This window comes from Lycorma delicatula, chromosome 3 (assembly GCF_047948215.1).
Source record: "Lycorma delicatula isolate Av1 chromosome 3, ASM4794821v1, whole genome shotgun sequence".
NCBI classification, from domain to species: Eukaryota; Metazoa; Arthropoda; class Insecta; order Hemiptera; family Fulgoridae; genus Lycorma; species Lycorma delicatula.
The window spans coordinates 106,426,284-106,530,935 of NC_134457.1; the positions used below are offsets into that span (position 1 = coordinate 106,426,284).

Sequence of the window (104,652 nt, forward strand, 5' to 3'; positions counted from 1 at the left end):
CTGGAAGTGTTATATTCAGGGAAACCATGTCCCTTCAGCGGTTTTTATTTCTGTTAGTTTTAACGGCACTAAAGTACACTCCAGTATACTAGATGGTGACAAAACCGCTCATATTTTCAAATTAATTAAAATGTTAATCTCAAATTGCCGGTCGAATTATTCTCCCACCAAGTATCTAATTGTAGACAAGATGCTTATCAGTTTTCAGGATCTATGCACATTTTGAATGTTCATGAAAAATAAGCCCTGAAAATATGGACACATATTTAAGGAAATCATTTGCCTTAACTCATATGAGACGACGACTTGTAGAATCCAGACTTCCAACATCGCTGACTTTAATATAAGAAATGTATTAAAAATTAAAAAAGGAAAAATCGAACCTGAATTGCTACAGAAAAAACACAGGCGATGTCATATGTGCCCATCAATCAATTACAACAAACATCACAACGTCTGTAGTGAGTGTGAGACCATGTATGCAAGTACAAATAACATCATAAGAAATAGTTGAAATTAGTTATGAATATTAAGATGTCGCTTTAAACTAGAAAGGCAATAAAAATCCTTTTCGCAGAATTTACAAAACTAATTTTTCTCTTTTGTATGAATATTAAGATGTAATTTTAAACTGTCTTTGCGATTAAATGACTTTTGACAAAAGTTACAAATATAATTCTTCTCTTTTGTATGAATATTAAGATGTAATTTTAAACTGCTTTTCTGATTAAATGAATTTTGACAAAAGTTACAAACATAATTATTCTCTTTTGTATGAATATTAAGATGCATTTTTAAACTGGTTTTGTAATTAAATGACTTTTGACAAAAGTTACAAATATGATTATTCTCTTTTGTATGAATATTAAGATGTATTTCTAAATTGCTTTTGCGATTAAATGACTTTTGACAAAAGTTACAAATATAATTCTTCTCTTTTGTATGAATATTAAGATGTAATTTTAAACTGGCTTTCTGATTAAATGACTTTTGACAAAAGTTACAAATATAATTATTCTCTTTTGTATGAATATTAAGATGTATTTCTAAATTGCTTTTGCGATTAAATGACTTTTGACAAAAGTTACAAATATAATTCTTCTCTTTTGTATGAATATTAAGATGTAATTTTAAACTGGCTTTCTGATTAAATGACTTTTGACAAAAGTTACAAATATAATTATTCTCTTTTGTATGAATATTAAGATGGTTTTTTAAACGGTCTTTGCGATAAAATGACTTTTGACAAAAGTTACAAATATAATTCTTCTCATTTGTATGAATATTAAGATGTTTTGTTAAATTGCTTTTGCGAGTAAATGACTTTTGACAAAAGTTACAAACATAATTCTCCTCTTTTGTATGAATATTAAGATGTAATTTTAAACTGTCTTTGCGATTAAATGAGTTTTGACAAAAGTTACAAACGTAATTCTTCTCTTTTGTATGAATATTAAGATGTAATTTTAAACTGCCTTTCCGATTAAATGACTTTTGACAAAAGTTACAAATATAATTATTCTCTTTTGTATGAATATTAAGATGTAATTTTAAACTGGCTTTCTCATTAAATGACTTTTGACAAAAGTTACAAATATAATTATTCTCTTTTGTATGAATATTAAGATGTATTTCTAAATTGCTTTTGCGATTAAATGACTTTTGACAAAAGTTACAAATATAATTCTTCTCTTTTGTATGAATATTAAGATGTTTTTTTAAACTGCTTTTGTCATTAAATGACTTTTGACAAAATGTACAAATATAATTCTTCTCTTTTGTATGAATATTAAGATGGTTTTTTAAACTGCTTTTGTGATTAAATGACTTTTGACAAAATGTACAAGTATAATTCTTCTCTTTTGTATGAATGTTAAGATGTTGCTTTAAATTAAAATTACGGTTAAAAACCTTATGGCAGATTTTGCAAACATAATAAATTTTCTCTTTCGTATGAACGTTTAAATGTGATTTTAATTCAGAACTTTGATTAAAAGTCTTCGGACAAATGGTACAAACATAATTCTTCTCTTCGTTATGCTTAATAAGTTGTGTTTTTAAATTATTTTCTGGAATAACAGACTTTTGACAAAAGTTAGAATTATTTACACTACTCTTACAATTATTCTTGGTACTTCTTTTGATGGTTAATTTTTCAATAATAACCTGTAAAATTAAACCAACAATTAAAAGGTAATTATGAATTAATACAAAATTATTTCCATTACAATAACATTATTCTATTTTGTAAAAAGTTGCAAAATATGGATAAAAAACTGAATATTTTAAACATATATTCAAAATAAACATCGTTTGGAATATTTTTTAATGATTCACAAGTAAAGTTTAATGTAATAACAAACTTTACTTATCCTACTGCATATCTATACACATAGCTGAAACTTTACAGATTGTCTGGGCTAAAGGTATCCAAAACAAATGGCCTATATTTAGGAAATAAGTCCTAACTTCTTAGTACTCAAATGATAGCATAAATCTCCAAGAATTGTTCAGGGTACTTTTAATAGTCAGTAGAATATGCGTATGATGTGCAGACAAGCTGACTCCAATGCGATTGTAGTCCATCAATATGTGGATCCCACAAAAACCATTCAGTGCATGCTTTAGTTAATGGAGTTTCAATCATGTACATATGTTTAACAGCTTGTACAAACTGAATGGAATATCAATTCTTTTATGTCAAAGTTTAACGTCCTCAAAGGTACAGGGACTTTAAGAGACAGAAATCATCAAAGGTTACAGTTGTGATGAGGCTATGGATCAAGTAAGCTACGCATTCACTGCCCGTCCCATTAACTTTATTAGGCGACCTAGTTATGGACTGCAAATATCTCTTTCTACTGTTCAAAACATTACCATAAGCACTCAGTTTGCAAGAATACAAGTTACAACTCTTATTTATAGTTAGATATCTTATTTAGTGGTGAGACAACTTTTCATTTGTGCAGGATAGTTAAAGACACTCTGTCAAATTTAATGTACTTAAAACCCCATGCAGTAATCAAAAATGAAAGGGACACACCCATAGTCAATGTCTAGTTATGATGAAACAAAAATGGTGTAATCAGACTGATCATTTTCATGGAGCCCACTGTGACAGGGCAGATTTACGTCGACCTGTTTCAGAATTTTCCGGTTCCTCAGATCCTGCCAGATTCATTTCCAACAAAATGGTGCTCCACCACAATTATATTGAGATGTTACCATGTTCCTGAACAACACTTCCCCAGATGTAAGATCTGATGAAGTACGGACTGCATGGCCAGCTAGATCTCTCAGATATCACTCCTCTAACTTTTTTGCTTGAAATTTCATTAAAAGTTGTAACAAAAGAAAGTTTGAGATTTGGACGATTTAAAATAAAAAAATTGAAGGTGTAGGTCTAATAATGAAGCTGATGCTCTTAAACACCTGGCAGGAGTTAGATTATTTTCCAGGCATCTGAAGTGCAACAAAAGGTGCATACACTGAAGTAGACAAATTTACATTAAAACATTGCGAGAGTTGATGTTTATTTAAAAAAAAGTTGCCAAGTTATGTTAACTGGTTCTCTTAATTTTAAGCTGTACTTTTAGACTGGACACTCTGTAGATTATAGTAAAACGTCATATTCTTCTGTACCAATATATGGTATTTTTATAATAAAAAACCAACATCAACAACCCAAGTAAAGAATTACAAAGTAAATGAAATAACATTTTATTTTTTATTCTAAGCACTTTTGCGGGATCCTGCATATCAGTTTTATATAATACAATTAAATAAAATTACATATCCAACATAATAAAAAATTAAAACTACAATCATATATAAAAAACATCATATAATAAAAACATTTATTTAACAAGTTAGTTAAATAAAATAACTACTTCTACAATAAATAACAACTTAAGTTTAAAAAAAATAATAAATAGAATAAATTTACGCTATGTAACCTGGAAAGCCAATTTACATTACTGAGTGGATTTAAATCACGATATTTATAAAAATTATGATTATTTCTTTTTTTTATATAAAAATGTGCTGCCATCTGTTGCTGCCTTTATAATTGTCATCTTAATATTCTGTCTGAAAGTTGATCAAGTTGGAATCTTTTGTATTTATATGTTTAAAATCTCTAAAAAATGTCCAAACTTTGCCTAGTATTGTTTAAATTTAATTTCTTGATTTTTTCACTACATTGAAATTTTAATATTAAAATTAACTATTTACAATATTTTAATTTTTTATTATGTTTGATATGTAATTTTATATAAATATATTATATACAGCTGATGATGCAGGATCCTGTAAAGGTGCTTTTGGAATAAAAAATAAGGTAAGTGTCATTTCATTTACTTTATAATTCTGTACTTGGGTTGTTCAAGTTGAATTTTTTATTAAAAAAATACAACATATATATATATGATCAAACTGGAAAACATGATTTATAATGTATAATTTTATAATAAACAAAATAAAAATATATAATTTTTTTAATTCTTCTAAATTCGCGTCCTCTTATAACAATATATTAAAAACATTTAAAAAAACTTGTAAATAAATCTGATGAAGTGGTGCGCATGCAAGAAACACTATTATATATATATATTTCCACACAGGGCAAGAAACTTAAAAACCAAACTGAGAGAGCTTGAACTACAGGTATTTGAGTGTTATCTTTTACACTGCTCCTATTAGCACTATTATTGGAGGTGTATATTACTGCTCTAATCTATTATTGTCTGTTGTAAACTATTCATGCTTCAGTGCAATAATTTTCGAGAACAGTGGTTTTCCTTGTCAACACGATTTGTCTAGTGCAATTCTGACTAGACGATTTGTCTAGTTGCAAGTCCTACACTATCAATAACTGGAGGCAAATGTTCATAATAAAAAACTGAAGTCATTGACAACAGTTTGCATCAGGTGACTCTCAATAATATTACTTTAGCATTGATGCATCAGCTGTGCAGGGTGATCACTTCGGATATCTTTTGTCAAAATATGGTAGATATGTTAAGTCTTCCTAATGTAATCACAAAATTAGATTTTATATTATTTTCTTTTCATTTACAGATTTTATGTCACAACCATGTTTAGTCTGTACCAGGTCCACTTTAAACTGCCTACCTGATAAATATTAAAACATGAACACTGAATACAATTAACAACAAATCACCCAAAGCTTACTAAAATGTCAACTCCATCAACAGGTTAAAATTCACATATTTCAGTCATCAATGAATTTCAAAAACACACTTTGCTCTCACACATTGACCATTTATCATTCACAAACATCTCAATAAATCGATATTAATTAAAATGAACTAAATACAGTTACAAACATTTTTTTTTAAAACGAACACATTGAAATATATAGACAGTAATGAAATTAACAAATCATGTTTGTTACAATAGCCAATAGTTACAATAGCTAATACTTACACGACATGGATAAAATACCATCCCATCTTTTGTCTTCACTGTGTGAAAATCTTTTATTCGAAGTTCATTGCTTTTCATATTAAGATTAACCAGTGGTGAAGCATCATTCAATAAGATCTCAGATTCCTTTAAAAAAAAGATAAAGAAATCATATTACAAACTAATTAATTTCCAATAAATGTTTTTTTTTTTTTTTGTTTCTGACTGGAACTTAGTAATAATACCACTTATATACAAATCACATATCCTAAAAATAAATATTTTTGGTAGTAAATACCATTAAAATCTATCTTGCTAAAAATTTTAGAAAAATCCAAATATTATATGACAAAATTAGGCCAAAAAAGAACAAAGCTGATTTAATTTTATTTTTATATGAATTTACTATTAATAGAATATTACAATTGTTATTTATATATATATATATTATACACTTTATTTTCTCAAAGTGTATGTTGCAAAAAATAACAAAATTGCAAACACATTAATCACAAATTTAATTCTGAGAAAACTGATTTTATAAGTCAATTTAAAACAAATATGGCGGTTGTTCAGGAAGGTTTTGAAGAATTTTTTTTTAACTTTGAACCTAATTCTCTTGCAATTTGATTCATTTACCCAGATTTTCAAACTCTTTTTATATTATCAGTATGATGTGATTTGTCCAACTCTGCGAAATAAGCAGTTCCCTCACCTTTGCATAATTAGAAATGAATCTTTGTCCAATGAGCCATTTCTTAAGATTTGGGAGGAGGAAGTAATAGAAAAAAGAGGAAGTAAAAGAAAAGATATAAAAAACAAATAATCATTTAAAGATAGATTTAATGAAGATTTTAAATCATTTAAAAATAGAATTTTCTCGAATAGGTTTCTCGAATGTTGCTGACAATTTTATAATAATTTTGTATATTATTTAGTTTTAAACTATTATTTAGTTTAGAAGATAATTTGGAAATAGTTGAAAAAATTATATATATATATATATATATATATATATTCAAAAACGTGAATTCAGCCTTATAAATCTGCAAACAGAATTTGATTGAGACACTTTTATTAAAATTAAGTTTGTATCCAAAGATAAGATATGATAAATTAATAATTATTGTAATACTTTTTCATTATTGACTGAACAAATATTTGTTAAAAATAAAAAATCCATAAAAACATTTTGAATATTTTTAGAAGTTTAAAATTTGTTTTATTAATTTTTATTTTAAACAAACAATTTTTACACAATGTAAAAAGCTAATGGTTATTATATAAATTGTGAATAGTTAAAGAATTTATAAAAGTTATCACTGAGAATGAGCATAGGCCTGAAAGCAAATTGAAGTAAGAAATTAGAGGCAAGAGTGTTTCTCTAATTCCGTGCTTTACAGAGGCTGAAAGAATATTATATCGTACATATAGACATTTATGTACAGAGAGAAAAAAATGGACTATAAAAAGTTTAACCTGCTAAATAATTAATATATACGAGTTCACAAATCACGAGAAGATCCTCTAATTCTCTCTCTGTGTTTAACTTATAATTTCAATTTTTCCAAATAAATCTTCACTTCAATAGGGATTTTTTTTTTATCGATCTTAATTATACTGGTTTTTTTAATTTAACTTTTTTCAATTCATTTAGCAAAAACATATATGTATTAAAACTTATTAAAGTAAATTTTTACCCAATTATCCAGATCTGGCCTTGCAAAGGTTCATCTGGACAATTGGTGTTTTCACTGTATGCAGAATCTAATATCCTTACTTACCACTTCATTTTTAACTTCTAAATTTTCTGTCTTATTCAAGTTGGTGTCTTCAATTGCTAAATGATCTTTTTCGATATAAAGTAGTTCCTCTTTCAGCTGTAGTAAATCTACTTGCTGTAATAAAAAACAAAAAAATGAAACATATTAACAATATTGTTGATACTCATGTACCAAAAATATTTATAAAAAATGTAATTTTTGAAGCAGTTCTCTACTGAGAATTTACACAATTATTAATGAGAAAAACTTCCATAAGCTTCAAAAACAACATAGATCTACCTTATTATTAAGATATATTTAAGAACAAAATATTTGTAATACTCTTAGTCAAGATTTATTTTTTAATTATACTGTTAAGGTTGACGAATCTTTATCTAATGATTCCAAAGGTTTTTAAAATAAGCTAACAAAAACAATGATAAATCTATTTTAGGTGGCCACGAAGGCGGAGCGAATGTTCTCAACACTGATGAGGCTATTGGCCAATGTTGCAGGTCCCAGGGCATCTAAGCGCAGGATATTAGCGTCTACGGTGGTGTTGGATATATAGCCGATACTACTGCTATCACATACAATATTGTATGTGATGGCGGTAAGGTGGGAGGCCTTCAGACTGAACAGCAAGTATAGGAAGTTGGCTATCAGGGTAGCCCAATTATATAGGACAGTTTCCTTGGATGCTTCACTAGTGGTGGTGTCAATGCCACCATTTGACCTCATAGCCAAGGAAAAAAGGGATAGGATCACAGAAGGCAAGGACCCGTATGTTTATTGAATAGCAGGAGGTGGAAGAAGTAGAGTAGAGTTGTGGACGGCACCGAGTGCAGACGTGTTTCCTAGCTCCGCGATATTTTACTTTTTGATTGGGTTTTTTGATTTTTTACTGGATACGGACATCGGAAATTATAGTGGTATGGTTAATGGACACAAGTGCAAAGTTTTTTGAGTTTCGGTTTTTTTTTTTTTTGAAAATACAAAATTTTGAGGAAAGTGTAGAGAACTTTTAGTGCTACAGCCCTTTTGGACAACGGTTAAGAACCGAAGGGGTGTGGGATTGTAAGTAAATACAACTACACGGACAGAGTGAGTTAAAAAGTACTTTGAATAAGTTTTTCTTTTTTAAGTGTTTAAGTATATACATTTAACTTACATAGAGACAAATTTTGCAAATCAAGCGACAAGCTCTGGCTTGTTCGTGACGTCATTGAAATACAAGTAAACAAGGACTTGTAAAATTTTCAGAAGTTTTACTGTGTACTAGTAGAAATTTTTCTAAGTGTTTGCGATACTTTACACGGGCAAACTCCTATCCTCCATATCTCCTATAGTTTTTACCATAGAACCAAAATTCCCAAATATCTATCCGAAACCAAAGATTTCTGACCTTCTGACCGCCCCTCATATTTTGACCCCCCCCAAAATTTTTGACCCCGGATTTGGACACATACATTTTACTTCCCCCCCAAATTTTTTTGGGGGCACCCGCCCGCGTGGGGTATCATAGGACTCGGAATCAACCCCTGATTTCGAATCCGAAGCTCGCTTCCAATAGAAAATAAGGCCTCTCCAGAGGACATTACAGGATTAAATCAAGGAAAAGCAAAGTGGAAGACAGTAGAGGGGAGAACCGCCAAGCGGCCTAGAGCAGGCTCATCAGAAGAAGAGGAGGCCCCCCTTAATTTGAAGGAGGTTACGTACAGGCTGGGTAATGCAATATTACAGCTTAGGCAACTAACTGGCAAGGCCAGTGTAACGGCAATCAAGGCTCATGAGAGGGAGCTGACAGAAATTTATAAAGATTTACAACGAATAAATGATGAGACTCCAGACACAGTTGACCAAAGTACGCAAACCGAAAGTCATGGCAGGAACGAGATGTCAGATATTCTATATTCTAGATGTAGAGATGACAGATGAACAACTGATAGACAGATTACCCACACGATGGTCAACCTGGGCAATGAACAGGCTGACCCAGGAGAAAGATCTAAGACCAGGAGATGACAGCTGTTTTTTCATCGATTTGAATGGATTAAAGCCATCCAGCCGGTATGCTGGGACGGCACCTGGGGCAATGATCTTACAAGACTGCACCATCCTCGAAGATGGAAAGATCACAAATACCGGAATTAAGTACACGGTAATCTATGACTCTAGAGAAGGAGATATTATAATCTCATATTATAAAGGCCTTACCAAGAGCTGTAGGTAAGCTGGAGTCAGCTGTCTTTGTGGTTCCCAGTGGTGTAGCGGGCATCATAGTGAGAAAAATAGTAATATACATGATGAGGAAGGGTAAGACCTTGCTGAGGATGTTACTCCCCAGCCTGAGCGAACAAGGGAGGGCAAGGTCGAGGTCGGTATCAACAAGAAAGGGAACCCCCCTGGTCGTTGGAAGTAAAACGGTCGTAGTAAGGGCCCCCAGTAAATCTTATGCCGATCTGTTGAAAACCATGAAAGAAAAGGTTAAGGTTGAGGAGGCTGGCGAAATACTGTCAATTAAACAGGGAAGGGATCAACAACTAGAGGTCTGAATTAGTGGGGCGCAGAAGGCGGGGGAGTTTTCCTCCCTGCTGAAGAACAGAGCAGAGGATCTCCAGGTGGATATAAGAACAAAAGGAGACCGCAGAACAGTCGTTCATGTAAAAGACATGCTAGGCGACACTACTGAGCGAGAGGTCAGGGAAGCGGTAGAGAAGGTACTAGGACAAGGAGAAAACTTTCAAGTCACATCACTAAGGGAGGCATTTGGAAACACAAAAAATGCCACGGTGGTCACAAGTCAAAGGAATGCAACGAAATTAATTGCAGCAAGGCTGAGAGTAGGGTGGGTGAGTTGCAGGGCCTACATCCGGACGGATATAGAGAAATGTTATCGATGTTGGGATGTCGGTCACAGCAGAAGAGTGCAGAGGCCAGGACCGTTCAAACCTCTGCTTCAACTGTGGTAAACCCGGCCATGTAATTAAAGATTGCAAGGAGGCGACCATATGCCTGGACTGTGGAGCCACTTCACATAGGACCGGCAACCCGTGCTGTAACAAAGGTCATGACTAAAGTAATACTAGTTAATAATAACAGGAGCCTACTCTCTAGTGATTTGAGCATAGAAATAGCAGCTAGATATGAAGCGGACTTCCTGGTGGCCACCGAACCTAATGTGTATTCGGCGGCCAGAGAACAGTGGCTGACCGATGGGAATGGTGATGTGGCAATTAGAAAGATCGTTGGAAATGTGGATTATGATCTGTATGGTAGAGGTGACGGACTCATTGCTGTTGAAGTAAGCGATAAGATTATAATAGGTGTATATATCAGCCCTAACTGCAGCAGGGAATCTCTTAAGAACAGACTCCTTGACCTCCAACAAGTCATTATACGAGCTCGGAAGAGAATTGTAGTCCTTGGAGACTTTAACTGCAGGACTGTTCTAGCTGGAGCGGTCTCCTCGAACGCTAGAGGAAAACTCCTGGAGGAATTGCTGGCAGCGACAGGAATGACATGTATTAATGACGGAACAGCCACCTACCAAGCAAGAGGGCATCAATCGGTCCTGGATTTAGTTATAATTGATGGAAGGATGCGCACTGATGCAGCTGATTTCATGGTTCTTAATGACGAAACAGCCAGCGATCACAGAGCCATCTTTGTTAACTTCAGAGAGCAACGGCCAGAAATAAGACAGATAAATAACAATATCAGACTGTCTGATCAACACATATATAGAGTGGCTAATAATGCGGCAAATAGAATTAGAAATAGTACTCAGATAACACCTGAAATATTCCAAAATATAGTTAAAGAAGAGATGGCGAACATACCGAGGAGAAATAATATTAAACATAATATGGTCTACTGGTGGTCCAGGGAGATAGAGGAACAGCGTAGAATTATGCAAAGACACAAGAGGACGGCCCAGAGGTTGCGAGCTAGAGTTGGTTCGGAAATAGGATGTAACATTGCGACAGAGCAATATAGGCAAGCGAGAAAGACGCTTAACTTCCTCATAAAGCAAGCCAAAAGAAGGAAATGGTTAGAACTATGCGAGGAGTTGAATGCTGATCCGTGGGGAAAGGCTTTCAAAATTATAACCTAGCGGCTTGGGAGACAAGCTCCGACACTGAATGAAGAAACGGCTGCGTTGCAGATCAGAAAGTTATTCCCCAGAACGGAGGAGCAATATAATAGAGAGGTGATAGAATGCCAGGGAGGAAGATTTACACAAAAAGAGGTCATGGAAGCTATAAATAAATTAAAAAATAAGAAAAGCCCCGGCCCAGATGGCATCCCAGCGGCCATCATTAAGATAATAGCTAGAATCGTACCTTGGGAAATAGTCGATGTAGCCAGCTACGGCCTACAAAATAGAAGCTTCCCTGAATGCTGGAAGGAAGCAAGAACAGTCTTCCTCCCAAAGGCAGGACAAATTCAAGAGAACACAGCATATAGACCGATTACGCTCATAAATAATATGGAAAAAGTAGTTGAAAGGTTGTTAGAAAATAGACTTAGAGAGGAAATAGAGGAAAAACAATGTCTACATCCGGAACAATACGGATTTAGAAAGGGATGGTCCACGGTGACCGCAGTCGAGAAGGTAAAAAACTGGGCATTAAATTGCAGAAGCGGTACATGGAGGACTAGAAAAATCCCCATGATCATAATGCTTGATGTTAGAAACGCATTTGGTACGGTCCCCTGGACAGCCATCATTGAGGCGCTTCAAGCCATGCGAATAAGTAAATACTTAGTAAATCAGATAGATCAATATCTGCAAAATAGGTTCATAGAGGTCAAAACCCTAGAAAGGAAAGCCATATTTCAGGTATTCGGAGGGGTGCCGCAGGGTTCTGTCCTTGGCCCAACCTTATGGAATGTTTTCTATGATAAAATCTTCAGGCTGAACTACCCGAAGGGGTATCGATAGTAGGATACGCGGATGATATCTCAATATTAGTAGAAGACAGGGATATAAATGAACTGGAGAACAAGGCAAACCAAGCCCTTAGAACAATAGATGAATGGATGGAGGATAACAAATTAGAAATAGCTCCTAATAAATCCTGTTACCTGGTCCTCTCGGGTAGAAGACCATTAAGAAGTGTGAATCTAAATATCAGAGAACAGAGAATCGATGAAGTAAAAGAAACAAAATACTTGGGGGTACTTCTGGACAAACGTTTAAGGTTCAGCAAGCATATTGATATGATTTGTGGGAGAGTTACTCCTGCTGTAAAGGGATTAAGAGGATTATTTCAAAACCACGGCTCACCTAAAATGGTTATTCGAAGATTGATAACCGCGGCTATCACTTCGGCGGTACTGTATGCGGCTCCCATATGGGGGGCGGAAATGAACATACAGCGAAATAAAAAGAAGTTGAGAAGTGTCCATAGACTGGCATTGCTGCGTGTAGCTGCTAGTTACTGTACGGTATCGTATTACGCGCTGTGCGTACTGACCGGGGTCCTACACATAGACCTTCAGATAAAAGCCAGAACCCTCAGACACAGCGGTATGTCGAAAGAAGAGATGGAAGGGATTATAGAACAAGAATGGCAAGAAGAGTGGGCAGGGTCCAGAGTGGGAGAATGGACCAGACGCCTAATCCCTAATATTAAAACCTGGAATAACAATAGACTCGGAGATGTCAATTTTTACATGACACAATTACTGTCGGGGCACGGCTCTTTCGGTCAGTATCTGTATAGGATGGGAAAAGAGTCACCCCGCAGTGCATCTATTGTCCAGAGAACGACGATGCCGAACATACGTTGTTCATATGTCCAAGATGGGCCGTTAACAGAGGTCAAATAGTAATTAATGGTCTTACACCAGAAAATCTCATAAACCGCTTGGGGTACAACAATGAGAACTGGGAATGGTTCCGCAGGTTCGCCGGGGAGGTCCTGCGGGCCAAAGAGGATGAAGACAGAAGAATGGGAGTATAAACAGTAGGGTAGGGCGGACAGTCACTCCATGGAGGGCCTGTACGCCTTGGTGTGCGGGTACCTGAGAAGGGGGTGAACTCCAGGGGAGTTTGAGTTTGGGTTAAAATAAAAGACCAAGTCCCGGTCGGCGGGGTCGTTCCTGCGGGAGCCTAGGCTCTTTGTGGGGTCAGCGCTGTCGATTAGAGGCCAAAGGCGTAAAGACCAAGTACCGGTTCCCTGCTGAGGCGCTGGGGGACGGCATAGCCGGACATTGGCTCTAAAGCGAGGGATTAGAGGCAGGCAATGTAAAACAAAAGATCCGAGACCGGGGAGGCCAACCTGCCGTGCCGGACGTATAGCCGGTGGGTGGGGGACGCCTCCTTTGAGAGTAAAAGGACACTCTCCCCGACTGAGTATACTTAATTGGATATCCAATCGGGGATAGTAGGAAAAAAAAAAGGAGGTGGAAGAATCCAAAAGGACATTAGAGCTATATTTTGATCCCAGAAGTAGCTGCTGTATTGGTCAATAGACCAAGGGTCATTTGGGTTCTACGTCTGCAGGATTGGAAGGAGGTGTACAGATCAATGTCAGTATTGTGAAGAAACTAACACATTGGAGCACATCTTTTTCATGTGTCCCAGGTGGAAGGAAGAATTGGCATGTGATGGTTTGGACTCGCTTGGGGGGTCATGCAGTTGATGCTCTTGTTCGGTGAGAGTTGGACCATGTGTTCACAGTGGTTTCTGGTGGAGCGCTCCACCAGAAACTACTAAAGGAAGAAGATGAGGTGAGCAGCAAAGATGTCAGTTGAGGGTAGTGCTGGGCACCAGTCTTTGGGGGCAGGTGACAGGTGTGCCTCGACACTGCCATCAGCAATGGCTCCCATGAAATGCATTCCTGCCATCAAAGGCTAGCATAGCTGTGTGGAGTTAAGAATCTACTTGTATAGTAAATATTGAGTTGTAAATATCATGTGAATGTAGTGTGTAAATATTTTTATGAATGTGAGGTGTACATGTGATGCACGTAGTGCTGAAGTTGAGCCTTTCCAGCAGTTCCAGTACCACATTGCCTGAGGGAATGGGCTTTTAGCGAGTCCACTGCAGTAGGCGGTGAACCTCACACCCAGTATGTACAGGCTACTGAGCGTTTGGTTTAGGCATGTTTTCCCACTTCCGATGTAAAACAAAAAAAAAAAACACTAGTTTCTATTTTTTTATGTACTTATGATTTTGCATTCATGGGTCTCATGCCTCTCTATTAAATTAAATATAAATAAATAAATTAAAAAATTTACCTCTTGCAAAAATTTAAAAACTTACCAAATACAATTACCCAGCCTTTGCTTGAGAATAAAAATGGAAAATTAGGCCTTAACAACAAAGACAATTGCAAAAATATACGAAGTACTTCAAAAAATTATTAAACTGCCATGAACCAGCAGTAAGATTTCATTTCCAAAATCCAACATGAACTAATTATGCAGACACCACCCATCTGCACAGATTACAGTGACAGGCCTTAACTGTCCATTTCACGACTCTAATAACATGACATCTATTACATTGATTGTGTCTAGCGGGTCAGTTACTGCTGCACACTTCTCATACTAAGCGGCCGATATGATGTTATACCATCAGGTAGTTTACCTAGTTTGATTGGTTTCAGCTATTTTCCATACATCGAGAAAATATTCAATGTTGAGAATGGATGTACAGTAATAATAATTATAATAGCTGAACAAGAACTTTACGATGAGTGAAGTTAGCATTGTAGATAATTTATGAATTAGATAGTATGCAAACAATGAAGATATTGGATTTTAAAGTTTAATGATAAGAAAATTAGAATTTATTTTGCAAAAGCAGCAAAATTTATTTGTTCTGAATGAATACATAAAAATGCTAAAAACAGCTATTCATAAGTTAAAAACAGCTGCTGGGTTGTGTATGAGATTTTTCACTCATTTTCTTATTTCTGCATGCCAGCAATCTGTTAATTTTTTTCAAATTAAAAATCTTTTTGGGTGAAATTAAAATTAATTTAATATATATTCTTAGAATTAAGCTTCACTTTAACAAAGCAGTACTTGCTGATAATACTTCCTATCTCTATCTATACTATTATATAAAGAGGCAGAGGGTTTTCGTTTGTTTGGGATAAACAAAAAAACTCCTTAATCACTTTCAACCAAATTTTTACCCACATTTCTCAGCATAACTGAGAAGGTTTTTAGATATGTTTTCAATCTCAAAAAAAAAAATGAGTATATATCTGTAGTAGTGGAGATTTTCCGGTTGAAGCACAATCTTTAATGAACTGTGAGTCATCACTGTGTGAGGTGAGGTTGAACTGAATGCATCATATCAGTCGACTGAAAATATTACAAAAATAATGAGTAATATTAAATTTTGAACAATTTCTTTCTGTTTAACAATAATGACCTTCCCTTGGGGTATGCATGTGAGGCTAGAATGGTGAGGTATACGAACACCTCATGGGAGGCTAGCCCACTCATTACTATGAACTATTAACAAACGGGGTGCCCCTGGACCACTTTTTTGGAGGTGCTCTTATATCAGAAAACAATCACCCGATTTTGAAAATTCAAACTGGGAATATATATATAGTTTGTCTGTTTGCTCATGCATCATGTGAGAGGAAGCTGACTGATTACTTTCAAATTTCAGAATACATATGTGTTACCCCAGAGAAGGTTTTAAGCCATTAACCGAGGCCCTAGCTCCCTTGAACATTGAGATATTAAAAATATTCATTATTTCTTCACTCCCAAGATGGGTGAAGTTGTGAATTAAAGAAATTCATCAAGGAAAAGATAGATTTATTCTTCTACTTCACTACTGAATATTTCTGCCGCCATTGCAAAGAAATAAGTTATGAATTTTTCATTGTCAAATGCATGTGTACTTTAGTTACTCCTATTACCTATATTTCATAATTTAGTTTCTTTTTCAGGGTTCTGTCCAACCTCATCATGTATGTTACAATATCCAATAATTATAAATACTTACATGACATGGATAAAATTCCTTCTCTTCTTCTGCCTTTATAGTGTGTACATCATTAATTTTAAGATTAATCCGAGGTGGAATGTCATCATTTAATGACATCTCAGATTTCTATAAAAATAAGATGAAAAAAACCTTACAAAAATGTTGAAATTAATTAATATTCAATAAAATATCTTTTTTTATTCTGACAAACTTAAATATACCATTGTAAATTAAAAAAAATATTAAAAAAAAAGGTCTTTCAACCCATCAAAGACAGAAAAGAAGACACAAATTATTTAACCCCTTCATAGTTTTTGATGAAATAACTCATCAAATAACTACCCTGATAAAAATTTCCTTGACGAAATAATTCGTCATCCACTTTTTTGCTGAAAAGTGCCACTGATGAATTATGAATTGACCCATTTAATTGTGTTTGTTGATGGGTTACTGTAACATATGCGAGTCTAGTTCCATTTTTACTCTAATTTATTGCTGAAGCGGTAGTATCATATTGTTTCTCTATTCTATATGTCCTAACAATGTATATTCATTATTCGGGTTATTTTTTACAAATAAATTAGTTGACATTCTTTATGTCAAGCAGACTAATCTTTTTGTCAAAGATTTCATTAAAAAAAAAAAATAACTACCAAACCAGTTTTTGAGGTTTCACCTGTGGAAACAGACTGATAATTATGAGATGCTTTTGTTTGTAGCTGTATATATGCTATCAGGAATTACCTGAAAGCCATAGACTGAAAGTTATTACACAAACCATCTCCTTTTTACAACTCTTGGATTTGGAAAAGTGTTAGCCCAAAGAATCAAACTTTTATTGTATTCCCTCAATTTTACTCATGATGATAATACTAATAAATCTCCAAAAAATAAAATCGATTATTGACTATCTTGTTAAAAAATTCAGAGATGTATATACACCAGAAAAAATTTTAGCAGATGATGAAAGTTTACTGGAAAGGTAGGCTAAATTTCATTCACTACAAGATACACTACAAGATTTCACCACCTTACAAGATAGTGTTGTTTTCTAAAAATTGTAAGATTGTAAACAATATTAATTTTTTTTATCGCAAAATAAGCATGAAACTAGTGCATGGAACATGGAAATGTCACTTTATAGTGTATGAAAAATGTCACACCTAAGCAGGATTTGATATTGATCATGAATATAAATTTATTAATAAGAAGAGAGTTCCATAAGCTACAAAAACAATATAAATCTACTTTAATTAAAAATGAAATTCATAGTGTGTGATAAGGAGGGAAAAATAATGTTGACAACTAAATTCAGATTAGACTGTGTAGAATTAATATGGAAAGGAAAGAAAGCAGTGGTTCTAAATGCTGTCATATATATATATATATATATATGTATACTTTTTATTCCCTTAATGTGTATGTTGCAATTTGTTCAAGTAGTTAACAATAAAACTACCCTACCATGGGCCAATTAGATGAGAATGATATGTGTAATCTTGTACACTCAAATCTCTGCTACAGAGGAATTATTTTTTATCAGTGTTTATTTTACTGGAGGTTTTTAACTGAATTTTTGTAATTCATTCAGGAAACACACACACGCGCACACACACACATTAAGGAATTTATTAATCTCAATTATAAAAGTAAATTTCTACACATAGAAACTTTTTTTTGTTTTTGCACCATATTTCTTTTTTGTTACATTGTACAAATTTACATATATTCCAAATATCTTTCTGGGTCAATCCATTTAATGTGACCCAAGAATTGACACCAATTCCACCAAAAAAAATTGAAACTCACCCACTTGTTTTCCACATGTCTCAGGACCTTAAAATTAAAAGTCTTTTTTTTATTTAAGCAGTTTATTTGTGGCAGCCATTTTTGTTATGGTACACACACCTATTTTTTGTGATTGCAAGGGTTTATAAAACAATCGTAACTAAAAAACTGTAAGTCCGGAAAGAATGAAACAAAAAGCAATATATTCATATTTTTTCAAGGTGATAGAATGGTCTAGCGGTTTATTTACCTATCTCTCTTCTTTCTACGAGAAAATTAGCGATAAATTTGATCTTGAAAAACAGGGAAATTTTAATTTTGGTAATTTTTTTATGAGGCGAGGATGCCAAACACAGTTTGAATTATTTTTTTACATGTAGGTATTGTTAGTAGTTTTACCATAAATAATATGAATAGTGATATAATACTTAACCCCTAATTTTTTATGAATTTTTGGAAACTAATCTTTTTACATGATTTAAGTTTTGGCTTCAAATAATTTCCACCACTTGTAGTGTTTTTGTAGATGTTTATGGAAAATAAAATAGTTTCTTGTGTACTGTACTAATAAAAAAATTATAACCTCTCAAAAATCATGAAAAACTTGTTACAAGCAATACAATTTTGACTTAATAAAAGGGATTTCTTGTCTTCTTGGCGATTTAATATCTTTATGCTTAATACTATAGTTGAAATAGACTTGTTTGAACCATTCAATTGCAGTGCTCATCTTATAACTGGCGCTTGAATTCATTTCCAGTCATCAGGAAAATTCATGCTGCAACATGCTCATTTATGCATGTTGCATCATTTAGCTTCGCAGTTACAGACTGGTGTGTCTGACATTAGTTAGTGACCTGTTCACATCTTTACCAAGTGTCACAAATTTTATCCTATTTTTGAAAGTGTTTATTAAATAAATAAGTTTTCATCATTATATTACCAAATTTTAAAATTATTTAAATTTTTACATTATTTTTCAAGTAAAACAATGGAAGAACAATGTCCCATAGGAATTTATGTGAATGAAGAGTGTCAAAACATTGTACTGGTACAAGGCATAAAAACTAAGCAACTGTCTTTGTAGATTACAAAAAGGCAAACAACTCAATCAATAGCACTTCCTTATTTAATATGCTACAAGAATTTGGTATGGATCCCAACACAATTAACATAACTAAATAGATTCTTCCAAACACCTCTCATAAACAGCTTTCTTATAATTACCTAACGATAGTTCTTTATATTTTATAGTAGCTTGAATGAGGTTATATTTGATATTGATTCATTTATGTTGGCAATAATAAATAATTACTCTGAAGATGAATTTTTAAATAAATTATATTAAAACAAAAATTATTTATGTGCATCCTGTACAGAGATCACCTTGCTATTTCTTATTTAAGAACTAGAACTAAAGATCTCCCAGTTATAAGATTTGAACACTCACTATACCACTTGGCTGCTGTGACTGAAAATATACAAATAAGTTACTTATTTAACAAATATGTTTAATTACAGTTTACTACAAAACATCACGAGTTGGAAGGCACCATTTTGGATTTAATGGAGGAACCCCCCACCAAAAACATATTAATAAATCCCATTATAAGCTGAACCACCAGCCCACACTCTTGTTATCTAAAAACTTTTTCTAATTTGTACGCCCCATTTTAGAATACTTATTTGTTTCAACATGCCCACTATAATAAAGGTTACCAAAAATAGGGAAAAATACTAACTTAGCATTAATCAGATTAAGCAGAATTCAAAAAACAATGCAAGCTTGTTTAAATATATAAATGTCAATAAGCACAGGTTCATTGAAGTTCTATTTATTATGTCAGTGAAACAGATTCATAATATTGGTTTGTAAATCTTTGTTTACACACATCTTTGTTCTACATCATGCCATAGATTTCAAATTTTGTGTGTATATATATATTTTATAGTAAATTTTAAATTTAATAATACATTATTAATACTTTAATTAAAGTGAGTGGACCAACCCCTTAAGTCTCTTAGCATCCCTAAGGATATGGTAGCACTCACATTTAGTGATCATGGATTTATTCAATGTATAATCACTTCTAACCACAAATTACCTGTTAAAAATTAAAAGTTAATAAACAATAGGAAGAATTAATGTTCAAGTACTATTAATAATTATGTACTAAAAATCTATTATTTCTTTAGACAGAAATTTCTTAACGGTAGCTAGTTGCATCATTGCCTAAGAAGTACGGTTGAGAGTAAAACAAATCTGACACTCATCGTGCCAAGTTTAAATGAAATTGGCACTCTTAGGGCAATGGCACAATAAATGAACTTAACTGTTAAGGTTATTTCTCCATTCTACTGAGAAGGCTTGTGCCGTCTCAGATAAAACTGGTTTGTAACAAGAACAGCATGAAAGGTTTGGGCATTAAAATATGATATATGTGTAATCATTTCTGAAGGACTGTGAAATTGAAGTTCAGTCTGTGTTTGCATGGGGTAAATGAAATTTACAGTCGCACACTTAAAATGTGATTATACAAGTTTCTGAACAACTTTCCTTTTGTGGAAAACGATTTTACAACGAACTAAAATGAATTTACATGACTGTTTAAAGTTCACGCTACCAATTATCAATATAAAAAACTCAAACTTAAATTCTACTGATTTATATTAGAATAGCATAACATTACTTACTTAGTCAAATAAACAAAGTAAACACCAACAATTACACAATAATAATATTACAACATCTACTACATATCTTCCTAACAAAACTTTCCCACAATTTTATCAGTGATGCCAACACATGCAAATGTATACTTTAATACCTAAGATATCTCGATATAATCTTGGAAAAAATATATATACATACATATAATATTGCACATTATACTTATTAAACAATTTCTTATTCACGGAAAAGTTAAGTGGTAAAATGTAAAAATAAAAAATGTAAAGAAATTTTCATAAAATTCTTTGAACCGATTGTAAGTTTTAAAATAATAAAAAATAATCCGGCATTTAATAATAATAATAATAAAGTTCTCATAAACTTGTTTGGAGTTGTTTATTGGTCCCAGACATCTTGAAACATGAACATCTTTGTACGCACAACGATGACAAAATACAGAATGCATCACCCTAAATCCGAAGTGAAATGTCTGTATATCTCTTAAAGAAGATGATAGAGGTCTCGACCTAAAATCACTTTGTAACAGACACATTGCTTCAATGAAGTGATATTTTCTCTCCAGATCTGAAACATCATCATAACACAAAGCAGTAGTTTCATCGGACAAGGGTTACTCCCCTCTAAATCTGAATGGTGACAATTTGTACTCCTGTATCATTACAACTAGGGATAGGATCCAAGCATGGAAATCTAAGGCGCTCCACGGTAGATTTCTCCATTCCCACGAAAATGCTGATAACGACGCATTTACGCGTTAGCTGAGGGACGAATTTCTATTTAGAGAAACTGAACGTTTTGTACGTGCCATCCAGGATCAGGTCGTTGCGATGAACAATTACAAGAAGTTCATAGAAAATCAGGACATCAGTGATGAGTGCCGGATGTGTCACCAATTATCGGAGACAATTGATCATTTGTTAACTGAATGCGCCAGTCTGGCTGACAAGGAAATCTGCATCACCACGATCTTACATTAAACACTGTTCATCAGGCGTTGGCGTTGAAATTAGGACTCGTAGATGACAGGGAGCAGTGTCCTTGTTATGAATATAAGGCGAGGCCTGTGCTGGAAAATGAGCACTATAGACTGTGTTAGATCTCTCGGTAAATACTGCTAAAATTATTGCTGTGAATAGGCCAGACATGGTTCTCCCAAACATTAAAGAAAAGACTGCTCTTCTCATTGATGTCACTCATCCATCTGATCACAATATTAATAAGGCTGAGCAGATAAAATAACCAAGTACAACCCTCTGGCAATAGAGTATAAGGAAATTTACAGACTGAACTCAGTTAAGTCATTACCGTTGTGATAACAGCAACTTGATTGATTAATAAAAATTCGAAGAAGCTGATAGAAAAGGTTGCCCTGGATCCTAAACTCAAAATTTCAATAGATCGGTAATTCTGGAGAAGTGTAGGATTGTACAGACTGTGTTAAATGTACCACATCACTAAATGAGGCCTCTCGTACTGGAGTTCCGGATTTGAATTATCTCTGAGATGAAAAGATAATAATAATGTTTTCGTTATATATAAAAGTAATACGAAAATGTAGTAGTTGAACATAAAAATTCAAATAACATTGTCGTTAATAACCTGAACAACAAGTAATCATTTTTAATTACTTCATAGCTTTTTGTCGATGACGGTCAGAGATTATATTAATTTAAAAACACATACTTCCGTAACAACAAACCGAAACAAATTTATTATCTTTTTTTTTAAATACGTACTCCAGATATATTATAAGAATTTAGTAGTCGTTTTTTTTGGTGTAGGCTCTTATCATCTAAACTCCCTCCCCCACAAATAACTCTTGAAGACCGGACCTGTCAGAAAGTGGTCGGCAAGGAACGCAGTGGAGCCCACGGGTACCGATAGAACTCGTACATCCCCGTCAGGCCTCTCCTTACTCTTTTTCATTTTATCCTCCGGAACCATCGTAAGGTATTACTTCAGAGTATATATATGAATGTAAATGAAATGTAGTCTTGTACAGTCTCAGATAGACTGTTTCTGAAATGTGTGGTTAATTGAAATCCAACAACCAAAGAACACTGGTATCCATGATCTATTGTTCAAATTCATATAGAAGTAACTGCCTTTCCTAGGATTTGAACTTGGATTCATCCATTTGAGACACACTAAGATCACGTACTCAACATCATCAAGGGTGTCACAATAGAAACACAAATCTTACTTGCTGCCCTTGTGAGCAGATACAACCTGAAGCAGAGATGACCGAACAGGAACTGAGTAAGTTAATAGTTTACCTTGCAGCTGTTTCACACTGGTGTCAGATGACATTATTAAGCGGTTTATTTTTTAAATCGGTATAAACATATTTTAGAATATGTTCAAAATAAATATCAACTGATATAAACTTTTTTAATGCAAGTAGATATCTATAATTTGTTTGTTCATGATAATGTATAAATGAGGTGAATGAATGTTTGTAAATGTCTTGAAGGAGAGAAGCTCAACAGCAAATGTTAACAAATATTTATTTCATTCTTCTCTTACAAGAATTTATTCTTAAAAATCTTGAATTTCGAAAAAGGTCGGTAGAATGTAAGTGGCAAAAATGGTTTAAAAGGTTAATTGTCGGAACATTTGGATGATTGTTGGGTTTTGATTAAAAAATTGAGATTTCTTATCGGCTGCCATTTAAGTCCTGATTGGATTAGGGATGGATTTGTAAATAATAATCTTTGAACTAGACACTTTGAAGAACCCTTTTACATAGATTTTGTTTATCTTTTCTGGCGTCAAGTCTTTTAGTCATTCATTACACCATCATTCTGTACCTTTATCTTTGAATCTGTCTTCTCCAAGGTATTTCATGGGCTTTAACTTGATGCCTGCTGAGCATGTAGTTATTACAATTACAAGGTCATCCAGAAAGAAACCAAACATTTGATATTCCATATCATCATATTTGCCTATTCATTATTTAACCAGTGGTGGTGTGTCATTACAAACAAATAAAATATTCTTTTTAAAGAATCCTACTTGGTTTTTTAGAAATAAAACTTTGTTTGTCATGTCACTCTGTTTTGATTCCAGTCAGCAAATATGTCTATAATGAAATTGTACATTTTTTCTTGTATAAAAAAAACTACTAACATTTACATGTCAGCTACACTAATATTTATAAAAATTAACACTAACTATAACAATATATATGTGTTTACTTAAAATAATGGGTAACGGGTTTGTTATGTACATTATTCATGTTGTTGATAAATATTTAAGCGTAAATTAAGTTTTATCGTAACCGCTGATGAGTTTATTTGATAAAAACAAAGTATTCCAAGATTTAATTAATGTCCAACTGTTTGAGGTTACAATAATATAATTATTATATATAAAAGAAATTTCTTGAGAAGTTTAATGATTTCATTTTATCATCTTTGGATTAATTTTTAATAAAATATTTATAATAGAATCCTTTAATAAAGTCATTGTTTTAAAATTAAGAAAAATAATATTCTCCGTTTCATGTGTTAACTGAACGTTTTTTCTCTTACTCTGATTCTTTTCTTTTAGTTCAGTCATCAATTTGAGAAAGAACGGTAAGAAAAAATCTCTCCTTTCCATATGGAAGGTTCTGAATTCAAATCCCAGTTATTTTTCATATGACGGGCTAAGAAATGCTACTATGCCAGAGGAGGTAACTTAAATAGTGCAGGAGGTGCGAAGCTACATAGTGAGTGCCTCAGAGCAAGAAGGCGACTGCAGAGGTTGTTAAGGTGTGGTGACCACCCAGGCATCTTTCATGCTAGAGGGATACTTAATGAAGCCAGGCGTCTGTGTAGGGCAGATATTAATCGGGCTAAGAGAGCTATGTGGGCTGACCAGCTCTGTGAGGTTGATGTTGACATGTGGGGAAGCAGCTACAAGATAGTAATGAAGAAGTTTGGTCGTTCCCTCCTCGTTCTGCCAAGAGTCTGGTGGATTGTTTGGAAAAAATATTCCCAAAGGCTATTGAGTGCCTTGGCAGGAAATCGCTCTGGAAGGATCAGTGCCTCTCTTTAACCGGGATGAAGTAACAGCTGCCGCCATGCGGGTTAGGCATAGGAAGAGGCCTGGACTAGAAGGCATCACAATTTAGTCCATCTAGAAGCACCGAGTGATGCAGTGCAGGATCTGGTCAATGTAATACCGCAAAAGCTACAAGATGCTGCTAACTACTGCTTACACATGACTTTGTGCCAGATGCTTGGTTGGTGCTATTGGAAAAGGGTAGGAATCAGGAAGTTAATGTCACTGGCTACCGTCCTTTGTGCCTACCGAGTACACTTGATAAGCTATTCGAGCGCCTTCTTGTGGGTAGATTGACGACCGAGTTGCATGCTAGGGTAGGTAGTATGGTTTTCGCAAAGGTAGGTTCACAGTGCATTCTCTCAACCGAGTAATGAAGCTGGTCGATGAGGCTGCTGCTGGATCCTGGTGTATCAGGATGATTCCGGTTGTTGAAAACGCTTGCTATAGCCTGCCCTGGCGAGTGACTCATGATGAAGTGGGGAGACGTGGTGCAAGTGCGTACTCCAGCGGATCATAAATCTGTACCTGTCCCGTAGGTATGAAGCCGCCAACTCTGAAGTAATACAAATTACCCATGAGTTGGAGGGTGATGTGTCGCACAGGGCTCGGTTCTCGGTCTTCTGCTATGGAACGTCGCATATGATGTTGTGTTGAGAATCGGGTATCCGGCAGGGGTATCGGCTGAAGTATTTGCAGATGACCTGGCCCTGGTAGTACAACAAGAAGTGGCTGAACAGGGCAATGCACCAATTCCCATGGCAAAAAAGTGACTCAAGTCAAATGGCCTTAAATTAGCAGAACGGAAGACGGTAGCAGTGGTCTTGGCTGGAAGAAGGCTTGACCCCATCGTTTTCTGAGTCGGTGAAACTGATGTTGCGACGTCCACCAAGGCTAAGTACATAGGTGTTTGGTTGGACAGGCGGAGGACTTTTCTTGAGCACACTAGGGAGGTGGTTAGCAATGAGGACGAGTTAGTGCCCTAGCGAAGCTAATGAGAATTCTTGGCAGCCCATCTACCAGCAAGAGGAGTCTCCTCGCCTCTGTGGCGTAGTCAGTGTGTTTGTATAGGGCTCCGTACGGATTACAGCCCTTAGGCGGGCCAGGGAGCACCTGGATGGGCTGCAGAGAATGCTTGCCTTGCAGATTGCTTGTGCGTACAGCACTGTATCCAATGAGGCGGTGTTTTTCATTGTCGAAGTTCCACTCTTGAGTCTCGTAGCAGATGAGCGGGGTACGGCGGCCGGTGACGCGTGTACATGGCTTATCAACCAGTGGCAGGAGAGATGGAGAGAGTCGAGAACGGGTGAATGACCATACCCCTCATCGCAGAAATAATTGTCTGGGTGAGGAGGACGTTCTTATAAGCTGACACAGTTTTTGAGTAACCATGGCTGCTTTGGGGCATATCTTCATAGGATTGGGAATTGGGCTTCTGCTCTGTGTCAGTATTGTAGGGTCGTTGACTCCCCATAACATGTTCTATGGTGTTAGTGGTGGCATGATGTAAGGCGCCCAGTAGTGGATGAGTTTTGGGAGTTAAGGGTCGGGAATGTAGACCCTAAGATGCTTGCCTCGGAAGCAGCGTGGCGGAGTATAATTGCCATGGTTGAAGCTTTGTGCGTGTAAGAGAGACAAAGAATGGCGAGTAGGAGTACCTCGCAAGGGTTGTGTTGATGTGCTCTTTTTCGGTCGGGGCTTGTGTTTTATTATTGTGTATTTCATTATTATTCATTGTATTGCATATTAGTAGATATATGTAGCTGGGCGAGATTAGTTTCTGTATGTATTAAGTGTATTTTATTTTTATGTATATAGGTGATATTGCATCGTCTGTATCTGATTTTGTATTTTATTAATCATGTTTTATGTAAGCAAGTATTGGGTCGGGATTTATGTTTTGAACTATATTGTTTTATTGTTGCACATTATGCGTTTATCATAGTAGTTTTCAGTAGTATTATGTGGAATTTCCTAAAAGGGTATTACCGGTTTTTATTTGTAAGAAATTACTTTCGGAAGCAAGGGAAGCAAGTACATGAAAATTGTACTGAAAAATTATCTGCAACTGTGTGGCCGAAAATTATTCGGGATGGCCGTTTTTGCAGGGTGGTAACTGAGTTAACCTTACAAACCGCAATTTCTTTACAATCGTAAAGAAAAAAATTATTTTTCGTAAGCCGTAGAATTCATGTTTTTCTTAAGCTTGTTGTTTTACTAAATTTAATGCAGAATAAAAATATAATATATTTATAAACATATAAAATACACATTTTATCCACAAAATATTTTTATCCTACCCTGTCCTATTAGTGTAGCTGTAAAATATATTGACTTAAAGTTCTTTTGAATATGTTGCTGAAGGGAAGGGTTAACATTTATTTGTGAATTTAGAGATTTTTTAAAATCTTATTGACCGATGCTAGTAAATATTTCAACCATTCACACCTATCTTCATTCAATCAAATAAATTATTAATGTTATTTTTAATATATAGCCAATCTACTTTATTTAAAATTAGATTTCGTCTGCTTTATTCCTTTCTCCCTATATTCAGTTGTATTTTAATTTATATCTGTTTTCTTTTAAAATATTGCGCTTTGTCATTCTGAGAGAATTTAATGGGATCAATTTAATAGCTTCAAATGCAAATAAAAGTTCATTATTCTCTATTTATTCATATTAAATCATCATTCGAGTACTAGATTACGAAAGAGGGTTTGAGTGGCAATGCATGAAGCATTATGTAGAAACTTCTGGAATGACTGAGATGATTAAACATGAAAACAATATAAATTTTTGATTAAGAGCTCACAAAGTAGGTATTCGATTCTTATTTGTACCATATTTCTCTATCCTTTAAAACTCAGATTCATAAAATTAAAATTATCAGGACGTTCAAAAAAATTAAATCCATTTTTACATTTAAAATAATGCCAAAGATTCATCTTCTTGTTTTGGGATTGCTAAGCTCAAAAAAGGAATACCATCAGTATGCATATTTTATATATTTAATTCAACAGAATTATTAATTTGTAATATATTAATTTTACATTCAGGGATGTAAACTTCTGATTCTACAAAGAACACAACTTACAAAAAAACAAGTTTCTTTAAAGTAACTAAAAAACATATAATAAAATGTTAAATGTAATTTGTATGAGTTTGTTTTATCCCTTAATAAATTACAAGCTCAGTTACAGTTTTGATAATTGTTCAGTCTAGTGTTCACCTATACAAAGACAGTTCAATTAATTTATGTCAATAAAACAATATAGAAGTAAATCAATTATATTTGTAAAAGGATTTCAATCAGATCTACTCTCTTCCCTATCTTCTTGTTCAATACGAAACCTACTCCTTGCGTGCCCTTTATTTGAAGCTGTGTTAATTATTCTAAAATCACCTGACCAAAAGTCGTTTTCCTCTTCTTACCAAACCTTGCTAATTCCTGCTACATCTACATTAAATCTATTCATTTACCTCTTTAAATTTTCTAACTTACCAACCTTTTTTAGACTTCTAACATTCCACGCTCCGACTCATAAAATGTTCTTTTTTAATATTTTACTAAGGTAGGCGCCTCCATCTTTACTATATATGAATATGCAGAGGGTTACATTTTCTTGCAAAAAAAAGCAGCTGTAGTTTTCCATTGCTTTCAGCTGCGCAGCACTGAAGATTAACTGTTGTTGCTATGGCCGTAAGTCCTCCCGACCTATGCCGTTAACAACTACTGAAAGAGCTGCTGCCTTCTTTCATTAATCATTCTTTAATCTGGCTCTCAACAGATACCTCTCCGATACAGCTGCACCTTCAGTCCAGCTACTCTGAATCACTGAGCACTCAAGCCCCCTCACCAACGGCATGGTCTCATGATTCATAGAGGGTAATTTTAAAATGTATGTATGTTAAAAATCTATGTTATGTTTATATGTGAACGGGTGCATTGCAGCAACATTTATTTATTTTGTTACATGTTTTTTAACAGCTATTATAAAAATCAGAATATTATTTATATTTATAGAAATGTACAGCATAGTACTGTATTTCCACAAAAAATGTGTTTCTATTATTCATACACCACAGTTATTTTACCAGTTTTTTTTTTTACATATGAAAAATTAGAAATGAAATAAAATTAATTTTTAAACCAGATTAAATGTACGTGATTCATTTTATTTTAAGATCTGTAACCGATTATATTGATTTTTCCTTGTGACTTAATGGCTAACAGAAGTGTTAGTTCTCTGTTTGCCATTCTGTTTACTATATTTATTTCAATGTTGTGTTTCATTTGTCAGTAATTTATTTATTTTTTAAGCAGTTTGCAGTAGAGCTCAAGCTCTTTACCACATCCTGACCCCCATAGGGGAAGACCCCCTCCGCCTTGTGATAATCCCAGTCCCTCCCCACATATCCCCCTCCGTTCCTAGTCCTGATGGGTTTTACCATAGGTCATCTTTTAGACCCTCTAAACCTGGTAACACTTCACAGTCATCAGTCTGGCCTCTGTCAGGAAGCCAACAATGCAAATGCATCTGCAGACACTTCCATCATTGTATTTACACAACTTACCATTGCCTTCTTCCAACCATGATACACCTACCATAATTTAAACTCTAAATCAAATAAACCAATTTGCAGAAGTGTGATCCCCATGCCTTCCTCTAACACTGAAAGTTTCACACAAAAATTCTTCCCTTACCTAACTTCAATTAGAATGTGCACTCAGATCATTACTTGGTTGAGTCTTTAGAAACCAAAAGTACTACTCTCACACCAATTACGTTTTGTTATAAAACAAAATGTTGATTGCAACAATAATTCTGTCATGTGATTCAATTTACTCAAAGTCCTCTTGTTTATTCAATAATCAAGAAACAGATTCACAAATTTAATAAGCTTCTAATGAAAACTTACCCTATTTTTCTCTGCTCTGGTCTGCTTTCAGAAGCAGGGTAAATGCCTACACCCTCCCATATTGCAGCTTCATCACACATTTAATCAAAGATCCATTCTCATCCTAACAGCAAATATCTAAGCTTACTGGGACGTCATGCCAAAACACCTATCTTGGTAGGTAGTAAGCACCCAGGCAGGCCCCTAGCTACACAGGTTGCTATTCTATAATAGCATCAGACACCCTCAGCCATCCTCCGCAGGGCTAAGAATATAAGGAAGCCAGCAACTATGTTCCACTGCCTTTTGGTCTTCCAATTTACTTGCAGATCAAAAACAAAATTTATTCTCGCAAGCTTTCTAACTGCTTTAGTATGTTCAGATTTGTACCTGGATCAAACTATAAAACACGGTGCACATCATCAATGGCCCTACACATGGTGAAGCACCATGTCCAGAAAGAGATTGTGTAGTATGCTGATTGGGAGAAATCCACCTAACAACCTGAATACATTTTAAAAAATCCTAAGCCATCTGAAAAAAAAAATGTTTTCAAAAAACCTTACATCTGGGTTGAATGAATACTGCACATGTAAACACCTCGCATGTTTCACATGCATGAATAATGTAAAATATCAGACCATTTATAATGTTTAAATAAATATTTGAATAAAAAAAAATCCCTTCCGCACGCTTGAAGGCAGTGGTAGATTTCATCAGTGTTAAAAAAAAGATTTCCACCTTAAAGTTAAGAAAAACTTCAAATTTACTCAATATGACAATAGTTGCACATGTTTAGCATATAACATGCCCCATCTTTTTACAACTTCAGGAGCATTTTGGTCATCCCTTGTCGTAAGGGTAGGTCATATCAAAAATTGTTAAAGAACAGAAGTTTTAGGTAATGTTTAGAGCACTAACAACTAATTTAAACCGATTGCCTACTGTGCCTAGGGACAGTCGATTGCCGACTGTGCCTAGGGAGGGTGTAACTTTTTATCTTCAAAACTACATTTTTACACACCCTGGGCCAATGGTTGGCGATATCAAAAAACTTTACTTATATAAGTTTTAGGCCCTTATCCATAGAGTAGTAACAACTATAAATGAATTCTATATTTTTCTTAATAATTAAGTTATAGTAATATTTTGTTATTTCGAAAATGCACCCCCCTTTTCTGATTTTGAACATTAATGAACTTAACTGAGATTTTGTGTCAAGTTATTTTTAAGGAACAATTTGAAAGTGATATATATATATATATATATATATAAACTTTAGAGCTGATGGTGGTTTTGGGGTCTGGGGGGACGTGAAACGCGAAGATGTGTAGAAATTTTCCAGAAATTGAATCATTGTACTCTTTAGAATCACTAACTTTATAATGAAATCTACCTAAATCATGTAAAAAAATTAAGAAGTCAGGTATGAAATTATTCATATGCTATATTTTCCATTGGGCTAATGACCTCAGCAGTTACTGCCAGTAAAACTAAAAAAAAGTCAGTTATATTTAACAATGATTAATTAATAACTGAACAATGATCAATTTATTTCAAATTTAATTTTATTAGCATTTCATGTAGAAGTATATTACTTTAAGTTTTGCTACATCATAACGCTTACATAAAAAGATTTAAGCTAATCAATTTTTTAATATAAAATAAACAACAGCTCAATTTATCAAGAGAGATTAGATAGAAGAAAAATACTTTATTGACTATATTAAGAAAAGTAAGAGATTAAATAGGGTAAACAGAGAAGGAAAAAGGTTCACATCTAAGTGTATTTAGTGAGCTTCACTAAATCACTAGTACAAGAGAAAAAATAACTATATAATAAAACTGTTAAACACAAGGAGAAAAAATTTTACAGTAAAAAACAAAAAAATCCATTAAGTTTTAAAAAACAAAAAAGGCAACACCGAAGACTTCTATTATATAGAATCTAATACGACTTAAACAAGCACCTAAAACGATATACACAAGGAGAGATTTTATTTTAGCGTAAAAAAAATAAAAACTACAACGTAAAGAAAAGTCGTTAAGTTTAAAAAACAAAGAGGTTGAAGAAAGTAAAAACAACTTAAACCGAAGAGGAACTTTCAACAAGTAAAGTTGTACGAAAATCTAACAGAGTAAAATTTAATTAAAAAGGGTACACAAAAGCACCAAAAAGAAAACACTGAAGAGTTCTGTTATAAAAACTGTAGTAGGATTTAAACAATAACCTAGGAGGAACTAAACTAGGAGAGCTGTAATTTAGAGTAAAAAACAAAGAGGTTCAAGAAAATCGAAACAACTTAACCCGAATAGGAACAAGTAAAGTTATTAAAAAACCCAAGCAGAGTAAAATTTAATTAAAAAGGGTATACAACTGTTTCTTTTGTCTCATCCATTTAAAAAGTAATAATAAAATACTGTAAAAAATTAATAGATTTCTGCAGAAAGAAAAACAAAATAAATTAGACTGAAGCGATTAAAAAGGTTCTCTAAGACGTAGGAATTGTTGAAACATTTTTAAAACAAGTTCTCTTTAGAAAGTTAATTTTCAATCACGAGTTGGAAAATAGAAAAAGAACATGGTCTGGAAAGAAATAGACTGGAGAAGAGAGAGAGAAAATCAGTTAAAACAAAAAAAAAAAAAAATGCTGCAAAAAATTATCATTAACATTGTCCATATTGCCTAACATTATAACAATGACATACCATTAAATGTAGAAAAATGAGATTTTTATAAATGAAACAACCTCATAATAATCTACTTTTTGATGTGAGACCACCACATTTAAACCCCCATGGCTGGGACACTAAAAAAATTAAACGGAAAAGTTAAGACTATGCAGATTCACAATGTAGATCAGGCAAAGAGGATAGCTTTAATTTAGTTTTAATTATCTAACTGGTACAGGATAAATGCATCTGGTCATAATATAATACAACCAACTGTTCTTACGAAAAGGAATCATGTACATTTTAAATAAAAAAGCAATCCGTTTTTTGTAGAACTTTATTTGATTAAAAAAATAAATAACTTTGAATGTACATATGAAAATATTCAAAAACACAATTTTTAAATAATAAGAGTATATAAATATAGTTTAATCCACTTAAATATTTAAGTGGATGTGAAAGTTTTCATTTCACAGACAAATTATAAAATCAGACTATATAATTCTGAAATCTTTTACTTTGTGAACAAAATATTATTTCTTAACATCACATAATAATCGCAATTTATATATTATAATCCGTTTTAAAACTGAAATATAATAAACTAATTTTTTTATTACAATAAAATACTCTATTTCATAAAGAAATTTATTTTATAAAAAATTGAACACATATAAAATTTAATAAAAAATATTATTTTGCGATAGTAAAATTTTAGTCAATAATTTTGAAAAACTGTTGAATCTGCAAAAAAATCCAGAAAAAAGCTCAACTATTTGTAACCAGTAACTAAACTAGAAAACTCAAGTCCCCTGAATAAACAAGAAATAAAGAATAATCTGATCTCAAAAAAATAATAAAGCATCCGGGTGAGGACCCAATACCTGTGTAATTTTTTAAATTATGATTATTAGCTAATTAATCAATGATCTATTACAGACAATATTTGGAAGACAAAAAAAATCCTGCCAGAATGGCCACTCTGCCCCAATTCATCCTTGACACAAAATTTACAGTGGAATGTCTCTCCTTTCAGTAACCTTTAAAATGTTATAAAACTTGTAGAGAATACAAAGAAGAGAAGAGCACATCAATAAACAAATTGGGAAATATATCAGGGTGGGTTAGAAAGGGAAGATTCTGTGTGGAAAAAATAAATAGTAAAGAAATGGCACCAGTCATTCTCAAGAATGAAAGAGAAGAAGAGGTTTTGCAATATTTTCTTCATGCAACAAATATACACAAGTGTTACATAAACATGATATTACCACTGAAATAAAGGTGATAGTCAGCCACATACAAGTAGCTCAATTATTTATACCACAGAAATTTATGTACAATGGACATCAAAACTATCAGAGAACATTACCATGACTGTGCCCAGACGTACTTTAGTTGCTTCACATGAAACAAAATCAAACTTTAAAAAAACCTAGGGAAGAAAGTTTAAAGCAACCGACTAATGGTCTTTTAAACAGAAAATTATAAATTATATATGACTCCATTCACTAAAAACATTAAAAAGCTGGAGCTACAATTTTAATACATTTTTTTTAAACTTTACAGTCCAGTACACTCTTCTTCAATTCTGAGAAGCCCCTTATTGAACAAAATGTTGAAATTCATCAAAGTCACTCCCAAAAATTGTAGGCTCTCTGTAGGAGATGATTCTCTCATACTCTGAGAATGACATTTCCTGTCGTATATTCCTGATACAGAATAAAAATTGCACCTAAAAGATGTATTGTTTGTTATGCAAACATCATAAGAAAGGAATCACAATATAACTGTTGGGAATGTGATGTTGGTATTTGTCCTGCCCCTTGTTTTAGAAATTTCCACACTAAGAAGGAAAATATTTTCATATTTCAAAAACATTAAAATTCATTTAAAAAAAAAAAATGTATGACTAGTATTAAACTGAAATATAGTAATAACTCTGTGAACTGGCAAACATGAATCTAAGTTATTATTCTGTGATCTTGAACTTTGAATGGCTAAATTCATAAATATTTATGAACTATTTCCATAGAAAATAATTTAATCGTTTTCACAGTAAGAATAGAAATATATACATAGAAGATTCACAACATGTAAACTTATTTCACCATGGCTCAATGAGATAATGATATGTATCAGACTACACTTTGTTTAGTTTAGTAGAGACTCAGAAGATCCATTCCTGAGACATATGGTTAATTAAACCCCAACCACCAGAGTACACAGGTATTCACTGCTAAGTTTTTAAATCTATATAAAAGCAACTGACTTTAACTAGGATTTGAACCTGAGAACTTTCGACTTTGAAAATCAGCTGTTAAATATTTTCCTGTTTTATTCATTTATAAGATTCTGTTGAAATGTAAATTTTTTTTCAGAAAAAAAATAATAGTAAAAATGTTTCTCAGTTTTTAATAGCGGAGTTAAGAAATATGTAGTATTGTAACAGGAGCAGTATAGAGTACCAGGGTAATGGGGCTTTTCCAATTAGGAAGAAAGAAATAGAAAAATTAACAAAGAAAAATCGAGAAGGAACTAAAAGGAATGTTTTCTTTGAATAATGAGTCCGATTAACAATTTGTTCTTTGTAATATAGATAACGGCACCTCCATCGATTGAAATAAAAGCTGTAGATCATAACACTAGCTTACTAAACAAATAATTTTAATCCCTTCAATGACCTAGATTGAAGTTTGCAAGGTAAAAAACATATCGATTTTCAGTTGACAAAATAAAAGCATTTATAAAAAAATGTCAAATGATGAATAATAGTGTTTTGAATGAAAGCCTGCCTTTCCAAATTTGGAAAATTTTGTGACAATACATAAAAACTGAAACGAAAGATAATCTAGGCATAATGTAAAACCCCACTCCTTAATGTGCGCTGAAATGTTTGAAGAATATTTTAAAGAAGACTATTCTGAATTCAACTCTTTCATACTAGTTTTTATTCCTGAAAAAATGGAATTTACTAAATTATATGAATTTTGGCTAATGTTTAAAAATTAATAGCCAATCCATCACTGTTCAGAAAAATATTGTCATTTTTAACTGCATTTCCTACCACACATCTTTGTTAAATTGGAATCTCTGCTATGGTGAGAGTAAAAACAGTTTCTCAATTAATTGAATCTTGGCTCATATTTGCGCATAAAATTAGGTTCAATCGAACAGACATTTCATTGCTTGTTTCAAGGACGGTGCATATAATATGAATATAATATTCAAGAATATTATAATCAGTAATGTAAGTAAATATAAAATGTAACATTTCTTTGTGAAATAAATGAATGATTTCTGTAACAAACTATTTTAAAAACCTTTATAAATAAAAACTTGTAAGATAATTTTTTTGTAATATAAATAATTATTGTCAAAGAGATTGAAAATTTTATTGCAGTACCATTCTGAGGTACAATTCTATCAATATCCTAATGACACATTATATATTCGATAGTTCAATGGTACGCTATTGAACTGTAATTCACCTGAATTCTACTTAAAAAAAGTTTGAGAACCACACTATTATTGCTTAGTTCTAGACAGTAAAAGGCCAATGGCAGTCAAATAAGAAACATACTAATTCCCTCGTGGTATAGAACCGCAAGGGAGATCAGTCAACTGCTAATTCAGCCCTAGATAAATATTAAAATATTTCTACGCAAAACGTTAAGAAAATTAATTGGAAGATTTTCGTAAATAAAACTTGCATGAATATCAAAATTAGGCATAAAAACGAATTGAAAGAGTTATTTATAAATAAGAATTATATTGTCGTAAATAAATATTATAGCTTTATATATATAATATAAATACAGTATTATGCCAGTGTTTATTTATGAAATTATTATTAGTATGTGCTTTTTAACTAATAAAAAATAAACACGTGAAATGAGGTTGAAGATCTACAATAAGAGAATAAAATGTACCTATTTGAAAAAATGTCAGTATCTGTGTCAGTTTCCTCTTTGACTATAGTTAGTATGCCACGCGTTTACTTTCATGTAAATTTGCAAATGATTGGATTTCCATCGATACCTTAATCGAGTAAATGGTATTCGCTAATAATTTTCCGTCTCCAGAAATAATTAAATATTCTTAATTTTTATCAAGAAATGTAAAATCTCATTAACAAAAGCTTATAATGTGCAATAACATTCAATCTAAGAAAATGTTTACCGATTCCCCCTCCTTCTTCAATTTTTAAAATCGTTTTTCAATTGGAAAGAAATATAAATTAAACAGAAATTCACCTGACGTAAAAATATAGAATGTGTAACTGTGAATAAGTTATTTTCTAATTCGTTTCTTAGGACTGTTCATTGTTAATTTTAATTAACCGTAAAAATTTACAAACATTTCTTTTGTTGATAAATTACTGAAAGTACTTTTTATTAATGTTTCGTAAGCAGTTTAGTAGGCCCATGCGAACACTTAGTATAATCGTGTTATATCTCAGGCAATGGAATTAAAGCGTAATAACACATTTTACAAAAAAAAAAAATAAAAAAGAGTCGTTTCTAATTCTATATTTTCTATTAAACTATGGGATTTTATTACATTTTTGAAATTTATCTTTTAAAATCCCTAGTAAATTAATTTTTAACCTAAAACAAATTTACGCCTAAGATAAACTCTCAGAAACAGTTTTCATCCATTTGTAGATAAGTGGGGTACTCAACGTGTGATTAAAATGAAATGTGAGATCATCACACATCAGTTGGTTGTTTCTTAGAATTTGGTTATTTCAATATAGAGATTTACGTAAAATAATACAGTCATCTAATATAATTAAGTAATTACGTAATTTTATTTTTCCAAAGATAAAATTAAACATTTATAAACCGGGCAATAATTAATTTAATTCACTTTACCACGGGAAACGAACGAGTAAGAAATAATTATTTCTCCAAACAGTTTTATGTTATAATATAATATTAACAATAATATTAATATTTAAATTGTTAAATATTAACAACAAACAAGTAAAGTAAAAATGCATCGATTAGTAAAAATAATTTCATGAATAAATTTTGATGATATATACAAACATGTTTTCATTTCACTTATATTATTTTCTTACTAGAAACTACTTAATCCCTTTTTCCCAGTAGAACTGTAATAATGTCCAGATTATCATATTGCCTCAGTAAAGTCATATACTTCAATATAGATAGCACATATAATACATGGTTCCCCAAAGAAGGGTATATAATTTTTTGCATTTCATTCTAATAATTTTTTTTTTAAATTTATAAAACAACTAATGTTTTCTATTTAAAAGAATAAGTAAAATTCATACTTTTTTTACTCATTAAATGAATAAGAAAATATATGCAACAATTAAAAAAAAAATTAAGTTACAAATTTATAAAATAAATATAAGATGTAGTATTTTGGTTTGGTTCGGGTGATTTTCTAGTAAATATCGTCCAAAAATGATAAGAAACATCATTAACTTATGAACAGCAGTTCATAATTGTTTATAATGATAAAAATGATCAAATTGTTGATAATAAACTTATAATGTTAATCCAAGTTGTTTTAAAAACATATAACTTCCAATAAACATATGTTTGTTTTAAAGTTCCCCAAGAAAATTTAAACACCCATTTCCATTAACATGAAAACGTTGTGTTCTCTGGGCACTTCTACGTTAAAGAGCTTGTGAATGATGATATTCAAAGTTACTTTACTAGTTGACAGATAGGGAAGTTACAGATAATTTCTCTTATTACTTCCTTGTATGAAGTAAAGAAAGTATTGTGATAGAAAAAAACGTTGATTTTCAGAGATCAACGAAAATATCGATTTTTGCAATCCTTGAATCCATTTTGACTAGTTTCGATGTGATGTCTGTATGAAAATATGTACATACCACAAAAAGGATTAGATGTAGGATGTTGAAATTTTAGATTTAGGACTGTTGTAACAGCTAGTTGAACACCTCCCTTTTTGATTGTAAAATCCAAAAATATTTGGATTTTTTATTTTATATTTACTGCAGTAATAAGCCCTCATTGAGAGTTTTTTAACGATATATCATAAGTGGTACTTATTTTCATTGGTTCCAGAGTTATAGACAAATGAAATTATAATTAATGAAATATTTGGATCTTACAAGGGGAGGCACTTGGTTAGAATCTAACTCGATCTACTTTTTTTTTAACTTTCTTTCTAATTTAAATATATTGATTTATTAATAATTATTAACATGTGATTGTAAAAAAAAAATTACAATAAATAATTATATTTAAATAACAATAAAAAAAAGAATATCAGACGTTTTTAAAGAAATAAAATTTTATGTACTTTTCATTTAAAAAAAAATGTATAAACGTAATTTAAACAAGGTCAATATTTACAAGGAATTCATGTGATGTCCACAGCAGATTTATTTGAAAAGTTAAGTAAATGTAAAAATCCATTTTATTTGATAAATATAAATTTTATATCCTCTATTATTAGGAATTTCTTTTATATTACAATTAAACTTACTATAAATTATTTAAATCAAGAAATATGCTAAATAAAAGTTTTTTTTTTACTTCATTGTAAAATAATCTTTACTCTTCATATTTAAATGGAGACAATATGAGCTATAAAATATCTGTTTTGTGCAATAAGCAAATCAATTTTATAGATATTAAAAAAAAAAATCTATCTTACTATTTTATTATTTAATCCTGAATGAGATATTACATTCTTCACTGTTCAGACAGTGATGACAATATATAATAAAATCTATCTTAATAAGGTATACTACCTAAGGTATAGATAGCTTTTTTTTTTGTCTTCAGTCATTTGACTGGTTTGATGCAGCTCTCCAAGATTCCCTATCTAGTGCTAGTCGTTTCATTTCAGTATACCCTCTACATCCTACATCCCCAACAATTTGTTTTACATACTCCAAACGTGGCCTGCCTACACAATTTTTCCCTTCTACCTGTCCTTCCAATATTAAAGCGACTATTCCAGGATGCCTTAGTATGTGGCTTATAAGTCTGTCTCTCCTTTTAACTATATTTTTCCAAAAGCTTCTTTCTTCATCTATTTGCCGCAATACCTCTTCATTTGTCACTTTATCCACCCATCTGATTTTTAATATTCTCCTATAGCACCACATTTCAAAAGCTTCTAATCTTTTCTTCTCAGATACTCCGATTGTCCAAGTTTCACTTCCATATAAAGCGACACTCCAAACATACACTTTCAGAAATCTTTTCCTGACATTTAAATTAATTTTTGATGTAAACAAATTATATTTCTTACTGAAGACTCGTTTAGCTTGTGCTATTCGGCATTTTATATCGCTCCTGCTTCGTCCATCTATAGTAATTTTACTTCCCAAATAACAAAATTCTTCTACCTCCATAATCTTTTCTCCTCCTATTTTCACATTCAGTGGTCCATCTTTGTTATTTCTACTACATTTCATTACTTTTGTTTTGTTCTTGTTTATTTTCATGCGATAGTTCTTGCGCAGGACTTCATCTATGCCGTTCTTATGTTCTTCAATTGTTATTGTTGCTGTTTGGTTCCTGTACATGTTAGCAATTGTTCTTCTATCTCTGTATTTGAACCCTAATTTTTTTTAAAATGCTGAACATTTTATTCCAGTCTACGTTATCGAAAGCATTTTCTAGGTCTATAAACGCCAAGTATGTTGGTTTGTTTTTCTTTAATCTTCCTTCTACTATTAATCTGAGGCCTAAAATTGCTTCCCTTGTCCCTATACTTTTCCTGAAACCAAATTGGTCTTCTCCTAACACTTCTTCCACTCTCCTCTCAATTCTTCTGTATAAAATTCTAGTTAAGATTTTTGATGCATGACTAGTTAAACTAATTGTTCTATATTCTTCACATTTATCTGCCCCTGCTTTCTTTGGTATCATAACTATAACACTTTTTTTGAAGTCTGACGGAAATTCCCCTTTTTCATAAATATTACACACCAGTTTGTATAATCTATCAATCGCTTCCTCACCTGCACTGCGCAGTAATTCTACAGGTATTCCGTCTATTCCAGGAGCCTTTCTGCCATTTAAATCTTTTAATGCTCTCTTAAATTCAGATCTCAGTATGGTTTCTCCCATTTCATCCTCCTCAACTTCCTCTTCTTCCTCTATAACACCATTTTCTAATTCATTTCCTCCGTATAACTCTTCAATATATTCCACCCATCTATCGACTTTACCTTTCGTATTATATCATCTTTGTTTAACACATTATTAGATTTTAATTTACGTACCCCAAAATTTTCCTTAACTTTCCTGTATGCTCCGTCTATTTTACCAATGTTCATTTCTCTTTCCACTTCTGAACACTTTTCTTTAATCCACTCTTCTTTTGCCACTTTGCACTTCCTGTTTATAGCATTTCTTAATTGCCGATAGTTCCTTTTACTTTCTTCATCATTAGTATTCTTATATTTTCTACGTTCATCTATCAGCTGCAATATATCGTCTGAAACTCAAGGTTTTCTTCCAGTTCTCTTTATTCCGCCTAAGTTTGCTTCTGCTGATTTAAGAATTTCCTTTTTAACATTCTCCCATTCTTCTTCTACATTTTCTACCTTATCTTTTTTACTCAGACCTCTTGCGATGTCCTCCTCAAAAATCTTCTTTACCTCCTCTTCCTCAAGCTTCTCTAAATTCCACCGATTCATCTGACAACTTTTCTTCAGGTTTTTAAACCCCAATCAACATTTCATTATCACCAAATTATAGTCGCTATCAATGTCTGCTCCAGGGTAAGTCGGTCCCCTCTTTCATTCCTTTTGCCCAGCCCGAATTAACCCACTATATTTCCTTCCTTCTAACATTCCACGCTCCGACTCGTAGAATGTTATTTTTTAATTTTCTGGTGACCCCTTCTTTAGTAGTCCCCACCCGGAGATCCGAACGGGGGACTATTTTACCTCCGGAATATTTTACCAAGGAAGGCGACTCCATTATTCCTATGTGAAAATGCAGAGAGCAACATTTTCTTGGAAAAAAAGCAGCTGTAGTTTTCCATTGCTTTCAGCTGCGCAGTACTCAGAGGACTGAGTGATGTTGATACGGCCGTTTAAGTCATTGTGACTCACGCCCCTAACAACTACTGAAAGAGCTGCTGCCCTCTTTCAGGAATCATTCCTTAGTCTGGCTCTCAAACAGATACCTCTCCGATATGGTTGCACCTTCGGTCCAGCTACTCTGTATCCCTGGCACTCAAGCCCCCTCACCAACGGCAAGATCTCATGATTCATAGAGGAGGGCATAGATAGCAAGCACCTAATTGACTAAAATTAGTCATTTTAACCTCAAATTAAATGTTAATAAAAAAATTTACTACAGTTAACTTTTTTAAATAAATTAAGGGTCCAGCAGTTTCGAATCAAATTATGGGAACTGTTGAATAAAATAATTAGAATTGGATGCTAATTAGGTGAGATCCTAACTTATGTGAGAATTTCTTGTTTTTAACCATAAATGAATCACATAATTTGTTTTACCTCCACAAATTATTCTTAAAGTAAACTGAGAATTAACTTAAATATAATGGCACCATTTAGAAGAACTTGAGTCACAATGCAATTGTTGAAATTTCATTTGAAGAGGAATTGCTGTTTTCTAAATATAAATCTGTTTAAAAGCAACTACTTGTGCCACAGCAACTTCATATTTTTAATAGACAGAGGTTCTGTTACATTAACAATATATGAAAAATGACATTATTGAGCAAGAGAGATCTTGATAGTTACATAAAGTGGTGCCTCTTTGTTCTGCACTATTAAGTAGTACCCCTTAAGTGGTGCACCCACCTTTTTTTTTCTGTTTAGCCTCCGGGAATCACCGTCAGGTATTACTTCAGAGAATGAATGAGGATGGTATGTATGAGTGCAAGTAAAGTGTAGTCTTGTACAGTCTCAGATCGACCATTTCTGAGATGTGTGATTAATTGAAACCCAACAATCAAAGAACACTGGTATCAACGATCTAGTATTCAAATCCGTATAAAAGAAACTGCCTTTACTAGAATTTGAACGTTGGAATTCTCGACTTTGAGATCAGCTTATTTTCGAAGACGTGTTCACCACTAGACCAAACCAATGGGTTAACTGGTGCACCCCTTTCTTTCTTTCATTTTCCTGTTTAGCCTCCGGTAACTACCGTTTAGATAATTCTTCAGAGGATAAATGAGGATGATATGTATGAGTGTAAATGAAGTGTAGTCTTGTACATTCTCAGTTCAGCCATTCCTGAGATGTGTGGTTAATTGAAACCCAACCACCAAAGAACACCGATATCCACGATCTAGTATTCAAATCCGTGTAAAAATAACTGGCTTTACTAGGACTTGAACGCTGGATCTCTCGACTTTGAAATCAGCTGATTTGGGAAGACGCGTTCATCACTAGACCAACCCGGTGGGTTAACTGGCGCACCCCTACCCACATATAAGTTAACAAACCTGTAACTTGTTTAAAAAATAAGGTTTTTAAAAAAAGAAGAGAACAGTGGCTTAACAGATAAAACAGCTTATTTTGGTATGAGTTTTATTATATGCATTTTTACATGCCTTTTTAAGGTGTTATAATTGGGATAATTACCTGGATCCTCAATTTAGTTTATTAATAAAGTTCTATGTAGAAAGAAATGATCACAATTTATTAATAACTAGCTGTACCCGCCACGCTTCACTGTGGCACATTGTGGTTGCATGGATGAGAAATGAGAAAGAAAACAAAGCATATGTTTCATAGAAGTTTAATTTTGCAATACTTGTTGATATACAATATTTTTTCTTTTTCCACTGTCTGCGTAGATATAAAGCCTATCTGGTTTGCCGACTCGGGAACATGCACATGCAATTGTCCATGTGAGAAGCAATCCGCATCTAAATCTAAACCACACAATTCTAAAGATTGACCTTGAGCTTTATTGATTGTGATTGCAAATGCCAATCGAATTGGGAATTGCAATCTTTTAAATTGAAATGGTGTATCGGTTGGGATCATGGGTATTCGAGGAATGAGGACATCTTCACCTTTGAAAGGCCCTGTTAAAATCTTGCTTCCACTACGTTATTCATCAATTTCTTAACTGCAAGTCGCGTGCTGTTAAAGTGTTTTGGCTGATTAATATTCCGCAACAGGATAATTGGCACAACTATTTTCAATTTTAATATGTGTGGTGGCAATCCTGGCAGATCAAGTGATTTTAAAAATTCCGTTGGATAATTAACTACTTCATCTGCTTCCACAACGGTGTCTATCGACTTATATGTAATTTCCTCACTTTGAATGCTGGATTGAATAACATTATTAAGTTGATATACATATTTATTCTTTGCGGCAAGGATAGCTCGTTCACTGAGCCAATCGTGATTTCTATGATTAATTTGAATATCAGGAAATACTTTTTCGATCAGTTCTCCTTTCGATGTTCTAAATTACAAAATTTATCAAGAAATTATATTCGTCTAGACGTCTCATCGACTGCCAGCTGTCCGTTTCCAATGTCCAGTAACTGTCGTGTGAGAATACCTCAGCTGATGGATCAGTTCTGCAGCTCGGGTGGGTGCTGGCATTCCCAATTGACTAAGAACTTTTTTTGCATTAGGTAAACACTTGTCTTCAATATTTATCAATACTTCGTTGTAAATAGCTTCTGTAAATTCAGACAAAAGTGAATATTTAACCTAACAAAGGATTTTTTGGTCAGTATGTAGGGATATTATTTTCTGTTAAATATAATTCAAAGAAATTTGTTACTTAATCAGTTGTGATTTTGTTTACATTGGCAACGGCCATACGGGCTCTTTGTGATTGGTCGTTGTGTTTGACAGCGGCCGTCTTGCAGTGATCTGATTGGTTTTCCTTTGTTTACCTTTCCATCTGATATCATCATTCACAAGCTCTTTAACGTATAAGTGCCCAAAGAACACAACGATTTCATATAAATGGAAATGAGAGTTTAAATTTTCTTGGGGAACTTAGAAAACAAACATATGTTTGTTGGAAGTTATATGCTTTTAAAACAACTTGGATTAACATTATTAGTTTATTATCAGAAATTTGATCATTATTATTATTATAAACAATTATGAACTGCTGTTCATAAGTTAAAGATGTTTCTTATCATATTTGGACGATATTTACTAGAAAATCACCCGAACCAAACCAAAATACTACATCTTATATTTATTTTATAAATTTTTAACTTAATTTTTTTTTCATTGTTGCATATATTTTCTTATTCATTTAATGAGTAAGAAAAGTATGAATTTACTCATTCTTTTAAATAGAAAATATTAATTGTTTTATAAATTTTAAAAACGAAAAACACTTTATTAGAATGAAATGCAAAGTATTATATACCCTTCTTTAAGGAACCACGTATTCTATGTGCTATCTATATTGAAGTATATGACTTTACTGAGGCAATATGATAATCTGGACGGTATTACAGTTCAATTGGGAAAATAGATAAGTAGTTTCTAGTAAGAAAATAATATAAGTGAAATGAAAACATGTTTGTATATATCATCAAAATTTATTCATGAAATTATTTTTACTAATCGATACATTTTTACTTTACTTGTTTGTTGTTAATGTTTTCTAATAATTTGATGAACCGTTCTATTAAACTGGTTAACATTTCCGTAGATTGTTAAATTAAAATTGAGTCCATAACTGCTGTTTGACTTAAAACTGATGACGGTGTAGTTGTATCCAACTCCTCCTTCCTTCAAAGACGGATATCCATTTCTACCTTCGCCTAATAAATCGATGACCTTTAAATAACTAATTGTTAAATTGTTGTAACCGTATGCCGGATATTGGAAATCATAAGTAAAACTTTCATTCCCTTTTCCAGCTGCAGCAATTCCACTATGGTATAGTAATCTAGAAAACAAAAGTTAAAAATAATTAATGTTATTGTTCATAAACAGTAATTTTTCTATAAAATATATTTCATTAAAAAGTCATTGATTTCTTTTTTATAGCGTTATAGATGTCTTCCACATTTCTTAGTTGGATTCAGTATGTTTTACACACACACACACACACACACACATACACACACACACACACACACACACACACACACACACACACACACACACAAATTATATACATATTTATTTATGTTTGTAATTATCTATCTTTAAAATTACACAACAAACTTAATACAACATGAAAAACTAATTTTATGCGTCCCCATCAATTAATATAATAAATAATGTTAGTTAAAATATTTATTAATACAGGCACCAACAGTCTGATGCATAATAATAGTTGCTGATGGATGATAATGAAATTTAAAAGCCTGAAAAATGCCATGCCTTATACGGAATGAATCCAGGAAAGTTCAAATGAAATGAAGGGACATTACAACTCCTCCATAGAGATTGAAGGAGTAGTAGTAACTGCTTAAAAAAGCAATTAAAACAATTTTTTTAAATCTTAGTGGAATATTTTTGATGAATGACTTGTCTGTAATAAAAATTTTTGTTAGAAAAGTAAGTTATATACAATTTTTTTTAAATTGTTTTCAAATGTTTTATAATTAGTTTAACTGATGAGACGACTCATGCATCTAAAACGCATTTCTAATTATAACTAAAAAGAATGCTTAACTATTATTTATATTATAGAATTTAAAAATATTTCTAAATTGATAACACCTGTACTTACACATCTCCACCGGTTAGATTTCCGATAAAAAGATCATGTGTACCATTTATGCTTCCATTTCCGCTGAGTTGGTGATGGAATTTAGGATGAAATTTATATTCACCGAATGCCAAAGGAATCATTACCGCAAATCCGATTAAAAGTATTATGTTTGCTGTCATCGCTTTGGTGAACTCCATCTGAAATAAAAATTGCAATTACACATATATACAATACTTAAATTGTATTACTTTTTTTTTTTTTATATGGATACCTTTTCCATTTTGTTTACACAGGTATGTCCAACCGATTTTAAAACAGTTTTATTTATAATGAATTTAACAAAGTTAAATTAAACCAAAAATCAGTAAGAATTCAATCGGTTTGAGCTTCTGCTGCCGTAAGAATGGAAGTCTTAAGGAGAACAGTAAATTTGCAGCCATATAACAGTAATTTTGTTTAAACTTCAATATTTTCATTTCTATTAATTCTTAAACCTTTGTTTCTAATCAAATAAAAGTCGCAATGATATTTTTACTTTCAACCAACAACTGGCTTCACAAATTTTATTTACAGCTAACGATTACAAAATATTATTTTTTTGTTTATAAATTTTAACTGAAATTTTATCCTTTTTTCCATTATTAATTAGAAATATCTTTAATGATCTGAACGTTTTTGTCTTTAATTGTCTCTATTGTCTTTTATCCTTTGCAAAATAATCCCATATCTAAAATTAAAAATACAAGCCTGTGATAAACTTCTGTATATAATGTATGATGGTTTAACTTAGAATACGATGTAAGTGGCCACTCGATAAATTTCTAGAAATTTATCTTGGAGCGTCTTAACTTAGGGCTATTTTTTCAAATACGGCGTGAACTTATCTATATATATTCTGGACAATAATTAAATTAAAAAAATTTACATTTAGTGTACGCCTATTGGTTTATATTTATTTAATATTTGAGTTTTCTCATGGTATTTAATATATGTTCTTGTTTAATCTCAAGTTCAATTAAATTTTTGATTTTTTTAAAAAGTTTCATTATTTTTTAAAAAAAGATTTAACGGTTTGTGACCAATTATCAACGTATAGCTCATATTCTACGTTAACGTTTGGTAAAAAAATAAGACTGGTAAATTTTCTTAACTAATAAGAGCGTTTATCTCAACACATACGACGCATTAAGTGTAGTTGTGTGCCGCCATCGTAGTGTCATTGACATTTTTTAAAACAAATCTCTTTATTTTTCTCCATTTTTTATAAGTATGTTGCAGTTAACAGCGAGACTCACTTCTTTCCATTAGTTTTGTCAGTTTGACAATTCTATTAATATAATATCTTTCTTTTGAATATTTTTTTTTTTTTTTTTTAATTCTTTGCTGTGGTGTATAAGTTTCTTTCTTTAATTTAATTTTTGAATTAGAATTCGATTAAATAATTTTAAAAAATATCACTTACTTTAAACACTCGTAATAAAGTTTAAAATAATTCATCAGAAAAAAATGTTACATCCCGGATAAATTTCTAAAAATTTAGCTTGGAGCATCTGTATTTAGCGCTATTTTTTCATGAAAGGCGTGAACGTATCTATCATATATTTTCGACGGTAAATAAAATACAAAATTTACATTCAGTGTACTATTATTGGTTGTGTACTAATTCAGTGTACCAATTTTGCACGAGGTTCGGCTAATAAATTTTTCTTATATATGCTTAGCATGGTAATGAAAAACAGATACTGGAATGAAATAAAAAATGAATAAAAGTACAATACCTTAGCTGCAAAATGCAGTATTTATTTTTCGCTATAATCCCCATGTACTATTTTTCCAACGTGTGACAAGGTTTTGTCACTGAAAGATTCTGTGGGCTTTCTCGGAACAAAGCGGCCACACCTTCTTTCATCTCATCGTCAGTGGTCACAGTCGTTTCATGTCATGTCATCGTGCGGGGGAGAGCCATCAGAAAGTTTACACGGTACCCATCGTGCACAGATTTTACGGTAACCCAATTGCTCTATAATATGACCAACTCGTTCTTTAGATATGCCTAACTGAATAGCGATGCGTTGCTGGGTGATTCACCGGTCACTTTGAAGCAAATCGTCCACCACTTTCGATGTTTCTCGTCGGTCACAGGAACTGGTCGTCCGCTGCAAGATGCATCCTCAATTGTCACTTTACCAGCTTCACATTCGCGAAATTTTAACGCCCACCTATTTACAGTACCCTGCAACAGTTTCACTACTGTAAACCGCTTTTAAACGATGAAAAATATTCGTAGGATTTAGATTTTCTGATGTTAAATATTTGATCCCTGTGCGCTGTTTTGACTGTGTTGACAAATTGGCCGTACTCGACTACATTTTAACTGCTACTGAAAATAAACCGAAAAACAATTTCAAATAGAGGGGGTATTTTAGCTACCATCTGCTGTCACGCTAAACTCGATAGTACCTTTTGTCTCCGTGTAGCACGCTAGTGGACAAAGTTTTATCAGCCGAGCCTCGTATTTATCTATTATTCAAAAATGAAATAATAATTATTAATCAGAAAGTTTTCTTAGTCTTTAAAAAAATATTATTATTTTTTATTTATTCTTTACCTTTGTATTTTTCTGGTTATTAAAAAAGCGTTTCACTCAATACCTTTTAAGAAGTTAGAAATTGTGAAATTAGAGAATATCTTTACAATTTATTGAACTTTTTATTACTAGGAGAAAAGAAGCTATTATTTTTGGGAGGTATGATAATTCTTTTATCGAGATTGATGTAATGTTTCGTCAGTAATCTTATGAACTTTTGTATTTAAAAGGAATATATATTTACAATATTATATACTAGTTATATTCTATGTATATTATAAATAACTGAATATTGCAAGTTGAAATTTACTCTTTTTTCAGATAACGAAACGATTAATTTTGGTACTGATTTTGTTTAGATTAGTTTAGAGAGATCTGAAAATATTATTACGGTTTTAGCAATCAGATACTAACCAGTTATCAATAAATTGTGTTAAAATTGAAGTCTTATACTTTTACATAGTGTTTTTTAAATTTTACAAAACTGAAGAGAAAGTCCTACTATATAACAGGCGGAAACGTAGTTACATGATAATTATGTAACACTTTACTGCGTGTATCTTAATTATTTGTTTCATATTAAATATAAGTTTCAAATTTGATTTATGTTTTAAAAATGTTACTAATTATGTTCGTAGATGATTTTACAGTTTATTATATTGAACTGTTTTCTGAATTTTCCTTGCTAAAGAATAATAATGACTGTATTATTATTGATTTTTTTTTAACTAGAATATTAGTTAAACAGAATATAATTTTCGAAATTTCATAAATGTACAACATTCCTTAGAATCTAAAGATTAGGATGAAATAAAAATTATTAATCAGAATTTTTCTTAGTCTTTTATGAAATAAAATTAATTCATGTAAATTATTTTTGTTTTTTTTTATTATTCAATTTTCAGATTTTTTCCGGCAATTATCTCTAGTTTTCTGACTTTTGCATAAGGACAAGTGAAGGTTTAATTCTCGGTTATAAAATCTATTATAATTTCTACATTTGTATAAGTAATACATACCAAAATAGTTTTAAAAAAATTATCTGTTTTATCGTAAATTAAAACTATCATTCATTTTTGATTGCATCTTTTAGTTCATGATAAACGAAATGTTTAATAAAAAAATAAAATGATAATTACTTTTAATTCTTAACTAAGAAGAAAATTATAAGCTACTATAACATGAAAAATAATTTATCTTACCGTAACGTCTGTTTAAGATCTGGAAAACTGTTTGGAGAAATAATTATTTCTTACTCTTTCGTTTTCCGTAGTAAAGTGAATTAAATTAATTAGTGTCCGGTTTATAAATGTTAAATTTTATCTTTGGAAAAATAAAATTACGTAATTACTTTAATTTGATTAGATGAGTGTATTAGTTTACGTAAATCTGTATTGAAATAAACAAATTCTAAGAAACAACCAACTATGTCTATGTGAAGATCTCATTCACAAAAAAAATACTTAAATCACACGTTGTGTGATTTAAGTACCTACTCGACTACATTTTAATTGCTACTGAAAACAAACCGATAAACGGATTTCAAATAGAGGGGTTATTTTAGCTACCATGTGCTGTCACGCTCAACTTGATAGTACCTCTTGTCACCGTGTAGCATGCTAGTGGGCAAATTTTTTTTATCAGCCGTGCTTCGTATTTATCTTTTATTAAAAAAAAAAGATTTACGTAATATTCTGTTTTCTTTTAATATTTATTTTATTCGTTTGATTTTCAGTCATAAAAATCCTTTATCAGTTTATTTTTTTAAAAATACAGATACAAAAATATTACTGCAGAACGTATTAAATATTATTGAGGAACTCATGAAATACATTTTTTTGAAAACCCTCTGACTCACATAATACACATCCCCCGACATCCGTAGAAACCCAAAAAAATAACTGAATAAAATATTTCACTAGAAATACTTTTTTTTTCAGTAAAGACTGAAGAAGATAGAAGTACATCTACTACTTCAAGAGTTACCGATTCCGATGTCGATCAAGCTGGTCTTCGATTTCATTTTTATTTTCTTGATGAATATAAGTAAAAATAAGAACTTTATGTTACAAAACCTAATTTTAGCCACTTTTGCCTTTTTAGCATTTTTTTATTTACCTCTTTATTTGCTTTTCCAACAAACTTCTTTTTCTAAAAAGTATTTTATTATTACTGTTTCTAAGATCGGTTATGAGAATTAAGTAATTGCTTCTATGCTTTAATGCCAGTTTTCTGTATCACATTTGTTAATTTATTATTTATTCTTTAAACAACTTTTTTTTTTTTTTAAATATGACTTAATTATTTATAATTCATAATTTATTAATTTACAATTTCTTTATTCTTTAGTTAATAATATTCTTTATAATAATAATTATTTATCTATTTTTAACTGTATTTTTCACGAAAGTATTTCACATAAACATCTGAACATAAATTTAGTAATATAATTATTAAAATTACCAAGTAAATGAAGCAGTGATCTTTAAAAAATATCAATAAAACCTGTATTTCCTCATTAAAAATCATAAGTGTGAAAAAAAGGTGAAAAAAATAATAAATTAAGAGCGCACGGCTCACTAATTTAGCCATGAACACGCTAAATTAGTGTTCGATGGCAGTACATAAGCAGTACGAAATATAGTGAGGGATCGTCGAATATGCTATTTCACTCATTTCAGATAAAAAATTACCACCAAGTAACGACAAAATGTAACAGATTCATAATCCAAGAAAAACTCACTTTCATTAGGTTTTAAAGTGAAGCGGCAGCAGAGAAAATTTCATTTTGATAAAATTAAGCGGATAATTATATAATTTCAAAAAATCAGACTACTGAAGACCACATATTAGAAATAACTGAGACGATCGCCACAACGATAAATCTTAGAAAGAGTTGTATGAATATTTTTCTGGATATTAAAAAAGCGTTTCATTCGATACTTTTAAGGATGTTAGAAGGAATTAGAGAATATCTTTAAAATTTATCGAACTTTATATGACTTGTAGAAAGAAAACAAGCTATTCATTTTGGTGGTTGTGATAGTTCTTTTACGGAGATTATGTTATGTTTCGTCAGTTATGTTGTAACTATTTTTTCCTTTTGTATTTAAAAGGAAACTACTTTATATAATATTTGCAATATTTATAAATAACTTTAATTTATAATATATTTATGTATAATCTTGATAAAGCCTCGCATTGAAGGCGAAACGTGTGTTATTGTTTTGTATTTTGTTTTATTTTTAGGAATAATATCATAATATGGTAAAACGGTTGTTTTTACCTGAAGAATCATAATATGGTATATTTGTGATCTAAATATTTTATCTGCGTATTTATATCTATTTTGATTATTTTTTTGTAGTGACTTATTTTGATCTGAGTATTTTGTGTTTTTATATATGTACGTGTTTAAATTGACTGAATTTGGAAATTGAAAACTGCTTTTTTTGAAGATGACATCGGTTAATTTGGTTACTGATTTTGTTTGTATTATTTTAGAGAGAGGTGCAAATGTTATTACGGGTTTAAAACAGGTGGTTATACAATAACTAGTTGCAATTAAAGTATTATACCATTTCAGTCCTATACTTTCATAGTATATTTTTAATTTCACACAAGTGAAGAGATTTTATTTACTAAAATCACTTAATAAAATTTCTTCTTATGTTTATAGACAACTTTCCAAATAAAAAATAATAATGATTATGTATATTACTGGAGCCAGACTATTATTTAAATGTAATAATAATTCAAAATGTCATAAATATAAAAGATTTCTACAATTTCAGTCAAAAAGAAATAAAATTTATTTATCTGAATTTTATCGTATTTGGTTTAGATTAATTAATTGGTTTCAGGTTTTTTTTAACCTACCGGGTTGGTCTAGTAGTGATAAACTCGTCAGCGCAAACAGCTGATTTCGAAGTCAAGAGTTCTAAGTTTCAAATCCTAGTAAAGGCAGTCAGTTACTTTTATACGGATTTGAATAGTAGATCGTCGATACCGTCGTTCTTTGGTGGTTCGGTTTCAATTAACCACACGTCTCAAGATCGGTTGACCTGAAACTGTACAAGACTATATTTCATTTTTATTCATACATATCATCCTCATTCTTCCTATGAAGTAATACCATACGATGGTTCCGGAGGCTAAAGACAAAAGAAAGAAAAAAGAGGTTTTTTCTTTCATTTTATTATTTCATTTTTCAACTAGTCACACTTTTCAGTAACGACGTGTGATTAATTGAAACCCAACCGCCAAAGAACACCGGTATCCACGATCTAGTGTTCAAAAGTAAATGAAAGCACGTAAGCTTGCCTTACTCTTGTTAGAATTTGAACCTGAGAACTTTAACTTCGAAATCAGCTGATTTTTGACGACAAGTTTAACACTAGACCCCCCTAGACCTCTAAGGGGTAATTTTTACTTTCGTATATGTTATCAAAGAAAATCATTTTGTTAAATTTATTTATTTTATCGCTAAAATAAAATTAGAAATCATTTTGATTGAAAAAATAAAGGTAATCAACCAACTTTTATTTCATATACAACTGGAATGATTAATAAAATAATAAGAATTACTTTTAATTCTTAACTTCAGCAATTTTTAAGCTATCATATGAAAAATTATAATTCTTACCTTAATGTGTATTAAAAGTTCCGGAAAACAATTTTGAGAAATAATTATTTCTTTGTAGTATGTTTGCCGTGGTAAAGTGAATTTAATTATTAATGCCCGGTTTATAAATGATTAATTTTATCTTTGGAAAATAAATTATTCACGTAATTACTTTAATTGCATTAGATAAGACTATTATTTTACTTAAATTACAAGTACTTTAACTGAAATAAAAAATTTGAAGAAATAACCAACTTGCTCGTATGTTGTCTGTCTATATGATGATCTCATTCACAAAAAAAAATCTTAAAGCGCGCGTAAAGTACCCTAATTATCTATAATTGAATAAATCATTCTAGATACGTGATAATATGTGAATTTTTTTTTCGAAGTTTTAGGGGCATCGACTGCTGTGGTCATTAGCCCCTTTCTAAATCAAGAACAAAATGAAAAATCCTTTTACTTCCCTGTTAATAGCACGAGCGACATAGTAGTAGACTAATCTTGTCATAATGGATCACCCAGAAATATAGTTGTCAGGGAGTAATAAAAACCCCAAAAGAAACACAAAATTAGAAGGGTGTAAAGGGTCCTTGTTACTTAAAACCGTATAAAATTGACACTTTAAAACACTTAAGCTTTCAAACCATTTCTTACAAAATGTTATCGATCCTGTATAACTAAATTCACGATCAAACAAAAGAAATTAAAATCTTCCTTTGATCAAAATTCTTAAAAAATTCTCTGTCATTATCGCCTAGGTTATCCGTTAGGCCATTCCGTTTATCCTTTCTTCTTCCGTTTTACTATCATCCTGAAGGTCTCGATGTCGAATTCCAAAGTATCTGAATCCAGGTAGATGGAATCTTCACATCCTTCACCGTAAATCGTGGAGGATATCTTGCATCAAATGACGCGATCAGAAGTACATCACAGTTGAGACTGGATGCACTCACTGCTAGAACATGTGGGACGGCCGAACTACTTGCCCTCTCACCCAAAAGGCTTCCGCGATTTCGGAGGCTCCATTGTTGCTTTTTTCTAAATCTTACTTTTCCAAAATCATTATTTCTGTTTTCACAGATCCCTGATCTGGGATTTTTTCAATCTGTACTTTGGCTGCAGTCTTCTTCATTGACTTAAAAGAAGCTGCAGGAGCCGCAGCAACCTGAATATAGGATGTAAACTTCGGTGATCGGCTCAACAAGAAGGTCAACAAGATTTCTGATCGATATCAATAAAAATAAAACCGTAAATCTGTTGCTTCCCAATATTATGTCTAAACATAATGTTACATAATTACGGGCTTTTGCACCAGTTTTTATAATATTGACATTTCTTTAGAAATGGATTGTAGGGTTTTAAGTGGCAATTGTATGTTTAATACACTCCTGTCACCTTCTGTTCTTTTCGGGTTTTAATATTCTATGACACTCCTATTTTCAGGATAATCTCTTTGATAAGAGTGGTCTTTTGATATGATTGCTATATTTGATATGGGTGGGAAAGTTTTAGATTGAGATTAGGGCTAAGGATCATAATAGTCTCCGTTATCCCCCCCAAAAAAAAATTATTTATGTATTTTTTCATTAAAATTTTAAACATAATTTAATATTTAATTAGCTACAATTAACTAATTAGGTGCAGGCTATTTAAATACTTTGTAATGCGTTTCTGCGTGAAGCTCGATAATTAAGACCCGTTTCCGTTCTTATAGCACAAGGTTCAGAAAAATGACAATCCTCTGCATATAGGTTAAGTTTTGTTAGATTATGCTTATTATTTGTAATTACATCCATATAACATGAACAATTACTTGTACGTTGTGTAAAAAACCACAGTGGAGAAAAAAAATAGAAAAGACCCAACTTTTCTTCATTTTTTATGAAAAATTTCAGTAACGACAGTAGATTCACAGTCAAGTGATCTAGGCAAAATTTTACCTAACATAGTTTAAGATGTAAATTATTTGTTTTCTCATGTAAATTATTTGTTTGAATTCACCTAGTCTATTTACAGATTTTTCCCTTTTGACAAATTGCTGTAATTTTTTTTCATTAAGCTTAAGTAAACCGTCCGGTAGGCCCATTTGTATGCTTACGAATGTCCAGTTATACCTAAGATGAAAACTAGCTTCATAATAAATAAAAGTGATTTTTTATAAATGTGATTTTTATGAATGACAAAGAAAAATTCTTTATTTCTAAAACTCATTTACAAAAACCTAGTGTTTATCTCTTACAGATAAAGACTAGTAAATTTTACTTTATTGTACCAGGAAAAAACTAACAAAGCTTTCCGGTGATGTGAATTTCTTTTATGAGAAACAAACAAAATCAGAGTACTTTCGGGCACTACTTGTTAAATACTACAGTCAATTTATATATATATATATATATAACTATTGATATAGATTCTCAAATTTTAAGTGAAAAATTGGCGCGCGCACGCACACACACACATATAATTATATATATATAACTAGCTGTACCCTGCCACGCTTCGCTGTGGCACACCGAAGTTTCTGCGACGTTTATCAATTGATCGTTTCTTCGATGGAGAACAATATCTCTGGAACTGATCTCCGACTATGACTACTTCGTCTATAGTTGGAGCATTATATCTCCGAACATGTTCTCCAGCGGGCGTTTTGTCTACGTGAATGACAATCTTGTGGGTATCTGATAGCATCATATCAATTGCCGTTTGAACAAACGCACCTAATTGTTCCTAATTGCTGCGAAATAATGGGTCTTCATAGCGAGGTATATATTCCACAACGTGCATCGACTTCATCTCTACCATCACCAATTAAGTACTTTTGAAGGAATTTATGGTCACTACCTGAGAACGGGAGCAGGGAGCCAGCTTTGTGATATATTTGCCCTTTGATTTTTAAAGTTGGCATGAATTGAGTCGTCATGATTTCCGCACCAAATGACGTAATTTGGAAGCTAGAGTTATATTTCCTGATGTTCAATAGGAAATACTTCGATTCAGCGATAGATCCAACAAGTAGAGTTTTCAATGGCTCTGGTGGTGGCAGACCTGGCAGTAGGTCCAGACATGACTCATCTGGCCAATGACAACATGCCGACTTGAACTATAATCAACAGCTGGATTGTTCCGGAACGCAAGACGATTGTATTGCAGATTCAGATCAGCTGTTCTTTGGGTTCGTGTTTCAGCTATCCTCACCCTGTCGCGTTCATTCCATTGAGAACGAACCAAATCTGTTGCTGCAGAACGCGACTGACGTGCTCGCAATCGTGCATCCTCAAACCAGGCTGCTCGTCTTTCTGCCGGTGCCACGTTACGTATCTGGATGGTGCTTAGTCTGTTCCTCTCTCGTACGGATGCCCGCTCTTCCTCAGTCATATTCGAAAGCCGTCTTCTTGATCCTTCTGTGTGGCGAGTGCAGCGGCCCAAATTCGATTTTCTGCAAGGCATTATCTCGGCTTTCACTGGAATACAAGGAAGGGATAAGATTATAACCTCTTATGGCTCTCACAGCATTACAGAAAGAACAAAAAGTCTAATAACGAATAACTTTCATTTTGAAAAGGCCAAAAAAATTTATTTAACGTTTTTTCACCTATCTCTCATGGTTCTCATAGCTGCAGCTCGACAACAATGAGACACAGGACAGACAGTATTGAAAAGTGGCTAAAAATTAATAATATTAACTAAATACATGAATTTAAATAAATAAGTAAAATATTAGTTAAATGAAAAAGTTAAATAATAATTATAAAAAATTAATATTTTTTCTGACCTTCTCTCATATAAAACATAACCTCTACTTACGATTTGGTGAAAGGCGCAGCTCAATCACGACACGATCTCACAGAAGTACCTCGATCAAAGTGAATATTTAATTCAGATTGTATAATAATCTGAATCAGATGCAAGTGGATACGTTTTTTTTTTGTTAATAAACAATGTAATTGGGAATAGATATTGTTTTACATGTGACTGCGGTTGTCGTTAGCTAGTATGGCGATTGTTACCCTCGCTTCCGGCAGATGACGCGGTCACTGGTACACAGCTGACCGTTAAAAAACTGTTTTCGCGGTTGCGGGTATGTGACTGATGCGAAAAATATCTTTTGTGCGGGTTATATATTGTGCTAAAATTGAGCTCAATCGGTGCAGAACATTTTGAGTTTTTGAAGCGTACACAATCGAACTTAACATTTTTATATATAAGGATTTGTGGGCTGCGAAGGAAAAAGCCTTAAGTCGTGCGAAAAAACACATCATTTTAAATGCTTACAAGAGCAGAGTAATGCTTACAAATTACAGAATAATCAAACGGCGTTGATTTCAGATATTAATAAACTGCTAACGTAAGTAGAAGTTGTGTTGCTTCAGTGTACAACGTGATTCTCGAGTATGAATCTACTAATGAATTACGGTCTCCAAAGAAAACAATACCCCACAGGTCAATTGAGAAAAAGGTGAAATTTTGATAAAAACGCGATTCGTAAAAAATTACACGAATTTGAAATATTTAGAAATAGTATATATTTAGAAATAGTACGCTTCTTATCATTAAACGAAAAGAATTCCAGCCGTGTTATAGAAAAACAATGATATCAAAATGTGGCTTAGTTCAAAAGGAATAATTTTTGAAGTGGTTTAAGTTAATGTTCAATCATTGCAAAGGATTTCGCGTATTAAAAATAATTATAGTCCGTATAAAATTGGTTTGACACAAAACGCCATATTGGTAAGTCGTGTTTTTATTCGGCTCCTAACGAATATGTTTGCCGGCCTCCGTGGCGCGAGTGGTAAAGTCTCGGACTTTAATCCGGTGGTTCCGAGTTCGAATCCTAAAAATAGATAAAAACAATCTTTGATGTGGGTTATATATCGTGCTAAAATTTGAGCTCAATCGGTGCAGAACATTTTGAGTTTTTGATGCGTACTAAAACGAACTTAACATTTTTAAATGTAAAGATTTAAATAACATTTAATCTACTGAATCTTAGAAAGATTAATTCAGTAAATATATATATACGCAGAAGCATACACACACAGACTTTTTTCTTGGTCGGTGCCTCTATTTGAGTGTTATACTTGAGAAGACAAAAAAAAATTTTGCTTAGGATGATTAAAGTCTAGATAGACCGAAGAGCTCAGTACCAACGATCGTGAAATTTAAGCTTATATTGTACCTGAATTCCCTATTGAAGGGATCAGCAAAACAATGAGTAACACAAATGACTGTGCGGTGTCAACAAATGTAACTTCAGCGGTGTTAGCAAATTAAATTAATCGTATCGCTTTGATACGAATAATTTATCGTATTAGAGCGGAATAAGTTTAACAAAATATATATATTATACCTAAATCACATTTATTTATATATGCTATGGGAAAATCAAAGTTAATCACCATATCTTAGATATATTTTAATAATTAATTATTTGTTTAATTTTTTTAATTCATATTTTTATTACAAAGTATTATTTTAAACATCGTTTAATGAAGTATTATCATTACTGGTATATATAAAATATTTAAAGATCTTCCCAAAAAACGTAAGTTATACAATTTATCGCATTTCATTGTACTTGATCATGATGTGTAATGATCACAATCAGATGATTTAATGACACTTATTTATAATATAATTATCATAAAATCAATTCTGTCTTTTTATTTGAATTACTATCTTGTATGTTACATATATTTATTATTATTATTATTATTACATCTATTATTATTGTTGTTATTATTACAGTTATTTATTTTATTTTATATATTTTTAGTGCAATTAACTGTATTTATAAGACATTTTTACGTTTGTTAGTCTCTCAGTATCCTTGTCGAAGCACGAACACGGCGATAATATGTTGAATGTATTATCAAAGAATGAACGCTTGTTTGCTTCAATAAAAAAAAAACTGCAACTACTTCGATAAAAGTTTTTTAAATTTTTATTGATGGGTTTCGTTGCTAGCGAACAAAAAAGTCCCTTTCGGCACGCCAGAAGGCGGAGGTAGATTTCATCGGTGCTAAGTAGAGGATAACAAAAATTGAATCTTAAAGTTAAGAAACACTTGAAATTTACTCAATACGACAATGGTTGCATGTGAAAAAGTTTTAGCATACAACAAGCCCGATCTTAAAAGTCCAGCAACATTTTTGTCATCCCTTGCCGTAACGGTTGGTCGTATCAAAAATTGTTTCAGACAAAAGTTTTAGGTAATGTTTAGAGGAGTCTTTAAAACTCCATTTTTCCACCCCCCCCCGCTGAACCAATGGTTGGTGATATCAAAAAACTTTACTTAGAGAGGTTTTATGCCTTTCTCCGACGAATAGTAGGAACTTTAAACGAATTCGATATTTTACTTAATAAGAAGGTTATAGCGAAATTTTGTTTTTTCGAAAAAGCCACCCCATTTCCACCCTCATGATCTGATTTTGACCGTTAACAAATTCGACCGAGATTTTGGGTCGAGTTATTTTTAGGAAACAGTTTGAAAGTGATATATGATAGTCTGTATCGTAAAATAAAAACGAAAACAGCAAATTTACAAATTTATGTGTTGACGTAATATACAGTAATTTAATACACTTCAAATTGTCACAAGGTACTTGTTTAGGATAAAACGTAACATGCATATAAGTATGTATAATTATACACAGTTAAGTATAAGTATAAGTATAAGTATGTATAAGTATACATATAAGTATACACAGTTACTCAGATTAATAATCAACAAAGATTTTTTTTTTTTAATTGCAGTAATCGCTACCAAGAAATGACGTCACTTGATAAGGTGTCTGTTTTTTCAAAAATAATTAATAACAAAATACAAAGCCAAGAGTTTTAAAATGAGTAATCTATTAACACAGCCCATTGATATTCCATTCAGTTTGTACAAGCTGTTAAACATATGTACATGATTGAAACTCCATTAACTAAAGCATGCACTGAATGGTTTTTGTGGGATCCATATATTGATGGACTACAATCGCATTGGAGTCAGCTTGTCTGCACATCATACGCATATTCTACTGACTATTAAAAGTACCCTGAACAATTCTTGGAGATTTATGCTATCATTTGAGTCTACTAAGAAGTTAGGACTTATTTCCTAAATATAGGCCATTTGTTTTGGATACCTTTAGCCCAGACAATCTGTAAAGTTTCAGCTATGTGTATAGATATGCAATAGGATAAGTAAAGTTTGTTATTACATTAAACTTTACTTGTGAATCATTAAAAAATATTCCAAACGATGTTTATTTTGAATATATGTTTAAAATATTCAGTTTTTTATCCACATTTTGCGACTTTTTACAAAATAGAATAATGTTATTGTAATGGAAATAATTTTGTATTAATTCATAATTACCTTTTAATTGTTGGTTTAATTTTACAGGTTATTATTGAAAAATTAACCATCAAAAGAAGTACCAAGAATAATTGTAAGAGTAGTGTAAATAATTCTAACTTTTGTCAAAAGTCTGTTATTCCAGAAAATAATTTAAAAACACAACTTATTAAGCATAACGAAGAGAAGAATTATGTTTGTACCATTTGTCAGAAGACTTTTAATCAAAGTTCTGAATTAAAATCACATTTAAACGTTCATACGAAAGAGAAAATTTATTATGTTTGCAAAATCTGCCATAAGGTTTTTAACTGTAATTTTAATTTAAAGCAACATCATAACATTCATACAAAAGAGAAGAATTATATTTGTACATTTTGTCAAAAGTCATTTAATCACAAAAGCAGTTTAAAAAAACATCTTAATATTCATACAAAAGAGAAGAATTATATTTGTAACTTTTGTCAAAAGTCATTTAATCGCAAAAGCAATTTAGAAATACATCTTAATATTCATACAAAAGAGAATAATTATATTTGTAACTTTTGTCAAAAGTCATTTAATCAGAAAGCCAGTTTAAAATTACATCTTAATATTCATACAAAAGAGAAGAATTATATTTGTAACTTTTGTCAAAAGTCATTTAATCGCAAAAGCAATTTAGAAATACATCTTAATATTCATACAAAAGAGAATAATTATATTTGTAACTTTTGTCAAAAGTCATTTAATTACAAAACCAGTTTAAAAATGCATCTTAATATTCATACAAAAGAGAATAATTATGTTTGTAACTTTTGTCAAAATTCATTTAATCAGAAAAGCAGTTTAAAATTACATCTTAATATTCATACAAAAGAGAAGAATTATATTTGTAACTTTTGTCAAAAGTCATTTAATCGCAAAGACAGTTTAAAATTACATCTTAATATTCATACAAAAGAGAAAAATTAGTTTTGTAAATTCTGCGAAAAGGATTTTTATTGCCTTTCTAGTTTAAAGCGACATCTTAATATTCATAACTAATTTCAACTATTTCTTATGATGTTATTTGTACTTGCATACATGGTCTCACACTCACTACAGACGTTGTGATGTTTGTTGTAATTGATTGATGGGCACATATGACATCGCCTGTGTTTTTTCTGTAGCAATTCAGGTTCGATTTTTCCTTTTTTAATTTTTAATACATTTCTTATATTAAAGTCAGCGATGTTGGAAGTCTGGATTCTACAAGTCGTCGTCTCATATGAGTTAAGGCAAATGATTTCCTTAAATATGTGTCCATATTTTCAGGGCTTATTTTTCATGAACATTCAAAATGTGCATAGATCCTGAAAACTGATAAGCATCTTGTCTACAATTAGATACTTGGTGGGAGAATAATTCGACCGGCAATTTGAGATTAACATTTTAATTAATTTGAAAATATGAGCGGTTTTGTCACCATCTAGTATACTGGAGTGTACTTTAGTGCCGTTAAAACTAACAGAAATAAAAACCGCTGAAGGGACATGGTTTCCCTGAATATAACACTTCCAGTTCCATCACTTTCTGTAGATCCCTCACATCTTCTTTACTAGAATTAAATATACCAAATAAATACAGTAGTCCATTAAAGCTTTTAATTCAATATTATCAGTGTGATTAACAAAGGAAGTTGCGGAGCAGTAGTTTTAGTGATAATTTAGTAATTTTATGTTCTAATTAAAACAGTAATTCCCAATAATAAATTGAATTAATAGAGATGCAAGTTTTTAGCAGTTTCTTTTATTTGAGAAAGATGAGTCCTAATAACATTAGTTCAGAACTCCATTTATAACAATTTTTTTCATAGACAGACTTTCGTCTAATTTCCTTTTCAACAATTCATCTGATACACTCATCGTGTTTTTGTTTTTAATTTCACATACATTGTCAGGACTTTCTATGTCACATTCACTATCGCTATCATATTCACTAAATATAGATTCACTGTCCTACAGATCATCAGTTCATTAAGATATCTTCAATTTCATTTTCATTCAAGCTTTTACTACATTCACAAGAGGTACTTATACTCAGTAAACTCATAATTTGTTAAAAATGTAAAAAATACAATGACGATTTTATTACAAATAAAAAGTAACATTGTTACTATCATCGGTTTGATTGTGAACTCTCGTAAAAAATAAACTAATAAGTTTTCATTGTACATGGCACTATAGCTGGCCTTGAAACACCCTTGAATAGAGTGGACAATGAAATCAGGGAAGTAGCAACTGTCATTGCAACATAGCCAACAAAAATATACCTCTCAGGTTAAAAATGACCAGATGACAGCAATGAGTTAAATGTGTATAAATTTGCAATTATTTTGAATTTATGCTTGTAAATTTACCAAAATATTTTTCAAAATATATATCAGAAAATGTAAAAAAAATTACATTTTTTTTTAACACCTAAAAAAATTAAGAATCTTTAAGATTAGATCATACTTTGTTGCTACTGATATATTCTGATACATTCTTTAAGAAATTTTGTGATATATAATTTAAGAAATATATTTCAGCAATTACATTTAGCATTTCTATTTGAATCTTGCCCGATCTTTTGTAAAGGCAAAAAAATCTCTTCTTTACTATTTATTTTTTCCACACAGAATCTTCCCTTTCTAACCCACCCTGATATATTTCCCAATTTGTTTATTGATGTGCTCTTCTCTTCTTTGTATTCTCTACAAGTTTTATAACATTTTAAAGGTTACTGAAAGGAGAGACATTGCACTGTAAATTTTGTGTCAAGGATGAATTGGGGCAGAGTGGCTATTCTGGCAGGATTTTTTTTGTCTTCCAAATATTGTCTGTAATAGATCATTGATTAATTAGCTAATAATCATAATTTAAAAAATTACACAGGTATTGGGTCCTCACCCGGATGCTTTATTATTTTTTTGAGATCAGATTATTCTTTATTTCCAAAATAATATTTTTTATTAAATTTTATATGTGTTCAATTTTTTATAAAATAAATTTCTTTATGAAATAGAGTATTTTATTGTAATAAAAAAATTAGTTTATTATATTTCAGTTTTAGAACGGATTATAATATATAAATTGCGATTATTATGTGATGTTAAGAAATAATATTTTGTTCACAAAGTAAAAGATTTCAGAATTATATAGTCTGATTTTATAATATGTCTGTGAAATGAAAACTTTCACATCCACTTAAATATTTAAGTGGATTAAACTATATTTATATACTCTTATTATTTAAAAATTGTGTTTTTGAATATTTTCATATGTACATTCAAAGTTATTTATTTTTTTAATCAAATAAAGTTCTACAAAAAACGGATTGCTTTTTTATTTAAAATGTACATGATTCCTTTTCGTAAGAACAGTTGGTTGTATTATATTATGACCAGATGCATTTATCCTGTACCAGTTAGATAATTAAAACTAAATTAAAGCTATCCTCTTTGCCTGATCTACATTGTCAATCTGCATAGTCTTAACTTTTCCGTTTAATTTTTTTAGTGTCCCAGCCATGGGGGTTTAAATGTGGTGGCCTCACATCAAAAAGTAGATTATTATGAGGTTGTTTCATTTATAAAAATCTCATTTTTCTACATTTAATGGTATGTCATTGTTATAATGTTAGGCAATATGGACAATGTTAATGATAATTTTTTGCAGCATTTTTTTTTTTTTTTGTTTTAACTGATTTTCTCTCTCTCTTCTCCAGTCTATTTCTTTCCAGACCATCTTCTTTTTCTATTTTCCAACTCGTGATTGAAAATTAACTTTCTAAACAGATCTTGTTTTAAAAATGTTTCAACATGTCCTACGTCTTAGAGAACCTTTTTAATCGCTTCAGTCTAATTAATTTATTTTGTTTTTCTTTCTGCAGAAATCTATTATTTTTTTTAGTATTCTATTATTACTTTTTAAAAAGATGAGACAAAAGAAACAGTTGTGTACCCTTTTTAATTAAATTTTACTCTGGTTGGGTTTTTTTATAACTTTACTTGTTCCTATTCGGGTTAAGTTGTTTCGACTTTCTTTTACCTCTTTGTTTTTTACTCTAAATTACAGCCTCTCCTAGTTTAGATCCTTCTAGGTTCTTGTTTAAATCCTACTACAGTTTTTATAAAAGAACTCTTTACTGTTGTCTTCTTTATGGTGCTTTTGTGTACCCTTTTTAATTAAATTTTACTCTGTTAGATTTTCGTACAACTTTACTTGTTAAAAGTTCCTCTTCGGTTAAAATTGATTTTACTTTCTTCAACCTCTTTGTTTTTTACACTTAACGAGTTTTCTTTACCATGTAGTTTTTATTTTTTTTTTTTACATATATATATAAACACACTTCACCACCAAATATCTGTAAGAAATCCAAAACAAATGTGTGTTATAAAGAAATCATAGTTAAACTCCCAATTAGATATTAAGAAAATTAACATATTTCCCCGAAAAATTTTGAAGTCTATTTCTAAGCATTTTATGAAAGAAATCCGTAAATTTCAAGGTAAGTTTTAGAGAGATTTAATAACAAAGCTACCCATTGTATTGGGTACCATGATTTTTCTTTCGGAAAATTTCGACACATCCGTCAGTTCCCAAAACCATCATCAGTTCAAAACTTTATATATATATTTCACTTTCTTGTGGACACATTAACTACCGGAATTTTGTGCCAGTCACTTTCAAATTGATTCATAAAATACAGGATGTCCCATATAAAACGCAACCCATCAATCACTCATCAATGAAATTTCAAAAGTCAAGCTTACTCCCTTACTCGTTACTGAAATGGACTCGTCCAACCTATGAACATCGCGGCGATGCAGTAGAACACTACTGATAGTAACAACAATGCAATCAAAATGTTCAGTGTATTGCTAGAGACAAGATGGTGTTTTCGCTACATGAACGTGTTTTCACTGTTGAGTCGTACTTCAGTACGAAATCAGCGGTTGCAGTGCAAGAGCACCGAGCACCTTCAATATACTAGTCGGTTGTTCCACCGAATGAAATAATACCGCTGTATCCTTTTCGTTTAGAATTCATTTAAAGGGAAAAAATCGTTTTTAGTTTTATAAACAATTAAGAATATAAAATTTTATCTTGAAAAAACGAGTACGTAGTTGAATTATATTACTTAAATTTTTTAAAAATTTCGAAGATCCGTTGATCACAAGAAAGTTTTTTTGGAATTTCTTTATTTCGCGCCGTTAGAGTTGCACGTAATGAAATGATAATCATTTAAACATGCCGAACTCGATTTCTGAATCGAACACAGGATCTTCAGTACAACAGTCGATCGTTATAGAACCGACTACCAATGTGATTTTTTCTGTTAGATTATTTAAAAATCATAAGAAAAATTTATAATAAAAAAAGATTTCAGTCTACATATTAATTGTCGATCTATATTTCATTTACACTATTATGTAGGTTATATGAAGAGACAGCTAGTTTATCATGGATAATCTCAGGATCTAATGGGCCGATCTCAAAACCCTTCATTGTTTAAAAATGTCTTCCTGAGTGAAAGACCAATGAGAATTTCGTTACATTCTATTCTATTTAAAATACTACTCTTCTGCCAGTTTTTCTACAAAATCAATGCGCTTCGAATGTCTAAAAATGAAAAAAAAATTTTCGTGTATATTTGTGATGCATAATTCCTTCTTAGAAGCATAAATAATCAAATAAATCACGGTCGGTAAGAATTGCTTCTACATGTAGAGTCAAACCAGAACCGTCATGTTAGTAGGTTGTTTGATACAGTCAACGTGATTTTTTGTGCCTCATAATAAATTTTAAAACAGAAAAATTCAATTAAAAAAATTAACGGTAAATATTTTTTTAAATGTTACGAAGAAAATTTAAACACAATAAATAATTATTTATTTATTTTTTTTAAATTAATGAGTGTAAACTGGGTTGTAACATTTTTAAATTAATAAATTATTTGAATACATACATAAAAAGAAAAAAAACATCTGCAAATTATTGTTTCAAAAATTGTAATAAAATAAAAAAAAGTAATTAAAACTCACCTTAATCAGTAATATCTCGACAAAAAGAAGTAAACTGGATGAAGTTCCCTCGAGTCAGTAACAGTCTTACAAATTGAGTCTACGAACACACGTACTACACTTTCCCGTACACTTATACAGCACAACTGCGGGACACACATATTTCTCTGTCATCCCCCACTATGGCAACGAATGTCACGACATCTTTACCGTTACTTTTAAACAACAATATTATTCCATTTAAATTTTTTTCGCTTTATACGTTGTCCATTTATCAAACGTTGTCTAATATCAAATAAGTTATTATCAATCTTGCGGAACTTATAATTACATTAAATATGAACGAGAATAAATTTCCATTTAACCTATACAAGAAAGCTATAACAAAATTTACGCTTATTTAATTACACCTAATAATCAACTTATTACGTAATCAAGCTCAACATACAATACATGTAAATGCAGACCCGGACACGCACGCACATAAAATCTTGTTATTAAGTATTATTATATTAGTTTAAATATTAAATCAGGGATTAAAAAGAAATAAAATTTTTTTTTTTTTAGATGCAGCATGACCTCCACGCTATTAGAGAAGCAGCTGCTTACCTGCTACAATAAAAGTTCCGGATTCGATACCCGGTTAGGATCTGGAAAATTTATAATAGCGCAGTCTCTGATGGCTTCAATAGTCATCAGTTCTAAAGAAAATAACAGAGCCACATCTTTTATGATGCAAATTATAGAAACCACGAATGGTACGTAAGGAGGTAATGATTAGTGTTATTTCTAAATTTCATATCTACCCGACCACCGTATTTCACGGTTAAGCCAGTCTACAATATACAGAGTGTCCCGTATAAAACGCAACCCAACCTTATTTTGGTAGGTATTGAAATAATAAAAAGGCATGTGTAAATGTAAATGTAATTTTTATTATTACCATCCATTACCTTATATTTAGAATAAATATTCGAATCTTCTTGAATACCAGCTTCAATTCTTTATACGGCGTTTCTTGCAACTTTTTTCAAAGTTTGTGGCTGGATATTTAATACAGCTTGTTCGATATTGACTTTCAATCGTTCAAGTGTTCGTGGTTTGTTGCTGTAGGCTTTTTCTTTGAGGTAACCCCATAGAAAAAAATCCGCCGCAGTCAAATCTGGAAATCATGGTGGCCACAAGCCTCGACCGATAACACGATTACCAAAGAATTCCACGACGAAATCAGAAGTTGAACCTGCGTAGTGCGATGTCGCACCGTCATGTTGTAGCCAACAGTGTTTGTCTTCCTCTTCCAAGAGTGCCATCTTGTCTCTAGCAATACACTGAACGTTATGATTGCATTGTTGTTACTATCGGTAGTGTTCTACTGCATCGCCGCGATGTTCATAGGTTGGACGAGTCCATTTCAGTAACGAGTAAGGGAGTAAGCTTGACTTTTGAAATTTCATTGATGAGTGATTGATGGGTTGCGTTTTATATGGGACATCCTGTATTTTATGAATCAATTTGAAAGTGACTGGCACAAAATTCCGGTAGTTAATGTGTCCACAAGGAAGTGAAATATATATATAAAGTTTTGAACTGATGATGGTTTTGGGAACTGACGGATGTGTCGAAATTTTCCGAAAGAAAAATCATGGTACCCAATACAATGGGTAGCTTTGTTATTAAATCTCTCTAAAACTTACCTTGAAATTTACGGATTTCTTTCATAAAATGCTTAGAAATAGACTTCAAAATTTTTCGGGGAAATATGTTAAATTTCTTAATATCTAATTGGGAGTTTAACTATGATTTCTTTATAACACACATTTGTTTTGGATTTCTTACAGATATTTGGTGGTAAAGTGTGTTTATATATATATGTAAAAAAAAAAATAAAAACTACATGGTAAAGAAAACTCGTTAAGTGTAAAAAACAAAGAGGTTGAAGAAAGTAAAATCAATTTTAACCGAAGAGGAACTTTTAACAAGTAAAGTTGTACGAAAATCTAACAGAGTAAAATTTAATTAAAAAGGGTACACAAAAGCACCATAAAGAAGACAACAGTAAAGAGTTCTTTTATAAAAACCCTAGTAGGATTTAAACAAGAACCTAGAAGGATCTAAACTAGGAGAGGCTGTAATTTAGAGTAAAAAACAAAGAGGTAAAAGAAAGTCGAAACAACTTAACCCGAATAGGAACAAGTAAAGTTATAAAAAAACCCAACCAGAGTAAAATTTAATTAAAAAGGGTACACAACTGTTTCTTTTGTCTCATCTTTTTAAAAAGTAATAATAGAATACTAAAAAAAATAATAGATTTCTGCAGAAAGAAAAACAAAATAAATTAATTAGACTGAAGCGATTAAAAAGGTTCTCTAAGACGTAGGACATGTTGAAACATTTTTAAAACAAGATCTGTTTAGAAAGTTAATTTTCAATCACGAGTTGGAAAATAGAAAAAGAAGATGGTCTGGAAAGAAATAGACTGGAGAAGAGAGAGAGAAAATCAGTTAAAACAAAAAAAAAAAAAAAATGCTGCAAAAAATTATCATTAACATTGTCCATATTGCCTAACATTATAACAATGACATACCATTAAATGTAGAAAAATGAGATTTTTATAAATGAAACAACCTCATAATAATCTACTTTTTGATGTGAGGCCACCACATTTAAACCCCCATGGCTGGGACACTAAAAAAATTAAACGGAAAAGTTAAGACTATGCAGATTGACAATGTAGATCAGGCAAAGAGGATAGCTTTAATTTAGTTTTAATTATCTAACTGGTACAGGATAAATGCATCTGGTCATAATATAATACAACCAACTGTTCTTACGAAAAGGAATCATGTACATTTTAAATAAAAAAGCAATCCGTTTTTTGTAGAACTTTATTTGATTAAAAAAATAAATAACTTTGAATGTACATATGAAAATATTCAAAAACACAATTTTTAAATAATAAGAGTATATAAATATAGTTTAATCCACTTAAATATTTAAGTGGATGTGAAAGTTTTCATTTCACAGACATATTATAAAATCAGACTATATAATTCTGAAATCTTTTACTTTGTGAACAAAATATTATTTCTTAACATCACATAATAATCGCAATTTATATATTATAATCCGTTCTAAAACTGAAATATAATAAACTAATTTTTTTATTACAATAAAATACTCTATTTCATAAAGAAATTTATTTTATAAAAAATTGAACACATATAAAATTTAATAAAAAATATTATTTTGGAAATAAAGAATAATCTGATCTCAAAAAAATAATAAAGCATCCGGGTGAGGACCCAATACCTGTGTAATTTTTTAAATTATGATTATTAGCTAATTAATCAATGATCTATTACAGACAATATTTGGAAGACAAAAAAAATCCTGCCAGAATAGCCACTCTGCCCCAATTCATCCTTGACACAAAATTTACAGTGCAATGTCTCTCCTTTCAGTAACCTTTAAAATGTTATAAAACTTGTAGAGAATACAAAGAAGAGAAGAGCACATCAATAAACAAATTGGGAAATATATCAGGGTGGGTTAGAAAGGGAAGATTCTGTGTGGAAAAAATAAATAGTAAAGAAGAGATTTTTTTGCCTTTACAAAAGATCGGGCAAGATTCAAATAGAAATGCTAAATGTAATTGCTGAAATATATTTCTTAAATTATATATCACAAAATTTCTTAAAGAATGTATCAGAATATACCAGTAGCAACAAAGTATGATCTAATCTTAAAGATTCTTAATTTTTTTAGGTGTTAAAAAAAAATGTAATTTTTTTTACATTTTCTGATATATATTTTGAAAAATATTTTGGTAAATTTACAAGCATAAATTCAAAATAATTGCAAATTTATACACATTTAACTCATTGCTGTCATCTGGTCATTTTTAACCTGAGAGGTATATTTTTGTTGGCTATGTTGCAATGACAGTTGCTACTTCCCTGATTTCATTGTCCACTCTATTCAAGGGTGTTTCAAGGCCAGCTATAGTGCCATGTACAATGAAAACTTATTAGTTTATTTTTTACGAGAGTTCACAATCAAACCGATGATAGTAACAATGTTACTTTTTTTTTGTAATAAAATCGTCATTGTATTTTTTACATTTTTAACAAATTATGAGTTTACTGAGTATAAGTACCTCTTGTGAATGTAGTAAAAGCTTGAATGAAAATGAAATTGAAGATATCTTAATGAACTGATGATCTGTAGGACAGTGAATCTATATTTAGTGAATATGATAGCGATAGTGAATGTGACATAGAAAGTCCTGACAATGTATGTGAAATTAAAAACAAAAACACGATGAGTGTATCAGATGAATTGTTGAAAAGGAAATTAGACGAAAGTCTGTCTATGAAAAAAATTGTTATAAATGGAGTTCTGAACTAATGTTATTAGGACTCATCTTTCTCAAATAAAAGAAACTGCTAAAAACTTGCATCTCTATTAATTCAATTTATTATTGGGAATTACTGTTTTAATTAGAACATAAAATTACTAAATTATCACTAAAACTACTGCTCCGCAACTTCCTTTGTTAATCACACTGATAATATTGAATTAAAAGCTTTAATGGACTACTGTATTTATTTGGTATATTTAATTCTAGTAAAGAAGATGTGAGGGATCTACAGAAAGTGATGGAACTGGAAGTGTTATATTCAGGGAAACCATGTCCCTTCAGCGGTTTTTATTTCTGTTAGTTTTAACGGCACTAAAGTACACTCCAGTATACTAGATGGTGACAAAACCGCTCATATTTTCAAATTAATTAAAATGTTAATCTCAAATTGCCGGTCGAATTATTCTCCCACCAAGTATCTAATTGTAGACAAGATGCTTATCAGTTTTCAGGATCTATGCACATTTTGAATGTTCATGAAAAATAAGCCCTGAAAATATGGACACATATTTAAGGAAATCATTTGCCTTAACTCATATGAGACGACGACTTGTAGAATCCAGACTTCCAACATCGCTGACTTTAATATAAGAAATGTATTAAAAATTAAAAAAGGAAAAATCGAACCTGAATTGCTACAGAAAAAACACAGGCGATGTCATATGTGCCCATCAATCAATTACAACAAACATCACAACGTCTGTAGTGAGTGTGAGACCATGTATGCAAGTACAAATAACATCATAAGAAATAGTTGAAATTAGTTATGAATATTAAGATGTCGCTTTAAACTAGAAAGGCAATAAAAATCCTTTTCGCAGAATTTACAAAACTAATTTTTCTCTTTTGTATGAATATTAAGATGTAATTTTAAACTGTCTTTGCGATTAAATGACTTTTGACAAAAGTTACAAATATAATTCTTCTCTTTTGTATGAATATTAAGATGTAATTTTAAACTGCTTTTCTGATTAAATGAATTTTGACAAAAGTTACAAACATAATTATTCTCTTTTGTATGAATATTAAGATGCATTTTTAAACTGGTTTTGTAATTAAATGACTTTTGACAAAAGTTACAAATATGATTATTCTCTTTTGTATGAATATTAAGATGTATTTCTAAATTGCTTTTGCGATTAAATGACTTTTGACAAAAGTTACAAATATAATTCTTCTCTTTTGTATGAATATTAAGATGTAATTTTAAACTGGCTTTCTGATTAAATGACTTTTGACAAAAGTTACAAATATAATTATTCTCTTTTGTATGAATATTAAGATGTATTTCTAAATTGCTTTTGCGATTAAATGACTTTTGACAAAAGTTACAAATATAATTCTTCTCTTTTGTATGAATATTAAGATGTAATTTTAAACTGGCTTTCTGATTAAATGACTTTTGACAAAAGTTACAAATATAATTATTCTCTTTTGTATGAATATTAAGATGGTTTTTTAAACGGTCTTTGCGATAAAATGACTTTTGACAAAAGTTACAAATATAATTCTTCTCATTTGTATGAATATTAAGATGTTTTGTTAAATTGCTTTTGCGAGTAAATGACTTTTGACAAAAGTTACAAACATAATTCTCCTCTTTTGTATGAATATTAAGATGTAATTTTAAACTGTCTTTGCGATTAAATGAGTTTTGACAAAAGTTACAAACGTAATTCTTCTCTTTTGTATGAATATTAAGATGTAATTTTAAACTGCCTTTCCGATTAAATGACTTTTGACAAAAGTTACAAATATAATTATTCTCTTTTGTATGAATATTAAGATGTAATTTTAAACTGGCTTTCTCATTAAATGACTTTTGACAAAAGTTACAAATATAATTATTCTCTTTTGTATGAATATTAAGATGTATTTCTAAATTGCTTTTGCGATTAAATGACTTTTGACAAAAGTTACAAATATAATTCTTCTCTTTTGTATGAATATTAAGATGTTTTTTTAAACTGCTTTTGTCATTAAATGACTTTTGACAAAATGTACAAATATAATTCTTCTCTTTTGTATGAATATTAAGATGGTTTTTTAAACTGCTTTTGTGATTAAATGACTTTTGACAAAATGTACAAGTATAATTCTTCTCTTTTGTATGAATGTTAAGATGTTGCTTTAAATTAAAATTACGGTTAAAAACCTTATGGCAGATTTTGCAAACATAATAAATTTTCTCTTTCGTATGAACGTTTAAATGTGATTTTAATTCAGAACTTTGATTAAAAGTCTTCGGACAAATGGTACAAACATAATTCTTCTCTTCGTTATGCTTAATAAGTTGTGTTTTTAAATTATTTTCTGGAATAACAGACTTTTGACAAAAGTTAGAATTATTTACACTACTCTTACAATTATTCTTGGTACTTCTTTTGATGGTTAATTTTTCAATAATAACCTGTAAAATTAAACCAACAATTAAAAGGTAATTATGAATTAATACAAAATTATTTCCATTACAATAACATTATTCTATTTTGTAAAAAGTTGCAAAATATGGATAAAAAACTGAATATTTTAAACATATATTCAAAATAAACATCGTTTGGAATATTTTTTAATGATTCACAAGTAAAGTTTAATGTAATAACAAACTTTACTTATCCTACTGCATATCTATACACATAGCTGAAACTTTACAGATTGTCTGGGCTAAAGGTATCCAAAACAAATGGCCTATATTTAGGAAATAAGTCCTAACTTCTTAGTACTCAAATGATAGCATAAATCTCCAAGAATTGTTCAGGGTACTTTTAATAGTCAGTAGAATATGCGTATGATGTGCAGACAAGCTGACTCCAATGCGATTGTAGTCCATCAATATGTGGATCCCACAAAAACCATTCAGTGCATGCTTTAGTTAATGGAGTTTCAATCATGTACATATGTTTAACAGCTTGTACAAACTGAATGGAATATCAATTCTTTTATGTCAAAGTTTAACGTCCTCAAAGGTACAGGGACTTTAAGAGACAGAAATCATCAAAGGTTACAGTTGTGATGAGGCTATGGATCAAGTAAGCTACGCATTCACTGCCCGTCCCATTAACTTTATTAGGCGACCTAGTTATGGACTGCAAATATCTCTTTCTACTGTTCAAAACATTACCATAAGCACTCAGTTTGCAAGAATACAAGTTACAACTCTTATTTATAGTTAGATATCTTATTTAGTGGTGAGACAACTTTTCATTTGTGCAGGATAGTTAAAGACACTCTGTCAAATTTAATGTACTTAAAACCCCATGCAGTAATCAAAAATGAAAGGGACACACCCATAGTCAATGTCTAGTTATGATGAAACAAAAATGGTGTAATCAGACTGATCATTTTCATGGAGCCCACTGTGACAGGGCAGATTTACGTCGACCTGTTTCAGAATTTTCCGGTTCCTCAGATCCTGCCAGATTCATTTCCAACAAAATGGTGCTCCACCACAATTATATTGAGATGTTACCATGTTCCTGAACAACACTTCCCCAGATGTAAGATCTGATGAAGTACGGACTGCATGGCCAGCTAGATCTCTCAGATATCACTCCTCTAACTTTTTTGCTTGAAATTTCATTAAAAGTTGTAACAAAAGAAAGTTTGAGATTTGGACGATTTAAAATAAAAAAATTGAAGGTGTAGGTCTAATAATGAAGCTGATGCTCTTAAACACCTGGCAGGAGTTAGATTATTTTCCAGGCATCTGAAGTGCAACAAAAGGTGCATACACTGAAGTAGACAAATTTACATTAAAACATTGCGAGAGTTGATGTTTATTTAAAAAAAAGTTGCCAAGTTATGTTAACTGGTTCTCTTAATTTTAAGCTGTACTTTTAGACTGGACACTCTGTAGATTATAGTAAAACGTCATATTCTTCTGTACCAATATATGGTATTTTTATAATAAAAAACCAACATCAACAACCCAAGTAAAGAATTACAAAGTAAATGAAATAACATTTTATTTTTTATTCTAAGCACTTTTGCGGGATCCTGCATATCAGTTTTATATAATACAATTAAATAAAATTACATATCCAACATAATAAAAAATTAAAACTACAATCATATATAAAAAACATCATATAATAAAAACATTTATTTAACAAGTTAGTTAAATAAAATAACTACTTCTACAATAAATAACAACTTAAGTTTAAAAAAAATAATAAATAGAATAAATTTACGCTATGTAACCTGGAAAGCCAATTTACATTACTGAGTGGATTTAAATCACGATATTTATAAAAATTATGATTATTTCTTTTTTTTATATAAAAATGTGCTGCCATCTGTTGCTGCCTTTATAATTGTCATCTTAATATTCTGTCTGAAAGTTGATCAAGTTGGAATCTTTTGTATTTATATGTTTAAAATCTCTAAAAAATGTCCAAACTTTGCCTAGTATTGTTTAAATTTAATTTCTTGATTTTTTCACTACATTGAAATTTTAATATTAAAATTAACTATTTACAATATTTTAATTTTTTATTATGTTTGATATGTAATTTTATATAAATATATTATATACAGCTGATGATGCAGGATCCTGTAAAGGTGCTTTTGGAATAAAAAATAAGGTAAGTGTCATTTCATTTACTTTATAATTCTGTACTTGGGTTGTTCAAGTTGAATTTTTTATTAAAAAAATACAACATATATATATATATATATATATATGATCAAACTGGAAAACATGATTTATAATGTATAATTTTATAATAAACAAAATAAAAATATATAATTTTTTTAATTCTTCTAAATTCGCGTCCTCTTATAACAATATATTAAAAACATTTAAAAAAACTTGTAAATAAATCTGATGAAGTGGTGCGCATGCAAGAAACACTATTATATATATATATTTCCACACAGGGCAAGAAACTTAAAAACCAAACTGAGAGAGCTTGAACTACAGGTATTTGAGTGTTATCTTTTACACTGCTCCTATTAGCACTATTATTGGAGGTGTATATTACTGCTCTAATCTATTATTGTCTGTTGTAAACTATTCATGCTTCAGTGCAATAATTTTCGAGAACAGTGGTTTTCCTTGTCAACACGATTTGTCTAGTGCAATTCTGACTAGACGATTTGTCTAGTTGCAAGTCCTACACTATCAATAACTGGAGGCAAATGTTCATAATAAAAAACTGAAGTCATTGACAACAGTTTGCATCAGGTGACTCTCAATAATATTACTTTAGCATTGATGCATCAGCTGTGCAGGGTGATCACTTCGGATATCTTTTGTCAAAATATGGTAGATATGTTAAGTCTTCCTAATGTAATCACAAAATTAGATTTTATATTATTTTCTTTTCATTTACAGATTTTATGTCACAACCATGTTTAGTCTGTACCAGGTCCACTTTAAACTGCCTACCTGATAAATATTAAAACATGAACACTGAATACAATTAACAACAAATCACCCAAAGCTTACTAAAATGTCAACTCCATCAACAGGTTAAAATTCACATATTTCAGTCATCAATGAATTTCAAAAACACACTTTGCTCTCACACATTGACCATTTATCATTCACAAACATCTCAATAAATCGATATTAATTAAAATGAACTAAATACAGTTACAAACATTTTTTTTTAAAACGAACACATTGAAATATATAGACAGTAATGAAATTAACAAATCATGTTTGTTACAATAGCCAATAGTTACAATAGCTAATACTTACACGACATGGATAAAATACCATCCCATCTTTTGTCTTCACTGTGTGAAAATCTTTTATTCGAAGTTCATTGCTTTTCATATTAAGATTAACCAGTGGTGAAGCATCATTCAATAAGATCTCAGATTCCTTTAAAAAAAAGATAAAGAAATCATATTACAAACTAATTAATTTCCAATAAATGTTTTTTTTTTTTTTGTTTCTGACTGGAACTTAGTAATAATACCACTTATATACAAATCACATATCCTAAAAATAAATATTTTTGGTAGTAAATACCATTAAAATCTATCTTGCTAAAAATTTTAGAAAAATCCAAATATTATATGACAAAATTAGGCCAAAAAAGAACAAAGCTGATTTAATTTTATTTTTATATGAATTTACTATTAATAGAATATTACAATTGTTATTTATATATATATATATTATACACTTTATTTTCTCAAAGTGTATGTTGCAAAAAATAACAAAATTGCAAACACATTAATCACAAATTTAATTCTGAGAAAACTGATTTTATAAGTCAATTTAAAACAAATATGGCGGTTGTTCAGGAAGGTTTTGAAGAATTTTTTTTTAACTTTGAACCTAATTCTCTTGCAATTTGATTCATTTACCCAGATTTTCAAACTCTTTTTATATTATCAGTATGATGTGATTTGTCCAACTCTGCGAAATAAGCAGTTCCCTCACCTTTGCATAATTAGAAATGAATCTTTGTCCAATGAGCCATTTCTTAAGATTTGGGAGGAGGAAGTAATAGAAAAAAGAGGAAGTAAAAGAAAAGATATAAAAAACAAATAATCATTTAAAGATAGATTTAATGAAGATTTTAAATCATTTAAAAATAGAATTTTCTCGAATAGGTTTCTCGAATGTTGCTGACAATTTTATAATAATTTTGTATATTATTTAGTTTTAAACTATTATTTAGTTTAGAAGATAATTTGGAAATAGTTGAAAAAATTATATATATATATATATATATATAAAACGTGAATTCAGCCTTATAAATCTGCAAACAGAATTTGATTGAGACACTTTTATTAAAATTAAGTTTGTATCCAAAGATAAGATATGATAAATTAATAATTATTGTAATACTTTTTCATTATTGACTGAACAAATATTTGTTAAAAATAAAAAATCCATAAAAACATTTTGAATATTTTTAGAAGTTTAAAATTTGTTTTATTAATTTTTATTTTAAACAAACAATTTTTACACAATGTAAAAAGCTAATGGTTATTATATAAATTGTGAATAGTTAAAGAATTTATAAAAGTTATCACTGAGAATGAGCATAGGCCTGAAAGCAAATTGAAGTAAGAAATTAGAGGCAAGAGTGTTTCTCTAATTCCGTGCTTTACAGAGGCTGAAAGAATATTATATCGTACATATAGACATTTATGTACAGAGAGAAAAAAATGGACTATAAAAAGTTTAACCTGCTAAATAATTAATATATACGAGTTCACAAATCACGAGAAGATCCTCTAATTCTCTCTCTGTGTTTAACTTATAATTTCAATTTTTCCAAATAAATCTTCACTTCAATAGGGATTTTTTTTTTATCGATCTTAATTATACTGGTTTTTTTAATTTAACTTTTTTCAATTCATTTAGCAAAAACATATATGTATTAAAACTTATTAAAGTAAATTTTTACCCAATTATCCAGATCTGGCCTTGCAAAGGTTCATCTGGACAATTGGTGTTTTCACTGTATGCAGAATCTAATATCCTTACTTACCACTTCATTTTTAACTTCTAAATTTTCTGTCTTATTCAAGTTGGTGTCTTCAATTGCTAAATGATCTTTTTCGATATAAAGTAGTTCCTCTTTCAGCTGTAGTAAATCTACTTGCTGTAATAAAAAACAAAAAAATGAAACATATTAACAATATTGTTGATACTCATGTACCAAAAATATTTATAAAAAATGTAATTTTTGAAGCAGTTCTCTACTGAGAATTTACACAATTATTAATGAGAAAAACTTCCATAAGCTTCAAAAACAACATAGATCTACCTTATTATTAAGATATATTTAAGAACAAAATATTTGTAATACTCTTAGTCAAGATTTATTTTTTAATTATACTGTTAAGGTTGACGAATCTTTATCTAATGATTCCAAAGGTTTTTAAAATAAGCTAACAAAAACAATGATAAATCTATTTTAGGTGGCCACGAAGGCGGAGCGAATGTTCTCAACACTGATGAGGCTATTGGCCAATGTTGCAGGTCCCAGGGCATCTAAGCGCAGGATATTAGCGTCTACGGTGGTGTTGGATATATAGCCGATACTACTGCTATCACATACAATATTGTATGTGATGGCGGTAAGGTGGGAGGCCTTCAGACTGAACAGCAAGTATAGGAAGTTGGCTATCAGGGTAGCCCAATTATATAGGACAGTTTCCTTGGATGCTTCACTAGTGGTGGTGTCAATGCCACCATTTGACCTCATAGCCAAGGAAAAAAGGGATAGGATCACAGAAGGCAAGGACCCGTATGTTTATTGAATAGCAGGAGGTGGAAGAAGTAGAGTAGAGTTGTGGACGGCACCGAGTGCAGACGTGTTTCCTAGCTCCGCGATATTTTACTTTTTGATTGGGTTTTTTTGATTTTTTACTGGATACGGACATCGGAAATTATAGTGGTATGGTTAATGGACACAAGTGCAAAGTTTTTTGAGTTTCGGTTTTTTTTTTTTTTGAAAATACAAAATTTTGAGGAAAGTGTAGAGAACTTTTAGTGCTACAGCCCTTTTGGACAACGGTTAAGAACCGAAGGGGTGTGGGATTGTAAGTAAATACAACTACACGGACAGAGTGAGTTAAAAAGTACTTTGAATAAATTTTTTCTTTTTTAAGTGTTTAAGTATATACATTTAACTTACATAGAGACAAATTTTGCAAATCAAGCGACAAGCTCTGGCTTGTTCGTGACGTCATTGAAATACAAGTAAACAAGGACTTGTAAAATTTTCAGAAGTTTTACTGTGTACTAGTAGAAATTTTTCTAAGTGTTTGCGATACTTTACACGGGCAAACTCCTATCCTCCATATCTCCTATAGTTTTTACCATAGAACCAAAATTCCCAAATATCTATCCGAAACCAAAGATTTCTGACCTTCTGACCGCCCCTCATATTTTGACCCCCCCCAAAATTTTTGACCCCGGATTTGGACACATACATTTTACTTCCCCCCCAAATTTTTTTGGGGGCACCCGCCCGCGTGGGGTATCATAGGACTCGGAATCAACCCCTGATTTCGAATCCGAAGCTCGCTTCCAATAGAAAATAAGGCCTCTCCAGAGGACATTACAGGATTAAATCAAGGAAAAGCAAAGTGGAAGACAGTAGAGGGGAGAACCGCCAAGCGGCCTAGAGCAGGCTCATCAGAAGAAGAGGAGGCCCCCCCTTAATTTGAAGGAGGTTACGTACAGGCTGGGTAATGCAATATTACAGCTTAGGCAACTAACTGGCAAGGCCAGTGTAACGGCAATCAAGGCTCATGAGAGGGAGCTGACAGAAATTTATAAAGATTTACAACGAATAAATGATGAGACTCCAGACACAGTTGACCAAAGTACGCAAACCGAAAGTCATGGCAGGAACGAGATGTCAGATATTCTATATTCTAGATGTAGAGATGACAGATGAACAACTGATAGACAGATTACCCACACGATGGTCAACCTGGGCAATGAACAGGCTGACCCAGGAGAAAGATCTAAGACCAGGAGATGACAGCTGTTTTTTCATCGATTTGAATGGATTAAAGCCATCCAGCCGGTATGCTGGGACGGCACCTGGGGCAATGATCTTACAAGACTGCACCATCCTCGAAGATGGAAAGATCACAAATACCGGAATTAGGTACACGGTAATCTATGACTCTAGAGAAGGAGATATTATAATCTCATATTATAAAGGCCTTACCAAGAGCTGTAGGTAAGCTGGAGTCAGCTGTCTTTGTGGTTCCCAGTGGTGTAGCGGGCATCATAGTGAGAAAAATAGTAATATACATGATGAGGAAGGGTAAGACCTTGCTGAGGATGTTACTCCCCAGCCTGAGCGAACAAGGGAGGGCAAGGTCGAGGTCGGTATCAACAAGAAAGGGAACCCCCCTGGTCGTTGGAAGTAAAACGGTCGTAGTAAGGGCCCCCAGTAAATCTTATGCCGATCTGTTGAAAACCATGAAAGAAAAGGTTAAGGTTGAGGAGGCTGGCGAAATACTGTCAATTAAACAGGGAAGGGATCAACAACTAGAGGTCTGAATTAGTGGGGCGCAGAAGGCGGGGGAGTTTTCCTCCCTGCTGAAGAACAGAGCAGAGGATCTCCAGGTGGATATAAGAACAAAAGGAGACCGCAGAACAGTCGTTCATGTAAAAGACATGCTAGGCGACACTACTGAGCGAGAGGTCAGGGAAGCGGTAGAGAAGGTACTAGGACAAGGAGAAAACTTTCAAGTCACATCACTAAGGGAGGCATTTGGAAACACAAAAAATGCCACGGTGGTCACAAGTCAAAGGAATGCAACGAAATTAATTGCAGCAAGGCTGAGAGTAGGGTGGGTGAGTTGCAGGGCCTACATCCGGACGGATATAGAGAAATGTTATCGATGTTGGGATGTCGGTCACAGCAGAAGAGTGCAGAGGCCAGGACCGTTCAAACCTCTGCTTCAACTGTGGTAAACCCGGCCATGTAATTAAAGATTGCAAGGAGGCGACCATATGCCTGGACTGTGGAGCCACTTCACATAGGACCGGCAACCCGTGCTGTAACAAAGGTCATGACTAAAGTAATACTAGTTAATAATAACAGGAGCCTACTCTCTAGTGATTTGAGCATAGAAATAGCAGCTAGATATGAAGCGGACTTCCTGGTGGCCACCGAACCTAATGTGTATTCGGCGGCCAGAGAACAGTGGCTGACCGATGGGAATGGTGATGTGGCAATTAGAAAGATCGTTGGAAATGTGGATTATGATCTGTATGGTAGAGGTGACGGACTCATTGCTGTTGAAGTAAGCGATAAGATTATAATAGGTGTATATATCAGCCCTAACTGCAGCAGGGAATCTCTTAAGAACAGACTCCTTGACCTCCAACAAGTCATTATACGAGCTCGGAAGAGAATTGTAGTCCTTGGAGACTTTAACTGCAGGACTGTTCTAGCTGGAGCGGTCTCCTCGAACGCTAGAGGAAAACTCCTGGAGGAATTGCTGGCAGCGACAGGAATGACATGTATTAATGACGGAACAGCCACCTACCAAGCAAGAGGGCATCAATCGGTCCTGGATTTAGTTATAATTGATGGAAGGATGCGCACTGATGCAGCTGATTTCATGGTTCTTAATGACGAAACAGCCAGCGATCACAGAGCCATCTTTGTTAACTTCAGAGAGCAACGGCCAGAAATAAGACAGATAAATAACAATATCAGACTGTCTGATCAACACATATATAGAGTGGCTAATAATGCGGCAAATAGAATTAGAAATAGTACTCAGATAACACCTGAAATATTCCAAAATATAGTTAAAGAAGAGATGGCGAACATACCGAGGAGAAATAATATTAAACATAATATGGTCTACTGGTGGTCCAGGGAGATAGAGGAACAGCGTAGAATTATGCAAAGACACAAGAGGACGGCCCAGAGGTTGCGAGCTAGAGTTGGTTCGGAAATAGGATGTAACATTGCGACAGAGCAATATAGGCAAGCGAGAAAGACGCTTAACTTCCTCATAAAGCAAGCCAAAAGAAGGAAATGGTTAGAACTATGCGAGGAGTTGAATGCTGATCCGTGGGGAAAGGCTTTCAAAATTATAACCTAGCGGCTTGGGAGACAAGCTCCGACACTGAATGAAGAAACGGCTGCGTTGCAGATCAGAAAGTTATTCCCCAGAACGGAGGAGCAATATAATAGAGAGGTGATAGAATGCCAGGGAGGAAGATTTACACAAAAAGAGGTCATGGAAGCTATAAATAAATTAAAAAATAAGAAAAGCCCCGGCCCAGATGGCATCCCAGCGGCCATCATTAAGATAATAGCTAGAATCGTACCTTGGGAAATAGTCGATGTAGCCAGCTACGGCCTACAAAATAGAAGCTTCCCTGAATGCTGGAAGGAAGCAAGAACAGTCTTCCTCCCAAAGGCAGGACAAATTCAAGAGAACACAGCATATAGACCGATTACGCTCATAAATAATATGGAAAAAGTAGTTGAAAGGTTGTTAGAAAATAGACTTAGAGAGGAAATAGAGGAAAAACAATGTCTACATCCGGAACAATACGGATTTAGAAAGGGATGGTCCACGGTGACCGCAGTCGAGAAGGTAAAAAACTGGGCATTAAATTGCAGAAGCGGTACATGGAGGACTAGAAAAATCCCCATGATCATAATGCTTGATGTTAGAAACGCATTTGGTACGGTCCCCTGGACAGCCATCATTGAGGCGCTTCAAGCCATGCGAATAAGTAAATACTTAGTAAATCAGATAGATCAATATCTGCAAAATAGGTTCATAGAGGTCAAAACCCTAGAAAGGAAAGCCATATTTCAGGTATTCGGAGGGGTGCCGCAGGGTTCTGTCCTTGGCCCAACCTTATGGAATGTTTTCTATGATAAAATCTTCAGGCTGAACTACCCGAAGGGGTATCGATAGTAGGATACGCGGATGATATCTCAATATTAGTAGAAGACAGGGATATAAATGAACTGGAGAACAAGGCAAACCAAGCCCTTAGAACAATAGATGAATGGATGGAGGATAACAAATTAGAAATAGCTCCTAATAAATCCTGTTACCTGGTCCTCTCGGGTAGAAGACCATTAAGAAGTGTGAATCTAAATATCAGAGAACAGAGAATCGATGAAGTAAAAGAAACAAAATACTTGGGGGTACTTCTGGACAAACGTTTAAGGTTCAGCAAGCATATTGATATGATTTGTGGGAGAGTTACTCCTGCTGTAAAGGGATTAAGAGGATTATTTCAAAACCACGGCTCACCTAAAATGGTTATTCGAAGATTGATAACCGCGGCTATCACTTCGGCGGTACTGTATGCGGCTCCCATATGGGGGGCGGAAATGAACATACAGCGAAATAAAAAGAAGTTGAGAAGTGTCCATAGACTGGCATTGCTGCGTGTAGCTGCTAGTTACTGTACGGTATCGTATTACGCGCTGTGCGTACTGACCGGGGTCCTACACATAGACCTTCAGATAAAAGCCAGAACCCTCAGACACAGCGGTATGTCGAAAGAAGAGATGGAAGGGATTATAGAAAAGAATGGCAAGAAGAGTGGGCAGGGTCCAGAGTGGGAGAATGGACCAGACGCCTAATCCCTAATATTAAAACCTGGAATAACAATAGACTCGGAGATGTCAATTTTTACATGACACAATTACTGTCGGGGCACGGCTCTTTCGGTCAGTATCTGTATAGGATGGGAAAAGAGTCACCCCGCAGTGCATCTATTGTCCAGAGAACGACGATGCCGAACATACGTTGTTCATATGTCCAAGATGGGCCGTTAACAGAGGTCAAATAGTAATTAATGGTCTTACACCAGAAAATCTCATAAACCGCTTGGGGTACAACAATGAGAACTGGGAATGGTTCCGCAGGTTCGCCGGGGAGGTCCTGCGGGCCAAAGAGGATGAAGACAGAAGAATGGGAGTATAAACAGTAGGGTAGGGCGGACAGTCACTCCATGGAGGGCCTGTACGCCTTGGTGTGCGGGTACCTGAGAAGGGGGTGAACTCCAGGGGAGTTTGAGTTTGGGTTAAAATAAAAGACCAAGTCCCGGTCGGCGGGGTCGTTCCTGCGGGAGCCTAGGCTCTTTGTGGGGTCAGCGCTGTCGATTAGAGGCCAAAGGCGTAAAGACCGAGTACCGGTTCCCTGCTGAGGCGCTGGGGGACGGCATAGCCGGACATTGGCTCTAAAGCGAGGGATTAGAGGCAGGCAATGTAAAACAAAAGATCCGAGACCGGGGAGGCCAACCTGCCGTGCCGGACGTATAGCCGGTGGGTGGGGGACGCCTCCTTTGAGAGTAAAAGGACACTCTCCCCGACTGAGTATACTTAATTGGATATCCAATCGGGGATAGTAGGAAAAAAAAAAGGAGGTGGAAGAATCCAAAAGGACATTAGAGCTATATTTTGATCCCAGAAGTAGCTGCTGTATTGGTCAATAGACCAAGGGTCATTTGGGTTCTACGTCTGCAGGATTGGAAGGAGGTGTACAGATCAATGTCAGTATTGTGAAGAAACTAACACATTGGAGCACATCTTTTTCATGTGTCCCAGGTGGAAGGAAGAATTGGCATGTGATGGTTTGGACTCGCTTGGGGGGTCATGCAGTTGATGCTCTTGTTCGGTGAGAGTTGGACCATGTGTTCACAGTGGTTTCTGGTGGAGCGCTCCACCAGAAACTACTAAAGGAAGAAGATGAGGTGAGCAGCAAAGATGTCAGTTGAGGGTAGTGCTGGGCACCAGTCTTTGGGGGCAGGTGACAGGTGTGCCTCGACACTGCCATCAGCAATGGCTCCCATGAAATGCATTCCTGCCATCAAAGGCTAGCATAGCTGTGTGGAGTTAAGAATCTACTTGTATAGTAAATATTGAGTTGTAAATATCATGTGAATGTAGTGTGTAAATATTTTTATGAATGTGAGGTGTACATGTGATGCACGTAGTGCTGAAGTTGAGCCTTTCCAGCAGTTCCAGTACCACATTGCCTGAGGGAATGGGCTTTTAACGAGTCCACTGCAGTAGGCGGTGAACCTCACACCCAGTATGTACAGGCTACTGAGCGTTTGGTTTAGGCATGTTTTCCCACTTCCGATGTAAAACAAAAAAAAAAAACACTAGTTTCTATTTTTTTATGTACTTATGATTTTGCATTCATGGGTCTCATGCCTCTCTATTAAATTAAATATAAATAAATAAATTAAAAAATTTACCTCTTGCAAAAATTTAAAAACTTACCAAATACAATTACCCAGCCTTTGCTTGAGAATAAAAATGGAAAATTAGGCCTTAACAACAAAGACAATTGCAAAAATATACGAAGTACTTCAAAAAATTATTAAACTGCCATGAACCAGCAGTAAGATTTCATTTCCAAAATCCAACATGAACTAATTATGCAGACACCACCCATCTGCACAGATTACAGTGACAGGCCTTAACTGTCCATTTCACGACTCTAATAACATGACATCTATTACATTGATTGTGTCTAGCGGGTCAGTTACTGCTGCACACTTCTCATACTAAGCGGCCGATATGATGTTATACCATCAGGTAGTTTACCTAGTTTGATTGGTTTCAGCTATTTTCCATACATCGAGAAAATATTCAATGTTGAGAATGGATGTACAGTAATAATAATTATAATAGCTGAACAAGAACTTTACGATGAGTGAAGTTAGCATTGTAGATAATTTATGAATTAGATAGTATGCAAACAATGAAGATATTGGATTTTAAAGTTTAATGATAAGAAAATTAGAATTTATTTTGCAAAAGCAGCAAAATTTATTTGTTCTGAATGAATACATAAAAATGCTAAAAACAGCTATTCATAAGTTAAAAACAGCTGCTGGGTTGTGTATGAGATTTTTCACTCATTTTCTTATTTCTGCATGCCAGCAATCTGTTAATTTTTTTCAAATTAAAAATCTTTTTGGGTGAAATTAAAATTAATTTAATATATATTCTTAGAATTAAGCTTCACTTTAACAAAGCAGTACTTGCTGATAATACTTCCTATCTCTATCTATACTATTATATAAAGAGGCAGAGGGTTTTCGTTTGTTTGGGATAAACAAAAAAACTCCTTAATCACTTTCAACCAAATTTTTACCCACATTTCTCAGCATAACTGAGAAGGTTTTTAGATATGTTTTCAATCTCAAAAAAAAAAAATGAGTATATATCTGTAGTAGTGGAGATTTTCCGGTTGAAGCACAATCTTTAATGAACTGTGAGTCATCACTGTGTGAGGTGAGGTTGAACTGAATGCATCATATCAGTCGACTGAAAATATTACAAAAATAATGAGTAATATTAAATTTTGAACAATTTCTTTCTGTTTAACAATAATGACCTTCCCTTGGGGTATGCATGTGAGGCTAGAATGGTGAGGTATACGAACACCTCATGGGAGGCTAGCCCACTCATTACTATGAACTATTAACAAACGGGGTGCCCCTGGACCACTTTTTTGGAGGTGCTCTTATATCAGAAAACAATCACCCGATTTTGAAAATTCAAACTGGGAATATATATATAGTTTGTCTGTTTGCTCATGCATCATGTGAGAGGAAGCTGACTGATTACTTTCAAATTTCAGAATACATATGTGTTACCCCAGAGAAGGTTTTAAGCCATTAACCGAGGCCCTAGCTCCCTTGAACATTGAGATATTAAAAATATTCATTATTTCTTCACTCCCAAGATGGGTGAAGTTGTGAATTAAAGAAATTCATCAAGGAAAAGATAGATTTATTCTTCTACTTCACTACTGAATATTTCTGCCGCCATTGCAAAGAAATAAGTTATGAATTTTTCATTGTCAAATGCATGTGTACTTTAGTTACTCCTATTACCTATATTTCATAATTTAGTTTCTTTTTCAGGGTTCTGTCCAACCTCATCATGTATGTTACAATATCCAATAATTATAAATACTTACATGACATGGATAAAATTCCTTCTCTTCTTCTGCCTTTATAGTGTGTACATCATTAATTTTAAGATTAATCCGAGGTGGAATGTCATCATTTAATGACATCTCAGATTTCTATAAAAATAAGATGAAAAAAACCTTACAAAAATGTTGAAATTAATTAATATTCAATAAAATATCTTTTTTTATTCTGACAAACTTAAATATACCATTGTAAATTAAAAAAAATATTAAAAAAAAAGGTCTTTCAACCCATCAAAGACAGAAAAGAAGACACAAATTATTTAACCCCTTCATAGTTTTTGATGAAATAACTCATCAAATAACTACCCTGATAAAAATTTCCTTGACGAAATAATTCGTCATCCACTTTTTTGCTGAAAAGTGCCACTGATGAATTATGAATTGACCCATTTAATTGTGTTTGTTGATGGGTTACTGTAACATATGCGAGTCTAGTTCCATTTTTACTCTAATTTATTGCTGAAGCGGTAGTATCATATTGTTTCTCTATTCTATATGTCCTAACAATGTATATTCATTATTCGGGTTATTTTTTACAAATAAATTAGTTGACATTCTTTATGTCAAGCAGACTAATCTTTTTGTCAAAGATTTCATTAAAAAAAAAAAATAACTACCAAACCAGTTTTTGAGGTTTCACCTGTGGAAACAGACTGATAATTATGAGATGCTTTTGTTTGTAGCTGTATATATGCTATCAGGAATTACCTGAAAGCCATAGACTGAAAGTTATTACACAAACCATCTCCTTTTTACAACTCTTGGATTTGGAAAAGTGTTAGCCCAAAGAATCAAACTTTTATTGTATTCCCTCAATTTTACTCATGATGATAATACTAATAAATCTCCAAAAAATAAAATCGATTATTGACTATCTTGTTAAAAAATTCAGAGATGTATATACACCAGAAAAAATTTTAGCAGATGATGAAAGTTTACTGGAAAGGTAGGCTAAATTTCATTCACTACAAGATACACTACAAGATTTCACCACCTTACAAGATAGTGTTGTTTTCTAAAAATTGTAAGATTGTAAACAATATTAATTTTTTTTATCGCAAAATAAGCATGAAACTAGTGCATGGAACATGGAAATGTCACTTTATAGTGTATGAAAAATGTCACACCTAAGCAGGATTTGATATTGATCATGAATATAAATTTATTAATAAGAAGAGAGTTCCATAAGCTACAAAAACAATATAGATCTACTTTAATTAAAAATGAAATTCATAGTGTGTGATAAGGAGGGAAAAATAATGTTGACAACTAAATTCAGATTAGACTGTGTAGAATTAATATGGAAAGGAAAGAAAGCAGTGGTTCTAAATGCTGTCATATATATATATATATATATATATATATATGTATACTTTTTATTCCCTTAATGTGTATGTTGCAATTTGTTCAAGTAGTTAACAATAAAACTACCCTACCGTGGGCCAATTAGATGAGAATGATATGTGTAATCTTGTACACTCAAATCTCTGCTACAGAGGAATTATTTTTTATCAGTGTTTATTTTACTGGAGGTTTTTAACTGAATTTTTGCAATTCATTCAGGAAACACACACACGCGCACACACACATTAAGGAATTTATTAATCTCAATTATAAAAGTAAATTTCTACACATAGAAACTTTTTTTTGTTTTTGCACCATATTTATTTTTTGTTACATTGTACAAATTTACATATATTCCAAATATCTTTCTGGGTCAATCCATTTAATGTGACCCAAGAATTGACACCAATTCCACCAAAAAAAATTGAAACTCACCCACTTGTTTTCCACATGTCTCAGGGCCTTAAAATTAAAAGTCTTTTTTTTATTTAAGCAGTTTATTTGTGGCAGCCATTTTTGTTATGGTACACACACCTATTTTTTGTGATTGCAAGGGTTTATAAAACAATCGTAACTAAAAAACTGTAAGTCCGGAAAGAATGAAACAAAAAGCAATATATTCATATTTTTTCAAGGTGAAAGAATGGTCTAGCGGTTTATTTACCTATCTCTCTTCTTTCTACGAGAAAATTAGCGATAAATTTGATCTTGAAAAACAGGGAAATTTTAATTTTGGTAATTTTTTTATGAGGCGAGGATGCCAAACACAGTTTGAATTATTTTTTTACATGTAGGTATTGTTAGTAGTTTTACCATAAATAATATGAATAGTGATATAATACTTAACCCCTAATTTTTTATGAATTTTTGGAAACTAATCTTTTTACATGATTTAAGTTTTGGCTTCAAATAATTTCCACCACTTGTAGTGTTTTTGTAGATGTTTATGGAAAATAAAATAGTTTCTTGTGTACTGTACTAATAAAAAAATTATAACCTCTCAAAAATCATGAAAAACTTGTTACAAGCAATACAATTTTGACTTAATAAAAGGGATTTCTTGTCTTCTTGGCGATTTAATATCTTTATGCTTAATACTATAGTTGAAATAGACTTGTTTGAACCATTCAATTGCAGTGCTCATCTTATAACTGGCGCTTGAATTCATTTCCAGTCATCAGGAAAATTCATGCTGCAACATGCTCATTTATGCATGTTGCATCATTTAGCTTCGCAGTTACAGACTGGTGTGTCTGACATTAGTTAGTGACCTGTTCACATCTTTACCAAGTGTCACAAATTTTATCCTATTTTTGAAAGTGTTTATTAAATAAATAAGTTTTCATCATTATATTACCAAATTTTAAAATTATTTAAATTTTTACATTATTTTTCAAGTAAAACAATGGAAGAACAATGTCCCATAGGAATTTATGTGAATGAAGAGTGTCAAAACATTGTACTGGTACAAGGCATAAAAACTAAGCAACTGTCTTTGTAGATTACAAAAAGGCAAACAACTCAATCAATAGCACTTCCTTATTTAATATGCTACAAGAATTTGGTATGGATCCCAACACAATTAACATAACTAAATAGATTCTTCCAAACACCTCTCATAAACAGCTTTCTTATAATTACCTAACGATAGTTCTTTATATTTTATAGTAGCTTGAATGAGGTTATATTTGATATTGATTCATTTATGTTGGCAATAATAAATAATTACTCTGAAGATGAATTTTTAAATAAATTATATTAAAACAAAAATTATTTATGTGCATCCTGTACAGAGATCACCTTGCTTTTCTTATTTAAGAACTAGAACTAAAGATCTCCCAGTTATAAGATTTGAACACTCACTATACCGCTTGGCTGCTGTGACTGAAAATATACAAATAAGTTACTTATTTAACAAATATGTTTAATTACAGTTTACTACAAAACATCACGAGTTGGAAGGCACCATTTTGGATTTAATGGAGGAACCCCCCACCAAAAACATATTAATAAATCCCATTATAAGCTGAACCACCAGCCCACACTCTTGTTATCTAAAAACTTTTTCTAATTTGTACGCCCCATTTTAGAATACTTATTTGTTTCAACATGCCCACTATAATAAAGGTTACCAAAAATAGGGAAAAATACTAACTTAGCATTAATCAGATTAAGCAGAATTCAAAAAACAATGCAAGCTTGTTTAAATATATAAATGTCAATAAGCACAGGTTCATTGAAGTTCTATTTATTATGTCAGTGAAACAGATTCATAATATTGGTTTGTAAATCTTTGTTTACACACATCTTTGTTCTACATCATGCCATAGATTTCAAATTTTGTGTGTATATATATATTTTATAGTAAATTTTAAATTTAATAATACATTATTAATACTTTAATTAAAGTGAGTGGACCAACCCCTTAAGTCTCTTAGCATCCCTAAGGATATGGTAGCACTCACATTTAGTGATCATGGATTTATTCAATGTATAATCACTTCTAACCACAAATTACCTGTTAAAAATTAAAAGTTAATAAACAATAGGAAGAATTAATGTTCAAGTACTATTAATAATTATGTACTAAAAATCTATTATTTCTTTAGACAGAAATTTCTTAACGGTAGCTAGTTGCATCATTGCCTAAGAAGTACGGTTGAGAGTAAAACAAATCTGACACTCATCCTGCCAAGTTCAAATGAAATTGGCAATCTTAGGGCAATGGCACAATAAATGAACTTAACTGTTAAGGTTATTTCTCCATTCTACTGAGAAGGCTTGTGCCGTCTCAGATAAAACTGGTTTGTAACAAGAACAGCATGAAAGGTTTGGGCATTAAAATATGATATATGTGTAATCATTTCTGAAGGACTGTGAAATTGAAGTTCAGTCTGTGTTTGCATGGGGTAAATGAAATTTACAGTCACACACTTAAAATGTGATTATAAAAGTTTCTGAACAACTTTCCTTTTGTGGAAAACGATTTTACAACGAACTAAAATGAATTTACATGACTGTTTAAAGTTCACGCTACCAATTATCAATATAAAAAACTCAAACTTAAATTCTACTGATTTATATTAGAATAGCATAACATTACTTACTTAGTCAAATAAACAAAGTAAACACCAACAATTACACAATAATAATATTACAACATCTACTACATATCTTCCTAACAAAGCTTTCCCACAATTTTATCAGTGATGCCAACACATGCAAATGTATACTTTAATACCTAAGATATCTCGATATAATCTTGGAAAAAATATATATACATACATATAATATTGCACATTATACTTATTAAACAATTTCTTATTCACGGAAAAGTTAAGTGGTAAAATGTAAAAATAAAAAATGTAAAGAAATTTTCATAAAATTCTTAGAACCGATTGTAAGTTTTAAAATAATAAAAAATAATCCGGCATTTAATAATAATAATAAAGTTCTCATAAACTTGTTTGGAGTTGTTTATTGGTCCCAGACATCTTGAAACATGAACATCTTTGTACGCACAACGATGACAAAATACAGAATGCATCACCCTAAATCCGAAGTGAAATGTCTGTATATCTCTTAAAGAAGATGATAGAGGTCTCGACCTAAAATCACTTTGTAACAGACACATTGCTTCAATGAAGTGATATTTCCTCTCCAGATCTGAAACATCATCATAACACAAAGCAGTAGTTTCATCGGACAAGGGTTACTCCCCTCTAAATCTGAATGGTGACAATTTGTACTCCTGTATCATTACAACTAGGGATAGGATCCAAGCATGGAAATCTAAGGCGCTCCACGGTAGATTTCTCCATTCCCACGAAAATGCTGATAACGATGCATTTACGCGTTAGCTGAGGGACGAATTTCTATTTAGAGAAACTGAACGTTTTGTACGTGCCATCCAGGATCAGGTCGTTGCGATGAACAATTACAAGAAGTTCATAGAAAATCAGGACATCAGTGATGAGTGCCGGATGTGTCACCAATTATCGGAGACAATTGATCATTTGTTAACTGAATGCGCCAGTCTGGCTGACAAGGAAATCTGCATCACCACGATCTTACATTAAACACTGTTCATCAGGCGTTGGCGTTGAAATTAGGACTCGTAGATGACAGGGAGCAGTGTCCTTGTTATGAATATAAGGCGAGGCCTGTGCTGGAAAATGAGCACTATAGACTGTGTTAGATCTCTCGGTAAATACTGCTAAAATTATTGCTGTGAATAGGCCAGACATGGTTCTCCCAAACATTAAAGAAAAGACTGCTCTTCTCATTGATGTCACTCATCCATCTGATCACAATATTAATAAGGCTGAGCAGATAAAATAACCAAGTACAACCCTCTGGCAATAGAGTATAAGGAAATTTACAGACTGAACTCAGTTAAGTCATTCCCGTTGTGATAACAGCAACTTGATTGATTAATAAAAATTCGAAGAAGCTGATAGAAAAGGTTGCCCTGGATCCTAAACTCAAAATTTCAATAGATCGGTAATTCTGGAGAAGTGTAGGATTGTACAGACTGTGTTAAATGTACCACATCACTAAATGAGACCTCTCGTACTAGAGTTCCGGATTTGAATTATCTCTGAGATGAAAAGATAATAATAATGTTTTCGTTATATATAAAAGTAATACGAAAATGTAGTAGTTGAACATAAAAATTCAAATAACATTGTCGTTAATAACCTGAACAACAAGTAATCATTTTTAATTACTTCATAGCTTTTTGTCGATGACGGTCAGAGATTATATTAATTTAAAAACACATACTTCCGTAACAACAAACCGAAACAAATTTATTATCTTTTTTTTTTAAATACGTACTCCAGATATATTATAAGAATTTAGTAGTGGTTTTTTTTGGTGTAGGCTCTTATCATCTAAACTCCCTCCCCCACAAATAACTCTTGAAGACCGGACCTGTCAGAAAGTGGTCGGCAAGGAACGCAGTGGAGCCCACGGGTACCGATAGAACTCGTACATCCCCGTCAGGCCTCTCCTTACTCTTTTTCATTTTATCCTCCGGAACCATCGTAAGGTATTACTTCAGAGTATATATATGAATGTAAATGAAATGTAGTCTTGTACAGTCTCAGGTAGACTGTTTCTGAAATGTGTGGTTAATTGAAATCCAACAACCAAAGAACACTGGTATCCATGATCTATTGTTCAAATTCATATAGAAGTAACTGCCTTTCCTAGGATTTGAACTTGGATTCATCCATTTGAGACACACTAAGATCACGTACTCAACATCCTCAAGGGTGTCACAATAGAAACACAAATCTTACTTGCTGCCCTTGTGAGCAGATACAACCTGAAGCAGAGATGACCGAACAGGAACTGAGTAAGTTAATAGTTTACCTTGCAGCTGTTTCACACTGGTGTCAGATGACATTATTAAGCGGTTTATTTTTTAAATCGGTATAAACATATTTTAGAATATGTTCAAAATAAATATCAACTGATATAAACTTTTTTAATGCAAGTAGATATCTATAATTTGTTTGTTCATGATAATGTATAAATGAGGTGAATGAATGTTTGTAAATGTCTTGAAGGAGAGAAGCTCAACAGCAAATGTTAACAAATATTTATTTCATTCTTCTCTTACAAGGATTTATTCTTAAAAATCTTGAATTTTGAAAAAGGTCGGTAGAATGTAAGTGGCAAAAATGGTTTAAAAGGTTAATTGTCGGAACATTTGGATGATTGTTGGGTTTTGATTAAAAAATTGAGATTTCTTATCGGCTGCCATTTAAGTCCTGATTGGATTAGGGATGGATTTGTAAATAATAATCTTTGAACTAGACACTTTGAAGAACCCTTTTACATAGATTTTGTTTATCTTTTCTGGTGTCAAGTCTTTTAGTCATTCATTACACCATCATTCTGTACCTTTATCTTTGAATCTGTCTTCTCCAAGGTATTTCATGGGTTTTAACTTGATGCCTGCTGAGCATGTAGTTATTACAATTACAAGGTCATCCAGAAAGAAACCAAACATTTGATATTCCATATCATCATATTTGCCTATTCATTATTTAACCAGTGGTGGTGTGTCATTACAAACAAATAAAATATTCTTTTTAAAGAATCCTACTTGGTTTTTTAGAAATAAAACTTTGTTTGTCATGTCACTCTGTTTTGATTCCAGTCAGCAAATATGTCTATAATGAAATTGTACATTTTTTCTTGTATAAAAAAAACTACTAACATTTACATGTCAGCTACACTAATATTTATAAAAATTAACACTAACTATAACAATATATATGTGTTTACTTAAAATAATGGGTAACGGGTTTGTAATGTACATTATTCATGTTGTTGATAAATATTTAAGCGTAAATTAAGTTTTATCGTAACCGCTGATGAGTTTATTTGATAAAAACAAAGTATTCCAAGAGTTAATTAATGTCCAACTGTTTGAGGTTACAATAATATAATTATTAAATATAAAAGAAATTTCTTGAGAAGTTTAATGATTTCATTTTATCATCTTTGGATTAATTTTTAATAAAATATTTATAATAGAATCCTTTAATAAAGTCATTGTTTTAAAATTAAGAAAAATAATATTCTCCGTTTCATGTGTTAACTGAACGTTTTTTCTCTTACTCTGATTCTTTTTTTTTAGTTCAGTCATCAATTTGAGAAAGAACGGTAAGAAAAAATCTCTCCTTTCCATATGGAAGGTTCTGAATTCAAATCCCAGTTATTTTTCATATGACGGGCTAAGAAATGCTACTATGCCAGAGGAGGTAACTTAAATAGTGCAGGAGGTGCGAAGCTACATAGTGAGTGCCTCAGAGCAAGAAGGCGACTGCAGAGGTTGTTAAGGTGTGGTGACCACCCAGGCATCTTTCATGCTAGAGGGATACTTAATGAAGCCAGGCGTCTGTGTAGGGCAGATATTAATCGGGCTAAGAGAGCTATGTGGGCTGACCAGCTCTGTGAGGTTGATGTTGACATGTGGGGAAGCAGCTACAAGATAGTAATGAAGAAGTTTGGTCGTTCCCTCCTCGTTCTGCCAAGAGTCTGGTGGATTGTTTGGAAAAAATATTCCCAAAGGCTATTGAGTGCCTTGGCAGGAAATCGCTCTGGAAGTATCAGTGCCTCTCTTTAACCGGGATGAAGTAACAGCTGCCGCCATGCGGGTTAGGCATAGGAAGAGGCCTGGACTAGAAGGCATCACAATTTAGTCCATCTAGAAGCACCGAGTGATGCAGTGCAGGACCTGGTCAATGTAATACCGCAAAAGCTACAAGATGCTGCTAACTACTGCTTACACATGACTTTGTGCCAGATGCTTGGTTGGTGCTATTGGAAAAGGGTAGGAATCAGGAAGTTAATGTCACTGGCTACCGTCCTTTGTGCCTACCGAGTACACTTGATAAGCTATTCGAGCGCCTTCTTGTGGGTAGATTGACGACCGAGTTGCATGCTAGGGTAGGTAGTATGGTTTTCGCAAAGGTAGGTTCACAGTGCATTCTCTCAACCGAGTAATGAAGCTGGTCGATGAGGCTGCTGCTGGATCCTGATGTATCAGGATGATTCCGGTTGTTGAAAACGCTTGCTATAGCCTGCCCTGGCGAGTGACTCATGATGAAGTGGGGAGACGTGGTGCAAGTGCGTACTCCAGCGGATCATAAATCTGTACCTGTCCCGTAGGTATGAAGCCGCCAACTCTGAAGTAATACAAATTACCCATGAGTTGGAGGGTGATGTGTCGCACAGGGCTCGGTTCTCGGTCTTCTGCTATGGAACGTCGCATATGATGTTGTGTTGAGAATCGGGTATCCGGCAGGGGTATCGGCTGAAGTATTTGCAGATGACCTGGCCCTGGTAGTACAACAAGAAGTGGCTGAACAGGGCAATGCACCAATTCCCATGGCAAAAAAGTGGCTCAAGTCAAATGGCCTTAAATTAGCAGAACGGAAGACGGTAGCAGTGGTCTTGGCTGGAAGAAGGCTTGACCCCATCGTTTTCTGAGTCGGTGAAACTGATGTTGCGACGTCCACCAAGGCTAAGTACCTAGGTGTTTGGTTGGACAGGCGGAGGACTTTTCTTGAGCACACTAGGGAGGTGGTTAGCAATGAGGGCGAGTTAGTGCCCTAGCGAAGCTAATGAGAATTCTTGGCAGCCCATCTACCAGCAAGAGGAGTCTCCTCGCCTCTGTGGCGTAGTCGGTGTGTTTGTATAGGGCTCCATACGGATTACAGTCCTTAGGCGGGCCAGGGAGCACCTGGATGGGCTGCAGAGAATGCTTGCCTTGCAGATTGCTTGTGCGTACAGCACTGTATCCAATGAGGCGGTGTTTTTCATTGTCGAAGTTCCACTCTTGAGTCTCGTAGCAGATGAGCGGGGTACGGCGGCCGGTGACGCGTGTACATGGCTTATCAACCAGTGGCAGGAGAGATGGAGAGAGTCGAGAACGGGTGAATGACCATACCCCTCATCGCAGAAATAATTGTCTGGGTGAGGAGGACGTTCTTATAAGCTGACACAGTTTTTGAGTAACCATGGCTGCTTTGGGGCATATCTTCATAGGATTGGGAATTGGGCTTCTGCTCTGTGTCAGTATTGTAGGGTCGTTGACTCCCCATAACATGTTCTATGGTGTTAGTGGTGGCATGATGTAAGGCGCCCAGTAGTGGATGAGTTTTGGGAGTTAAGGGTCGGGAATGTAGACCCTAAGATGCTTGCCTCGGAAGCAGCGTGGCGGAGTATAATTGCCATGGTTGAAGCTTTGTGCGTGTAAGAGAGACAAAGAATGGCGAGTAGGAGTACCTCGCAAGGGTTGTGTTGATGTGCTCTTTTTCGGTCGGGGCTTGTGTTTTATTATTGTGTATTTCATTATTATTCATTGTATTGCATATTAGTAGATATATGTAGCTGGGCGAGATTAGTTTCTGTATGTATTAAGTGTATTTTATTTTTATGTATATAGGTGATATTGCATCGTCTGTATCTGATTTTGTATTTTATTAATCATGTTTTATGTAAGCAAGTATTGGGTCGGGATTTATGTTTTGAACTATATTGTTTTATTGTTGCACATTATGCGTTTATCATAGTAGTTTTCAGTAGTATTATGTGGAATTTCCTAAAAGGGTATTACCGGTTTTTATTTGTAAGAAATTACTTTCGGAAGCAAGGGAAGCAAGTACATGAAAATTGTACTGAAAAATTATCTGCAACTGTGTGGCCGAAAATTATTCGGGATGGCCGTTTTTGCAGGGTGGTAACTGAATTAACCTTACAAACCGCAATTTCTTTACAATCGTAAAGAAAAAAATTATTTTTCGTAAGCCGTAGAATTCATGTTTTTCTTAAGCTTGTTGTTTTACTAAATTGAATGCAGAATAAAAATATAATATATTTATAAACATATAAAATACACATTTTATCCACAAAATATTTTTATCCTACCCTGTCCTATTAGTGTAGCTGTAAAATATATTGACTTAAAGTTCTTTTGAATATGTTGCTGAAGGGAAGGGTTAACATTTATTTGTGAATTTAGAGATTTTTTAAAATCTTATTGACCGATGCTAGTAAATATTTCAACCATTCACACCTATCTTCATTCAATCAAATAAATTATTAATGTTATTTTTAATATATAGCCAATCTACTTTATTTAAAATTAGATTTCGTCTGCTTTATTCCTTTCTCCCTATATTCAGTTGTATTTTAATTTATATCTGTTTTCTTTTAAAATATTGCGCTTTGTCATTCTGAGAGAATTTAATGGGATCAATTTAATAGCTTCAAATGCAAATAAAAGTTCATTATTCTCTATTTATTCATATTAAATCATCATTCGAGTACTAGATTACGAAAGAGGGTTTGAGTGGCAATGCATGAAGCATTATGTAGAAACTTCTGGAATGACTGAGATGATTAAACATGAAAACAATATAAATTTTTGATTAAGAGCTCACAAAGTAGGTATTCGATTCTTATTTGTACCATATTTCTCTATCCTTTAAAACTCAGATTCATAAAATTAAAATTATCAGGACGTTCAAAAAAATTAAATCCATTTTTACATTTAAAATAATGCCAAAGATTCATCTTCTTGTTTTGGGATTGCTAAGCTCAAAAAAGGAATACCGTCAGTATGCATATTTTATATATTTAATTCAACAGAATTATTAATTTGTAATATATTAATTTTACATTCAGGGATGTAAACTTCTGATTCTACAAAGAACACAACTTACAAAAAAACAAGTTTCTTTAAAGTAACTAAAAAACATATAATAAAATGTTAAATGTAATTTGTATGAGTTTGTTTTATCCCTTAATAAATTACAAGCTCAGTTACAGTTTTGATAATTGTTCAGTCTAGTGTTCACCTATACAAAGACAGTTCAATTAATTTATGTCAATAAAACAATATAGAAGTAAATCAATTATATTTGTAAAAGGATTTCAATCAGATCTACTCTCTTCCCTATCTTCTTGTTCAATACGAAACCTACTCCTTGCCTGCCCTTTATTTGAAGCTGTGTTAATTATTCTAAAATCTCCTGACCAAAAGTCGTTTTCCTCTTCTTACCAAACCTTGCTAATTCCTGCTACATCTACATTAAATCTATTCATTTACCTCTTTAAATTTTCTAACTTACCAACCTTTTTTAGACTTCTAACATTCCACGCTCCGACTCATAAAATGTTCTTTTTTAATATTTTACTAAGGTAGGCGCCTCCATCTTTACTATATATGAATATGCAGAGGGTTACATTTTCTTGCAAAAAAAAGCAGCTGTGGTTTTCCATTGCTTTCAGCTGCGCAGCACTGAAGATTAACTGTTGTTGCTATGGCCGTAAGTCCTCCCGACCTATGCCGTTAACAACTACTGAAAGAGCTGCTGCCTTCTTTCATTAATCATTCTTTAATCTGGCTCTCAACAGATACCTCTCCGATACAGCTGCACCTTCAGTCCAGCTACTCTGAATCACTGAGCACTCAAGCCCCCTCACCAACGGCATGGTCTCATGATTCATAGAGGGTAATTTTAAAATGTATGTATGTTAAAAATCTATGTTATGTTTATATGTGAACGGGTGCATTGCAGCAACATTTATTTATTTTGTTACATGTTTTTTAACAGCTATTATAAAAATCAGAATATTATTTATATTTATAGAAATGTACAGCATAGTACTGTATTTCCACAAAAAATGTGTTTCTATTATTCATACACCACAGTTATTTTACCAGTTTTTTTTTTTACATATGAAAAATTAGAAATGAAATAAAATTAATTTTTAAACCAGATTAAATGTACGTGATTCATTTTATTTTAAGATCTGTAACCGATTATATTGATTTTTCCTTGTGACTTAATGGCTAACAGAAGTGTTAGTTCTCTGTTTGCCATTCTGTTTACTATATTTATTTCAATGTTGTGTTTCATTTGTCAGTAATTTATTTATTTTTTAAGCAGTTTGCAGTAGAGCTCAAGCTCTTTACCACATCCTGACCCCCATAGGGGAAGACCCCCTCCGCCTTGTGATAATCCCAGTCCCTCCCCACATATCCCCCTCCGTTCCTAGTCCTGATGGGTTTTACCATAGGTCATCTTTTAGACCCTCTAAACCTGGTAACACTTCACAGTCATCAGTCTGGCCTCTGTCAGGAAGCCAACAATGCAAATGCATCTGCAGACACTTCCATCATTGTATTTACACAACTTACCATTGCCTTCTTCCAACCATGATACACCTACCATAATTTAAACTCTAAATCAAATAAACCAATTTGCAGAAGTGTGATCCCCATGCCTTCCTCTAACACTGAAAGTTTCACACAAAAATTCTTCCCTTACCTAACTTCAATTAGAATGTGCACTCAGATCATTACTTGGTTGAGTCTTTAGAAACCAAAAGTACTACTCTCACACCAATTACGTTTTGTTATAAAACAAAATGTTGATTGCAACAATAATTCTGTCATGTGATTCAATTTACTCAAAGTCCTCTTGTTTATTCAATAATCAAGAAACAGATTCACAAATTTAATAAGCTTCTAATGAAAACTTACCCTATTTTTCTCTGCTCTGGTCTGCTTTCAGAAGCAGGGTAAATGCCTACACCCTCCCATATTGCAGCTTCATCACACATTTAATCAAAGATCCATTCTCATCCTAACAGCAAATATCTAAGCTTACTGGGACGTCATGCCAAAACACCTATCTTGGTAGGTAGTAAGCACCCAGGCAGGCCCCTAGCTACACAGGTTGCTATTCTATAATAGCATCAGACACCCTCAGCCATCCTCCGCAGGGCTAAGAATCTAAGGAAGCCAGCAACTATGTTCCACTGCCTTTTGGTCTTCCAATTTACTTGCAGATCAAAAACAAAATTTATTCTCGCAAGCTTTCTAACTGCTTTAGTATGTTCAGATTTGTACCTGGATCAAACTATAAAACACGGTGCACATCATCAATGGCCCTACACATGGTGAAGCACCATGTCCAGAAAGAGATTGTGTAGTATGCTGATTGGGAGAAATCCACCTAACAACCTGAATACATTTTAAAAAATCCTAAGCCATCTGAAAAAAAAAATGTTTTCAAAAAACCTTACATCTGGGTTGAATGAATACTGCACATGTAAACACCTCGCATGTTTCACATGCATGAATAATGTAAAATATCAGACCATTTATAATGTTTAAATAAATATTTGAATAAAAAAAAAATCCCTTCCGCACGCTGGAAGGCAGTGGTAGATTTCATCAGTGTTAAAAAAAAGATTTCCACCTTAAAGTTAAGAAAAACTTCAAATTTACTCAATATGACAATAGTTGCACATGTTTAGCATATAACATGCCCCATCTTTTTACAACTTCAGGAGCATTTTGGTCATCCCTTGTCGTAAGGGTAGGTCATATCAAAAATTGCCTACTGTGCCTAGGGACAGTCGATTGCCGACTGTGCCTAGGGAGGGTGTAACTTTTTATCTTCAAAACTACATTTTTACACACCCTGGGCCAATGGTTGGCGATATCAAAAAACTTTACTTATATAAGTTTTAGGCCCTTATCCATAGAGTAGTAACAACTATAAATGAATTCTATATTTTTCTTAATAATTAAGTTATAGTAATATTTTGTTATTTCGAAAATGCACCCCCTTTTCTGATTTTGAACATTAATGAACTTAACTGAGATTTTGTGTCAAGTTATTTTTAAGGAACAATTTGAAAGTGATATATATATATATATATAAACTTTAGAGCTGATGGTGGTTTTGGGGTCTGGGGGGACGTGAAACGCGAAGATGTGTAGAAATTTTCCAGAAATTGAATCATTGTACTCTTTAGAATCACTAACTTTATAATGAAATCTACCTAAATCATGGAAAAAAATTAAGAAGTCAGGTATGAAATTATTCATATGCTATATTTTCCATTGGGCTAATGACCTTAGCAGTTACTGCCAGTAAAACTAAAAAAAAGTCAGTTATATTTAACAATGATTAATTAATAACTGAACAATGATCAATTTATTTCAAATTTAATTTTATTAGCATTTCATGTAGAAGTATATTACTTTAAGTTTTGCTACATCATAACGCTTACATAAAAAGATTTAAGCTAATCAATTTTTTAATATAAAATAAACAACAACAGCTCAATTTATCAAGAGAGATTAGATAGAAGAAAAATACTTTATTGACTATATTAAGAAAAGTAAGAGATTAAATAGGGTAAACAGAGAAGGAAAAAGGTTCACATCTAAGTGTATTTAGTGAGCTTCACTAAATCACTAGTACAAGAGAAAAAATAACTATATAATAAAACCGTTAAACACAAGGAGAAAAAATTTTACAGTAAAAAACAAAAAAATCCATTAAGTTTTAAAAAACAAAAAAGGCAACACCGAAGACTTCTATTATATAGAATCTAATACGACTTAAACAAGCACCTAAAACGATATACACAAGGAGAGATTTTATTTTAGCGTAAAAAAAATAAAAACTACAACGTAAAGAAAAGTCGTTAAGTTTAAAAAACAAAGAGGTTGAAGAAAGTAAAAACAACTTAAACCGAAGAGGAACTTTCAACAAGTAAAGTTGTACGAAAATCTAACAGAGTAAAATTTAATTAAAAAGGGTACACAAAAGCACCAAAAAGAAAACACTGAAGAGTTCTGTTATAAAAACTGTAGTAGGATTTAAACAATAACCTAGGAGGAACTAAACTAGGAGAGGCTGTAATTTAGAGTAAAAAACAAAGAGGTTCAAGAAAATCGAAACAACTTAACCCGAATAGGAACAAGTAAAGTTATTAAAAAACCCAAGCAGAGTAAAATTTAATTAAAAAGGGTATACAACTGTTTCTTTTGTCTCATCCATTTAAAAAGTAATAATAAAATACTGTAAAAAATTAATAGATTTCTGCAGAAAGAAAAACAAAATAAATTAGACTGAAGCGATTAAAAAGGTTCTCTAAGACGTAGGAATTGTTGAAACATTTTTAAAACAAGTTCTCTTTAGAAAGTTAATTTTCAATCACGAGTTGGAAAATAGAAAAAGAACATGGTCTGGAAAGAAATAGACTGGAGAAGAGAGAGAGAAAATCAGTTAAAACAAAAAAAAAAAAAAATGCTGCAAAAAATTATCATTAACATTGTCCATATTGCCTAACATTATAACAATGACATACCATTAAATGTAGAAAAATGAGATTTTTATAAATGAAACAACCTCATAATAATCTACTTTTTGATGTGAGACCACCACATTTAAACCCCCATGGCTGGGACACTAAAAAAATTAAACGGAAAAGTTAAGACTATGCAGATTCACAATGTAGATCAGGCAAAGAGGATAGCTTTAATTTAGTTTTAATTATCTAACTGGTACAGGATAAATGCATCTGGTCATAATATAATACAACCAACTGTTCTTACGAAAAGGAATCATGTACATTTTAAATAAAAAAGCAATCCGTTTTTTGTAGAACTTTATTTGATTAAAAAAATAAATAACTTTGAATGTACATATGAAAATATTCAAAAACACAATTTTTAAATAATAAGAGTATATAAATATAGTTTAATCCACTTAAATATTTAAGTGGATGTGAAAGTTTTCATTTCACAGACAAATTATAAAATCAGACTATATAATTCTGAAATCTTTTACTTTGTGAACAAAATATTATTTCTTAACATCACATAATAATCGCAATTTATATATTATAATCCGTTTTAAAACTGAAATATAATAAACTAATTTTTTTATTACAATAAAATACTCTATTTCATAAAGAAATTTATTTTATAAAAAATTGAACACATATAAAATTTAATAAAAAATATTATTTTGCGATAGTAAAATTTTAGTCAATAATTTTGAAAAACTGTTGAATCTGCAAAAAAATCCAGAAAAAAGCTCAACTATTTGTAACCAGTAACTAAACTAGAAAACTCAAGTCCCCTGAATAAACAAGAAATAAAGAATAATCTGATCTCAAAAAAATAATAAAGCATCCGGGTGAGGACCCAATACCTGTGTAATTTTTTAAATTATGATTATTAGCTAATTAATCAATGATCTATTACAGACAATATTTGGAAGACAAAAAAAATCCTGCCAGAATGGCCACTCTGCCCCAATTCATCCTTGACACAAAATTTACAGTGGAATGTCTCTCCTTTCAGTAACCTTTAAAATGTTATAAAACTTGTAGAGAATACAAAGAAGAGAAGAGCACATCAATAAACAAATTGGGAAATATATCAGGGTGGGTTAGAAAGGGAAGATTCTGTGTGGAAAAAATAAATAGTAAAGAAGAGATTTTTTTGCCTTTACAAAAGATCGGGCAAGCTTCAAATAGAAATGCTAAATGTAATTGCTGAAATATATTTCTTAAATTATATATCAAAAAATTTC

At 32.3% G+C, this 104,652-nt stretch overlaps 3 protein-coding genes across 3 annotated transcripts; all 3 read right to left on the reverse strand.

The window, feature by feature from the left end:
• Positions 1–289: 289 nt before the first annotated feature.
• Positions 290–20,717, reverse strand: LOC142321190 (uncharacterized). The gene is made up of 6 exons (XM_075359185.1): positions 20,641–20,717; positions 16,177–16,284; positions 7,212–7,325; positions 5,449–5,574; positions 1,902–2,166; positions 290–336 (listed from the first exon to the last, which is right to left on the reverse strand). Exons 2-6 carry the CDS (start codon positions 16,273–16,275, stop codon positions 290–292), a joined length of 651 nt encoding a protein of 216 aa, XP_075215300.1. The 5' UTR covers positions 16,276–16,284; positions 20,641–20,717.
• A 24,062-nt stretch (positions 20,718–44,779) lies between these two features.
• LOC142321853 (uncharacterized) lies at positions 44,780–53,240 on the reverse strand. The gene is made up of 3 exons (XM_075360309.1): positions 53,159–53,240; positions 45,945–46,123; positions 44,780–45,152 (listed from the first exon to the last, which is right to left on the reverse strand). The coding sequence occupies exons 2-3, from the start codon at positions 46,121–46,123 to the stop codon at positions 44,855–44,857; spliced, it is 477 nt and encodes a 158-aa protein (XP_075216424.1). The 5' UTR covers positions 53,159–53,240; the 3' UTR covers positions 44,780–44,854.
• Positions 53,241–71,466: 18,226 nt separating this feature from the next.
• Positions 71,467–91,904, reverse strand: LOC142321191 (uncharacterized). The gene is made up of 6 exons (XM_075359186.1): positions 91,828–91,904; positions 87,359–87,466; positions 78,391–78,504; positions 76,638–76,763; positions 73,079–73,343; positions 71,467–71,513 (listed from the first exon to the last, which is right to left on the reverse strand). Exons 2-6 carry the CDS (start codon positions 87,455–87,457, stop codon positions 71,467–71,469), a joined length of 651 nt encoding a protein of 216 aa, XP_075215301.1. The 5' UTR covers positions 87,458–87,466; positions 91,828–91,904.
• Positions 91,905–104,652: the final 12,748 nt, after the last annotated feature.

What these genes read in the sequence shown, in the direction of transcription:
- LOC142321190 (XM_075359185.1), bottom strand. Translation starts at nt 16,275, where the DNA reads ATGTCATTAAATGATGACATTCCACCTCGGATTAATCTTAAAATTAAT. An exon ending in TAGAAGTTAAAAATGAAGTG is followed by an intron (nt 5,575 to 7,211) that starts GTAAGTAAGGAT and finishes TTTTTTTTAAAG; the next exon opens with GAATCTGAGATCTTATTGAA. An exon ending in TGGTATTTTATCCATGTCGT is followed by an intron (nt 2,167 to 5,448) that starts GTAAGTATTAGC and finishes TTAATTTTACAG; the next exon opens with GTTATTATTGAAAAATTAAC.
- LOC142321853 (XM_075360309.1), bottom strand. Translation starts at nt 46,123, where the DNA reads ATGGAGTTCACCAAAGCGATGACAGCAAACATAATACTTTTAATCGGA. An exon ending in AATCTAACCGGTGGAGATGT is followed by an intron (nt 45,153 to 45,944) that starts GTAAGTACAGGT and finishes TTTGTTTTCTAG; the next exon opens with ATTACTATACCATAGTGGAA.
- LOC142321191 (XM_075359186.1), bottom strand. Translation starts at nt 87,457, where the DNA reads ATGTCATTAAATGATGACATTCCACCTCGGATTAATCTTAAAATTAAT. An exon ending in AGGAATTTTATCCATGTCAT is followed by an intron (nt 78,505 to 87,358) that starts GTAAGTATTTAT and finishes TTTTTATTACAG; the next exon opens with CAAGTAGATTTACTACAGCT. An exon ending in CTGCCATAAGGTTTTTAACC is followed by an intron (nt 71,514 to 73,078) that starts GTAATTTTAATT and finishes CTTATATTAAAG; the next exon opens with TCAGCGATGTTGGAAGTCTG.